Genomic DNA, 103,725 nt, shown 5'->3' with positions numbered 1-103,725 from the left:
ATATTTTTTTAAGTTAATTAATTATGATTCGGGACACGTTTTTGTTATTATTATATATATTTGTCTCGCTCGAATTGTTATTTGAATATTATATTAAATATGAATAAAGTTTCTGAGAAATACTTCCAGACTAGTATTTTATTTATAATATACAGCTAAGTATCTTTTGTAATGTTAATTTACAAAAGTAGCACAAAAGTAGCAAAAGAACCAGTAGTAGCTTTATTTTTAATAATTCTGTAAATTGTCGATGCAAAAGTGCTTTTAAAGTATATTTTTATTTTGAAACGAATTGTCATTGTGCTCCAATGAGGTGTGAGTAATTCGTTCCCAATGAGTTTGACTCTTGAAATAAACAGTTAATAGCACGATTCTAGATTTTTTATGGTATGTCTGGAAAACGAGCAGAAATCTCACCGAAAGGAAAGCGACTACCACCGCCCATGGACATCTGCAATATATCCAGGTGCGTTGCCTTTAAGGAATGTGTAGGCTCTTCTCTTAAAGGTTCCCAAATCGTCTCAGCTTGGAGAAACCGCTGTCAAAAGCTGATTCCACAGAGTGGTTGTACGAGGCTGAAAATGCCTAGATGCGAGTATAATATATCAACTCGTCTAACTTTTTACAAATATAAAATACTAATATTAATAATTATGTTTGTTTCTCTTCACAAAAAGAGACCCTACTTCATTAAAAAGTGATATTTATATATAACTTATGAACAACTAGCTCAGTCGATCCTAAGGATGCTCCACAACACTAACGTTTTACTATTAAAACTATTAGGTGCCACTGGTAACCATATTTAATCAAAAAATTTATAAATGCTATATGCAAACAATTAGCGAATCTTGCCATCGCGATTCAGAATTATCTACAATTTAACATAACGCCATCTAGTATTTACAAGATGAAATATGTACATTAATTACGTATACATACATCGCCCCCCAAGGGCAAAGTGCAACTTTGTCCTTTAACATAACATATATTAATAATAATATTTAATAATAAAACAAACAGAACTAATAAAAATAATAATGTTAGAATTTTAGTTCTTTGTTACAGGCAAGAAACACAACTTAGATATTGGTCTTTTTAATGTTCCATTTTTAGTTTTAAGACTAACTACTCTGACAATATTGTCTGCACCAGAATGAGTAGCTATGACTCTACCATAGAGCCAGCGACATGGAGGTAAATTATCCTCCTTTACTATAACGATGTCCCCGATATTAGTTTGAGGATTGTTATTAACAGCCCATTTATAGCGTTGTAAGAACCGATTAAAATACTCTTTTGTCCACTTTCGCCAAAAGGTGTGCAACATTATTTGAGTGTGTTGTCATCTTCCTTACTGCTTATAGATATTTCTAATCAAACTTTACACTTTTACAGTTTCTAAATTTTTTGGTTTATGATAAATAATGGGTTCACAAGAAATTAATTTCGGCCTACGAAACCATAACTCATTATTCACCAGATCAGGTGGTTTCATTCCTCGAGATGCATAATCAGCTGGATTTTCCTTCGAAGTCACATGACACCACGTCTGCGGATCTAAGCTACTTAATATTTCAGACACTCGATTCGCTACAAAAACATTCCATCTGCTTGGGTGACTATTTAGCCACGCAAGTACAATTGTGGAGTCGGTCCACGCATGAAGATTGTGTTTTTCTATTTTCATGACTCTTGCAACTTCGATTATCAACCTTGTAAGCAAAACAGCTCCACACAATTCTAAACGAGGTATTGAGACCTGCTTTACTGGTGCCACCTTTGTTTTAGCAGTAACCAAAGACGTGTTGACCTTTCCTTTAGAATCAATCACACGGACGTACACCGCTGCTGCATATGCTGTTTTGGATGCGTCGCAAAATCCGTGTAATTCAACTAGATTATCATTTGACTTTGTCCCAACCCACCTTGGTAAGCGAATATTACCTAATACAATCTGTTCTTCACGGTAAGTTAACCATTCTTGTAATAAATTTTCTGGAATTTCCTCATCCCAATCCAATCCTGCCAACCACAGCTTTTGTATCATTACCTTTGCTATGATAATGCTTGGCCCTACCCACCCAAGTGGATCGTAGAGTCGTGAAATATCAGATATAATTTTTCTTTTCGTTATAGGTTGCTGCAAATGAGGAAGGCTTACTGCGTAGCGGAAGGTGTCATCACTGCGGTTCCAAGTAAGTCCCAAAATTTTTGTTATTTCATTTTCTTTTATTTTTATTTCTTCCTTTATATCATTTTCCCTATTTTCCTTTTGATTCATCTCCATTACTAGGCTATCATCATTGCTATTCCACTTTTGTAATGAAAACCCTGCTTTTCCCAATAGTTCGTTCATTTCCACAAATACTTGTTTACCTTCTTCGCAGGTTTGAACTCCCGTCATAAGATCATCTACATAAAAATCGTTGAACACTCTTTCGACTGCCAACGGATAATCAGTACTATGATCATGAGCAACTTTTTGAAGAGCCTTTACTGCTAGATATAGAGCAGAAGATGTGCCAAAAGTAACTCGAGTATGCCTATAATATTTTATAGGCTCGTTTTTATTATTTCTCCACAGTATTCTCTGACAATCTGCATCTTGCCTTTCCACTTTAACTTGCCGATACATCTTTACGATGTCAGCTGACATACAAATTGGTGAACACCTCCACTGCATGATTATATGCCGCAATTCTGGCTGCAAGGTAGGTCCAACCAACAACTGATCATTGAGTGATAGGTTGTTTTTGCCTTTGCAGGATGCATCGTAAACAATTCTGACCTTCGTAGTTTCTTTATCATTTCTGACAACGGCGTGATGTGGTAAGTATATAGCCTTAGGATTATTTATATCTTCTGGTGGTACTTCTTCCATGTGATCCAGTTTAAGATATTCACTTATTACCTCCTGATATTTTGTTTTCAGAATCGGGTCTTTGCTGACTTCTAACGATTTAAGACGTTTTTCGGCTATGTCTCTAGATCCTGTGACTTCGGGATATCCATTTTTGAAAGGAAGCCGAACTATATACCGCCCATTGGAATCTCTTTTGGTGGTTTGAGTGAAAAGTTGTTCGCAAAGCCTTTCTTCCTCTGTAAACATGCTGGATTTTTGTTTCGGAACGTCTGATTCAAGTTCCCAAAATTTCTTCAATAAATCCTCACTTTCGCAGCAATGCATTACACTTATACGAGATGAGGGCTTGATGTTGCAGCTTACAGTACCGGACAGAATCCAGCCGAGACTGGTTGCTTGTGCTATCAGCGTTCCTTCAGGATTTTTCTTCATACCTTCCTGCAGAATTACTCCATATACGTCCGCACCCAAGAGAAGATCAATATGATTTGAATTGAAGTACTCCGGATCAGCTAGCACTAAACCTTCAAGTTCCTGCCATTCTTTGGCTTCCACTCTTCTAGTTGGCAAGAGAGATGTTATATTCTTTACCACGTGTGCTTTTATTAAAATTTTAAAATCAGGTTTGTACCGAGACTTTATTTCCATGGTGACCATAGTCTTAGAGACTATTGCCTTATTTCCTCCCAGCCCTGCTATCTGACTGGTGAAAACAGTTTTCTTTAAACCCAAATATTGTACCGTAGATTCGGTTACAAATGAAGCCTGCGACCCCTGGTCTAGGAGCGCCCGAATGCTGTACTCATTACCATTCCTACATATAGCCTTGACTAAAGCCGTGGCAAGTAGCACTTGTTGTTGTTTCTTACCGGCTGCAACACAAGACATCATAAAGGATGATGGAGAGGCATTCGAAGATGAGGTTGTGGCACCTTCTGAAGAATTAACAACACACTCAGTCTTGTTTTCCTCAGATGAATTAGCATCCTTAGGATGCAATAGCGAATGATGAGTCCGCTTGCAAATACTACACCTAACAGGTGTCCGACACTCCTTGGCAGAGTGATTGCTTCCTAAACAATTGAAGCAAACATTATTGTCATAAACAAATTTACGACGAGATTCAACAGTTTCTTTATGGAACATTTTACATTTACTTAATTTATGACCTTCCGAACATAACGGACATGTTACAGAACTTGCAACATGAAGTGTTTTTACTTTACAATTATTTTGAAATTTGTTTTCTGGTTTTGAAACCGGGCCCAAAAACTCGATAGCGCGAAATCTATTTGTTAAAAAATCTTTAAATTGAGTATAGGTGGGAAGTTCGTCTGACGAAATATTCGATGATACACTAAACTCCCACTGACGTCGAGACTCTGGATCCAGTTTCAAAGTAAGGATATGAATTATTAAAACATCCCAGCTATTTACATCTATACCTAGATTTTTGAGAGTAATTAAACAATCATTAGTGGTGTTAACTAGATCTTTTAATGCATTCGCCGACTCGAATGACATATTCTTTTGGCTAAAGAGTCGTTTTAAAACGTGGTGGCAGATGTATTTTTTATTGTTATACCTTTCCTCTAGTAACTGCCAGCACCTTTCAAAATTAGACTCTTGAATTGGCATATGCCTTAAGAGTTGCTCCGCTTCACCCGCAAGATGTCCCTTCAAATAATGTAACTTTTGTACATTGTCTAAAGATACATTTTGAATTATTAAAGATTTGAAAAGATCTTTAAAAGAAGTCCATTCTGAGTAAACTCCTGAAAAGGTAGGAATATTAATTTTGGGTAATTTTACCTGAGCAGCTCTTGTGCTTACATTGTCAGATCCACTTCCACATTGTGTCATATTAAACTCTACCAACTTAGACTTTAATTCACATTTGTATTCCAAATAAATTTCCTCAGTTTCATTATATTTATCAGACGTTACATAATTTGAAGAATTTAAAATTTTAGGTTCGTAATTTCTCATTAAATCCTTATGACCACATAAGAATTCAAGCCACAATTGATCAATAGCCTCTAACCTTCCTTCTATATAAGCCTTTGTTAACCGGTCTTTAGGGCTTTTCTTAAAATTCAACCTTGATTTACACATACGCGAACATAAATCATATTGAAAGTTGATTAGAGACTCCATTTTAATAAACTAAAAATAAATTATTTCTAAGTGTTTTAGTAATAGCTCAAACTGAAATCGAACATGGATTCCCCGTAATTTAAATTTTTGTAAAATTATTCTAAGTCAAATATACAATTTTTTCTAAATTTATTAAATACTAAGAATACTAAAACTACTAAGTAAATTAATAAAATATTTTCTGAGTTTATATCTTCTTTTTTCAAATTATTATAATTTTAAATGTACTCACAGTTTCACTTTTTAAATTTACTTCACTCTATCCACAATATATTGGTGTGAATTCCAAACTTCCTGCTTCCCCTTGGAGTAGTAGGGCTCCGATGACCACCACTCACTCCCGGTAGCTCGTAGCGCGTTGACTTCACTGGGTCTCAGTAAGGTCCTGGGCAACTACGTCGATGGCTTCTTGACAGTACCGCTCCCAGGTACTCGTCAGCAGCAGCAGAGATTCAGCCGTCCCACTTGCGTTTGTAACGGCGATCCACCTTGCTCCGTATCCGAAGACTTGCACTTTCCTCCTGGTGATGTCTGATGAGACACTATCCGGCTCGAAGGACCATGAACAACTAGCTCAGTCGATCCTAAGGATGCTCCACAACACTAACGTTTTACTATTAAAACTATTAGGTGCCACTGGTAACCATATTTAATCAAAAAATTTATAAATGCTATATGCAAACAATTAGCGAATCTTGCCATCGCGATTCAGAATTATCTACAATTTAACATAACGCCATCTAGTATTTACAAGATGAAATATGTACATTAATTACGTATACAACTTATATACCTTTATATCTCGTCTAGAGAGCGCGGAGGGATGGTGTCTGAGTGAAATGTTGCCATTTTGTATAGTAATTATGCTTACATCATTATTATACGTAATGGCAACATTTTTTCAATAAACATTTATGATTCGCAAACAGAAACTATTGAGCGTTACATTTCGATATAAAAATACTACGGATACTAAAAGTACTACAGATTTGCCCTTACATACATCCTTGTTCTAAGTCATAAAAATGTAACTGATTAGTGTTTACAATCACTTTTTTTTCTGATATGCTTAACCTTAAGCGAAAAGAATGTCTATTTTTGTAGATAATTTCATGATATTAGTCTGAAGCTATATTTATCACAAAACTGTTTCGCTAAAAAAATGCAAGCCCTGTGTAGCATATTTGTAAACATACGTTTCATTATAATGGTATCCCTAATCTAACCGTCAAGTAAATTTTGCTTCTTGGGATTTTATACAAGAGTGAATGTCTATTTGAAGCAGACTATAAATACAAGTTAAATACCACCACTGAAAAGGGTAATGATAAGGACAGATAAAGGGGTGGAAGGGGTTAAAATGAAAAATCAACATATATTATTTACATTTTTATTACGAACCCAATATTAAGAGATCTGCGATAAAGAACGGCGTATAAAAAGTATAATATTTCATTTAAACAGCAAATATTTTTTCTATTTCAAAAACATTAAATATTTATATATAATGGATTCAAATATTTCCGTTTAACAATTTAAAATAGAATTTCTTCACAAAATGTAATTGCTTTGTAAAAAAAATATATAATACTTATAGGTCGTAATTTTAGACCAAACATTTAAAATTACAATATTTGCAACACTTCATCGTGTATACCGTGTGACAATAGATAAAAGTTCTATATGTCATTTGCGTCTTTAATCTAGTACGGTCAGAAAAAAAAATGTTTCAGAAGTTCTCGCGAAGATGTAATGACATAATTTTGTATTAACATTTCATTAATTAAAGCTTATAATTGTATATTTATTTTAATTGTGTGGATTCTAGTACATTTCCTCACTGCAATTTCAACTATAAGTCTACTAAATAGGAAATATTTAAGCGTTAAGACTGCGTTTTGTATTTTTGTGTGTAATAAAGCTTATTTTTATTGTAAAATATGAAATAGGGAATAATTTTTAAGTGATTTTCTTTATTTTCTTCTCAATACGAATACACTTAAGCTCGAATAAGTTTTTTTTTTTTTACTTGTAGTGTAATAAAGATTTTTCAATCTCTTAATTTTTATTAAAACCTATTAAAATATATCACATATTTTTTTTGCTGACCGTACTGACGTTTCTCTATTGCCACGCGTTGTACAGTTCCAACAGTTTTATGTCAAATGCACTAAATAAAGTCTCAAAACGAATAAATACAAAGTTTATCTATATTTCTAAACACCTACGATAATTATTTAAGGTACATTTTATTAGTTATTTAATGAATGTATGTAATCAGTGTATATTTGAGGTACGGTGGGAAAATCGCTTTATTATAATATTAAATAAAATTAGCTTTCAGCTAAGATTCGATTTATATATAATTCTTATACATCTACTTCAGGCCATTTAAAATAACAATCACATAACCACTAAAAAAAATTTACACAGTATTACAAGTATACACAGATATTTTTTCCAAAATAGTGGATATTAAATTATTATCAATGTGTCTAGGGCGAGTTTTTCTTACTTATTCGATAGCGTCGACGTTTACTGTGATCTGTATGGAATCAAAACAGCGCCACCTAGTGACAGAAATCGGCATCACAATTGCTGAGTGTTTTACTACGTGAGGACGAGGCACACCACTGGGTCAATTAGATCCTGACTCACTGAGTGAAATTTACTTTGGTTTTTCATTTGAGGACGCCCGGGCAAGGAGGGAGACCTCCAAAACCGGATAAACCAAGAGACCATGCAGGAAGACCCCACTCTCTCTATCTACTGTGCCGTTAACGAGCATCGAACATCGACTAGCATTCGAAATGTGAACTCGTGATTGGTCGGTCGATGTTTAAGTTTTACGAGTAATTTTATAAAACTCGCGCTAGACATATAGAATTTTATTAAAGCGTCGCTTATTCTAATGTTATATAATATAAGAATATAATTATCAATGATTCCGATTAAAGCAATGGTCATGGACATGGATTCTTCGACGGAAACATGTTCCGAAACTTATCGAGCGTCTCTTGATAAATAACAGTACTTGATGTTAATTCAGTGATGTTCATTCAGTATTAGGATATAAAAAATACGTAACGTCTGGTCGCTGAGACAATGCGTCGTGTCTGTCAGTACGTCACGATTATTGATACGATACAACAAACAGTTTATATAACATTGGAACGGCGAATTTGTGTTTAAAAATGTTTTTTTTTTTTAAATATAAAATATGTAGACAGACGGGGAGCCGTGATGGTAAGCGGTCACCACCGCCCATAGGCATTGGCGTCGAAATAATTTTTTATTGTTTTTCTGGGAACTAAGTTATTATGTCCCTTGAGGCTTTAGTTACATTGGCTCATCCACCCTTCAAACCAAAATACAACAATACTAAGTTATTACAATATTACTGTTTGCAAGACATATGATTAGTTGGCGGTACCTACCATACGAACAAAGCCTTACCACCAAGTGATATATATATATATATATTTTAACGATAAAATAAAAACATATGTATTGACTCAATACATACACACACACACAACACGATCTGATTTAATTTTAATTTATATGATTACGAACTAAGCATGTTTAATCTTTTTTCTTTTAGTTTAAGAATAGTTTGTTTTTTCCCCACCTGAATATATTGTGACCTAGGTCAAAGAAATATATATCTGTTGTAAATATATAAAACGCCTTAATTAGTAATTACAACTCATTGGACAAATTAATAACACTTATATTTTTATCATAAATTCTCGTCATCAAAGACCAGACAGACTTGCATTTGATCAGCGACCAGATATTAAGATATAAAAATCACTTAAACCACATTAAAAACATGCCTTTCCAATTCATCGTAACTAAAAAATATTTCCTTAAAAAGTGACTTGTGTTTTTCATACCGTTCAGAATTTCTTTATAGCAACATTAAAGCAATCATGAGAAAAATTGCCCTTTTATATATACTAGCATCCATCCGATCCGAAATTAGACAATAATAATTATTGAATATTTAAGAAAAAACATATATGAACTAGCAACATTATTTTATTACTCTTATTTAAATTTTTCATATTGGCAACACTAAATAGCTACCAAACAAAAAACAGATAACAAACTCTGTAAAACGATGTATTGGACTGTTTTGTCTTTTCTATATTATATACATTTAATATGTATATAAAATACATATATGGCACACGTATTAAATACAGCAGTATTATATAAGTACATAATGAAGCTTTATTTGATATCGTTTAGTTCACGGTTGTATTTAGCTACTTAAAATTTGGTCCTTCAATGTTCTTTACACCAAGTAATGATATTTCCCCAGGAAATCTCCCATCCACCAAGCAATCGCCTACATTATATGGTAATGTTTATTTACCAAGCATGAACAGTAATGTATATTAGATGATGTTGACTGGCCGACCAGCTACCTACGCAGGACATATAATAGTGTGCACAGGTGTTCTGTCAATTCGCACACTCTCGTGATCCGATGGGACTCCAAATTTATCGCGATCGGAAAGAGTTCAGGCAGAAAAGAAGAGGCACAGAAGTGCACACACTTCCAGACTTCGGACTGTTACTGAGAATTTTTCCACAGAAAAACCACACAAAATCTTTAGCGGCTCGACGTGATGGTTTGAACCCAGAACCCAGAAACTCGGGATCTCTGGCCTCATATCATCCCATTAGACCAACGAGGTCTACATATATACATATAGGATATAGAACTTGAATTAAAGAAACTAGCATGAACGCCGGTGAAAAGATCGTGAACTAATCTTACAGATGATTTTCAGTCCGAATCCATAGCCTAGCTCAATTAAGAAGTATAAAATAAACTTCGACCTTGAATTGACGTGACGTCATTGGTCAACATACAAAATAATTAATTTATACTATGCACAGTGGATTCGTAATGGAAACTTTGGAATTAAAATGAAAGTGTATATAAGTAGTTAAGTGTAATAATGTTGTATTATACATAAAGATATATTAACCATAAAATCTTAGTAGAGCACAATATAGCTTCGTCTTTAATCCTCATGTAAAATATAAATATTGAATAAAATGGATTTATATTATATCGAACAGTGTTGCTAGTTCACAAAAAACTTTTATGTCAAATGTAACGAAACGATCCTAATTCCTAAATTAATAGAATAATAAACATTAAACAATAAGCTATATATTGAAGCGTTAAATCCACAGAAAATCATTTACTATTTTTTTTTTATAATTAAGTTATTTAATTAAAACGAAATCTATGAAATCAGTCAAAATAATAAAAAAAAACTATTGAAATATCTGTCCCTTTTTTCCTACCTTATTTCTTTTCAAAAAGAAAGAGACAAAGGATACTATCTCACGCAAATGCATTTACTATCTTTGGTTTACAGAGATTCATCAGAGTCACTAATAAGATCTAAAACTCTATAGATATTACCAACGGTATCTCTTTTATAGTATGGGTAGGCAGAAATGCAAATGAGCTGATGGTATGTGGTCACCACCGCCCATAGACATTAGCCACAGACAATAAGAAATATTAAACGCTCCTTACATCGCCAATGCGTCAACCTTGGGAGTTCAGATTTTAAGTCCAGTGCCTGTAGTTACACTGGCTCATTCTCCTTCAAACCGCAACCTATCAATGCTAGGTACTGCTGTATCAGATGAGCTGGTAGTACCTACCTGGACGAGCTTGCACTCAGCCCCACCATCGAGCAATCAATTTGCAAAGGAAAATTTTTAACTTTAATAATAAACGTCAAAACGTAATCTACACTATATATATTTGTACGAGCTGATCTCCGAAACTACATTTCGAAGGCCTTATAACTTTGCGCTAAAATTTTTCAAAAAATTCACTAAATACGTATACTTAAAACTATGTAGTCCAAAATGAAGGTTATTTAATAAAATATAGCTTGTGTAGGACTTCTCAGAGATGACGTCACTATATCTAATATCAAAGACAATTTTTGTGCTTTTTAAATTTAACGACACATATCATCCATTTCAATAGAATGTGTGTGTATGTATTTCCTATAATACATACATGAGCGGTCGTACATTGTGGGACCCGATGTCACCTTCAAAATCGCTTCAAACTTAACATGTTAATTAGTGTCACGTCATACTACTTAGAAATAGTATTCGCGGCTGAATCTAGTAGTTACGTATAATATTTTATATATATAGAGGGGCGAGGTAGAGGAGGAGGGAGAGGTAGATGGGGATGGGGTGGTAGAGTGGGGTGGGGAGATAGAGGAGGGGGAGGCAGAGGGGGGTGGCATAGGGTAGATAGAGGGATGGGGGAGGGGAGATAGAGAGGTAGGGGGAGGTAGAGGGGGGGGGATGGTTAGACAAAGCGCACCGTTAAAGCAGCGCGAAGAATTTAATAAGTCCCTACAACCTTCAGCACTTCAAGCAATCCTTTCCTGCATTGCACACATTCTATTAATACGGTACAATAACTAACTTTAGTTAACTTTAGTCGCGGAACAAGAAGAATTTCTGACATTCAACCTTGTGACTTAGGGACAGGTGTTCAATTTCTTACCAATAAATTATCATCTATATTAAATTTATAAATGCACTTAAACCGCTGAACTGATTTAGATGAAATTTGGTATAGAGATAGATTGAGTCCCGGGGAAGGAGAGAGTGTAGCTATTTTTAAAGGTTAAAATGGCTTACAGTTGCGTGCTATAGGTAAAGTTTTCAGCTAGTACAAAAATAAAGCTAGACTGTTATATTTTGAAACATTACGATTGGTTAAGAGTACGCGAAAGAATATTCCTATAACAGACAACATCTCATGGACAGGTTGGTACGAGGTTACTTCCGTTATATATTATTGAACAAAACACAATGAAACAAGTTAAAAAATCCACAGGAACAGGAACTAAATGTTTTGTTTAAAAAATATTATATAAAAACGTACACAATAGAAAAAGATAGAGGAAGAGGTCTAAAGAGACGGAGAAGGTCGACTAGAGGTGACAGACGAAACGTCACGTTCAACGAGTGTGCGAATGCGATGGCATTACATTCGTACGCGACTGAGAGAGACGGGTGATGACGGGTGATGACGGAACGAAGTTCCTCTCATTCCGAGATCGATGTACATCTTCTTACAATTAATATTGAAAAAATTGTGCGCTAGTCAGTTACATAAAATCTAAATACAGTAAATTTAAATTGACTTAGACTAACTACATTCTAATACAATAAGTACAAATATATAAATACGTTTATTTTTGTTAATTGTAGCGTTTTTTTTTTATTGCTGGCAACATTAAAATATCTGTTCTGGTTGCTTTAACTGTTTGTTCATAAATTTACTACTTATTTATATTTATTTATTAACTAGAATAGAATGGATTGTTACAGGACCCGTTAGTTTGGCTTACGAAGACGTTTGGCCGATTTCAATTTATTTAATAGGTTATAAGTTCTGCGCCTTATTCTAACAAATTCAATGTAACTTTTTGATTAAAAAGTCAATTGCAATTAATTTAAAGCTTATCAGTATTAATATCTACGATATAACGCTATACTTATATTACAAATGGGAAAGTAACTCTGTCTGTCTGTTGCTCTTTCACGGTCGAATCACTGAAGCGAATTTGGTATGGCAAGCTTGAACTGCCAGAGCCGAGATGGCCCAGTGGTTAGAACGCGTGCATTTTAACCGATGATTGTGATTAAACCCAGACAAGCACAACTGAATTGTCATGTGCTTAATTTGTGTTTATAAATCATCTCGCGCTCGGCGGTGAAGGAAAACGTGAGGAAACCTGCATGTGTTTAATTTCAACTAAATTGCCACATGTGTATTCCACCAACCCGCATTGGAACAGCTTGGTGGAATATGCTACAAACCTTCTCCTCAAAGGGAGAGGACTTAGCCCAGCAGTGGGAAGTTTACAGGCTGTTTATGTAATCAATCTATCAATCATAATATAAGCTTGAACTCTAAGGACATAGGGTACTCTCTATGCCTTACACCTGACGACCGACCCATAAAACGAACGACGCCGCGTTTGACAACTAGTCTTATATAAATGATCAAAAGTCAACGAACTAGGCCACAGAATTGTAAAAGTACAATTGTTTTTTTTCTACAGTTGAGTACAGTGATCTTCAATTTCTAGGTAGACTGATGATCTACCAGACTTGGCAACACATCCTGGAAATTAAAGATGATTGAAATATATGAGAATTAACAAGATTAATCTGTACTAATATTATAAATGCGATAATAACTCTGTCTGTCGATCTGTCACGGTCGAACCAATGAACCGATTTTGATGAAATTTGTTATGAAGCGAGCTTGAACCCAAGGAAGGACACAGGCTACTTTTTTATGACTAAAACTTGACACAGGTGAATAGGTTTGAACCCAGACAAGCACCACTGAATTTACATGTGCTTAATTTGTGTTTATAATTGATTTCTTGCTCCGCGGTGAATATATACATCGTGAGGAATCCTGTATGTGTCTAATTTCAATAAAATTCTGCCACATATCACCACCAACCTACATGGAGCAGCGTGGTGCAATTAGCTTCAAATGTACACATGCACATGTGCCAGAAGGTCATAAAAGACGTAGGCTTTTTAATAGCCGAATAATACATGTTCTCTGTATCCTTTCATAAAATAAAAATTTGATACCAACTAAAAAAAAAAAAATAATCATTAGACTTTTGTGCGATAAATTACATATATATATAAATATATACAATATTATATATGTAATTTTAATACAATATATTAAATACTTACATTATTTTGCTAGGAGTCCTGACCTGAACAGAATACGGTCGGCTGGCGAGATCCTGGAAAAGTTTCGATATTAAATTAAACAACATTTTATTTACAAGATTACCGGAAGTGAAAGTAACTTTTTTTAAATAATAGACTCATAACTAATGTATAATAACAAATAACAATAAACAATAACATTAATTACTTTAAATAAATAAAAAATAATAACAAAAGTCAACTAAATCGACATATTTTCTATGACTCACAAACACTATGTTCGAAGTACCCAAATTTCGCGCCAAAAATTAAAACCTCTGACAAGTGGACGTGCTTTTTTTTAAAATGTATTACACTATAAGCTGTTATCATAAATAATAATTCTTATCAAGACCTTAATAGTTATTTTTGGATTGATTGAATCGTTATTGAATTATCAACTTCTTTCGGGCGGGTAAACCGCTTCGTTACGTAACGCGTTACGGCGCCAGTCTGTCCGACTTCCCTTTCTCTTTTTCTCTCCAGACATTAAATACAAAAAACAGGCCAAAAAATACAAAAGAGCCGAGAAGGCTGATTTTTTAATACGTTGTAGGGGGGACATAGAAAGACAAGAATTTGGAAGTAAGAGGTAGACAGACAGGTGAATGGATTATGCGTGTGTGTGTGTTCACGTAAATACGTGTGTAGGTAAACACGTTATGTAGTGGTGTACGCACCTGGAAAGCGTTGGTCGAGGTCGTGCAGGTCGGGCCGGTCGGGGTCGGGGGGCGGCTGCCGCACACAGTCGTCTCCCGGCAGACAGGTCTCCACCATCGCCTCCAGGCAGTTCACGAACAGCTCGCTGCTCACAGCCGTGCACTGGTTCTAGGGGGTTAGGGGGTAATTAATCAATGCTTCTATATTTAAGAAGACTTTTCTACTTAAGGAGTGAAAACATTAACATTGTGTCTTTTAGTTCAGATATCTCTGCGTTATGTTTGGGGGGAGGAGATTAATACGTTTTTTTTTTTCGAGTACATAGACGTCTGTTTATTTTCAGAGCTAAGTAATAATAATTTATCTCTATGTCAGACATGATATTCATATTTTGTTAGTACAGATACTTAAGTTACCATCTATCATAAATATATAACTGATAATTACCTAAAAACTTAAATAAGAGATCACATTAATAGTTTAAATTTAAATATCCCAAATTTTATTCTGTCCTAATCATGGTTACATCTATATAAGTGTGCCAACGCACACGGCACGATATATATCTAGATTCACAAGGTACATACCTTAGTGAAGGGACCCGCAAACCTCCAAAGGCCCCCGAAGCCGCAACTCTGCATGTAGTGCAGCTGTTGTTGACTCGCGTCCTCTGACGCTATCATATTCTGAAAGTTGCATCAAAAAAGACTTGACTCAAATAGACTCCTATACTATTTTTTTTTTATGATAACGGACGAGCCATCTGGTGGTAGGTCGTCACCACCAGCCATAGACATTTGCGCTGTAAAAACTATAAAACATTCCGTACATCGCCAAAAAGCCACAAGCACATCTGAGCTCGTCTGATGGTCTTGGGAACTGAGACGTTACTTCCCTTGTTCCTGAAGTTACACTGACTCATTCAGCTTTAAAATTGGAACAGAAGATACATATGTACTTAGTATAAGTATTGCTGCTTGATGGTACAATATCTGATTACCTGATTGATGAAAAGTTACCTGTATGATGCTCTGTACTGCGCTCAGTATGACTTGATCGTGGCAGTGCATCAGAACGTGGTTGATCTTCATGTCCAGTAGACTGTGGCTGTAGTAGCAATAAAAATATGATTGGTGGTGGTCTGGGTATTACGAAATGTGACAGATGTGTCTCTCAATGTCATCTCATCAGTTTTCCGTTTGAAATATACAAATTCTAAATTCAAATTTCTTTTTTGAAGAATTGCAGCTTGATCTAGTGGATTTTAGTCGAACAAATTTAATCACAGTTTGTAGTTTACACTGGTGGTAGGTACATAAACTTGGACTGTCTCGTTGGTCTAAGTCTAGGCATTAATATACATAATATACATAATAAAATATCTATTTAAATTAACAAATATATATAAAAAAAAACCTTTATAAATATGAAAACTATTTCTATTGAGGTCCTGTTACTATATGCTAGTCTTTTAAGAACTATTGGGTAACAATCTTAAAATATTTATATATCTAGATAGAACGTCGCACTCCAAAAGGACTAAAACAAACGAGCCAACATTATTATCTTGGTGTGTGTGAAGGCTACGATTGAAACGCAAAACCATACTGCTTTACGAGTGTGCGTGCACTTAGTGGCCAATGTTGGTTATTATTTTTTCAACTTTCACAATCTTAGATACTGTCATACTCCAAAAGGACTAAAACAAACGAGCCAACTTTATTATCTAGGTGTGCGTGACAGCTACGCTGGACACTCACCAAACGTACAAACTACTTCACTAGTGGGCGTGTACTTAGTACCAATTGTCGATAACTATTAGTTTCACGGTCTCGGCTTTGACAGTGTATCTAGACGTAAATAATCAAAACATTGTTAAGTGCTAAGCTGGCCGAGCCTGCGCTCCAACACTTCGTTAACGTGCTGGTGAGGCAGGTTAGATTAAGCAAATAATATATGTCGGCACAAATAATAAAAAGACTTTGATTTGACTTTTTTTAGAGGCAAAGTGCGTAGTTGGCCGGCAGATGGCGTGGCAGTTCGCACTAACGGAACGTGGGGGCCAGCGCAGAGTCGGAAGACACAGTTCTCGGTCGACAAGCGTTGGGTGCACTCGCATTCCTCCGACGGAACGTTTGCCTCGGTTACTTTAAGCACACAATATCTAGTTAAAGACTCGTCATTAAATTAATGTGAATATATTGTGATTACTGTGATTATTGTGCTAATTGTGAACCAAATTAAATTATAGACGATTATTGTGTTTGTGTTACTACCTACCCTCATTAGTCGATAATATTACCATGTCTGATACGAAAGACAATTACAATCGTGACGAATTTTTCGATATATATATATTTTTTTTGGATTCTGCTTTTTTGTGTCGTAATATCTTTTGTTGTACTAACAGAATTGTAATGTGTCTTTTGTAACTAACAAGTGGACTATTAATTGTCTATAAATAAACGAAATCATTATTATTATTATTATATTGTTTTTAAGCAAGAGTAATTTAATTTTAATTCTGAAGTTGCAGCACCTTCAAATAGAAAAAAAAAAGAATTTCTAAAATGTATAGTCTTAAATACTTACATGACGGGAAATACTTTCGGGAACACCACGGAACCCTCCGCCAGGTACTGGTACAGTATCCTTATTTCATCTTCATCTATACACAAGAGAATATACAAATAATATATTTGGACACATTATATATAATAAAACGAATATATACATGCACGGCCTCACTAATATACGTTGTTTAGTGGATGAATAAATTCTTATCGATTCGTCTCTTTCTGTCATTACTAATTTGATATTCGAAAGAGAAGGACGCACTGTACCAAAAAATACTTTTCTTAAATAATGAAAATCAGTAGTTAGTTTCTTATGCTCCAAACAAATCACATATAGGCTATTCTTATCGAAGTAGGAATAAAGATAAACAAACCTTAGATTTACGTATTCCATGCGTTTCGCTAATAACTCAGCTATATTGTGCACTACTAAGAGTTTATGATTAACATATCTTTATTTATAATACAACACTATTGCACTTAACTACTTATATACACTTTAATTTTACTTCCAAAATTCCGATAACAGTTTCGACGACATTCAAAACGACACGAACGAACGAATATCATAGACTAATCAAGCTCTCGACCGAATCGAATGACATCGCGTCAATTTGCCGTCAAATGTTATTTACTTGGCTTTTCTCCTCTTATGGTTGGAATATAGTATAGATATGTTTATGAGATACAATTTAATTGGAGCAGCGTGGTCAAATATGCTATGAAATATGACATTGGGACGTACTGCTCTTAGGGTTCATTCATTTATTACGTAAGACGATTTAGGGGGGGGGGGGGGGGTATTGTGAAGTGGGTCGACCATGTCCTGTTTTTTACAACGGGATGGGAAGAAGTTTCGATAGTTCTTCTTAGATAAAATTAAATAATTAAAAAAAAAAGCGAGAAACCGCGCTATTGCTGAGGTTCGCTCGGATGCGTACTTTAAGAACCTTTGAAAAAACAAATAAACACATTTCAAAAAGTTTTTACTTTAAAAAATCATCAGTAAAATAAACCAAACGTGTATTCATTGTCTCCTTTAGATTCTTACGTAATAAATATTAAACATGAGGAGGATGAGGAGGGAGGGCGTCGGCGAGTTCTTATTTTTTCTTATATTAGGGAATGGGGTCAAATGGGTCAAAAACTAGCGAATATAGTCTTATGTAATAAATGAATGATCCCTTATTAACTCTTATATCCTCTAATATCTACCAATACTAACTCCACGCTTTTTTATCATCTATATAATGTCGTGTTGAGTAATATGCTTTGTTTTTTATGTCAATAGTCTGCATTTAGCATATTAGCATTAGCAGCCTGTAAATTTTCCCACTGCTGGGCTAAAGGTCTCCTCTTCCTTTGAGGAGAAGGTTTGGCGCATATTCCACCACGCTGCTCCAATGCGGGTTGGTGGAATACGCATGTGGCAGATTACGTTGAAATTTGACACATGCAGGTTTCCTCACGATGTTATCCTTCACCGCCGAGCACGAAATGAATTATAAACACAAATTAAGAACATGAAAATTCAGTGGTGTCTGCCTGGGTTTGAACCCGAAGTCATCGATTAAGATGCACGCGTTCTAACCACTGGGCCATCTCGGCTCTAAAGCCTTCTCCTCAAAGTGTGAGGAGGCCTTTAGCCCAGCAGCGGGAAAATTTACAGGCTGCTAATGCCAATAGTCTGACACTACGAGAATATACTAAAGCTTTCTCCGAAAAGCGCTACATCTTCTGGTATAAGTTTTATGTATATTGGTTTAGTGGTTTTATAATTGGGAATTGTAAAAGCATCTCATTATACGCATAGATTTTGATTGGATGATTGGTTTACTAAACAGTCTACATACCCGTGGTATATTTAACCAGCGTGGCGAGAACCGTCAGGACGAGCGCTTGCGTCGTGAAGTCGCAGAGCACGGACGGGTCCAGGAGCGAGTTGCATTCCGGACTGCTCGTTTCTTTGTCCTGAGATGATTGCTAGTAACACAAACAAAACAGCAATAAAATCGTCAATCGTTTTGAAGTTAATCTTATATTTGTCACAGAATTTTATAAGGACACCCTGTATTTGGAAAATTACCTGCCTCGTTAGTCTAATGGGTATCTTATAAAGAAGGCCCCAGGTTAGGTCAAAAATCTTTGGTAGCAGTCTCAAGTTTGGAATTTGGTACAGTTCTAGGCCATGGTAATCGTTGCGCCGTTGATCCTGTACTAGAACTCCACCAGTGTCAAAAACCCGTCAGATTATGAATATAATCTAAATTAATCGTCACCTTCGTAGCGGGATCGTGGCAGTCGCTATCGCCAGACTTGGTGGAGGAAGGTCGCTCAGTCTCGTCCATGCTGCCGGGAGAGCCGCGACCGTCATCATCCACCGGCTAGAGAAGATTGGTAAAAATATTTAATTTTAGTTGTCGCCTGTAGTTCCTCCCGTTTTAGGGTTTAGTCGTCAGTCGTGTTCGGCATAAACAAACAAACCAAATATACCAAATTTCATCAAACAATTATATAAATATATAATGAGTTACAAGAATTGGGGATACCGGAAACTGTTTTCTTGGTCTAGTCGAGCTTATAGGCAAGGGCGATATCCGACTTTTGTAACATTGGTTGAATAACGGATTTCAGATGTCGTCCTGTCTTTGTTTAATTTTACATTGTACGATATGTGAGAAAGAGATGAAACGAATACGATATCGATATCGGTTTAACATTCACTTCATCTCTTTCTCACAGATGGGTCAATGTAAATTTAATGAAAGACAGGGCGAATATTACGTGATTTTAATGTTATCGTACTTTGAACGCTTTGACGTACCAGAACGATATTATTTTTTTGATGCTTAATAAGGGATAACCGTCACAAAAAAATGGATGACATCTGATATTCCGACGACATCCGATTTTAGATGTGTTTTAATATATCGTACTCATGTCTAGCTACTAGCTTATATGGATAAATACGTAAGCTATTTATAATGACAGAAGACATGAGTCATGTCATGTGTAGAAGACTGGAGTTTATAAATTTGCTGTTTAAACTTCTCTTAAGTAGGTTTCTCATTTGTTTAACGTAGTAACTGGAGCATTATGCTCCAGTATGGGTTAAACACATATGATACGATTTCATCCGACATAGTAATCATTCCGTCGAATATCCAATATATTTTGAATTGAACTGGCAAATTTCGGTTCTGGAAAATCCCGGATGGTTAGTGGTCACCATTGCCCATAGACATTCACACCATAACATTCCTTACATCGCCAATGAATCTTGGGATTAGGGAGTTACACTGGCTAATTAATTCTACTAACCGCAACACAACAACCCTAAGTACTGTGTGCGAGTAGATTACATATGAGTAGGTGGTGCCATGCACGAAGCCCTACCATCAAGAAATAGTATAGATGTAGATTAATTTACATGTATAAACTTAGTGCTCACGTCGAGTCCGCTGTCAATCTCCAGGTCCCTGGCGGCGTCCCCGGTGGCGCCGTGCTGCACGCTGTGAGCGCGACCTTCGCTGTCCTGCGTCGTGTTAAGGTTATTGATCATTTGAACAAAACTGTCACTGGATACGATTTTAAGTCAAAATGTCGTTACAATTTGGTTTAATATGTAAGTTTGTAAATAGCCTAACAATTGTTGTTGAAAATGATAATTTTGAAGGTCGGACCAATACCTCCATACCATACCAATAATATATTCCCCCAAAGGTATAAATAATATACCCTAAAAAGTACAATCGAGAAGGAAATACCATTAGCTGATAAATATCGTCTCAAGATTAAGCAAGAATTCATATATTATTAAATCTTCTAGTAGTTAATCTATTATGGGTATATTTTATTATTAATTATTAAATTATTAACGAACTTCGATACCGTGTCACTGATTACCTTAAAATTTGACACATGTATTTCTTTATAAAAGATTATTAGATAACGCTGCGAATTAATAACTTCGACCCAAATAAAAAGTGCTAATACCCAAACGTACGACTTGCCGGTAATGGTTAAGTCACAGATCAATCATCAGCGAAGCTATTAGTAAGGCACCTCAAAAAGCCTCTAAAGAATCTTTTTTTGGGTGAGATCGTCAGACCATTTCTTGCACCTAGGCACTTGTTGTGCTTAAGACGAGGCTGAATTCGACACCGTTCAACCGATCACCATGACCGTTTCGAAAAGAAAACCAAATCGTTGACGAAATTTTGACTTAAACTGTGAGATATTTAAACGTGGATCCAAAATATGTACACTTAGTATTATTTACAGTGCTAAGAACGGGGTGACTTGGAATTGTTTTTAGCGTGGTGGTTTAAGCTCGGGATTTTCTTTACACAAGATTAAATGGATTAAGAAAGTGCTCATTAATAATAGTCCACTTTAAGTTTTACTGACTTTCAGACAGGATATTGTATAAATTTCAAGTGACATAACTTTGTAACTTTGAAAAGAGTAACTACTTAGTTTCTTGACGGTTCTTCTCGATAGAATCTACATTTCGAACCGGTGGTAGATTTACGTTTAGTAAATTTCTGTAAAAGCCTACTGGAATAAAGTATATTTTGATTTAGATTTTAACAAAATATACTTATGTCAATAACACTAAGCATTGAGACGAAACTTTAACTGTTCAAGACTCCTCAATTCAATATAATAATTCTGGTTCCACGCTTTGTAAATAAAACTATAATATTCGCTAGGGGGGTAAATATTGATAGGGTTATTTAAAACTATGGATTCTCTTGTCAGATATAAGCGAAATTCGTTAAAAGGAGCGAATGTCTTGTACTACAATTTTGTAATCAAAACAGCACCAACGTTATTTATGAAGTACACGAATGAAAGTAAAATTAAAACGCATCGAATATCGCTACAAATAACGACAACGATTATCGCTTATATCTTCTGATATGTTATTAGACTTCGTGTATATGACGACGCTGCAGACCGAGCCAATAAAAGATTGAATTATTCCGACGACATTTTTTTCTGTCTACAGTACCGTGTCATACAAGTCTTGCGGTGTCGGTATGTTGCCTGATCGTTATGTTATCGTATTTTTTACAATTTTTCGTTTAGCGCAAATGTGACTGCGGCGTTATATACACGAAACTGTTGTGAGGACACTAGGTTTGACGTTTGGCAAGGGACATAGCTTGCTTAGTAAAATTATTATTAATAATATGATTATCATTATATTAATCCTAAATAATAACGAAAATTATCAATTAAATTTAATTCTATGATTTAATTTTTAATCTGCGTTTAGATATCACGTATAAGTCTATGGTAAATATTTTAAAAACCATTTGAATTGACTCACGCATTTTTAAAAATCACTACAATGAAAAGATTACATTATAAAATTAGTTTTATATTTTCAATATACAGGATGTTTTTAAATACAACTGTCAGTTACCCTAAATACAGATACTATAAAATGTTGAATTAACATACACGCTATTTATAACGACCAAGATATACATTTATGACTGAAAACATTTGATATCGTATACTTTTCGGTCAATTATTTTTATATTTACATATAATAATCGGTATATTGGTAACGTTACCCTCGGTGGTCCAATTGTGTCTTTCGAAGTGGGAACGGAAAACGAGCGTTGAGTTTTAAAACGCATCCTAGCTGACGCCTACGTATAAAGCGATGCAAAGCGAAAACAAGCATGCAGGCGTTATGGAGAAATAACGATAACGAAATATTCGTTATTAAATATGTCATTTGTAACATTTCAAATAACGTTATGAAAATAACGTATTCGTAACGTTATTACGTGTCAAGGTATATGCGTTGTGTATTAGTGAGAGATACAAACATACGAACGCAACGACACAATCCATACAAGTTGCATGAAACGTGATAGAATGATTAGTTTCTGTACTGGAAATAGAAGATATATTTAGTTATACAATGACTTTTGGAAGACTTTATCAGTTTTTAGACTTGAGCAGTTCCTAAGTTGGTAGTGTTGGCTCACATAACCTAAGCATTACCACATTTAACCCAGATTCGCCACCCTTGGCGACATGTGGAGAAATGTGGAGTGCTTGGCACCAATTTACCAGCTGAATTTCAGATCAATTTAATAAAAAAGCCCTTAAATGTTTCATATCTGGGATGAGACCCTTCAATGCAATTAAACGAAATGTCCCAATAAGGTATATTTATTTTAATTTATATTTATTATATTATATATTAACACGACCTATTTAAGACACACTTTACAGGTAAATAACATTAAGTATTGCCATATAAAATTACTTCTACGCCTCTCTCATAAGTTTGATTAAATAGCTTTGATTCATCCTATAATATATTTAGTTAAGTTTTTTACAAATATAACGTTTAATTTTTACGTCGTTAATTTTATAAAATACATCAAAGTATCTAGAAAATACGATCGATATTTTTGAATAATACTGCTTTTTTGTAAAAAATATTGAGAATCTTCCAGAAACCATTCATATAGGAACTAAAGACATACAAGTAAGATACAATGTTAATTCTAGACGAACCGACGTACAACCAAATACAATTAAACACGCTCTTCATTTAAATTTGATATAAACTATACAGATATTCTGTAAGAACAAATTCGAAACTCACTACACGATAGTGAAATATCCGAAGGTGATATGCGAGATCGAATATTATAAAAAGTTTCACAAAGGAAATAGAAAATGTTTTAAACGCCTATGAGGTTGAGACTACTAATCATTAGGGAGTTCATTTGTCAGTCTGCCTACCAATATTTCATTAAAGAATCAAACGCGATTCACACGATACTGTTCAAAATCAAATGGTAAAAAAAAACAGTTTTGTTCTTCATAAAATAATGATGATATACATATTTTTTTTTTAATAATTTGGCTGTACGCAGGCGCGATACAAGATGATAAAGATTTAATTAATGAATTACTCGAATGACAAAATCAATCACGGACAATATTTTAAACCAACTCGTACAATATGTCAACAAACTTCAATGAATACATTAAATTTTAATGTTAATCTATCCGTTGATTCACGATTATGTATTCTTTTGCTGTCTTTACTTTTGGTCTTTCACGCACACATGGTGCATGGAGGGAGGGGGAGTTTGGGGGGGTTAGGGGGCTTTCTCAACGTCACGGCGCTTAATCGATTTAGAGTTCACGATTATGTATTCTTTTGCTGTCTTTACTTTTTGTTTTCACACGCACACATGGTGTATGGAGAGGGGGGGGGTGTCTCAACGTCACGGCGCTTAGTCGATTTAGAGTTCACGATTATGTATTTATTTTGCTGTCTTTACTCTGGGTCTTCACACGCACACATGGTGCATTGAGGGGGGGAGGATCTCAACGTCGCGGTGCTTAATCGATTTAGAGTAACGAGGAGCCCAGAGCGCCACTTAGTGCTGCTAATACTATTTTTTAATACAGCGTGCACCCATGCGTGTTTTATCTGACGCCCTTTCTTGTAAATGTATGGTCTGATATAATTTATCGTGGAGCGGCGTGCCTTCGAGTATGAATAGATACATAGGAAGTATTGTAGGTATTGTACCACCATATTCAACTAATCTCAGTGTGTACAAAATTGTAATCAATAATTTTTAACGTAATTGTCATTGAATGTTATCATGTACCGTTGACATCAAAATGAAAAAAAAAATGTTTAAGCAATCTGTTTAAAAATTGTACGATTTAGTTTGAAAAATATTACCCAAGCTATAATTACTGTATATACGTATATATATCGCCAATTAAATAGCTTCTCTCGATATATAATTCCAAACTAAACATCAATATCAATTTAAATATATGTGTCGAATTATACCTGATGCGCTATATTCAGTAAGTGCGGGCTGTGACCGCCGCTGCTCGACGGTTGGGGAGTCGGAGATTTCCCTGAAAAAAAAAATTGTAAATATCACTAGGAATTTGACTGGTTTTTAAAATCCATTTTATATTATTTAGTAGAGGTCAAGGAACTCAGTAAAAGTTGTGTTTTTTAATTCTAGTACATATTTGCTGAAAAATATCAAATTAAAAATTCCATATTTAAATAGCGCGCGAAAACGCTACTTTGACAATATGGCGATGTAATTGGGTCGGTGACGTCACTTTCCTGTATTGTAATCTGTGGCACATATAATCAACATATAGTAGGCAAACGAGGATAACAAGCAAGTGACGTCATCATAAACCTGACCAATCAGGAGCGTTTTGTGTCACGTGACAAACGTTTAAAAAAATGCATTTTTATTTATGGATTTTTAAATAAATTAATTATTATTTTCAACGTTCGTTAATAAATAACCATTTTAAAACTAATAATATATACTGATTACAATAACTGACACTTTATTTTTCGCATTGTCAAATAGCCTATTGCCATTTCATTGGTTAGGGTTAATATGCTGCTTCAATACTATTTGTATCCGATACGTGCAGGCTACCTAACGGTTTCTTTCACGGCTAATCAATAAATAAGTAGAAATAATTAACAGTCTGTCCAATCCAGAATCTAAAGAAGACAAATAACACCCATTCAAGAACTCGACTATCTGTTTGGAATCTACAACTTTGCAAACAGACATTTATATTGTTTATGAAAACCATATATCGATAAAAAACTACGAATTAATCCTCGAACAACAAATTGTGAAGGTATGGACAACATATCTGTGGAAATCGAAATTTAAGATATATTTTCTTATATATAGTGGAAATCACGTGTCACATGTCAGTCAATTAGTTTCATACAAGTTTAGTTTCTGTAATAATTTGAAAACAGCTTATTCCAATCGAAAAGTGATAAACGAAACTTAGAATTAAATATTTTATTTTATTTTGGAATCAAGAAAAAAATGTTTTAACCATAAAGCCAACCAATACATAAAGTTATATGTCATGGACCTTACCCCCGTGTATAGAAGATGTAGTCTGATCCAGTACGTCCCAGGACTTCTGTCTTCGGCCGTGACACGACGAATGCGAAGACTGAGGCTGGATGAGCATTGAAGACTGAAAATAATTTTATAAGAATAGATTATATAGATCTCTACTAGGTGTGCTCGCGACTTCGGGCGCGTTCTTTGAATTTAATTTATTTGGGTATTGTAGCGTGATTTTGTTTTTATTCTATATATAATTCTAAAATAAGAGTAGCTTAAGTTACTCCTTAATACATCCGCTATCTGCCAGTGAAAGTCTCGTCGAAATCGGTTCCAGAGATTAGCCGGAACAAACAGACAGACACACAAAAATTGTAAAAAAAAATGTTATTTTGATATATGTACCGTGCATACATACGCATAATATGCATTCAGTAAAAATGGGTTATTTTAATATTACGAACAGACACTCCAATTTTATTATATGCGTATACATATATATAGATATATAGATCTATAAGCATAGATATATTTAAATATGTTAATAAAACATTGATCGAGGCCAAGGACAGAGAGCGGGTCCAGCACTGGACTGTGATTGGCTGAATAATGATAATGATGACAGAATACGATAGAATACTTACACGACTAGTACAACAATGCAGGGTACTCGTACCTGATGGTGTTCAACTGCGGGACAGTAGTGGTCGCAGTTGTCCGGCAACCACTTCGGCAAGGAGTGTTTGACGTGGCAACGCGATCTGACCTCCTCGCTGACGCAAACCAGCGCTGTAACAGACGATTATTAAGGCGCGATGCTGCGGGGAGTAGCGTAGAGTAGGGGGGGCCGGTACCCGTGAGGTAGGCGACGGTGCGCGTGGTGAGCTGGAACTTGTCGCGGGCGGGCCGCGCGGCCAGCGCCAGCAGCGCGCTGAGCACGCGGCACGCGCGGGACACGGTGCCGCCCGCCGGGTGCCGGAAGCCCTTGATGAGGTGCCCCACCAGCGCGAAGTGGAAGTTGGACCGGAAGCTGCACACGGTGTCGATAGCGTCATTATTCAATTACTTTTACAGATAATAGAAGAGCCGATCCTGCAGGCGGTCAGTCTCCGTATTAAAAGCGACAGTCATGGGAATTGGTCGAAATAAACTTACCTCAGTCCGACGGCGTGGTCGAGAGGCTTGAAGTGCCATTCGAGAGGCTCCCGTGTTTCCATCAACACATGTTCCAGTGTCTGTTGAACAAATTATATATACGATTATATATGACGATATGATGAACAAATTTCTGAAACGCGAAGGATAGGTTCCATCAACTCAACAGATATTGTACCGTCAGCAATACTTAGTATTGTTGTGACCCGGTTTGAAGGGTGAGTAAGCCAGTGTAACTACAGGCACAAGGGATATAACATCTGAGCTCCCATGATTGATGGCGCACTGGTGATGTAAGGAATGGTTAGAATTTCTTACAGTGCCAATTTTCATGGGTAATGGTGGCCACTTGGCATCAGGTGGCTCACCGTTCCCCTATCTTAATCATAAAAAAGAGACTAGAATGATTTTCTAAATGGTTTGATTCAATGTTGATTTTATTAAATAATATTTTAAATGGAAACAAAAGTAATTTTGCAACTGCTGTTTTAATTAAATCAAAATGTGATGTCACACCAGATATTTATCTGTGGATTGGATTGTGACCATCTGTGGGAAGGTATGAAAAAAAACACAAATCGACGTGTGACGTCATTAATGTCATTCATTCATTCAGTCACCTTACAGGAGTAATGATGATGATTCAAACACATAAACCAGCATATCGGAGTAGACATCAACCTAATTCGAGCCCGTCTATTGGACAAAAAATATTTACGTACCTTATTATCGAATGCTCCCTGAGAATCCAATGTGTGTAAATTTTGTTCCATCAGAGCGAGACCGGCCGCGTAAAGAGTCGGATCGTCCAACTGTAGGACGGACAGCGCGACCCAGAATAACGCCTTGTGGATCGGTGATTCCTGATGGACAAAAATTATTATGATTACTTTATAGTAGAGCCAAGATTTCTCAGAGGCTGGATCGTGAATCATTGCGTAAGATTACGGATTCAAGCTTAACTTGCTTGGATTGGATGATATTGTGACACCCAACATTGGTAGAATAAGCTCCATGCTTGCCTTCAAACTCTCCTAGCTTTCTTTAGCCCAGCATTGGAAAGTTTACTGGCTGTTACCTATGTATTAAGTACTAGTTGTCAACTGCGGCTTCACTCGGGTTGGTCCTTCGGGTGTTAAACACGAAAAGTTTCTTGGAGTTCAAGCTTGCTTTATACTAAATTTGTGTTAGGAGTGTTAGGTGTGGCGACGACAATAGCCCAAGGTGTCAGGATCGATCCTGCGACTTTTTACATCGCTAGGCGGCCCGTAAACCATTGCGCTACAGACGCTTAAATTCCATTGTAAATAAATACTCCTCTCAGTATCTATGAGCCAGTTGACCACTCACCAGCACGACCTTGGTAGTTCTACGTTCTACTTTTATAAGCACCACGACACACTTTTGTGTCTAAAATATTAAGTGTATATCAATTTTTTCCATTTCACTAGTAAAATAATCCCTATATAGCTTACTGGGTGTAACAGCGGCTGCAGTCTCGTCAAACACATGATGATGGCTTCCAGCAGCGCTAGATCGTTGAAAGATTCCAACGCCTTCACGAGTATGCGCAGGAGTTGCTTCATGTCGTCATCTGTTACATTTTTACCTGAAATATCAGATAGTATCAGTTCTGGATTAAAGCCTCCTGTCAATTTGAGGAGAAGACCTGGTACTAATTCCAACGCGATGCTCCAATGGACACATGTGGCAGGATATCATTGAAATTAGATACATACAGGGTTTCGTCGCCGTCTAGTAGAAGGTGAATATTAAAGACAAATGAAGCACATCGAAAATCATAGGTGCGACTGGGGTTGAAACCGCGATCACTGTTTAAGATGCACGCGTTCTAACCACTGGCCCATATCAGCATTTAAACACATTTTATCACTTATCATTGATTCTAATTGCGTATATGCCGATTCATCTTATTTTTACTTGATAGGTTGATTAAGACCACGGGATATTAGATCATGAGTCCCAAGGTAGGTGACGCTTTGATGGTGTAAAAGATAGTTAACAGTTCTGACTATACCAATGTCTATGGGCGGTGGTGGTGGTACTTACACACTACTGTCAACCCAATAGCCAACTTGACTGCATTATTAAAAAATCATCAGTACCTTAATATTTGTTTATGTTTATTATTATTAGAATTTGTTAAACACTACAAAAGTCTTAAATAATTAATAAATCAATAGATTTTGGATCGATATTTTAAAAGATTAATTTCTAAGAGTCTCTTACTGATGCATCCGAACACGATCAGCGCACGCGGCTGCAGCGCGGGGTTGAAGCAAAACGCGAAACTCTTTACTAAAGATGTCCTGTGAACAAAAATGTTAATTAATATCCTTGTTATTTAATTGTTACAAGCATTTCTAAAGAGTATTTGTTTCAGATAAAAAATACGTGGTCATCACGGGACGCCCGTGAATCGATGTCCATTGATATGATGTCGATAGGCGGACGAGCTACTGGGCCACCTGATGGTAAGTGGTCACCACTGCCCATAGACAATGGCGTTGTAAGAAATATTAACCATTCCTTACATCACCAATGCGCCACCAACCTTGGGAACTAAGATGTTACGTCCCTTGTGCCTGTACTTACACTGGCTCACTCACCCTTCAAACCGGAACATAAACAATAAAATAAATAAGAACATAGTATCATTAATAAAATATTTTTAATTTTCTTTATAGTAATAATAATATATGGCAACGAAGTAAACGTGCCGCGCTCACACAAGGACGAAGAGAACGGCGGTGTGGTAATGACGTCATAAGTTACGTCAAAAACGTCGTCACGGCAACGTAGTAACGTCACGGCTAACGAGTCAGGCATACCCATTAGGCGCGTCAATATGTTTAATAGGTATTTCGCGTCAAAAAGAAACGAGTTCAAAATCAAATACTATATCAAATAGCATACTGTTTACAATGTTTTATTTTTTAATTTAAATCCTAAAGTAGTTTAAGAGATTTCTCACCATGTGTTCAACCAATCACAGTTGGGTATATCCTTCATGCACGTCTCCATGATCTCGAGAAGCGCGTCCGCGATGATCTCCAATGATTGGAGCGGAAGACGTTCGCGGTCAGACTGCGAGCCCCCCGGCTGGGCTCCTGTGAGTGCCCCCACTAGACCCCCTGATGCTGAAGGCGCTCCACAACTCAATTCTGAGCACGTATACGAATGTTCTGAGTACCTGAGTAAGTATAACATATCGTCATCAATAACAGTTTATTTATGCCACTTACCATACACAAAAAACGATACGTTTTACTTACGGATGGTAGAATTGAGGCGTAATTCACAGCTGACACGTGTTATTTACGCATCAGAAGATAGTAGGAGAACAAAACGACAAGACCATTTTACTACCGTTAGCAAAACAAATAGTTTTTTGTTATAAATTAACTGGGCTTAAATGATTTACTACAAATTATCCTACTAAATAATAATTTATGTTCTTTTATATGTTTATTCTTTTATGTAGAACCTTTTTCTGCTCATAAAAAACTGGGGCTAGTTAGTATAAAATAAAAGCTAGTAGCAACAAAGTATATAATATATCCGTCACAAGCACACGAGGTGTTTTTGCTCCTTGTCAGCCGTCGCTGTTTACACAAGAGCAGCACTTTATGGGAGCATGACGTCACAAGTGTGCGTTATACCGTTTGTTGTCACGTCATCAAAAATAGTTTATAGATATTAGTAAATTGTTCACCAATCTCCTGTGTGCCTGTTGTATGGACTCCTGAATGCAGTCACAGCGGCCGATTTGACTTTAGATATACCGAACATCTGGTAGAATTTCGGTAAAGCGAACTCGTCCAGCGATAGCATCAGGACTCGCTGAGATTCCTCTGTAAAATAAGATTTCTTTTACGATCATTTGGGAGAGTTCGATGACCTTGAGATCTGTTTTACGGCCAAAGCTCCAAGTTTAGCTTTTGTCTTTATAGCGGAACGCGTAAGGCGGCACCGACCCGAGAAGCTGGGCGAGTTGCAGGTGCAGAGCGAGTGTATGATGTTGATGACGAGCCCGTGCGTGGCGGCGCGCATGGACACCGTGCCCGAGCACACCAGGAACGTCACCGTGTGGAACAGGTACGGCAGGTGCCGCGCCACGTCCAGGCAGTTGTTGAACGACAGCATCAGCTGCGGACGGCCGACGGAGTACACTTTATTTACGTTGTGTTATTTTTAAGTAGTTTACGGTACATAGTGAACATTTTTCTTTATTTGGTAGCTATCGACGAGCTTCAATACTATCGATAAAAAACAATGTAAACAATAGTAAAAGGTTTTTAATAATTTCGACCACTGATAAACTATTTTAACTTAATCGAAATATTTCCATTGTAATTTAGAGATAGGGCTTTGTGAAAGCCCATCTGGGTAGGTACCACCCACTCATCATATATTCTAGTAACATCTTATTTCCCAAAGTTGAAGGCGTGTTGACCTATTCAACATATAGGCCGGGTAGCAATACTTACTATTAATCCGTTTTGATTTTAAGGATGAATGAGCAGGTATAAGGCACAAGGGAGATAACATCTTAGTCCCCAAACTTAATAGCGTATTGGTATGATAAATGATTAATATTGCCAGATGAGATGGCCCAGTGATTAGAACGCGTACATCTTAACCGATGGTGTCGGGTTCAAACAATGGCAAGCACCACTGAATTTTCATGTGCTTAATTTGAGTTTATAATTCATCTCGTGCTCGGCGCTGAAGGAAAACATCGTGAGGATATCTGCATGTGTCTAATTTCAACGAAATTCTGCCACACGTGAATTCCACCAATCCGCATTGAAGCAGCGTGGTGGAATATGCTCCAAACCTTCTCCTCAAAGGGAGAGGAGGCAACGCAGTGAAAACCATCAGGTGGCCCATTTGCCAGTCAGACTAACTATATGATATAAAAATTTGAAACAGGTCTACGATTGTATATAAAGGAAGCTTACCAAGTATCTAGCAAGGATGGCGATATCATCCCACATCATGTGCTGTTCCAACATCGCCGTCGGCGAGTGGCAAGTTTTATCGACCACCTATTCAAAAAAAAAATATTGAAATTTTGACATTTACAAAATGGATCCTTGGTGATTGCGTCGTAAATTCAAAAATATTAACAACAAATTTTAGTGCGATATACAAAACCATTCTCACTTATATGGTGTACAGATGTAGTGTATAATCCTTTCCTATCGGCAAAACTCGGAACAACGATAACACCCGAATGGTGCCGATGTGTCTATGAATTACTGTATTATTAAATTACGTGAAGGTATCAAATAAATCGCATACTTTATTTATCAATGTCAAATGTCAAAGTGCCCGTTTGACGTATATTACAATGAGATGTTAAAACCACCACGATTCTATCATATAAAGAATTCGTTAGGTAAACAAAAATATAACTAGTTACCGAGGACGTTTTATTTCAATAAAACGCACTGATAAAAACCAAATTCCGGTTGAGATGATCTAATGATTCTATAAGGATTGGAACCCCAAAAGTCTAACTATAAGTCAAAACTACAGTAGGATTTTGCAGATCTTTTTATAACAATAAATTTTTGTAATTAATTAAAAATACTATGACATAACAAAAAAGACACCTCAACATAAAACAAAACATACCAGCAGAGAAATTAATATAAATAAATATGATTTGTTAATGTGGATAGAATAAAATCAATGTTCATTATTTACAAAAATGACAGACAAGAGAGAAATGTAAAAAGTATATCAAAATATAGGTGGCCTGCATTAGTACACGAGTCCATGAAGTTTATCACAAAATCTAACATAAATATCAACAAAATATTTCTGTGGTATTAACTACTCTATATAGATACTTCCTCTTGCAATGCGACCATTCCCTACGTTGTCTCGATGGGTACTGAGTGCGAGTGAAGTAGTAAGACAAAAACGAACATTTCCGAGAAAATACGAAAGGAAAGGATTATTCACTACATCTATACTGAGTTCGATGTCACTGTTTAAGGGACGAAAATAACAAAATTTTAAGAAAATAAAGAAAAAGAATTAAATAAAAAATTATAAGAAAAAAAAAACATAACTCACAGTGGCTGCGGTCACAGGACCGAGAATATTGTTAGGTAGTTTGGACAGAGCCTGCAGGATGATAGGTGTTCGTACATGTCATGTCCCCGAGACAGTCAACTTATAATCCGCGCGCGATCAGATTGGGATGCGACCTTATGGAGCTGAGACACGTCCGCCCGCCGACGTTAACGTTGGTAAAGAGTATTATAATTATTTGACGACCTCCGTGGTCGAGTAGTGTGTACACCGGTTTTCATGGGTTTCATAGATCCCGGTCGATTCCCGGCCGAGTCGATGTAGAAAAAGTTCATCAGTTTTTTATGTTGTCTTGGGTCTGGGTGTTTGTGGTACCGTCGTTACTTCTGATTTTCCATAACACAAGTGCTTTAGCTACTTACATTGGGATCAGAGTAATGTATGTGATGTTGTCCAATATTTATTTATTTATTATTTAAGAAATTACATTAATAATGAGTGGGATTAAGGTACAACTTTTAAATTAATTCACGTAAAATAAGTTCGGTAGTTAAACAAACATACATACAAACGCGTATAGACATACATAGACGTAATCCGCTAAAACCATAATCCCCCACATTTGCCTTTGACAGATTCAGATATTTTTTGTTCAAAATTTCTTTGCTGACGCTCCTTTGCTCGAGAACTGTCATCTTCAATGTACTTTGATAAAGTTCCATCCCATTCTGATAGCGCGCGAATTGTAATTGTCAATGTTTATGTAATTGATGATTCAAATTCTTTTATTCAATAAAGAAAGTATAGGCATAGCTGTTTTGAAAGTCTCGAACAATGGTTTTTTTTTATGATATAGGGGCAAACGAGCAGGAGGCTCACCTGATGGAAAGTGATTACCACCGCCCATGGACATCTGTAACACCAGGGGGGTTACAGGTGCGTTGCCGGCCTTTAAGAAATAAGTACGCTCTTTTCTTGAAGGTTCCCAGGTCGTATCGGTTCGGAAAAACCGCCGGCGAAAGCTGGTTCCACAGAGTGGTTGTGCGAGGCAGAAAATGCCTTAAAAATCGCGCTGTTGTGGATTTATGGACATCTAAGTGGTGTTGGTGAAATTTAGAATTTTGTCGAGATGTCCGAAGGTGAAATTCAGCTGCCGGGATTAATCCAAACAATTCCTCGGAACACTCCCCGTGGAAAATACGGTAGAAGATGCAGAGTGATCCAACATCTCTACGCAAAGCCAAAGGATCGAGCAGATGGATCGATCGATCGATATCACGTCAAATCCATGTCAAAAATTCTTATATATTATATACTTTTTGTTTTTGAATAATTTCGGTATTTTTGTATAAACGCTTTTTTTACAACAAAACTTGCAATTTAGCCGATATACATTTTAATTGACTACACGACGTAAACTGTCACTATTTACCAAAATGAGAGTCAATCACATAAATATTAACAATTACAAATTTACCGTCTCGGGGATATCGCGTGTTTAATTCCCTTATTTAAAAAAAAAAAAACAAAAGAAAACAGTTATATTAAAAATTCCTACGTAAATATAATCGCCAAAAAAACCAAAAAATCAAATAATTAACTTAAAACAGTCATATAAAAAGTAAAATCATTGTAAAGATAAAAAAAAAGAGTAAGTTCCATTTTTAAATAAAATAGTAACTCACCCGACACATCCTGCCGATAACTTTCTTGGAGACGAGCTGAACGTTCGCAGAGGCCAAGGCCACTGCCGTATCCGCCATTATCTCGACCATTGGGGATCCGAGGCCTTGGAACACACGTTTTTACTTTTATTTTATGAACAAGACAAACGATACAATCGAGTATGAACTCGAAAACAGAAGACACTCATCAGTGGTAGGGCTTTGTGCAAGACCACCTGCAAGCCCATTGCAAATTCCAATTGAGAGGTGGCGGCAAGCCCCTCTCCTCCCGTCTCAAGCATCACCGGGACTAGGGTGGTTCTCTGTACCCAGATAAACCTAATCGTCCAGGCATCACGGTCGCATTCGAAAGCGATCCCTGACAATTCCGAAAAGATGGAGTACCGCTGATTGTTTCTGAGTATTCCAGCATTCGAAGCTAGTGACTTAAACACCCAAAAATCTGGGGAACTATGCTTTACACAATTTGACTCAGCCTCATCGCACTCACCAGAGTTAACGCTTCGTTGTATGAAGCTGTCCAGCACCATATCAATCAGCTCGGGCACCTGGCCGATGGAGCCCCAGATCTTCGCCTGTACCGAGGGGTACATTTCTGTCTCCTCGATGGTCAGTGTGATCAATTTTTCTAATATCTGTCCAACTTGCTTCTGACGACGGGACTCATCGGACGGCTTGCAAAATCTAAAAAAACGAGAGAGCCTTACAGTCGTCGTATCACGTGTGGCATACGTCATCCCGCCTCGGTAATAAGCTAAATTATCATTCTATTATATTGGAAAATGGATTGGTATTTGACGGCTAATTCTAGCACCACACGCTCATTGGTCAAAAGAAATGGCGCACGACCCAAAAGCTTCCTGTTACATACTTCCGTCCCATCCGTCACGAAATCACACACACATTGCAGGAAACCGAGATGGAAGATGTCACAAATCAAAAATAATTATTTATTGAACTTGTTGTGATAATTGGGATGAAATATAAAATAATATCTTATTTTCCTTTTCAATATATTCTCACTAAACTTTAATACACTTTCAGAAACAGAATATCGCTGAGAGTGATTTATATATCCACTCACCTCACCAAATTCGCCAACCACGGCGTCATATACTCTAAGCACAAGTGTTTCAGCTCAATGGTAGATCCTCGGAAACCCTGGAAAAATATATTGAGGTAAAAAAAATTGTGCTCAACATCCGTATTATTTAAGTTATATATTAGTTTACTTCAAAGACCCAATTTTTTTTTTAGTTGCTTCGATAAGTGCACTGTAGGTAAAGGACCTCGTGCAGACGTGTGGGCACAAACACAAGTCTAGTCTTATAATCCGGCACGACTGTAGATACTGAAGCACAGTGCTGCCAACCTTACGTGAGCACCCGAGTACGGAATTTAATATCTGCCAGACTTCCAGCTGACACTGAAAACTTTCAACTGGCCTGATTTAGTGATTCTAACCAGAACAGAACCACAAGCTTCAGCTCTAAAAGCTATCCGCTAAACCAAAGAGGCAATTAATAGAGATAGCACATATACTTCCATGATGCTTACCTGTATACATTCCTCCAGGAATTCGAGGGTCAAGTGCGGTTCGTTATGAGCGAGTTTTTCGCTCACTGACTTTATGAAGATTGTGTTATTTGAAGGAATGCAGAGTCCTGTTGAAATAATAATAAAAATAATATCAATTATACATTCTATATACCGTAGGTAATGCAAGCTCGTCTGAGGTTTCACACGTGTTCCAGTTCCGGGACATAACCCCTAAATTCCTGATGATTTTTGGTGCATGGACGATATAAAGGATGAGTAATTATTATTTACCGAGTCAGTCTTGCTGTCTTTATGGGTAGACTTGCAACTGAAGGATGTCTAAGATCGCGAGCTCACCCGAGGTCTCCAGCAGCTGCCCCTCGATCTTGAGGTGGAAGGTGGCGGTGAGCGCGCACAGCTGGTTGTAGGCGGCCGTCCGCAGCGTGGGGTCGCTGGAGCCCAGGTTCAGCAGCGCCATGTTCAGCAGCGTGCCCGGGACGTCCTTGGGACGGATCTTCTGGTGCACCGTCACCGAGTCCTGCCACATACAGACGTAACTAGTCATTTACTATCTTTTATTTTATGTATCACTTACATAGTATACGGGAAAATTTTAATCAATTTTAAGGAACCTATTATAATCTGTCCGATCTGAACAGTAAAACGTCTACTCAAAAATATATTTTATTTCTGTTATTCGCAATAAATTTAAGATTTTCTGTGTTTGATACGATTTGCTAACAGCTCTGCCATATTATACACTAGACAGTTCTCGATGAATATATATTTCTTTATAATACAACACTATTTAACTTAACTATTTGTAATCCACTTTAATGTTACTTCCAAACTTCGAAATTTAAGACATTTTAAATTAGGAATGCCATAAACTATTCAAAATCTCGACCAATGACAGCGCTTCAATTCAATGACAAAGTTCTTTATTGGTCAATATTCGTCTTGTGATTGGATTAGACTACAGAAAATACTACTTGACAATTATAAAACCCTCACAGGCTGACTGAGCTCCCATCGGTTCCGGATGTGTATGATGGACTGCACGATGTTGTCACAGTCGTTGTGGATGAAGCTGAGAGGAGTCGACTCGTTGATGATGGACAGCGAGAACTGGTTGTCGTCGACCAGACACACCTGTAAGAATGATGTATCATATAGTCTAGTTTCTAACGATGCATTAACAGCCTGTAAATTTGCCCACTGCTGGGCAAAAGGCCTCATCTCCCTTTGAGGAGAAGGTTTGGAGCATATTCCACCACGCTGCTCCAATGCGGGTTGGCGGAATACACATGTGGCAGAATTTCGTTGAAATTAGACACATGCAGGTTTCCTCACGATGTTTTCCTTCACCGCCGAGCACGAGATGAATTATAAACACAAATTAAGCACATGAAAATTCAGTGGTGCCGGCCTGGGTTTGAACCCGAATGCAAACATGTCTAGGACCAAAATGCAGGTGAAACGTGCGGAATAATAAAGTGAGGCATCAAAAGCGAATACAAATAGTTATTTAGAATGGAAATACTCACCTCGTCAATCTCTGAAGCGTAGTAAACATCGTTCAGGAGAACTGGCAAACCCAATACTTTTGTCTTCTCCACTGATGTTATTTGAAGAGCCGTTGGTCCCACCTAATGAATTTTATTTTTGTAATTAACCAATCAATCAAAATATACTTTATTAGTATGCTATGTGTCACAAAAACTAGTCAGTTAATTAATTAGATATTTAGTCACTATTTTACTAATTTTCTTTATATCTTTTGGTAGTTTTAGTCGCTGTTAGTAAGACCCTTTCATATGAGAAGGTATTCTCCAAATAATTCAACCTTTTCACGTTCTGGCGATACATATTATTATTTTGAGACTTTAAGTGTTTTATACACATCAATATAAGAAAAAATACTTGAGACATTGGACACCCGGTTGATACATAGTTTGGCTGTATATAATGTATTAAATGACAGAGACAATAAAATAAATCAACATCAAATAAAGTTCGAGAATGATTATATGGATTGTTATTAGTGAGAGCGAGAGAGAGAGAGAGAGAGAGAAAGAGAAGGAACGTTCGCCTGGAGGAGCATAACGCTTGCGTGATGACTTCTGCCAGTTCACTCTACTGTAAGCCGCGTAGAAATACTTCGTTCCAATAAACATTTTTTGTCAATAGTTCTCATGAACATACCTTTATGGCAACCTTGGTGTCTTTGTGCGACAATTTCAAGGCATTATTGAACACTTTTAGATCCTCCTCCAAGGCCAAGGTCGCTCCTGGGAGCTTCTGTTGTTCCGGATCAACGAAATCGCTGAGACGACTATGGTTGTCTATGAATATGAGTTTTCTATTGCCCTGAAAGGAAAATAATTATTTAATTACAAATTGTTACCATGTATAGTTTTGCTAGATGGTCGGGACTTACCCTGAGCGGTGCGAGGATGGACTCGTGGAACTTGGTGTACTCTCGCACCCAGCTGTTGCAGTTGTAGATGTAGCACGCGTGCGCACTGGAGTACGCCACCTCGGGCAGCACGCTGAACCACTTCTGCAGGAAGTCCGTCCTGTACACGGGAATGGACATTACTTCAAGATCGGTTGAATTTTCACAATATTGTTTTCCACTAGCGACCAAAAGATAATTGACTAACACATACTAAGCACATGTATCGACCTATTCTAACCTCAAAGTCAAGACTTTGTTAGTCTTCTATTTTTTTTCTTCTAATATTCTTTAACATTTATCACCTCCCCCCCCCCCCCTTTCGAACTACATACACAATAATCTACCAACAATCATGAGTCAAACGTGACCTACAGGACCTAAATGCTTAACAATATACAAACTCACCGGAACCTGTTATCAGAGTTCGTGTGTGTGAAGTCGACGATCAACTCGAACGGTTGCTGGCAGAAGGGCTTCAGAGTTATTATCACGTGGTATATAAGCAAGTCCGCATTTATCTCACCAATTCTGTAAAAATGGTTATTTTTTTACTACAATTATATACATCTTTTTTTTTATATAAAATAGGTAGGCGAACTGACAAATAGGCCACCTGGTGGTAAGTGGTCACCATTGCCCATAGACGTTAGAACCGTCTGGAATTTAAACCATTCCTCAATGGGTCACCAGAATTGGGAACTAAGTTATTTCCCTTGTGTATATAGTTACACTGGCTAACCCATATTTCAAACCGAAATCCAAGAATACAAAGTATTACCGCTTGCTATTAGAATATATGATTACAATTCCTTATTCGTACAAAGTTTATTATATGAACTCTATTAAGGTGGCATCTTCTTAAAATTAAAAGATGTAAAAGAGCTCTTACTTGTATCTTCTAGATATGAAATAGAAAACCGGGTTCCCAATCTTGCTGGTGCCGGCCTGGTAGAAGATATTTAAGCTCTTGATGCTTTTATATTCTTCTTTTTGGTGCATGTTATGCTTGACTATGAACTCCTCGAAGTTAGTTGAGGACATGTCAATGGAAGACCATCGGGCATACGACGAGAACAGGAGACTTGACGTGCTGCGAATAATATGATTATTGGAAAGTGTTCCTGACAAATGGTCAACCTAAATTGTCACCATCATCTACAGACATAGGTACTGTAAGAAATATTAACAATCAACCTTTGGAACTAAGATTACATTGGCTCACCCATTAAACCAGAACACACCAGCAATAAGTATTTATTTTTGGACGTAATACATTTGATCTCTGATTAGTGCCTACCTCGACGAGCTTCCACAAACCCGAGTAAACCTATTTCCTGTTTCATTGTTTAGTCGAGTTGTTTACATTACATTAGCAGCCTGTAAATTTCCCACTGCTGGGCTAAAGGCCTCTTCTCCTTTTGAGGAGAAGGTTTGGAGCATATTGCACCACGCTGCTCCAATGCGGGTTGGTGAAATATACATGTGGCAGATTACGTTGAAATTAGACACATGCAGGTTTCCTCACGATGTTGTCCTTCACCGCCGAGCACGAGAAGCATTATAAACACAAATTAAGCACATGAAATTTCAGTGGTGCCTACCTGGGTTTGAACCCGAAATCATCGATTAAGATGCACGCGTTCTAACCACTGTATGTATCTATATGTACTATCTGTACGTATCTACGATTAACTTACGATTCTACAGGCTTATGTTCAGGTGGTCCCAGATAGGCAAGTAGTGTGGCCATCTGAAAAAGAAATAAACATTTCGAAGATTTCATCTGAGAACTGGAGAAAGTTCAAAATACTGATGGACAGTTCAAGCTATTACTTTTACGTGATGCAGGCTTACCAATGAAGATTGCACGTATGCGTTATATTATCACAGTTATAAGTCAGTCAGGAGTCCTTAAAAATGACGGAAGTCACCTAAGCAGCAGTCAGAACTGCTATTATAGAAGATTACATAATTAAATCCTCTTTTTATCACATTACTCGTCCTCAAAGTTTACCTTGTCGAAGGGTCGCCTGCCGACAGCCTTGTGGTCTCTGCTGCAGGACAGGTAGTCCCCGATCTTCTCCTGATGGTTCCACAGCAGACGATGCAGCGCCACCACGTTAGCGTCGCTGATGAAGGACAGGTTGTGCGAAGTTTGGTCCACAGTCTCGCAGTCCGATGCTATTTCTATGAAGAACCTTAAAAAAAAATGTTTTTTTTTTTTTACCTGTCCTATGTGGACGGGGTAAGTGGAAACCACTGTCCATATCCCGTGTGCCTGTAGTTACACTGGCTCACTAACCCTTCAATCAGAAATAAATTCTAAGTTGGTTAGGTGATAGAATATCTGATGAGTGGGTGGTATTTACCCAGACGAGCTTATAACAGCCCTACCATCAAGTAAAGTATTAAAATATATTGAAGTTACGTTCCGCATGAATCTGTCTGAAACGGCAAGAAACTCGCATAGTTGCTCTTTTCAAATAAACAGATCTACTGATGCTGTTATTCACAATTTTATAATTTCATTTTTAGCTTTATTTAACATTTTTTTCTATCGTTTTAGAGTTTTTTTTTCAATTTCAATTTTCTTACTTGCGTCCAGCTTCGAAATGTTCTCTCAAGAAGTCGTTAAAGGGCAACATATGCTGCTCCTTGGAGAACTCCACGTGGTTCGCGATGTTCTGCAGTATCTTCGACATGAGCATGAGTCCTCTTTTGATGTGTGGTGGAATGGGTCGGTTCACTATTCCCATCTCCTGCGGGGACACTGGGGAGGCAACGACTTTTTCAAATACCTTTGGTTATTTTTTATATAAAATAGGTAGTCAAACCAGCAAATGAGCTACTAGATGGTAAATGGTACCACCATCCATAGAATTGTAAGGACATGGTCAACGCACAGCTGACCTTGGGAACTTAGATATTATATCCCTTATGCCTACAGTTATACTGGTCTATACACCATTTAATAATACCATAAGCCCTACAATCAAGTTGCTCATACACAGTACAGTCAACATGACCACCGGTAACACTAAAAGTATTATATTAAACTTACCTATCGCCGGGTTTATGTACCGTAGGAATAAAACGGTACCAACTGCGCCCACACTTGTCTGCGGGAACTGGACGAACCTCTTGCTGAGGACCTAGAAATATATAGTTAATAAACACTAAAGATCCTTCCCCAAGTATCGTAAAAAAATTGACAAATTCTCTTCGTCTCCGACAAAATATCTACTATACCAAGTTTCACGAACGCGTAACAGCATAAACTGCTTGTATATTTTTAGTATAAAGACACGCACGCAACGGTGTAGCTAACATATGGCAAGGCGGATCGGTGCATCAGTTTAAGGGGTTATAGTGCTTTAATGACACCTCACCAGAATGCGAGTATTTTGTGATTTTATCACAAAAAATAACTCTTTATTTTCAATTATAATATTACTGTTTTATTATCATTTGAAGTTATAACTAATATGTTTTTGATTAAGGATAACCTAAAGTAGCGGCTGAGTATATTTTGACGTCAGATAACCGCACCGCACCAGGCTATACACTGGCGAAACCCATACCCATACACCATGTGGGAAAACGCGTAAGGGGCTTTCCCGGGATAAAAGATAGAAGCCACTCATACCTGGTACAAGCAATGGCACATACTCCGAAGCTGCGAAGGGAATTTATCAGCGGAACTGATGATCCTTTCGAACACCTCGCGCGTCAGGTCTCGGAGGTTGTTCCTGTTGATTTCTATGTCGTGAGTTGGGTCCAGCCTGCAATAGGTTAATCGAAATATTCTTTATTCTAGAAGAATCATAAAGGCACTTTTGAATCGTCATGTTAGAGTTGAATTAAAACTAAAGTTACTACCGGTCCGGAAAGTAGATTCTACCGAGAAGAACCGGCAAGAAACTCGGTATTTACTCATTTAAATAACATAGTACGTCAGTAAAGTACAAATATTTTTATATATATCATGGCTAGAAAGTAATAGGCTTTATTTAGTAATGTTGTTTGTTAATAATAACAGTGATATCTTATCGTAGAATGGAAATGAGTGTTTAATGCATATATCATGATGGATATCATCAAACAGGTCACATTTATGCCATTGGAATGGGCTATATGGAGCCATCACCCTGCATTAAGGTTGTAGATAGAAAGTAGCAGGTTTTTTTTTTTAAATTATTTGTAATAAGTACGCGAACTGACGAATGGGTTACTTGGTAGCAAGTGATCAACACTGCCCTTCGACTTTGACAGTGTAAAAAAATATTAACCATCCCTGATGTCATTAATATACCATTGTTGTTTGGTGTAGACTAAATGATAGGTACCTTCCTAGGTTACCTGAGCCGAGTTGGCCCAGTGGTTAGAACGCGTACATCTTAACCGATGATTTCGGGTTCAAACACAGGCAAGCGCCACTGAATTTCAAGTGCTTAATTTGTGTCTATAATTCATCTCGTGCTAATTTCAACGAAATTCTGCCACATATGTATTCCACCAACTTGCATTGGAGCAGCGTGGTGGAATATGCTCCAAATATTCTCCTCAAAGGGAGAGGAAGCCTTAGCCCAGCAGTGGGAAATTTACAGGCTGCTAATGTAAACCTTCCTAGGTGGACTAGCACAAAGCTCTACAACCATCAATACATAACAATCTTTATATTTATTACGATTTACGATGTCTATACGGCTAAGTGAAAATTAATATCCAACTAAATCGTCGACAATGAATCAAAAGAAAAAACACAAAATACTTTTCTCTATCTTTTATCGCTAATATTAACTTACCTGGCTGGATCGACTTCGAAGCTCAAACTAGCGTTGCAATCCGCCTGGTCGAGCAGGGCCGTTATCAGCGGCTCGAGCAAGTTCTGGAGGTACCCGTAACCGTATATCTTGAAACAGAAAGCCATAATCTTGCTGCCCAGCGAGTTCCCTCTGAATAGAGTTTGCATGCAGTCTGAGACCTGAAAATTTATTATTTTCGATAATTTTTTGTTTTAAGTTTATCATTTTAAATTACCACGGGGGGTAATAATTTAATAATATTGGCGTCAACCAGCGTACACGGTACATCAATACACCATCTTGATGATGAAATACGACGAAAATTAGATCCTAAGGCGGTTTATATGGGAACGCATTACAAGATTTTATGGCCGAAGGTGACTTTTCTATAAAGAAGTTAGGCGGACGGGAAAATGGGCCACTTTATGGTAAGTGGTAAATGGCCACCAACCTGCACCAGCACCACCACCAAAATATCTACGAGCGCCTCCCATAGCGCAGGTAACTCACCGCGCAGACCTCGACCTCCCGGTAGAAGATGTTCCAGAGCAGCGGCGCCAGCAGGTGCTTGGCGTCGAACAGCGACACCAGCACGCGCGCCAGCTCGTCCATCTGCGCCGAGCCCACCACGCTCGCCAGCGCCATCGCGATCGGCAGCTCGCCCTGCGGATACGCCACGTTGTTCTTCGGACATTTCGTGTTAAATATTTCTAATTATGGGTTTTTTTAAAATATGTGTTTATTAATTTAAAAAAACTTAGTTTCCTTCTAATTAGTCATCAGAAACTTAGAGCTTGTCTTCATTTGGACCAGATCATTCATGAGCCGAGATAAGCCAGCGTTCAGGGATGATATTAGCTCCAATCCTTCTCCTCAAAGGGAGAGAACTAATTTTGGATACACATGTTACAGAATTTCATTGAAATTAGTCACATGAAGTTTTCCTTGCGATGTTCTCCTTCACCGCCGAGCACGAGATGAATTATACACAAAAATTAAGCACATGAAAATTCACGGGAGGGCCTAAGTCCACCATTGGGACATTTTCAGCCTGTTACATTAAGTTCCTTGGAATTGCCCCCTCCCCCACCTTATCCGATATCATGGTGACGAGCTGCACGAGCTGCTCGAAGCGGTCCGCCAGCACGGTCTCCGCGAGCGTGTCGAACTCCGTGCCCTGCTGCAGGATCTTCGTCAGAACCTCCATGAAGGCAGCTCGCGTTTGCAGATCGCGATGGTAGCCCAAATCTAATTATGATGTTCAACTTGAATTATTAGAACGTCTATCAACGAATCACATGTCCCCTTGGGTTACTTGGAAGGGAAATTGTTAGTATTATTTTAATTTAGTTAAAACACTGAATCACTGTATCATATGATATCGTTAAAGCGCTATCACTGGCCTCGATGTTTCTCTTTATCTTTAAACTATAAAATCTTAACATGACTTGCTGTTCATCCCTTTATTTGTTACTAGTTTTCACCAGCAGCTTCATCGACGTATTGGGAGGCAGGATTTAGGTATTAAAAAGTTAAAGGATTATATTTAACGTAGACTATCGTCGCGGACTCTAGAGGAGGCCTTCACCTTCGAGATGAGAGGTTCCTTTTAATTATACATATATGATTAAAAATTTAATTTTTGAAGAATAATAAGAATATACTTAAGAATATTTTGTTTTCATTGTAAATTTGTATAATTAAGCAAGAAGCATAAGGGTTTTTAGTTATTATTATTATTAATATCGTCGCGGAATGTAGATTCTACCGAGAAGAACCAGCAAGATACCAAAGACCGAATTTCATCAAATTCGGTTCAGGGGTTTGAAGATTAAGAGACAGAGAGAGTTACTTTCTCATTTATAATAATAGTATACTAGTGGCAGTGACGATATCTGTGGACTATACTAGATCTTCCCTAGTGTTGGGTCGTCAACTTGTCTTCCCTATTAAAACTTACCAATACTATGCATAAGACCCGAGTCGATATTCGCAGATAGTAAGTTTGACATCGCCTGGATGGTTGCGTTCCTCAAGGTCTCCAGCCGTCCCGGACCCTCCGTCAGCTCGACCTCATTGCAATCGTTCAGTAAGTTCATGAAGAGGGTGAAATACCTGAAATTATATATTTTTGTCTGCAACTAAACTCAAAAGCCATATATATGTACCATAGAGAATATTATTGAAAAGTAATAACGCAAGATCATTTACGGGAAGCGATTTAAAATATCTCACTTTAAGAACAGCTGACTCTTAGCCTCCATAAGGTCTCCACGGTCGGACTCCTCGGGCTGCAGCGGCAGACCCTTGAGCAGCGCCGCCACGGCCTCCATGCAGGCCTGATCCAGCTCCCTGGATATATAATACCTGATCACACTATTGGGGTAGACTTCTAAAGCGCTGGTGGTGTACTGCCTTAAGATCCAATAATTGAAAAAATTAAAATAATAATCTTTTGTGAATCAATGTAAACGTCATTTTAACCCCCTCCGCCAATTCCAAATATTATGTGAAACAGAAGTTTTCTTATTTATAACATTTCATTACTACCTGGTAATGGAGGAAGCGTCTGCCCTCAGGGGCGGAGCGATTTGATGAGACGTCCCGAGAACCCAGTCCGTCACGTACTCGACCATTTTGTTGCGGAACTTCATCTCCTGGTTAAACGATTGACGATTCAATTAATAACAGTCGTAGATAACCTACATTAACATCAGCAAGTAATGCAATGACGCACTTTGTAACCTACTACAAGGCATTTTGTAAACATTCAACGCATCAAAGTATATATCAGCAAATTCTGTAATGACAAACTACTATAAATATACAACGCTTCGAAATAAAGATAGCAATAGCAAACAATAAATCAATCAATCCATTATTCGCGCATCAAACTAGTCTTGTCTTGTCTTGCCTTGTCTTTGTGTGCTAAAGGATATTACAACACTAATGACTTTTTAGTTGACTGAACACCTTGGGAATGAAATGATCGCCCCCAGGCTGTTTCAAATAACTAAAATATAATTATTTTTGTACATGCAAAATGGAAAAAAAAATATCCCGCTGAGTTCCTTTCGCCGGTTCATCTCAGGTCCGAGGTGTTAAATTCCGAACCGTTGGTAGATTTTTGACTATCAATAAGCAAGTGTAAACACTTCTATATTGAATAAAGATTTTTGACTTTGTCACCACACAGTTATCTTTAAGGGTTACTGGTGACACGGGGGTACAGTCACAGCTCAAAACATCCATTCCTCATATTCGGCAACAGCTACGCTTAGTATCCTTGGGTTCCTCTTTGAAGAGTAAATGTCTTATGTGTTACCAACACTCAAGGTTGGTAAAGAGTTGACGAAGTGGGTAATAGATAATATTTTTAAGTGTCAGTTGATGGTAGCGACCACTTACCATCAGTCCATTTGTCAGTCTACCTTATTATATTTCAATCACAAAAGGACAAAAGCCAAATAAGCAACATTTGACATAAAATTGAGGCGATATCATTGACGAAGCTGTTTTAAGAACTTTTTAAAGTATTAGTCAAAATCAAAATATACTTTATTCGAGTAGGCTTTTACAAGCACTTTTGAATCGTCATTTAACAAACTATTTAAAGTAAAGCTACCACCGGTTCGGAATGTCAATTATACCGAGAGGAACCGGCAAGAAACTCAGTAGTTACTCTTTTTCAACATCTAAAAATAGAGTCATGTTAGTTAAATACAATTATATATGTACGTTATGTCTCCTGCCTAGAAGTCAACAATCATTAACTCCACGCTTTTTTATCATCTATATAATCTTGTATGGAGTCATATGTGTATCTTTACCAATGTATTTTTTACAAATTATGTAAATGTAAAGTGGATATTTAAGTGCAATGGTGTTGTATTATAAATAAAGATATATTAATCAAGAACAGTTCGTAGAGCAAAATGAAGCAGAGCTGAAAAAAGTCCAACCGTACCTGTCTGAAAGCTAAGTCATCTCTCCGCCTCATCATAGCGTCGACAACTTGACAGAGTTTCGTCTTGATATGTACAGACAGCACCGTCATGTCTAGGTGCCGGACGTATCTACAAAACGATGTTTTTATTATTATAAATAAGATATAAATACATAATAGAAAGAGCAATAAGTTATCATAAGATTAGTGTAACTACAGCGACCATTTTCACATAAAGTGGAGATGTGAGCGGCACCGGTTCCAAGTGAACTGGAATACCCACTAAAAAACCAGCGGAACCCACTCCGTCTTTTCGGGAGGCATCAAGGTATCGCTACCGCGCCGCCCCGACGGTTGGAATTCTGTGCGGACCGCCATTCCTAGAGGAGTTCTTTTGTACAGTAAACTCTCTAGTTCCGGTCACGCTTACGGTGGTGGGAGTATGAACGCATAGTGCCAAAATAAAACTCAAATTCCTTTATTCAATAATTCAATTCATAGAAGAATTACACTTACTTATTGACAGTCAAAATATGAAACACTACCACCGGTTCGGAAAGAAAATACCCTGACCTGAGAAGATACCTCGAGAGAGACTCAGCGGGTCTTTTTTTTGTCAATTTTATTATTTACACAACTGTATATGCGTAGAAATAGCATCAACTACAATCTTGGTTTTTGTCCTTATGATTTAGTTAGTTAGTAATATTACAAGAATTTGCAATTAATAGTTCAGTCTTGAGGAAGATTATGGGCTAATGAAGATCACGATGATGCCATGCCAAGTATATTATAAATGTATTTACCTAACGATGGCCAGCATCAGTCCTTCGATGGACGTCGTGCTGAGATGTTCGCAGGGCTGGTCGCTTTTCTTATTATCCAATATACTCTTCATTATAAATATAGTATGTTCAACGAATTGCGTATTTATATCTGTCAGCATAACCTACAAACGTAATGAAACGTATTAAGTATTAACGAAGTTCTGTCTTAAATTAAAATTTGTCGTTGGACAGCGAGTTTGAAGTAATTTTCGGCCGCGACCTCACTTGCGTTTTAAGGGTTCGTTATTATGCATACAATATCTTTATAAATTTTAGCCATGTGTTATTCTGACGTATAAGCTATATTATCGTAAAGTTTCATCAAAATCCATTCAGTAGCTTTTGCGTGAAAGAGTAACAAATATCCACACATACAAACTGTCGCCTTTACGATATTAGTAAACATTAATAAACAGGATGGAATAAATTAAACAAAGTTTGAGGATAATTAAATGACAAGAAATACGATTGATAATAAAAATTCCATGTGAATTAAAACAATAACAAACACAAAATTACACAATTTGTATGTGACTGTCGTAGATTTACGCCCCCCCCCCCGCAACTTACTCTAAGTTGCAGGGGGGCGGGTAACTCTTTGTCTATACGTGACAATGTCTGGCAGTTCACTCTACTGTAAGCCCCGCAAAGTAACTTCGTTCCAATACGTGTATCTTTTATTTGACGACTGTGTACTGTCGTGAATGACGCTTGTCTTTATCACTATTTCATAAAGTAGGTAGGCGGACGAGCAAATGGGCCACCTGATGGTAAGTGATCACCACTGACCATAGACAATGGCGCTGTCAGAAATATTAACCATTTCTTACATCGTCAATGCGCCACTAACCTTAGGAACTAAGATGTTATGTCGCTTGTGCCTGTAGTTACACTGGCTCACTCACCCTTCCAACCAGAACACAACAATACTGCGTACTGATGTTTGGCGATTGAACAAAAAAAAATAATTGTTATGTCCCTTGTGTGTGTTACGTTCAACGCCTAGCTGTACATATGACGGGAGACCATCTATTAAGCTGTACCAACTGAGATTGGGAATGAGACCTGGGTGGTCTTCCATTTACTCTTAAAATGGCTGAAGAATTTCTTTATGGCATTAATTGTACGCACCTGTTGTTGCTGATCAAAGAACTTGTCGACGATTGCTTTAATTTGATCGAATAGTATCGGGTACAGCGCTGGAGACATTTCATTGCCGACCAATTCCTTGACGTGACTCTGTATTTGAGCACCGAAGCGTTCGTTACTGCAGAGCAATAATCTTAATAGCTGACCGATGAATCTATAAAAAAATACACATTAAGAAAACAAAATAATATTATTAGGAATAATATACGACTAACACCCCTCACCGTAAGGAGGTTCTCCTACCATCAACTACCACCCCGCATTGTAAGTAGGATCTGCTACCATCAACTACCAGCCCTCGTTATAAGGAGGATCTCCTACCATCAACTATCACCCCTCATTGTAAGGAGGATCTCCTACCATCAACTACCAGCCCTCGTTATAAGGAGGATCTCCTACCATCAACTATCACCCCTCATTGTAAGGAGGATCTCCTACCATCAACTACCAGCCCTCGTAGTAAGGAGGTTCTCCTACCATCAACTACCACCCCGCATCGTAAGTAGGATCTGCTACCATCAACTACCAGCCCTCGTTATAAGGAGGATCTCCTACCATCAACTATCACCCCTCATTGTAAGGAGGATCTCCTACCACCAACTACCAGTCCTTGTCGTAAGGAGGTTCTCCTACCATCAACTACCAGCCCTCGTTATAAGGAGGATCTCCTACCATCAACTACCACCCCTCATTGTAAGGAGGACCTCCTATCATCAACTAACACACCTCATTATAAAGAGGATCGCCTACCAGCAAGTACCAAACCTGGTTGAGGAGCTAGTATCATCGACTCCCACACAAAACAAGGAATTCCGACTAGAACTTTCGTTCGTACTCAGTGTTGACTATAGAAGTACACAGTAGTTGAATTTAATGAGTTCATGTTTAATGTCAATAATTTACTTCTGATTAAATTAGTGGTAAATAGAGGGATCCTATGTTTAAATTTGTTTTTTTTTTTTTTAATAAACATCCAATTCGTTGCTAAAAATACATTAATGGTCTCAAACTTACTGAGTTACAGGGCAGTATTGGACTTCTTGGGATGTGTTCGCCAACACATTATACTTTCTTGTATCTGAAACGAAAATTTGACTCATAAACTTGGATTCTACGTTCATTTCGAGTCCACCAATCGCGTTAGGCTGTGATTTGAGCAATACTTATAGATTACTTTGACCTTGAATTGGCGCGATTTCATTGGTCGAAATATTGTATAATCTATTACATAATGGATTTGCTTTAAATATACAAATAGTGTCTAAAATATTTACTTTAATTTATGATAGTTTTATATTCATAAAATTGTCTAGATTGAATTACTAGTCTTTTAAATGGCGCTGACGTATTGTACAAATCAATTACATAGTAATATAATTTCATGTCAATAAAGTGGGTGTTCATGAGCATAACATAACATAACATAAGCAGCCCGTAAATGTCCCACTGCTGGGATAAAGGCCTCCTCTCCCTTTGAGGAGAAGGTTTGGAGCATATTCCACCACGCTGCTCCAATGCGGGTTGGCGGAATACACATGTGGCTGAATTTCGTTGAAATTAGACACATGCAGGTTTCCTCACGATGTTTTCCTTCACCGCCGAGCACGAGATGAATTATAAACACAAATTAAGCACATGAAATTTCAGTGGTGCCTGCCTGGGTTTGAACCCGAAATCATCGGTTAAGATGCACGCGTTCTAACCACTGGGCCATCTCGGCTCATGAGCATGGTGCAAGTTTAATCAATGCAGTGAGTAGTTTGATCAATACTAATGCTATTGGAACTTTTGCAGTAAAATTGAGGATATAAAAAGAAAAAATTGTGTTGTATTAGAAACAAATTAAATACTGTTTGTAGTGTACAATATAACTCGTAATGAATATATACTACGCTATAACTATAAGGTTGGTTTAACTTTACGCCTTCCTGTATTAGAAAAAGGTTTATATGTACATTATTTGCTAAAATCATTGATTTTGTAAGAGAATAATGACTGCGAATCTTCTTTGCTAACGTTCTTTCGAAAAACAATTCTCGAGGAACTGTGTTTTTCAATTTACTTCGTGAGTGTTCCTTTCTTTAGCTCGAGGATTATTATACATAAGACTAATAATAATTATAACACAATAAAGCGTTAGAGAATTAAATAAACTCACCGTGGGTATGTAATTGAGACCACACGGGGGCAGGCTTCCGCTGAAGACAAACACCACCGAGAGCGCACAGGAATGAGGTGATGTTGGCCCATTCCTGGATTTGCATCTAAATAGTAAAACGAGGTTTTATTTTTTCATTCGAACTTGCCATCTCCTCTTCTCCACTGACCTCCATCCGACAAGTGTGTGTACGACAATTAGGAAGAGGGCGGGAGACGCACCTCGCAGTCGTGGTCGGCGCTGTGCGGCGCCACGCGGCGCTTGGCGGCGGCGCGGTGCGGCGGCTCGGGCGGCTCGTCGGCCGACACGCCCTTCGGGTACTTCTGCAGCAGCTTGCACACCGAGTCCCTGCCCACGTGTCACTGCGTTAGTTAATGCCCCCTGCCCCCTGCTCGACCCACACACGACCGATATAGACGCATACACATAGTGCATAATATATCTGAGCGATTAGCATATGCGTAGAATAAGTAAATCAAATGTTTAATTAACATAACCTGTTTCCCATAATGATCAGGAACAAAAAAAAATAATTACGATAGTTTTGCCAACGGTACTCACAGTTGACATACAAGCCTCAATTACGAAAAGTCTCATCTTAACACTTTAATGAACATAAAACTAATTTTTGATGATGACTTTGTCTTTGACTTTGACTTTGAATGAACATAAAACTAATTTTATCATCACACATCATTGAGGGGAACCGGTGTAATGTTTAATTTAAAGTTTTGGCTCATAATTCGATATAACGGCAGGAGTTTAGGCAGAACCAACAGCTTTATGTGCTATACGAAGCATGGAAGTGTCAACATTGTCAATATATCAGCCGTGCAGAGTTTCAAGCCCGGGATTTCAAGATCTGCAGCCTTACAAACTAGCCCGTAAACCAAAGAGACAGTAAGAAACCGTGTACTCACCAACATCTGAAGGTCTCCTCCCAGACAGGCTGCACGCCGTTCACACAATGTTCTATCTTCCTCAGTAATGCCATTATACGTTTTTGAAGAGCTGCTGAACCTTAATTAATGTTACATTAGTACTTCATACAGAACATTCCAGAATTAACTGTAAACTCTGTCCTACAACCGAGACTTGTAATAACAAATAAATAATAACACAACAATACTTACTATGAATATTTTTGTAAAAACATCCCCGGGCCATATCCTGACTAGCTGCTTGTAAAATGTTTTAATATTTTTTTTTATTTATGACGCTGACCGTACCTAATGACATTCTACGTTTCGATATATAAGCAACGCCCAACAATTATTTAAAATTATTATATTTAAACGATCAAGAATCAAAATATATCAACTTTTTGATGTTGTTTTGGGCGTGATCGAACTCAGTAAGGCACAGAGGGGAGGGAGCGCTCACCCGTGGTGAGCACGGTGGAGGTGTGCGCGATCTCCTGGAACACGGCGTAGTTGGGCAGCAGCGTGTGCGCCGACACGTCGTCGGAGCCGCAGCGCGTGTCGGCCTCCTGGCACAGCAGCGCGAAGCACGACATGGCCACCAGCACCGCCTCCGTGTCGATGGACCACAGGCACATGAAGAACACCACCTGCGCCGAGCGGGGCCGAATCAATGTCTCATCCGATAGACAAGTTTTCTTCACTTATTAAAGCACGTCGAAGCTGAATAGAGCTTATAAAGATTTGAAATCATCTACATTCCGTCTACGTCCGTTATGCATTCTTTGAAATTCGAGGTGACTTTTAATTTAAGAGTCGACATGATCCAGAGGTTTGAACGCTTAATCGATAATTGCAGGTTCAGACTCAGGCAAGCACTACTGAATTTTCATGTGCTAATTTGAGTTTATAATACATCTCGTGCTGTGAAACCTGCATGTGTTTAATTTCAATGAAATTTTGATACATGTTAAGCCACCGACCTGCACTGGAGCAACATAGTTAAATAAGCTCTAAAACCGTCTCCTCAAAGGGCGAGGAGGCCTTAGGCCAGCAGTGGGAAAATTACAGGCTATTTTACTTTTTAATTTGTCGGATTTTCATCTCATCTTATTATGAGAGCGCCATCTAGTTTAAAATTACTAAAATTTGTATAAAATATACTTCAGTATCTGTTGAACACATCCCCTTACCAATATCAATACTAATATATTCCGACTTACCTCCAGCTTGATATGCGCTTGCTTGCATATCGGTATCTGCGAGCCGACGTTGGCGTACTCCTTGTGCTTGGCGAGGAACTCGTTCCTGCAGGTCAGCACGTCGCGCAGCCAGCGCAGCACCTCGCGGTAGTTGCCGATCTGTCGCTGGATCAGCTTCTGGCTTATGTTGTACAGAACTTGCGAGCTGGAGTGGAGACATTACATTGGTTTAGTAGACCCAGTAGAGGACCGGATACGTTCCAATTTTGGGCAAAGGACTTATTTTTTTTTATAAGATTTAGAGATCATGCTAAATTGGATATTAATCTAGCAAAATTTTATTCGAACCTTCGTTACGACAATTTCTTTAATCGATAATGATTATTTAAATTTTATTTCGTGTTAACAGTTCATGATAGTTTTCCTAAAAACCCGGCGAATATTCGATAAACTTATTCAGGTGGTATACATTATTTATTTCAGTTCAAACGACGTGCAAACGATTCTTGGTCAAGACACTAAAATAAAAAAATAAAAATCTAATTACACTTTATTCAAGTAGGCTTTTATAATCACTTTTAAACGTAGAAGTTAAAATGTTATGTCACTTGTGCCTGTAGATACACTGGCTCACTCCACAATCCAAGATGCTATTGCTGCTGCTGGTGTATCGTCTTTTTAATTATTTATTATAGAAATACTAGGTATCCTTACCTGATATCCCAGAACGTGTTGAGCGGCGCTTCAGGGTTCCACATGTGCACCCTGTCCGGTCTGTGCAGAGCGAGCAGCGCGTCCATCGCCTCCTGCGATATCTCCCCCATCCCGGTGTGATGTACAAGGGATACGAGACCGTTGATCAGCTCCGTGGTAGACGATTGGATCTCTACCCCAGTACGACCGGGATTCTATAGGAATTAATGTGCTATGTGAAAGTGATGTACTTTAATGGAGAGTACAGCATATCATATAAATAAATAAATAAATATAAATATTGGAAAACATCACATACAATACTCTGATCCCAATGTAAGTAGCTAAAGCACTCGTGTTATGGGAAATCAGAAGTAACGACGGTACCACAAACACCCAGACCCAAGACAACATAGAAAACTAATGATCTTTTTCTACATCGACTCGGCCGGGAATCGAACCCGGGGATCGGAGTGGCGTACCCATAAAAACCGGTGTACACACTACTCGACTACGGAGGTCGTCAAAGGTGTATGTCGTTATTAATATTAGATTATTTAATTATTGAACTGTCAGTACTGATATTATTATTTCATTGTCATCTAACAAATAATCGAATACCATAAACGTTGAAACTAAGGCTGTATTGAAAGCTGAGCATTTAAAAAATGGACGATGAGACTTATTATTATCATTTGAAAGATCCCACATACACGTATAATTCAATATTCAAATACCAAGCTGTGCTCCTGTTGAACCTAATCGCACACAACTGTATACAGTTCGAACTCCTCTTATACAGGGTGTTGTGTTTTGAAATTCATCATAAATAACATTATCGATTAACTTACACTCAACATGAGCATGGGATCAGCATGTATAAGTTTCACGAGCAGCAGGAGAAGGTTCCTGTACGCTGGCATTTCCTCTGACTTATTGAATTTCGACTGGACTTCTTTCGACTTCAGTGATAGGGATATCATCCGTAGTGGCGTGTGGACTATATAACCCTGGAAATAGAAAACAAAACTTTTATTGTAAGTTAAATGATTGTGGTGAGTTTTTTTTTTCTTATGATATCGGTAGGCGGACGAGCAAATAGGTCACCTAATGGTAAGTGGTCACTACCGCCCATAGACAATGGCGCTGTAACAAATATTAACCATTCCTTGCATCACCAGTGCGCCACCAACCTTGGGAAATAAGATGTTATGTCCCTTGTACCTGCAGTTACACTGGCTCACTCACCCTTCAAACCGGAACACAATAATACTAAGTACTGCTGTTTGGCGGTAGAATATCTGATTAGTGGGTGTTACCTACCCAGACCGGTTTGCACAAAGCCCTAAAGAAAGGGTGTGTGAGACCATATTAAAAAATTTATCTTTTTGAAGGTTAAGCAGTTTACCTCATACGTACAAAAAAAACAGTATTCTACCGTCAAACAATAATACAAAATATTGCTACTATCCGGTTTGTAGGGTAAGTGAGCCAGTGTAACAACAGGCCCAAGAGATATCACATTTTAGTATCCGAGTTTGAGGACGCATTAACTACGTAAGAAATTAATATTTCATACAGCGGCAATGTCCATGGACGGTGGTGATTTACCATCAGGTGGCCCATTAGCCTTTCCTTTTACATCATAAAAGATAACATCTATTATTTTGACTTATCTTATCTCAATATACAGTATAAGTTAAAATCAATTGGAATAAATTCGTCTTCGAGAATTGGAATTCTCCTCAAAGGAAGTCTAGAAGTCGGACATTTACAGTCTCTTCCTTTTCTTTTCTTATGTATTTATAAATACCTGCGTAGCTTTGTTCAGTGTATCTGTAAACATTGCTCTCAGTTCTGCAGCTCTCGGGTAGAGCAGCTCTATTTGCGGCCACCACGGCAGTCGGGGTTGTTTTATTATTCTGAAAAGATCATAAAAAAAAAAAACCAATCTTTTACATCTGTTATTCCAAATTATGTCTTTACCCCATTTGCGGTTTGGAGTAATAATGCAAAAAAACACTATTACACAGTTGAAAAAGAGTAACTGTAGAGTTTATTGCCGGTTATTCTCGTTAATCTACATTCCGAACCGGTGGTAGATTCACTAAATATAGTTTGTGAAATGACGATTCAAAAGTTCTTGTAAAAGCCTAATTGAAACCGACTCCTCGACTGTATTTTAGATGACATTTAATGTGTGCACGTTGAGTTTTTTTTAAGGTTTAATGTATAAATAATTCTAGTCGGAAGATAACGTAGATACTAAAAAAAGCAGGCAAGAAATAGTAGAAGCAGTAGAACCAACCTGAGCAGCGAGTCGACGATGACGTAGTGGTAGGAGATGTGCGTGGTGAGGTTGAGGCACACCTTGAGCGTGTCGTTGGAGTGCGGCATGATGCGGAACAGCGACACGAAGCAGTCCGTCAGCAGGTCCAGCTCCGAGTAGCCGGGGCACGGCGCGCCGCGCGCGTACGGCTTGTTGGGGTTGAACAGCAGCGACTGCGCACGCGCACGCCGCACGCACATATAGTCTCATTAGCAATTAACATCACGGGTACCTAATGAACTACCGCCATTTCTACTACGCCTTACCTTGAGATCATTTATGACCGATTTCACGAGCACGAAGGTAACGTTGCCGGAGTCAGCGATGTTCAGATAAGTCGAGGCCTTACAGAGTTTAACGCACGTCACTATCGCTGCCTCAGTCATCTGCTTCGAATTGTTTTGAGGGCCTGAATGTTAGCATACATTAGACGTCCCCGTTACAAATTCAAAACGTGCAACGTGCGAGTTATCAATGTATATGTCTCTCTCTTTCTCGCCCAAACGCAAACATACTTCTCTAATTAAAGTTTTAATTATTATTAAATCAAGTAATTAGTACAAGAAATGTTAGGACTATTTGAAATAAAATTAAATGAATTGCAAACAAATACAAAACAATTGATATTTTTTATTTAAAATATCCTCTCGCTGGGTGCCTTTACTTTTGTAAGCATTTACAGCTTATTAAAAATAAACGAATAGACTTTCGGTATGTTTTTTATCGCTGATCCATCATTCTTGTATTACTAAGGTCGTTGAGGCCATCACTTCTGGTAACCACTAATGCCAAGAATATGATTGGGACCTAAAACTCTTACACAAGAGACTATACACCACATACAACCTATTTAGCGCGTAGTCTCTTGCGAGCCGAGTTATATTCAGATATTAAAAAGATATATTGATAATAATATATATGTAAAAAAAATGATTATGTCTATTCTAAAGTCTAGAAAATTTATAGTTTTGAATAAACTTACTCAGTCCACGCTTAACGGTATCTATGAAGTGCTTCTTCTTCGTGTGTCGCGGACTGCACGGCGCGCCGCTGTCAGCGTTCACTATTTCTTCCAGAACTTTCTAAAAATATTTAAAAATAATAATAAGGGCGTGAAACACTAAAATCTCCCCTACAGTATTGTAGTCTCTATAACTACAACAGCCGAAGAAGTTTTCAAGGTCACCTTAAGCAAGCATACATATATAACTATTACTACGATATTATATTGCGCGTGTGTGTGTAAACACAGACCACTACTACTCTCGCTCTCTACTTAACACTTAAGTAATAATAATAAAGTGTATTTAAAAAAAAAAAACAAATGGTAAACATGCTTTTATTTCATTTCTCTCTTACGGCAAAATTCCGTCCAAAACAATCGGCTGTGTGGAATTGCTTTAAAATTTTACAAGATTTGTCCCTAATACACCAAAAAATAATTATTGAAAAATCAACCTTATTGCCATACTTACAGGATTCAAAACCAGTAACATAATCTGCAGCGGCCACATCGCCACTCTCGACTTCTTGTTGTCTGAGAAGCTGTCTTGTAAAATGTCGAAAAGTGTGTCGCAACATTTGCTTAATTCATCGTTAGGCCGACATTGTACTTCTGCGAATTCCTGTAACATACAATAAGATATATGTCGCAGGCGTAGCTTAAGTAGCCATTCAGATAATAGCCTAGCCTTTTAACTAACTGAATGACATTCAGACCCTACTAAACATGAACTGTTAAGTTAAATTAATAACATATTATTTATTATTATTTAATTTTAATTTTCTGGAGTCATTTAATAGGAGGATAGTTGAATGTCACTCAGGCCGCTGGTTGAAGGGTGCTGTATAGTGAAATGGCTATTAATTAAAAGGCTATTATTTAAACACGATGGATGCGACATAAATACGATAAATCTGTCTTAAGAAAAAGGTCGTAACGACTTGTTATTTTTTTAAATATCTATTAAATGTTATGTTATGTTAACAAAATAATAACCTGAGGGTAAGTGTCCATCCAATTCCAGACAGCTTTCTCCAGCGACACAACGAGTACTATATGCGCTGATTTTCTTAACAATTTAAACTTTTGAATGGATTCTGAAATAAAATTGTACATATGTAATATATATAATACTAGTTAGCCGCGTCTGAAACGCTTTTAGGAGATCGGTTGCCAGGTGTTAGACATAAAAGGCCTTATGTCCTTCCTTGAAGTTCAATCTTGCATTATAAATAATTACGTCTAATTCTATTCTTTAGTTTGGACAAAGAGCAACATACAGACAGTCAGAGTTAAGTTCATTGTAATAATATAAGTATGGATGTACTTTTCTGACAATCGAGAAATGTGCCAATGTTTTGTCATTTTTTTTTATAATTTAAGGCGGAGGGGGAACGATTTCCACCTTATGGTAAGTGGTCACAACCGCCCGTAGACATTGCGTAAACTGCGTTACCAGCCTTAGAAACTAAGATGTTATGTCTGTTATTCAAACCGAAACAAATAAGTACTGTTTGGTGACAATATATTTGATGTTACCTACCCGCCAAGTAGAAATTTGAGCATAAATTTGACAACTCACCTGTCAAAAGCCGTATAAGCCTTAGTATGTCAACATTGACATGTTGTATCAACTCTATATCAGTATAATCGGGGTTTTCTTCTGAGCTAGATGCTAGTTCCTAAAAAAAAAAGAAAAAAAGCTAAAATCTTTTACACAAGTTACGTTTCAGCATAAAATCAAAATATATTTTATTCAAGTAGGCTCATAAAAGCACTTTTAAATCGACATGTTGCAGTTTTGAATGAAATGTAAAGCTACCATCGTTTCGGTGGTAGATATGTCAATAAAATACAACTAAAATTATACATATCCTGCCTAGAAGTAAAAAAAAATTATCAATTTTTTTTTATGCTATAGACGTACCAAAACATTTTTATCGCGACAGTACCATGTCACAAAGACATTTTATATCATTATGTAATACGTACGGTCAACAAAAAAAAACCAAAAACCCTTTAAATCTTGACGTTACTATAGGATATAACATTACTGCACAACACGGTTCAACTAGTTCTATGAAAAATAATAATACGAACCTGTAATCGTGCGCTTATCCTATTAAAAACTGCGTTGAAAAAATTGAGACTAAGGGCGAAGAGTACTTTACTCGCTAATTGTCTCAGAAGCGTGTTATTGACATTGCTCTCATTTCGAAGATCTGGAAAGAATGTTAAAGTAATCAAAGACGATCACAATGTTATATAGAAGATGAGGTGCTCAGGTGCTCAGTGTGTACACAGACGTGAGCACTCTATGGATTGATGGCAATCTTTCCCAGCCAGAGAGAGTTCATGCGCAGGGCCATCGGAACGTAGTTCTTCATGATAACGCCTCATTAAGTATTAAGGGAGTATTAATATTGTCAACTTTCCACTTCAGTCTGCTATCGATATTTTAGTGACAGATAACTCCAGTAACTTTCGTATTGTCCTATCCCAGAGTTCGAAGGTCGGGACTAGATCGATGAGACAGGCAAGTGGGAAGAGGTCACCACGTATCTCTCGATACACCAGGAACAAGAGTCCATTAATTAATACACCAGGTTTTAAGGTCATAATTTTCGTTTAAGATTAACATAGCCTATCCAATCGTGGGCATTGTACAATATTGGTCATATTTCTGAATGTAACTTACCAATAAACTGGCAAACTTCTCTTAGTAATATCTTAACATTCATCGCTTCTTCGTACTTAGCGGTGTCCTTGGGCTGAGAGCTGAGGCATATTTCCAGCGTATCTAAAACTATTACTAAACTATCGTGGTAACCCTTCTCGAGTTCAGTTTGAGGCCGATTGACGCACGTGGTGATCGTTGGCTGGTACTGAAAAATACGAAGATCGAATAGTTTTTTTTTCTGTGATATAGATGCTAATTCAGGCACGATTTTATGTGAATCATAAACGTAACAACTGTACCCAAAGTTAAAGTTAGTATAAACTTTAATTTTGTTTACAACAAAATTAAAGTTTATACACAATATTTAAAGTCCATATTCGCATAACAAATAATACAGAAGTTTGCCATCGTATGCCACCGCGTTTCTTTCGGAAATTTCTTAGTGTGCGCGTTCCATACGAATATCTGAGTGAAATTTGGTTTCTAAAAAATCCTAATCCTAAACTTGCATACAATTCCTCATCTAAAGCTTTATCCTCTCGGGTCAGTGGTTAAGCCATGACAGCGTAACAGCAGATAAATAGAATTACTTTCGCATATGATAGTGGTACATAAGACTCTCTCTTTAAGACCAATTACTACGAAAGTATGGCAAGTAAACAAGTAGTTTTTTCATAGCAATAGTTATACTTATATAATTTATTTGAGGGGGTTTCGCAAAAGAATATATCACCCATCGTGGGTGCTCTCAGCCAATTACTTAGTTTTATATAGATCGCGTAACTAGATCTAGTTTTAATAAGAAAAAGCTCTAATTTATACAAAGCTTACGTCTAGGCCACGACAATTGACAGCGAAGACCTGCTCATTTAGGGACTATCTAGTATTTGTATATACATGTGTTGTTTTGTACCAGACAGGTTTAGTTAACTAACGCGATGAGCGTTAGTTAACTAAACCTGTCTACTATCTGTCTAAACAATCTATCCAAAATTTTTAATATCTTTGTTAGTACTATAATAATTTCAAATTAAATGGCTAGCCGTGAAAATTAATGTCATCTCGCGTTGAATTTCATTTTGATTCTAAGTCTATTCCACGATGAAAGCTCCCAAAGAAAATTGTCCTTATGCGCTCATTGAGTAATACGCGTGACGTTAATGGGCCAAATCATTTCTTAGGATTGTCTTACGAGAGTTCGACTCGTAGAACATACTATACGGTCTCCGAGATAAGTTACAAGGGGAATATTTATTAAATTTTACTTTAGATACTATTATCTAGTATACGAAAAAGTCGAATATTTTTTCATTAAAATAAAATCCTGTAAATGTTCCACTGTTGGACTAACACCTCCATTGAAGGTAACTAGACCACGATGCTCAGATGCGGATTGGCTCCAACAAATGTAGGTGTCCTCCGATGTTTACCTGCAGCGCCGAGCTCGAAATGAATTATAAATACAATCTAAGGACATGAAAATTCAACGATGTTCTAACAACTGATCCATCTCGGCGCGTTATCAAGGAAAATTTGTCTTGAAATGTTTTTTGAAATTCCCATTCTTCATTAAATAATTCTTCATCATGACATTATCGAATTAATTTAATGTGTAGATTAAAGATATCCTTGGTAGAGATCGTGAATAAATAAGGTATGATATATATTACGCATTATTGAAAATGGCGTTTTGTATTGTGAGAGTGACGTTTCTTTTTGTATTTATTGATTCTCTGTAATTATAAATACTCTTAATGACTAACAATTTTGATAATTCATCTTTACCGGACTTCCAAACAATTTAAACCTCTCAATCAAATATATGAAAACATAATAAGTCCTCGATTAAATACACAATATGATAAATTGTTGTTTAATAGATTGGGCCCTTCATAAGCGACACCGGCCGGCCGATCCGTAAAGCCGATTTTTTCAGTATATTTGGACCAAACTATACAATTAAATGTATTTTTCGTTTGACATAAAAAAGGCACGCGCCGGTGAGGTCCTCCAGTGTGCGGCTGCACTCCATAGCAGCCAGTTGTATGCCTATACAGTCACGACACAATCAATACAATAAACGCCCACGCGCTAGAGTAGACGGCTCCGCAGCATATCGACTTCAATACCATTTAAACGATCTTATATACAATATGCCAGTTTCACGTACTTTTTTTGTTTCGTTTATTTTGGGCGATGGCCGATGGCCGTGGTCGGTGTTCGTACAACATCAGCTATATTGTAATGTTCTAACTAAGACGGTACATTTTTGGTCCTTCGAGCCGGATACGAACCAGCTATATGGATTGGTATATATACACAGAGGCAGAACGAGATCTATGTATATGGATGAAGTATAACCATTTATACTCATCAGGTAGAGAACGGAGAGATAGAAACGGCGAGGGTATACCGTTCAAAATATATATTAATAAGACACCCTATTGCGAATGGCTATCTTACTTATTGTCGTTTAATTATAATAAATAAAAAACCAAAAGACTTGTTATTATTATTATTTTATATATAAATGCACACACACATAGACATGCACTTTTGGATTATCAAAGTCTATTTTTTATTTATAATTAATATTGGTAGGCAAGAAATCTGATGGTAGTTCGTCACCCTAGACCATGGACTTTGCCACTAAGAAATACCCTGATTAATTAATTAGCTTGGAAAACAACAATACTAAGTAATGCTAAGTAATGTAAAGTAAGAGTCGAGATGGCCCAGTGGTTAGAACGCGTGCATCTTAACCGATGATTTCGGGTTCAAACCCAGGCAGGCACCACTGAAATTTCATGTACTTAATTTGTGTTTATAATTCATCTCGTGCTCGGCGGTGAAGGAAAACATCGTGAGGAAACCTGCATGTGTCTAATTTCAACGAAATTCTGCCACATGTGTATTCCGCCAACCCGCATTGGAGCAGCGTGGTGGAATATGCTCCAAACCTTCTCCTCAAAGTAGAGGAGGCCTTTATCCCAGCAGTGGGACATTTACGAGCTGCTAATGCTAAGTAATGCTGTATGGCTTTAGAGTTTTTGATGAGTGTTCCAACCCAAACAGGCTTGCACAAAGCCTTACCACAAAGTAAAATTTACTTAAAGTTTGGCTTGTTTAGTCTTTATTCACCAGAACATACCATTAAGAAATATTATTCAAATTAAGTAGTGCTGTGAAGTATTTATTACAACACAAAATTAATGGGTGGTAAATTATTATCCTAGTTCATCTTCAATCTACGAAAGGAAATTTACTCGATGGAGATTCCATTCATTTTTATAATATAATAAAATTTCTTATTTTATAAGTCTACAATTTTGTGTTATTTTTGTCATAAATATTTGATTCACGCTGTCAATCAAGTAAAAAAATTATACAACATTATAACTGTAGATACTAGAAGTAAGCCGTAAAGCTTTCTTTATACCAAATTTTAACAAATTAGGTTTAGTTTATTATTAATTGTTAAGGTGGTTGTGTAGTATTGGTATTATTTACTAGTAATGCTCCACCAACCCTGGGAACTAGGATTTTATGTCCCATGTGCTTGTAGTTACATCGGCTCATTCACCCTTCAAGGCAGACCACATGAATACTGAGTACTGCTGTTTAGCGGTACAGTATATGATGAGCAGTTGGTACCTACCTTAAAGCCACCCACCACAAAGCCCTACCACCAAGAAATTACTAGCATAAATTACATACTATCTCATAATTAACCTGTAGGACTGAATTCATTCCAATTCATACGTATTAAACACCCTCTCCATTTAAACATACATACATGAGCCGTCAGTCTATTAATGGTACACAGGTGTACGAACATAATTTTTAACTTAAGATTTAAGTTTATTTAGTTTCCACTTATAGAGAAAACACTTTAGACACTTCATAGTTTAAAAGGTTTCCTGTTATAGATTCACTAACGTAACTGACAGCTAGGTAGGTAGGTAACTTCATGTATAATGAATTGATATTTAATAAATAAAACTTATAACAAATATAATCCATTTGTATTGTTTGTTAGTTTTAAAAATATATTTTTATAAAGTTTGTTTATACTTGTAGCAAATGCTGTTTACATTGTATTACTTCAACAGGAAAGTGTCAAGGTGTTTTTTTTTAATGGCTTAGGTGGCCTGGCAAATCTACCTGATAATAAGTGGTCAAAACTGGACATAGACTTTGGTGCTGGAAGAAATATTACCGTATTACCGTACCATCAATGTGCCACCCAGTATAATATAACTAAGTGTAACATAAGTACATATAATATATAATTTGATTAATACATACCAGTTCATTGACTCTCTGCAATATTTTTGTTAAGCCAGCGATCACCAGAGAGAAACGATGCCGGCTTATCTGAACTAAACATGCTTTGCACTGTTCTTCGTTTATACGAGAATGGAGGTTCTGAGCTCCAGTTTTGTACGGTAGCTGCAATTTTGTTTATCTTATTAATACAATTAAAAAAAATAAGGTTTTCTTTTATATAAATTGATACTGCCTGTTTGTTTTTTATATTATTTGCGAACTTTATTTTACAAGAGTAGTACTATTTTACATAGTAACTGTTTTGATAAATTGATGAATATTATTTGAACATAAAAGCAATATTTTAAAACATTGATAATTAGTTCTAAGAATTTCGGTAATGTTCAGAAATTTTGCGTAGGCGTAGAAGGATTGTATATAAATTAACGAAATTAATATTATAAAAGCAAATATACATTTAAAATATTTTCGTAGTGCAGATCAATATAATACGCCAAAAAATATTAGTAAAATTAAATTTGTAACGAAAATTGGGTGGGTCAAGATAAATAAATAAAAAAATGTAATATTTTAGTAGTTACTTGTTCTTCGAATCGCGCAATGAGCGAGTTAGCCCATTCTCCAGGTTTCTGCGTGCCCATTTTGTAAGTATTTAACGTATTTTCAATGTAAATAATTAATAAACAAGTATTTTGTGCGATCCATTTTTTGCTTCGATCGATCAATAAAAGTTAGGTGTGACCATACTCCAGTTCTAAGAATATCGTGTTTCCGTGGAGATCTTTTCGTCAATTGATCATTGATATTTGATGCAACAAAAAACTCCATCAAAATTTTCAATTGATATTCGTTTTTAAAATATGCTAATGATTCGTTGAACGTTAATTATAAAAAGTAAATAATAATAAATTTTCTTTTAGACTTCTACTTAGATTTAGAATATTTATTTTTTATTATAGTCGTTATAATCTTTGATTATAAATATAACTACTAAAAAAAATATAAGCTAGCATATTTTGTTGACTAATAGAAGCAACTTCATATAAATCCACGGGATTTAAATAATAATTAACTTATGCTCAAGTGTCATTTTCTGTATCAGGGTTCTCAGTTTTCCAATTTGTAATAAATTATCCTTTTTTTTTTTAAGAACAACACTGACTTCGCTGTCATGTGCCATTAAAATTTAGTCAATTTGATGTGAGCATGACAAATGACAATTGAATATTTGACAATTTGTTTTGTGATTTTCGTTAAGTGTCGCCGAATTATTTAAACAAATTAATAAATCATTCAATTGTGTTAATATCAACTCTAGAATAAATTTACCAATTCCTTCCTAATCCAATATGATGGTAAGCTGTGAAAAATGTTTTATATTTTATTTTTATTTATACCGGGGGGCGTATCCTACTAGAATCTAATAACATTCCTGTTCCATAAATCTTTCAGTGAGATTTTTTTTGAATAACACATTGTGAACAGCAACGTCGCTTATAATAATATATTTAATGGCAAAAGAACTTAATATTGGGGATAGAAATTGTGACGTGGAATTTTTGTTTTGTCCTAACGCGAAAGTTACCGCTATCAGTTATTAACTCAAGGTGATACACGATTATTAGGCGGCTCGTATTAGTCATGAAAATGTATATTTAAACAACAACTAAAATTTTATAGGTACTAAATATGAAATATAAAAAAAAAATACAAAACTTTTTGAATTAATAATTGTAACTCAATAGAATGTGTTAATTAAGAAGTAACAGTACATTTAATCAAACATACAAACACAATATGATATTTGTATTAATGAATAATGAATTTAAATCTTAATGTATCAAATCAGAAATAACTGTTAAGTAGTTGAGTTCAGTGATTTTGTGTCAGCAGCCTATTCTAATTGTATATTATTTGTAAAACCTTAATGTTTGACAATGTAATATCTATATAAACTGCCCCAGATTATAAAACAGGTATTAATCAGGCATAAAATAGGCATTTAGAGTGTGTAAAACAATACAGTTCAGCAAGAAAAAAGAAACCAGCACTCAAGGGTCAAGCACCACTGAATTTCCATGTGCTTAATTTTCGTTTTTAATACTATAGTGCTCGGCGGTGAAGGAAAACATTGTGAGGAAACCTGCATGTGTCTTTCAACAAAATGCTGCCACATGTGTATTCCACCAACTTGCCTTGGAGAAGCGTGGTGGAATATGCTCCAAACCTTCTCCAAGGGAGAGGCTTTGGCCCAGCAGTGGGAAATTTACAGGCTGTTAATGTAAAAGAAAAGGGAATAAGAAATCAAAAGCGTAAATTCTTTCACAGTGATAATACTGTAATATCAAATTCTGTCATATTGTAACAGTAGTGTATGCAATAATTATCAATTTAAGTTAATAATTCATTATTATAGTAACAGCCCCTTTAGACTAGTGTGTTAATTGTATACACATAATCTAAAGTTATACTTTTAAATAAGATTTAAGGGTTTTTCTGTCATTTTAAAAAAACTGTCTATTCAATAGAGTTGGTGTATTTGTATCACTGATGGGCTAAGCTCTCCTGTCTCTCTACTCCCAATCTGGTTTTTGGATACACAAGAGGCTGAATTCCATTGACATTAGACACATGCCATCATTATGCACATCACACTTGCCTCACAAAAAACACTTGCACTTTGTAATAATTATTAAGTTCAGTTATCCTTTTTGGTTTTTATGATTTTACTTTATTTTCTTTGTTTTTTTTTTTTTTTAATATTAATTAAAAGTTTGTTTATTCTTTGGTTGCTTATATAACACAACATGTTATGGAAGAGTGGGTCCCTCTTACACGAGTATGAATCATGCTCCCTAGAGAGACCCAACCTTAAATATGCTATGTAAACTGTGGTAACGAATAAATAAATAAAAAAAAAAAAAACATGCAGGTTTCCTTAATATGTTTTCTTTCACCGTTGGGCACAAGATGAATTATGAATACAATAAAGCACATGCAAATTCAGTGTTGCGTGCCGGGTTTGATCACAATACTCAATTAAGATGGACGCTTTGTAACCACTGATGCACCACAGCTCATTTGATAAGTGAACATTTCATTTATTTTATTATGTTTTGTTTCTAGGACTGTGTAGAAGAAAGCAACCACGATCCTCTGTCAGTGCCTGCTGTGTCGACGCCCTCAAGCGGTGACATCAAACCAGAGAAGAAGAAACCGAATGAGAATGTCTCATTAGCTGATAATAGTTTACTGGTTAGTATGACAAACTTTTAACTTCCATACTTTGGGCTGTTACTTTCAATTTTTCGATAGAAAGTCACAATAACTTTTATTCGTCCCGACCCAGAACCTCGAGATCTTGGCCATCGTGGCCTTCTATCAAGTTATTAGACCAGCGAGGATTCATATACGTATACGTCTTGGTGCAACATAGTGGAAATATACATATATTTATAATAGGAAACAAAGTTTTGCCGCGTCTGTACGTTGACTCAAAAATTACCAATCGGATTTCTATACGGCTTACACTAATGGATGGAGTGATTCATGAAAGGTTTTAGGTGTATGATTCATGAAGGTTTTGTGTTGATTGGCTTCAATATGACGATGATTGATGTTGTCGGAAACAATATGCCGTCCAATTGATATGTATACTACTAGCTGTTGCCCGGGGAGTTGCTCGCTTGGAAATTGAATATATTTAATTTTTATTAATTTAAAACCTCTTTGTGGTACATCACATTGATGTGTATTTTAACTTAGGGTATAATATTCAGAAACGCTTAAATATGTATCTACTTTCATGTTTCTAACTTAAGAAATGACGGTCATCCATACAAACTTTTAACCCCTATTTCACACCCTTAGGGGTGAATTTCGAAAATTCTTTCGTTAGTGGGTGTATTCAAAAAAACGATCCTACTTACTAAATTTTATGGCCCTAAATTCAATAGTTTACACTCGTCGATGATGAATCATTCAGTCAGGACATGTTATTTTATAAGTATGAATAGATAGATAGATACCCACCCAGGTAACCCACCGCGGTTATACTACAAAATGTTTTTTATATACAACATTCACGGTTTTTTGTCATTAGACAATACAAAATATAAATCCCTGCATTTTAAAATCTGTATTATCTTCAAAAATATTTATTTAAATTGCATGCTGTTAAAGGCCATATTGATCTATAATAAATGCTCAATCGATTTAACCCTAAATCGGGCAGAACGAAAAATCAGTTTTTCATGGCGTGTTGAATATATTCTTGCGTCATGTTGGATATCAGTTTATATAAAATCATATATAAATTATCGAAACTGAAAATAATGTAATGTATTTAAGATTATTTTTGTGTAAAAAATACAACCTAAAATGTTACCATTCCAAAAATATTTGGTAATTTAGCTAGCTTGGGTGGGTGGGAAAATAGTTCCCTGTGCCCGATTAACGGTTAGGTACTTAATTGGATAAGGATCAATACTGTATTTTTCAAACCGCTATAATAAGCCATTATTTCTGGTATAAAGTAAAAGATAAAAAATGGTTACTGTGGGTTATTCCTAATAGATAGAAATATACCATTAAGTACTTTTTTGTAGTACCTTTTAATGTGAACAATACTCTAGTACATTATTTTGATCTATCTCGTACGGTTAAGCCAGCGTTTGCAATGTAAGCACAAAAAAAAAGTATTTATTATGACATTACATTAGAAACCTCTATAATTGTCAGTTATTCTCTACTATATTAAGCATGTATTATACATATAAACCTTTCTCTTGAATCACTATATCTATTATAAAAACCTTATCAAAATCCGTTGCGTAGTTTTAAAGATCTAATCATACACAGGGACAGACAGACAGCGGGAAGCGACTTTGTTTTATACTATGTAGTGAAGATATATAAAATACTATTTACAAGAGATTAGGTTTTCCCTTAAAATATCGTTTGATAGTACAGCAATATATTTGTGTTTTCTCCAGGTTGACATTTCCGACGCTCTGAGCGAAAAGGAAAAGGTCAAGTTCACGGTTCACACGAAGACGACGCTGCCAGAGTTCCAGAAGGCGGAGTTCTTCGTTGTGAGACAGCACGAGGAGTTTGTCTGGCTCCACGATAGATACGAAGAGAATGAGGAGTATGCTGGTTATATTGTAAGTTATATTTATCAGCTGTTTTTACCCACCCAGTTTTTATCCAATGTGCTTGGTGGTAGGGCTTCGTGTAAGCCTCTCTGGGTAGCCCTAATACCCCAAGGAGTACGAGCACAAAGTCCTACCATCCAGTTTTTAAGACATTATTATTTATTTGATTGAACACTCTCTGATGTTAACAACAGATACCGCCGGCGCCGCCGAGACCAGATTTCGACGCGTCTCGTGAAAAGTTACAGCGTCTCGGTGAGGGCGAGGGTGCTCTGACCCGTGAGGAGTTCCTCAAGATGAAGGAGGAGCTTGAGGAGTGAGTGAAACGAATTAATAATCATGTCTCCTTTCAATATTGTGTAAAATTGTCGTGAGGATCGAAAAAACGTACTGCGACTATTCCAAATCAAAGGCAAAACATTCTTCATTAATGTAGGCTCATATAAGCATGTTTGAATCGTCATGTTACACTGCTGAATTAAATTGTAAAGCTACCACCAGTTCGGAAAGTAGAATCTACCGAATAGAACCGGCTAGGAATGCATTAGTTACAGTTACTATTTTCCACCAATTTAATTCCAGAGCTAATGTGTTTATAATAATAATTATATTGAGACAAAAAAAATGACTTTTTTTTATAGGATAGTATTCATTCCGACACTCGAATTGCTTATCGACAATTCCATTAGTGCAACGTTTTTTTTGTAACGCGGATAAAACCGCAAAGTAATATGATGCGTTAATGTATTTGTCCAGGGAGTATCTCGCGACGTTCAAGAAGACGGTGGCGATGCACGAAGTGTTCCTGCAGCGTTTAGCGGCTCACCCTGTGTTCAGGAGTGACGCACACTTGAGGGTTTTCCTCGAGTACGAGCAGGACCTGTGCGCGAAACCGCGAGGGAAAATGGACCTTATCGGTGGCCTCGTGAGTTCATTATTGCTTAACATATTAACTGTCATAAAACAACAGTATGTAAGTGTCTCACTGCTGAGCTGAAGCCTCTCCTCCCTTTGAGAAGGTTTGGGGGCTTATTCCAACACATGTTGGTGGATACAGATGTGTCAGAATTTCATTTAAATTAGACTCATGCAGGTTTCCTCGTAATTTGCCTTAACCGCCAAGTTTGAGATGAATTTTAAACTCAAGTTACGCAATAGCGCATCAATAGCGCCTAACGATGTAAAATGTCGCAGGATCGATTCTGACCCTTGGGCTATCGTCGTCCCCACTCCTGACACAAGTGATAAGCTTAAAGGGAGGGGTAAATAGTAATATTAGTAATTCCTTAATTAATTTGGGCCATTGTTAACATTCTTTAATCAAAAAAAAAAAAACATGAAAGTTTTGTGTTTGCCCGGGTTTGTATCTCAGCTTTATATTACAAATATAAAACTTACTATACTTTATTCAAGTGGGCCTATGAATATGATTTTAAAAGAAATTTTGTTAGATGTTAAGTTACCACCGGTTCGGAACCGGTAAGAAACTCATTAGTGTTACTCATTAATAAAATTTCAAATACAACGCTTTGTCGATCGGTACAATAAATATACTGCATGAAAGTCAATTAGTAATATTTTCACGCCCTTTTAAAACTCGATGACCCTGTCAAGGTCATTAGGGGCGACAGCGCTCATAACACTAAATAAAACCCATGTAGCACCAGACACGTGATTAAAGTTAAACTGCTTTAATATATTGCACTCTTTCTCTCTCCCTCAACGCCATATCTTCTCTCTCGTGTGACGTGACGTGCCTTTAAGTTTTAATTCTCAATTCTTATCCACTTACTATCGAAATGTCGCAATTCATCACCAGGTGCGGTCGATGACGACGACGACGGATGAGATTTATCTCGGTGCGACGGTCAGGGACGTGAACGACTTCTTCGAGCAGGAAACGGCGTTCCTGCAGGAATACTACTCGCACTTGAAGGAGGCCGTCGCTAAAGTCGACAGGATGACCTCCAAACATAAGGGTGAGCTTAAAGTAACAACAACATTGTATAGAGACGAGAATTAAAAGTAAACTTTATACTTGGTAGGGGTCTTTGCAAGCCCGTCTGGGTAGGTTTTATCAAGCCATTTTCGCGCACAACACACTAGCCAAATTCGCCATTGACGGACACGTCAAGGAGGACATCATCACCACCCATTCATCATATATTCAAACCCCAAGCAGTAATAATTTGTATTGTTGTGTTCCAGTTTAAAGGTTAAGTGAGCCAGTGTAACTACAGGCACAAGGGACATAAGGTCGGTAGCGCATTGGTTATAGAAATGGCTATATTTCTTAAGATGCCAATTTCTATGGGGTTTGGCAACCAAGTTTTCAACTACGCAAATTTAATACATCCTTCAAATTATGTATCATAGATTAGTTTCCGCCCGCGGCTGCGTCGCGTTTAAAGGGGAGAGGGTTCGTTTTTTGTGCCTCTGACAATTTGTATGCGAAATTTCATAGTTGAGTTGTTCAGACGTAAAAGCGTAACAAACGAACTCACTTGCTCATTTATTATATTAGGATAAAAGTATTGTATTGTGTTATAAACCTTATGATAGAGGTTTTTGAAGTGATAACTTCTTATGGGAGGGTAAACCGCTTCGTTACGTAACGCGTTACGGCGCCAGTCTGTCTGGCTTCCCTTTGTTTGACGCAGACGACAGCGACAGGCAGGCAATAATGATACTAATAATGTACAGTCAGAGTAAGAAAACCTTCGTCAGTTTTCAAATTAATTCCTTTATCAAGTCGTAAACTCTTAGTACATTTTGAAACTAAAGCTTTAAACAGAAACCTGCACATAAAATTAAACTAACATAGTATGATAACTAGGTTCAAAATAGTGTACATTGCGACGCAATATGTCATACTCAATCGGTAAAGCAGATTATCGCTCACACTGAGAACACGAAAATAGACCTTAAGGTGACGAACCTTTTCTTACCCCGACTGTACATATTCAAGAATTGTAACTAAGAATAATGTTTAATCACTAAAACAATTGTATTAATAAAACCTTTCCTTACATTATCATATTGATATACATAAGTTTAAGTAATAACCAAAGCTTTTCTCAAGTTAAAAAATTTCAATATTAAATAGTTCAACTTGGATTAGTTTGAGTTATCACTTCTGTCCGGCGTCCCGAGAAGCAATAGAGATAATATTTATTGATAGAAAAAGTTAAAAATCTATATGCCGATGTTGACAATTGTCATAATGATGTTTCAGACGTAGCGGACGCTCACATCAAGCTGTCATCCTGCATAACTCAATTGGCGACGAGGGAGCAGCCCTCCACGGAGAGATTCCTCACGCGAGCGGCCGAGACTTTTGACAAGTGCAGGGTATGTACGTGGTGTCCTGTTGAGTTGGACTGTTGATAGGGTCACCTGGTGCTCTACGTGGAACTTATTACAGCCACTGGGTCAAGGAGTGACCCTATACTCTTAGGCAAAGATTATACATGCGATTTGTTGAATAGAAAATGTTCGGGTAATGAATGAAACTCCTCGGACGTATGTGGAATGGCTACAAGAAAAGTCACGAAAAACTCATTTTCACTTCCGTTATATTATTGTACACGACCTCTGCGAACCGAAAAATCAAATCGGAATATACTTCATTCATGTAAGCTCTTGCAAGGATTAAGAATGGTCATCTTTCATGAATAAACTATGTTATTCCTACCACCGGTTCAGAAAGTAGATTCTACCGAGAAGAATCGGCAAGAAACACCGTAGTTACTCTTTTCCGACGGTCAGTTACATAGATTATTACAATAAGTAATTCTATTATTACTAGTCTACGCCATTTTTTCATCTACATAATCCGTTAACTTAACTACTTATATAATCTTCAATGGATAAGTAGAGGTGGTTGAGATAGAGATTTTCGGTTTTCAGAAAATCGAGGGTCGAATGGCTTCGGACCAGGACCTGAAGCTGGCGGACACGCTGCGCTACTACATGCGGGACGCGCACGCCGCCAAGGCCGTGCTCGTGCGCCGCCTGCGGTGAGGCCCGAGTTTCGCCTTACGGGCAGAACTTACTTACTTTTAGTTAACTCTTTACTCAAATTAAAAACGTTGTCAATTACGGACAAGTCAGTTTATACTATGTCCTGGTTTTGTTAGTTCTGCCTGGGTAGGTATCCAACGATCATCAGATATTCTAATACCGAGCGGCATTACTCGGTATCGGTGAGTTTGGAATGGTTGGACGGTTTAATCAGTGAGCCGGTGTAACTACAGACACAAGGGACGTGATAACTTGGCTTCCAAGGTTAGTGGCGATGTAAATGATACTTAATGTTTCTTACAGCGCCGAGGTCTATTGGCGATAGAGACCACCTACCATCAGGTGGTCAATTGTCCCATCCGCTTACAACACAATAAAAATAAAAAAATCAAAATCTTATTGTCATCTCTATATTATTGTACTAGCTGTACCTGCCGCTTTTCCTGCACGTAATTTATAAAACACAAACTTCCAAAACCCGTTTTACCCACTTAGGGGTGGGTTTCGTAAAATCCGTTCTTAGCGGATGTCTACACCCTATAAGGAACCTATATATATATATAATGACATAAGCCTTATTTATTAATAAATTTATAACATAATATTTTCTTTTAGATGTCTAGCCGCCTATGAAGCAGCAAATAGGAATCTAGAAAGAGCAAGAGCCAAGAACAAAGACGTGCACGCCGTGAGTACAAAGCACAGATAAAAAATAACTTCACACCTCCCCCGTACACATAAATACACAATACATTACAATAATATTTCTGCACGATCACAAGCGTAGAATACCTTTTATTTAACACAGGGATCGGGATGCACAGATGTGCTATGACCTCATTTGATATTAATGTCTCAGTGGTGACATTTAGCTTATAAAAAAATATTAAAAGAAATATTTTTATTCTGTTGACCGTTGAGGTGTTGGTTAGTCTGCAACCAAACTGGGTGTATAACTAGTCTTGAAACTGAACCAACTTGTAAATTAAATTAATCAAATTCCTTTATTCAATATAGAAGCATTACACTTACTTATTGATGGTCAAATTAAACGTTACCACCGGTTCGAAAAGAAACTTCCTTTGAGAAGAACTGGCGAAAGAAACACAGCTTATTATATTAAAATATAACAGAAAAATAACCAGGAGGCGATCGTTTCACTACCAAGGCGTCCCATCAGCCATGAACTTTAGCACACAAAAGTTCCTTTAAATTATTTTAAAATTGGCAACAGAGGCATTTTAACGCTTCCCGGGATCCTGTTGTAAGACCATATATATTGTTCCATAAAATAATAACTGACTCAAAATTTAAACTCCGTAGTACAAGAGTTAGTGATTCTAACACTACTTGCTAGATACGACCGAAACTAACCAAGATTGTAATAAAAAAAATACATGTTAGATTTGAAAAAAATAATGTACACTGTTCGAAAAACAGGAAAATTAACATGTATATTTCGTTCAGAAACTTTGTACACCGATGGTATTATATGACGTCAATTATTTTACCGTTTGACCATATATATGTTACCGTAGTTTATAGGTGACTAGTTGACAACCGCGGCGGCAGTAGCATACGTCCTTCCTTGGAGTTCCAGCTTGATTCATACTAAACTTTATCAAATTCGATTCAGTTCGGCCGTGAAAGAGCAACAGACGGACTGACTTTCGCATTTATAATATTAGTATAGATCTAGAAATATTGTGAGCGGAGCATTCAATAAATAGTTTAAAATAAAATGCATACAATTTTAATATTAATTGTTTAGGTAAGTTAACTTAACTAAACAATTATTTACTTGGTGGTAGGGCTGTGTGCAAGCATGTCTGGGTAGGGAACATCCACTCATCAAATATTCTACCAGCAAATAACAGTACTGTGTTCCGCTTAGAAGGGTGAGTGAGCCAGTGTAATCACAGGCACAGGGGACATAACATCTTAGTTCCCAAAGTTGGTGGTGCATAGGTGATGTAAGAAATGATTAATATTTCTAACATCGCCTTTGTCTATGGGCATTGGTGAATACTTACCATCACGTGGCTCATATGCTCGTCGGCCTACGAAGGCAAAAAAAAGTGTTTATAATTTAACTAAAATTGGTGCGTTGTAATAAAAAATATTCGTCGTTTTTTCGACTGTATCCATTCTTTCTAGGCAAATAAACTAACGGTCCTTACAATTACACGGTGACGTCACTCCTGTGTAGGTATGACGTATGTCGGGTTTCGCTGGTAAAAATATATAATTGTAATTCGAAAACGATTCAATTAATTAATATCACATTCTTGTCCCACGCACACACAGCCGATGGAGGTCCAGGAGGTAACGCACGCTTTTAAACATCCGCATGAGGCTTATATATGTAACTACGTTACTGTTAGTGCGAAAAGGTCGTATGTAACAATTGTTTCAATTTCAAAATTGTACAAGGTCGTAAGTCACTGAATATGTGTTGTGATTCATGATTCTATTGATTTATAAGGTATGTTATTTCGTGGTTACCATGGAAACGACAAATTATTAATCTATAAAGTCAATATAGCTATATTAACTATACTATATAGCTTACAACACGAACCAGAACCCCCCCACTCCACAAATAAATAAGGTACTATGCTTAGTACAATTGTAAATTTATACATACGTCCTTTTGCAATAACAGTGACGTTTTTCTTTGTTTTTCATCACAACCACTTTAAGTCTTGCTATAATTTTTAACCTCGTACGTGTGAAAGAGATGGCTATATTTTATCATGTCATATTAGTGTAGAATGTATAACTGTACCGGTATTAATGTGTTTTCGTTCTATGGATTGACCGTTAAAGCGTCAAGAGCGCAATGGTTTTAAAGTCGCAGGTTCGATCCTGATGTCTTGTGCCATTGGTGTCCCCCCTCCGAGCACATGTTTGGTTGGCCCATGGCTCAATTGGAGCGGTAAATAGGAGTATTAAAAAAACAATATAAATTGTTTTGTCAACTGTCTCGTTGGTGTTTTTGCTAACTGTACCAGTATACTGAGTTTTTGGGGTCAAATTTTAAAGCGGGTTGATAAAATGTTAAAGGGATGGTAAACCTGGAGCTTTTTACTCGGTGGTAGGGTATTTGTGCAAGCCAGGCTGGCATGTACGACAATATTCTACAGCCAATCAGCAGTATTGTTGTACATTAAGGGTGAGCGAGTCATGTCATGAGTCATGTAACTACAGGCACAATGGACATAACATCTTAGTTGCCAAGGTCGGTGGCGCATTGGCGATGTAAGGTATCTTTAATGTTTCTCACAGCGCCAATGTCCACGGGCTCATGCCTAGGAAAACACGTAAAGCCAGTAACCGTGCGCTAGTCACGTGGGCCTGTCACTCGAGCACAGTCGTATATATCTCGCGAACACGTAACGGTGGCGCGTGGGTCGGGGCGAGCACGTGGGACGCGGGGGTGCGCGGGCTCGCCGCGACCCGGGGCGAGTGGCGAGGGCTAACGCGGCGCGCGCGCAGGCGGAGCAGGCGCAGTCGGACGCGTGCGCGCGCTTCGAGCAGCTGTCGGCGCGCGCGCGCGAGGAGCTGCTCGACTTCCGCGTGCGCCGCGTCGCCGCTTTCCGCAAGAGGTGCGATCTTAGACGAGGGCTTGTTTTTTTTGTTATATCCTCTGTTTACACTTTTATAATTGACTTTTTAGATTATTCTATTCTATGTATTGTAAACAGCCCGTACGTGTTCCCTGTTGGGCAAATTCCTCCTGTTCTCTCGAAGATTTTGGAGTTTTATACCGTGGTGTTTCGATACGCATCGGTGGCGGAATTTGATCCGACATGCAGGTTTCCTAGCGACGTTCGCTCGACTTACGTCTGAATAATCAAATTAAGCACTTGTGAGTCTCGAGCCCATGTTGCAGCAATTGATGGAATAAGCTCTTAACTGTCTCATCAACGGGAGAGGAGAGTTTTGTCGACTGAAATTAGGAGGCTGTTACTTATCTTATCCTTTTCAAACCGCATCTTAATACAACGAAATAATAATCGACGTTAACTCCACAGTTTGATAGATTTGGCGGAACTCGAGATCAAACACGCGCGCGCGCAGCAGGAGCTGTTCAGGAAATCTTTGCAGGTGTTAAGGGAGTGTCAGTAACGTGTTGACAGACGACGTGCTCGATGAAATTATTTTGTTTATCTATTCGATTTATTGATATAATCTTATTTAGTTTAAGTAAAATATGGAGTAGGCTCTTGGGAGTGACTTGATATTATTGAATTCAAAATGTAATATATTCAATTGGGCTCATAAAATCACTTTTGAATCGTTATTGTTTGTGTTGAATTAAATGTAAAGTAGATTCTGCCGAGAAGAATCTCAGTAGTTACTCATTTCCAACATTCCAATTACAGATTATATCCTGCTTGGAAACTAAGTCCACGTTTTTTATCATTAACATAATCTTGTATTGGGTAATATGTCTTATTTATCAATGTTTTTGTGAAATGAGACCAAGTAATAATAACTTCGTTTGTCGGATGTCGAGTATCTATATTTCCAAAGAGAAGTTCGGCAACGGTACTCTATCACCAATCCGTTTCCGAGAGCCTACTCAGATTGTTAGGTTCATCATATTATCCAAATGCCTTTTAATGTGAAAATGTCATCAAATCGAATAATAAAACGGCATACGATATTGTGTGTTGATTATTGTATAAGCACTCGATATCTCGACTGTGTTTTAGTACAATATGATATTCGTACTGTATACTGTGGTGTAAAATAAGTGATTATCTCTCATTAGAGGAGTTTTTTGCAGTTATTCGGCAAAAATATTGTAGAAAATCAACGTCAAGGTCATTATTGAAATTGTCAGAAAATGTTCAAAATATACTTTATTCAAGTAGGCAATTACAGAACTGTTAAAGGTAAAGCTATCACCGGCATGGAACTCATTTGTAACTCTTTTGCAAGTCGGTTAATGAGGTTTTATCAACGACTCACGTAAATAGTGACAGTGGTCAGTCGTATCGTCATCACAATTAGTTTACTTTTGAAAGCGAATAAAAAAGTTTAAAGTTGTTATCACTGCGTATTGTATCGTATTTGATGTCATTATCACGTTACAAAGAAGAAATTTATAAAGTTACATTTGTAAGATATGTTTGAAGAAGAATTAGTTTTTATTTTTAGAAATTCTAAGTATTTTTTCCTATGTTTAATGCCAGTGAATGGCATCAGAAAAGTGCCGCTTTGGCAAATTCCAATTGTGTATTTTAAACGTATGTACTGATTAGTATGTAATGTATTTGAAATTGTTTTATGTATTTTTTATGGTTTAATATAGAAATCTTTATTCATTATATTCGTACTCTTGACATTATTGAAACAGTTATTCCAACAATGTCGGTTACGAGCTGCCCGTCTCGAATTCATATAACGATACGCCTCCCATTTCCCCTCTATGTTCCCTAAACCCCTTCTCAGAGTATGCTCGCTTTATCAAAATAAACCTATGCTATGTGACAAACGATTTTATGATATACAGGATGAATCGTAATACCACGATGACGTATGTGCTCGTGATTGGTCGAAACTGATTTGATTATGGGTGTTACGTCACGACCCCTAACCGGGAATTTATTTGGAGGCAGTATCATTGAATTTTGTTTATTATTTTTTTAGATAGTTCAAAATCGTTGTGGATTAGGTGAATGGGCCACTTTTTGGTAAATGATTACCAACGCCCATAGACATTGGCGCCGTAAGAAATTTTAACCATTTTTTACATCCCCAATGCGCCACCAACATTAGGAGCCAAGTAGTTATGTCATCTGTAAAGAGTCTTAAATAAAGTTTTCAAGTAATTCGATTTGACAAAACATAATGTTTCATATCCTGTGGCGCAAACGCTTCTAAAAACTTAGAAAAATATATGTGTATAAAGATTTGTATAATTAAAACAATTAAGAATCAATTTTAGTATAAATTCAAGTGTTTTATTTTTAAATTCAATTAAATTATTTAATTCACTTGATTGTAATTTTTGGAATTGAAAGTTTGATTGATTATTATATTTGACGTGAAAAAGTTAATAAAAAAATTAATCAATTTTAAATTAATTAAATTTAAAAACTGTATAGATGTATTATTAATACAGACCGTCATTTTGTTCCATCGGCGTCACGATAGGGTACTAGATGAAATGGCATAAGTTGAAATTTGTTGATTTTTGGATATGCTCGCTTTCATATATAATACTTAAACGAAATTTCCAGCGATATTGAAGATTTATTTTAAACATATAGGACGTACAGACACGCTTGTAAAACAGTTTAACTGTAGTATAATTAACATGAGTTATACGTGTAGTCTATGTGAGGCTCAAGTTATTTGTTTAGTTTTTGTCTGTACTTCATCACGTGGTTAACATAGGAAATGTGAGGTAACCGGTATGTGTCGGATATTCTTTCGTATATTCAAAGAATTGCAGCAGTGTTGTCTGAAATGGTATACTCGATAGATGAGGAGACAACCTTACATAAAACATAAAGGTCAATGACCTGAATAAAATCCAGTCCTATCTATAGAATGGGGAAAATCGGCTTGGAGATTTTTTATATTTTATGAGTTGTGACATTTTGTTTTATACCCTATCATGGCGTCAATACCATAACGTCTATTTTTTAATATAGACTTGAACGGCCTTGCTTATAAACACTGTACGGTTATTATTTTTCTGTTTTCTGTCTCGTTCTTTCATCACTGAATTGTCATTGGAAAAAAGAAGACAGCATTGTTTATTTAGTCACGTCCTAAGCAGTGTTTGTATGTAAAGCCGATAGTTTTTAAGATATTTATGGCGAAATGTATATTATTACCCAACTGCGTATTGAACGGGTAAGTCTATAAGATGTTTAAAGTAACTGTTATAATCACTTGTTTTGGCTCTGCAGGAGGATGACGAACGTTATGATGGTTTTGTAAATGATAAATATATGTATTAAAGAATTTTTATTATTTTGAATGTTTTTTTGATGTTTGAAGACGAAAGTCTTCAACCAATGCGTCTTACCTGCCATGACATGCGGTGCCGAAACGTGGACACTGACTGCGGGACTAGTCCACAAATTCAAAGTCGCTCAGCGTGCTATGGAGCGAGCTATGCTCGGAGTATCTTTGAAGGATAAGATCAGAAATGAGATTATCCGGAAAAGAACCGAAGTCACCGACATAGCTTGCAAAATTAGCAGGCTGAAGTGGCAGTGGGCTGGTCACGTATGTCGTAGGACCGATGGCCGTTGGAGCAGACGAGTCCTAGAGTGGAGACCGCGAATCGGCAAACGCAGCGTAGGGCGCCCTCCAGCCAGGTGGACCGATGACCTCATGAAGGTGGCGGGGACCGACGGGATGCGGAAGGTGGAGGACCGGGAGCTTTGGCGCACCTTGGGAGAGGCCTATGTGCAGCAGTGGACAACGATTGGCTTTTGATTTGATTGATTTGATTTGATTTTTTTTTTTCTAATTCCAGCTCTGATGGATATCCTTAGTGTAACTCTTTATTCAATAGGTAGCTGTCTCGAGATCGCACGAATAAAATAAGGGTTTACATAAAACCTTTATATTTGAGGTTTGTTTGTGTTTTAAATTCAACCTCACATGGAATACTGCTGTCACCACTGATGGTCAGCAGATATGGATCAATCAATCAAAATATACTTTATTCAAGTAGGCTTTTACAAGCACTTTTGAATCGTCATTTAGAAAACTATTTAAAGTAAAGCTACCACCGGTTCGGAATGTAAATTCTACCGAGAAGAACCGGCAAGAAGCTCAGTAGTTACTCTTTTTCAACATCTAAAAATACAGTCATGTTAGTTAAATACAATTATATGTGTATGTTATGCCTCCTGCCTGGAAGTCAACAAGCATTAACTCCACGCTTTGGAGCTAACCGTATTCAACGTAGAACGGCTCGAATCATCGAAGATAAAGCCCCTTCCTACCTGCTTGATCGTTAGGTTTTGCATCTCTTCTACTGCATTTTTGGCGGGGAATGGACTTGGGAACCTTCAAGAAAAGAGCCTAAACATTTTTTAAAGACCGGCAAAGCACCTGCAAGCTCTCCGGCGTTACGTAGGTATGTCAATGGGCAGTGGTAATCACTTTCTATCAGATTAGAAACCAGCTTGCTTGCTAACCTAACCTAAACCATAAAAAAAGGACATAAAAGAAAGAAAAATCGAAACGCCGCTGGTCCCAATCATGTATTAATTATCTTTAAGCGTTTTTTTATGTTAAGTGATCATCACCGCCCATAGACAATAGTGCTGTAAGAAACACCTTCAAACCGAAAGACGACAATACTGGGTACTCCTGTTTGGCGGTAGAATATCTGATGAGTGGGTGGTACCTACCAAGATGGGCTGGCATAAAGCCAAGTAAGTTAATATTATTATGACAACTGGCAAAGCAATGCTATTCTGTAATTATACAATAAATATCTCACTCTTGAAATGTTGTCAACCGACTTATGGTGATATGCCATTTTGATACGTGTACTCTATAATTGCTAAAGTCGGTATTGCATATTCTGACATTTCGGTCTCATGTTAGTGCAGTGAGTTTCGAGTTTTTTCTTACAGAATACACCTTCTAAGTCTGTGATTCTAAGAACGTTTTCACTTTATCCGATCCGATGTCGGTATCGGACAACGATAGCTGACAGCCGATAGCCAACAACGTGTGCTATTTTCGTATATTTCTGTTAAAATCGTTCCAATTCGGCCATTTCCTCCATAACTTCGTGCGGGCAGGTCATCATAGTACACTATATAAAAAACTTTATTTACTTTGTCTATTATATTTGAGGCGCAAAAAAAAACAAGAGACAATTTTAATGCACGTATAGCACACTTACAAACAATATCGTCCGACGGCTCACGGGAATCCAATGGTGCCGCCAACAGACTGACATCGGATCGGACAATATTAAAGACAGATACCTACATATTTCATACATATTAAGTCCTCCGATATTGGATCGGATAATGTGAAAACGCTCTAAGCATAGAGGGAGTAGGGACTCCAGCGTTTTTTTTATTGTCAAAGAGAATGACTGTCAAAAATGTAGGTAAATCTTCTAGGTCACAGATAATAAAATAATTCCATAGACAATTGGTGTAACTAATTGGTCATATAACAAATCATGAACGCTTCAAAGAGGACGCGTTGTCATGGAAACCAATTTCACAACAAATAGGCCTTCAAAACAAGCTTACCTTTTAACACTTTACTCAAATATTAATAAAAATATTTCAAACAAAGATATTGATAAGAAATGATCAAAAATCGGTAAGTAATATACGTACCTATTTATAAAATTTAGTTTTAATTATATAATATATTATCGGAGCTATCTCAATATATTTTACTCAAGTAGATTCTTATAAACACTTTTAAATCATCATTTAATTCGTGTTTTAAAGTTACCATTTCGGAATGTATATTTTACCAAGAATAACCGACAAGAAACTCTGTAATTAATGTTATCCAATTATTAAAATAGACAAGTATATTAAAGTCATTCCAAATGCAATTTCATCACTTTAAGTAATTTCACAAGAATATATTCAATATAGAATCGAAAACTATTTATTTGGCTGAATTTTATTAATCTTTGTCATCCTAGTGCTGACACAATATTTAAATTATAGTTTCACTTATAGTGCAACTAATTTTGATACTTGATACGAACCCCATACTACTTTTTTACTTTCGTAATGGCGCCATATATTTATAATAAATAAAAATGAACGTTTGTTTCTTTTCCTAAGCTATTCATTTGATTATGATGAAACTTTGATAAATTGTTCTGTGTAAGTCAACGAAGGTCTAAAAGCTTTTCTTTGTATCGTATTTGCCCTTCATTATTATTTAAGTTACTTGGTAGTAGGGCTTTGTGCAACCCCGTCTGGGTAGGTACCACCCACTCACCAGATATTCTACCGCCCAACAATAGTACTCAGTATTGTTGTGTTCCGGTTTGAAGGGTGAGTGAGCCAGTGTAACTACAGGCGCAAGGGATATAACATCTTAGTTCCCAAGGTTGGTGGTGCATAGGTGATGTAAGGTATGGTTAATATTTCTTACAGCGCCATTGTCTATGGGTGGTGTGGCCAATTACCATCAGGTGGCCCATTTGCTCGTCCGCCTACAGATATCATAAAAAAAAAATTAGGCTTCTAAAAAATATTATATTCACGATTTTTTTCAACAGAATCGAGACTCAAGACTCCTTAACAACAAATTGTTAAATCAATATGGTCCCGACAACGTTAGGGTTTCTGTTTATATCGGGCATGGCGCTCGGAGTTCACGGAAAGTGGGTGGAGGGGAGGGTGAACACTAAAGAGGTTTGTACTATCCGACTTGACAGTTGACACAGATATAAATAATCCTGTGTTTGTGTGTGTAAAACTGTAAATAAAAGAAAGAGCGCAAAAGGTCGCATATCACGTTTTCTGCCAGTTCTACTGTAAGCCGCGTAAAAGAACTTCGTTCCAAAAAAAGATGAAAATCTACTAACAAATCGTAACTTTGTCGCAATCGAAACGAAACGTAACAGTTTTCTTAGATTATAATATATAAGATAGATTATATCTCACGAGATTGTGAACCGTCAAAAGATACCGAAACCGTAACATACTTACAAGCTTATAATTTAACGCATTACTTTTCGGTAGATTATAATGTATCGAAGCTAATTAAATTATAAAAACTCTAATCTAATCTAACCCAAAATATCATAAATTATCGAAATTTTTTGACGTTTTATTTTGAGTCAAATCACCGTTCACAATAATTCGGCAGTTTACAATCTCGCGAGATAGATTACAATCTAACGATATTTACAATTCTTCAAGAAAACACAACTGGTTCAAACAACGATCTAGTTGTGTTCGGTTAGATCGTAATACAAATAGAAGTTTTATTACCCGTCATAAATAAGTAGAATTTGCACCCAATTACAATTTAACCGAAGATAATTTTCTTATAATGGTAAAGATTAGTTCCTATCTTTACCATTATAAGTAGAATGGGCTCGCTGATGATAAATTATTGATATAACTTGTGGAGGATTTTTTATAGTAATTAAATTTTTATATTATTCTAGAACTGGGCGTTTCTGGCGCGTTTTTGTTTCCTGTCTCTAGACGGACAGTTCGAATACTTGATAGAATTCGAACGCGACATTGGAACGTTGAACTTGTTGCTGTACTACGACGATGACAGCCAGTGGCCGTCTGTGTATCACAGTAGCAAGGTGAGTGGATTGATCATTTCCTTGTAGTAGTTCATTTGATAGACGTCGTTCGAATAGACGACGCAACATTGTATGTTTGAGAAAAATTGATGTACATTTGTGAGTATGTGGCGATGCGATTATCATTTTGTTATGATATAAATGGGGGATTTCACCTGATGGTAAGTGGTCAAATCATCACCATCCATAGACATTGGCGCTGGTGCACTTAACCTTACTAAATGTGCCACAGAGTAATCTTCTAAATGTCCATAGACAAGTCTAAAGACTTCTCTATTAAAATATAACTCACAATAAAAGTATCGGCTTTATGAATGATAACGTTTCTGTCGTTATTGAATGGGATGGCAACGACTGACACCACCGAAAAGATTGCACCCAATGGCCAATGGCTTTATATGAGTTCCAAATGAGAGTGTAAACTTCCAACTGCGAGTTTATGAGCTTTGTAAGATTTACTAATTCATATTTTTAGACATGCAAGGAACGTGAGGCTGTACTAAACAAAGGCGGACAAAATCAAATAATAAAACTATCGCACTGGTACCCAGACACAGAGTACTCGGGCTGTATACTTACTCAAGCGAATAGGGAGGTACCCCCCGGCAAAAGGTTTGTATATGTAATATTAATTTGCGATAATAACCTTAGCCGAGATGGCCCAGTGGCTAGAACGCGAACAAGCCCAGGCAGGCACCACTGTCATTTCATGTGCTTAATTTGTGTTTATAATTCATCTCGTTCTCGGCGGTGAAGGAAAACATCGTGAGGAAACCTGCATGTGTCTAATTTCAACGAAATTCTGCCACATGTGTATTCCGCCAACCCGCATTGGAGCAGCGTGGTGGAATATGCTCCAAACCTTCTCCTCAAAGGGAGAGGAGGCCTTTATCCCAGCAGTGGGACATTTACGAGCTGCTAATGCTAAAAAAAAAATGACCTTAGTCATTAAAAATTAAATCAAATTGAAAAGTAATTAAAAAAATGAAATGGTAATACTGAAAAATGGCTGTCAATAAAAAAAAATATCTATGTTTAACACCAATAATATTGAGTTGCGACTATCTTGGAGGTATTCTGCTCCCAACGCAAATAAAAAATAAATAGATCGGTTCATAAGATTAATAACAAATATGTATATTTAAAAGATATATATATATTGACAGTTGTCAATGCATACCAGAAATTTGTGTCTGGCAACCCTGTGTTACAAATCGACTTTTATATTTATAATAATAAAACATCTTTTTGCAGTTCAACGGCAGCTCCAATAACAACGACGACAAAATCAAAGGATAAGAACTCAACTAAAAACGATTTACCGGCCGATCCTTCGTATTACGACAAATTTTTAAAAACGACTACCGCAAAACCTAAGTCTACCATAGTCGATACAAATTTCACAACATGGTACGAACTGTTGCCAACCGATGAATTTAATTCTACCACAACTGGGTTGCCCCCCGACGATGAATTGTGGGAGAATATAGGGCCTGAGAATAATATGAGCCGATTGGAAAATTTGAAGGACGTCGAAATTATGTTTGAGCATACTAGCAACACCGGAGTAAGTATACATAGATACATAGATCAATAGATATCCTTTGATATAATAAAATAATTTCATAATTAACAAAATTAACACATTACATTACATTAACAGCCTGTAAATATCCCACCGCTGGACTAAGGCCTCCTCTCCCTTTGAGGAGAAGGTCTTGGAGCATGTTCCACCACGCTGATCCAATGTTGGTAGAACACACATGTGGCAGAATTTCGTTCCGCCGAGCACGAGATGAATTATAAACACAAATTAATTCAGAATGAAAATTCAGTCGAGCTTGCACGCGTTCTAACCACTGGGCCATCTCGGCTCATAAATAAACACAAGTATTCTAAAATATTTTAAACTTGGTCAGCCCCACGAAGGTGCGCAAGGGTCAGATCTACCACCAAGTTTGGGCTTGTCAGACCAATGCTTTGAGCAGGCCCATCTAGGTAGGCATCTCCCACTCATCAGATATTCTTCCACCAAACAGCAATAGTTGGTATGGTTGTGTTTAGGCACAAGGGACATAACATCTTAGTTCCCAAAACTGATTGCGTGTTGTTGATGGAAGGATTAGTTCATATTTCTTACAATGCCGATGTCTATGGGCGATGGTGAACACTTACCACCAGGCTTTCCATTTCGACGTCCGACGGTCGACCGATATCATAATATATTATATATTGGGTTCTTTTGGATATGTTGCATATTCAAACTCAGGAAACCTGTGTATTTCCATGTGCCCAATTTGTGCACATATTTCATCTCATGCTCGGTGCTGAAGGAAAACATAAATCTGCCACATCTTTATTCACCAACCCGTAATGTAGCAGCGTGGTGGAATAATCTCCAAATCTCAAAAGTACTGGAGGCATTAGACCAGCAGTGGGACATTAATAGGACGTTAATTTTTAATTATTTTTCAGCAAAAAATCAAACGTTCAACGTTTGAATTATACGAACGATATCGTCGGCGTAGATTGTATTCGGAGTCCAATCAAAACGAGCTCAGCAGCTCGAACGGGAAGACGGTAAAGTTTATCGTTAGCTGCCATAATTCTAGAAGGTTCCGCTCGGCGAGGGAACGGTGGTGGTTCATCGGTATCAGCAACTGTGACAATCCAAAGGTAGCGTTGATTTTTGTTCTAAAATGTGGACACAGTAGCCGTAGGTTATTTGGTAGATAATCTTTTGTATTATAATCATTTTTTTAATTGTGAACTGTAATCGGACTTGCACATTGGTTACTTGTTGATAAGCGGTTTCCGTCACTCATAAATATTGGGACTGTAAGAAATATTAACCATTTTTGACATGCCTAATTCGTCATCAATCTCGGAATAGGAGTTATGTAATACTTCTCTCTCTCTTCGTATTGTGTATTTTGGAAATCAGTTTAAAGTCCTTTTTGAACTGAAATGTGTGTAAATAACACATAGGTCACATGAGTAAGTGTTTTGTTCTCGTACCCTTATAACGTTTAAGAAAAATTTCATGATGTTCAGTTGGGTAGTTATGTGAAAGCGTAACAAACAAACGAACTGTCGCATTTTTAATATTTGTTAGAATGAATGAATGCATCGTTTATTTTATGTTTTAGGGATTGGATGTGCGTTACAAATTTTTGATGACGAATGGACCTAGCGGGGATTTTTGGCATGAACATTTTTCGGCGGATGAATTTTGTAAGCATTTACTAATAAAGAGCTTTTCTTTTTCATTTAGAAGTATCTTATAGCACTTATTATTTGTGTAATTAAAAGTTACCATCGGTTCGGAAAAGAAAATACCCAGGTCTGCGAAGGACTGGCCAAAAAAAAAAGTAGATGCCTTAGGGATTTTCTGTGACTTATCCAAAGCCTTTGATTGTGTTAAAAGTGATACCGTGGTCAGATTTTTTTTTCGTTATGGTTTTAGAGAATGTGCGCTATAGATTTAAGAGAGCTGACGCTAAAGGAAAAAGGTCTCCTGGGATCTCAGTTGGTATGGGGGATGCCTCAAGGACCAATTCAAGGACCTTTTCTATTCCACATATACATAAATAACTTTCCCTTTCTTTTCAAGAAAAATAATACATAGTATCGTTTGCTCAGGTCAGGGAATTTTCTTTTCTCAACCGGTTGTGTTTAATTTGACAATCAATCAGTAAAAGTAATGCATCTTTATTAAATAAAGGAATTGTATTTGGTTTATCTGAAAATTCCTAGTTTTTAATTTCCTGTAATGAAGCAAACGTTATAAAGAGTTTATATAAAGATTAATATATAAAATATTTACTACGAAGTCCTTGAACTGTACGTGTGTGTATGTTTTTCAGATGTGCTCCCCATCCTGTTATCTTATACATTCGCGTACGTGATAGTCATGGTGGCCGTGGTGATGTGCAGCGTGGAACTCAAGTGCCGTCACTTGCTGCACACCACCTATAAGCTGTTCCTGGTGTCCCTCGTCGCCCAGCACTGTGGAATCGCTCTGCAGACCCTGGCGAATATCCGATACGCCTACAATGGAATTGGCAGTGCTAGTGCTAAAATTACAGGTAAAAAACTTTTATTATCTTATTGTATATATATGTACGTATAATAATTTTTCTTCTACTCTATCTGGTCAAGAGTGAGGGAATAGAGGGTGCGTTTGTGTTTTCGTACGTGTGCACTATAATGTCTCCTGCGCAGTTGACTGTGGCGAGTCCGTTCAATTGTTTTTAAAATTCGTTTCATAATTTACACAAACTTCCCAACAAATGCACATCCAGTTAAATACAACCTTTACTATAAAAGTGTAGCGTGTTAACATATTATATTAACGTGGATCGTCATCACTTGTCAATCACAATACACTGTAAGCCTCTCCAGAGTGCGCCAACACTCACAGCTCCGCGTCCCATCACGTCCCGCCACTTTCATGTTTCATCGTTTTTTCTCAATTCAAATGAATTGTACTCAAATGAGTAACGTATGATTTTTTAATGTTTTCACAAATGATCCAGTTCAAATCGACGTGGGAATTTTTTTTTTTTTCGAAATTTGTGTCTTTTTTAATTCTGCAACTTTTGAGAACGGATCCAAAATGTATTTTATTTGGAGAATGGAATTTTTAAACAAAATAGGGTATGCAAACTTCTTTATCATCCGTATTTTGTTGGAGAACTAATATATCAGAAAATCATTGAAAAAATTGATAAGGTCTGATAGATGATAGTCCTTAAAGTCGGTTAAATCTTGACCAGTTTGCACACTGCACCATCCAATTCAAACAATATTGTTATTCACCTTTTGTGTTCAATCAATCCTGTGATGGGACCCGAGCCTAAATCCAGGCTTTTTTTTCTAAAAAATATTATTTTAATGAATAATAAGACTTATTAAATAGTTTATTCTTAATAAACTTTTTAAATTTGATTGAAGATGATTGTTAAATTGACATTTTGATTTTAAATTGTAGGTCAATTTCTGGGTGGAGTATCGGAGACGATGTTTCTACTGCTCCTGATATTGATGGCGAAAGGATATACCATTACGCGTGGTAGACTCAAGGTTGCTTTCACAATAAAACTGACGATCTTCATGTGCTGCTATATACTGACATATGTGGTGCTGTTTATTTATCAAGCAAAGGTGAGTATTTATGCCATGAAATGAACGATCTTCTGTTCGTAAGTTAACCTAATCAGCGTATGCAATACAGTGAAATCAATATAAATTATTATATACATTAATAATTTTCTGAATCGCGCTATAGTTTTGTTCGTCGCAATATGTATATGAGTAGTAAATTTTTTAAGTTGCATTTTTGACTTATTTTGAGAAAAGGTAAAAAAAACGTGATAACTCAAAAATGGTTCACTTTTGCGTCATGCATATGGGGTTAAAATTATTGCAAATAGTCACCCCTATTACCTCCTAACCGGAATACGTCGGATTACCAATAACCCTGTATATGTCTCAAGATATTAATCTCGTTTAAATATTGCTAAGATAAGAAATAATTAAATGCATTTTACAATTTTAGGCCTTCGATCCAGGAGAAGTTCTCTATTTATACGAAAGTCCAGCAGGCTATGGGCTGATTGTCCTCCGCGTGGCCGCTTGGTGCGCTTTCGCCTATGCTACGTTTTTTACAGTCAAAAAGTGCCCTGAAAAGGTATGTTTTTTTATGATATCGGTAAGCAGACGAGCAAATGGGCCACCTGATGGTAAGTGGTCACCACCGCCCATAGACATCACCAATGCGTCACCTACCTCGGGAACTAAGATGTTAAGGCCCTTGTGCCTGTAGTTACACTGGCTCGCTCACCCTTCAAACCGGAACACAACAATACTGAGTAGTGCTGTTTGGCGGTAGAATATCTGATGAGTGGGTGGTACCTATCCTGGCTTGCACAAAGTACTTCCACCAAGTAAAGTGTAAAGTATTAGGAATGCCATATGAAGGTAATTACTTATCAATGATTATTTATCGATAACTGATCCACTGGATCGGTTAGTTCAAATGATTCTTGATCGAAGTGTGCGGTGTTGAGCCGGACAAGAAGCATTTTCATGTGTTTTTTTTGTGTTAATAATTCGGGACGGCGGTGAATAAAAACATCGTGAAGAAACTATAAAGTAGGAGGAATAAAGCAAAATAAGCAACTTTGATATTGAACTGACGCAATATCATTGGATCGAATCTTGAATAATTAATGGATTGAGAGTAAAATTAAAGTGGATATAAGTAGAGAATGGAACATTGTTTAAATATATATAATTAATATCTTGATATTTGATTGGATATTATCTGATGACAATGGTCACGTAAATTAAGTTAATTGTAGCAAATTTTGGAAACTTTTTTTTTCTTTTCTTTCAGAATATGTTCTATTGTCCGTTTTTCATCTGTGGCACTCTATGGTTCTTCGCTGGACCGCTTTTTATATTAACGGCGAATTCTTATATTGGTAAGTGTATAATGTATAGGTGTTTATACACTAAACAGTTTTAATATTAAACAAAATTTAAGATGACCTGTATGGTACGTATCGCCCCGCTGTAAGCGGCGTTGGAGGTAGGGGGCTCTTGTAATCCGGAACTCCTCTTGCTTGTTGATCCGCAAAGTTCGTCCCGTCGGGCCATCACGGTTGCATGCGCAAGCGATGAATGAAGAGGTCGGATTGTTTTTTTAGTGGGTATTCCGGTAAGCTGGGGCGCACCAGGCGTTCTTAGCACCGGCGAGATACACATACTTCCCATATCACGTGGGAATGCCAAAACTAATTCAAGTAAAAGGAGGCGTAAAGACGAATAAACAACTTTGGCATTGAGTTGACGTGATGTCATTGATGGTCGAGATTTTGAAAAATCTATGGAATTGTTTTATAAAATATAAAAATTGCTTCTACTTGAATAATGTATATTTTAATTTTGTTTTTAGATAAATGGGTACGCGAAAGCGTCGTCACGGCCGTCCTTCTGTTCATCACGTTCAGTGGTCACGTCATGTTCTTGGTCAGTCAGCAAAATTAAATCACTTCTAATTTTAAATAATATTTAGCTAAAGTTATGTAAAAGATATATAGTAATATATACTCTGATTACTTATTTACTACTTACTTATTTATATAAAGGCACATTATTGTTTAAAAATTATATTTTTCAGGAAATAATAATATGATGTTAGATATATTTATTCGAACGTTATGTTTAATTAACATCAAATATTTTTTCAGCTGTTAACACTGCCTGTGTTCGCGAACAAAAATTTCCCGTATCACGTTCGAACAACACAAATTGGAGTTATGGAGGTAAAATCATTAGAATTGAAATGATTAATATGTTCTTTACAATACCAACCACATGATTACTTAAAATTAAAACTACAATTTTTATTAAGATATGTTTTCCTTTGCAGTATCATTATTTATACGTCATATTTATCAACCGCACTCTTAATAGTAAACAAATAATAACATTAAATAGTTACTTGATATATGAATTATCTTTCAGGTTACCCACAGCTCCAATTTAGACAGGTTTGGGCCGACGGCTTACCATCCCAGCGATGGCCCAGCCCGGACTGTTATCATACCGCTAACGAGGTAAGACAATTTGACGTTTTAACAAATTCTTAAAAGGTCTCTTTGATTTATATGTTTTTAAAAATTGGTAGGGCTTTGTATAACCGGACCGAAATGGTCCACCCACTCATTATATATTCTAGTAGCCTACAGCAGTTGCTAGTTATTTTGTGTTCCGATTTGAAGGCTAAACCAGTTTAAATACAAGCACAAGAGACGTAACATCTCTGTTCCCAAGGTTAGTGTCGTATTGGCGATGTAAGGGATGATCAATGATTCTTACAATGTATGTGGTGACTATTTACTATCAGGTCGGTATAAAAAAACACATAATACAATATTTTTCCAGGCGAACAGAAGAATTAATAGACAATATGTACAGTCAATATATGGCGACGGCGCCGCCATTATCATTGGAAAATGGAACGCCAAAAGTTAACGGAGTAAAGAAAATTGAAAAGAATACGTCTAAAAACGGTCTCACGCCTCTTGCAAGCACGGAGACAAACTCTTCAGACGACATAAATCCTTCTATAAATGATAATGAGGTTTTCACCGTTGACAGTCAGATGTCAAAAATAGAGCAAAATGCGCGGGAAAACGAAATGTCAAATCAGTCAGTGTTGCCAAATAATGAGAATTCGACAAGCTTAGGGAACGGAGAGAACGATAAGGTAGATTTACCGTTGATTTTAAGGTCTAAAAGAAATATTTTGGCGCCCATACAGAGAGATGTTCCCATTTGGTCGTTGGCCAAAGGCCCTTGTGTTGTCGCCATGCAGTTGAAAACATCGACAAGCTTAACCGAAGAAGGTAATACTTTTTTATTATTGGCAACTTTTAACTGTGGTTTTGTTTTTCGTGATATTACGTGCAATGTCCACTGCTTGGAATGCTTGTTAAATTTTAGGAATATAAGACTCATTAAATATCCTACCGCCAAACAGCAGTACTCAGTATTGTTGTGTCTCGGTTTGAAGGGTGAGTGAGCCAGTGTATATACAGGCACAAAGGGCATAGCGAGGATATTCTGGCAGAACCGAATAGGTGCAAATTGGCGATTTTTTATCTGACAAAACAATAAATCTAACTGTCAAAGCTTTTTTTCATCTGGGTAAAGACAATAGCATTTAATTGCAATAATATTAAAAGCAAAAAATAATATGGACTCTTAAAAAAAATACAGTGATAACGGAATAAAACAATTTACTTTCTTTACCAAAAAAAAAACACTTAAACAAAATTGTATTTTAAATAAACAGGTAAAACAAAATGTCATAACATCAACTTAATACATTGTACAGCGTCAGTGGCAATGGGCGGTGGTGACCACTTACCATGCGGTTGCTTATTTGCTTGATCATCCACTTATATTATAAAATATTAATAATAATATTGTTTACAGATAATCAGCAAAATACATCAAACGGTAAGAGACCTTCGATTCGTAGCACACAATCAAATTCTGGCGATATGAGCACAATACACGAAGGTCGAGAGAAAAATTATGTTAGGACGCCGACAGATATTTTCACTGTACCCACTAGAGGATAGTATTAAGTAAATTTAGTTTTTAAGCATGGCAACATTAACAGTTTATTTATATTATTTACATTAATATGTAATTTTTAGTGTCTTTTATTTTATTTTTTAAATTAGTTTATGTGATTGTCTATTTAAATTTGAAATAATAGTTTTAACTTTATTGAATGAATTTAGATTTTGTTATATATATATATATATATTTTAAACCATTAATTAGATAATTGAAACCAGTCTAATTTTGGTGGTAAATGACTTGGTGGTAAGGCTTTGTGCAAGCCGGTTTGGGTAGGTACAACCCACTCATCAGATATTCTGCCGCCAAGAAGCAATACTCAATAGTGTTGTGTTCCGGTTTGAAGGGTGAGTGAGCCAGTGTAACTACATACACAAGGAATATAATATCTTAGTTCCCATAAACAATGTAAACAAAAGTTAACGAGTACTCTATTTGTTGCCAGTTTTAATATTCACTTACATTTTTTTAAATTCATTTCATCTTATAAGTTTTTTTTTAATTTATCATATCTAAAATACCTTATTTTAGATATGATAAAAATAGTTTGAAATATTGTTAGAATAATTTTTAAAGATTTTGCAATCCTTAGCAATAATAGTATTGAGTGATATTTTCTAGTCTAATAAATGAATTTTCGGTAAATGTTTTGTTTTATTTTTGTAAACGAACCGAACTAATCCCAAGCCACGAACAAACTCCTCTCGAAAAGGGCTACTAGGAAGCAGGGCAGTATTTGAAGAATGTGTGGATGCGAGTTTTTGATGGCATTGTGTTTTCATACGATGGCCGAGTCAATCTATTTTATTTAAACCATAACAAGTGGTCACTATAAGATTTAATTAGATTAGACAGCATGATAACGTAAGACAGAAGATACCTTAAGTAGGGCCTGAATAAATCCACCGACTCGGTATTACATGGATCTCACAAACTTTTACGTTAGAAGAACTGAGTTACGACCAGTGGCGTAGCTATCGTAGGGCCAGGTGGTGCAGTGCACCAGGGCCCCTGAGCTCTGGGGGCCCTCAAACCTAAGCTATGAAAAGAGCTTTGAATAGAGATGAAGTATAAGTTTAACTTAGTAATGATATGTTCAACTCACTGTATCTTGTATCCCATTCTTATTACTATCTATAATTTTGAATGCCTATATACGTTAAAGAGGGGGTGAGGGCCCGATTCTTTTTCTATGCACCGGGGCCCTTACCCAACTAGCTACGCCACTGGTTACGACACTTGATTTTTTTTGTTTTTTTATTTGGTTCCTCAACAATGTGTACAGTGATTATAATAATATGATATAACGAAGTAAAATTATATTCTAAGTGTCACAATTACTTTAAGAAGAACACAACATGCACAAAAAGAAAACAATCAACATCTTAACCTAATTTGAAAACTATTTAAATAAATGTTAATTAAAAGGAAATAAAAGTAAAAAAAAAACAAAAAAACTATGTAATAAAAATATAAGGATGTATCAACTTAGACATAATTTTTGCTGCCCAGTACGATGGCATATTTTCGTAGATAGATCTATTTTTTTCCTTTCCAGTAACCTCTACTTCTTAAACACCAACAACGAATTTTGTCAAAGCTCGCTCTGTCTAATGAGTTTTTCTTATTTGTGTTGGTAGTCTTTCTCCATGCCAGCTACGTATGTAATCTACATATATTTATGTTTATATATATATAACGGCGAGCCGGTAATATTGTTTGGTTCGGGGTTACCATCTTCGTCATACATGTTTACAAATAATACAACAAATCGATAGCTGGACTATCGTATATTGATTTTTACAATATTTCATTGGCCGCGACCACATCTGTCTTATCCCTCTTGACAACTGACATTTTATGTTTTTCTAACATGACAAAGAGTGATTGACTTCACTGGCCATCCAGAAACAAATCTCAAAACTATGAGATTACAATCAAAGTATTTAATTATCTGTCGCTGCGACATATATATATCTCCCAACGTCATACGTCAAGCTGTCAGGTGGCTATTAAATGCATTCACTTTTTGGCGGGAAGTAGCGCGATAAACGGTCAGGCGTATCATTGTTAAACTGTTTTTGTAATAATATTAGCAAACCAGAAATTGATTAAAGTATTTTGTTATTCATTAATTATTATTTTATATAGAAATTTATAAAAAGTAAATTTATTTTATTAATACTATAATATTTTTTAGGCACTACAGATTCAAAGCTCAAGTGAAACTCCCATTCGTCATCCCTTGCAGCTAGACTCAGATCCGCAGCATACGAGACTAAGTTAGACAAGCTAACTGATAAAGCTCGATTAGTATACTTTGTACCTATTCATAGTACACCTATGATATAATAATTTGCATTAATCACAATCACAAAAATGAGCAGTTATTTACTATATATACAATAGCTGCAGACTCCCTCCGGGATGTTTTTAACAAATTTAATATACTTAACCATAGCACACAAAATTACCCCCAATTTTACCACCTTAAGGGATGAATTAAAAAGTATTAGGTAGCCTACGTCCTTCTACGGGACTCAAAATATCTTCATAGCAAATTCAATCTAAATCAGTTGATCGGTTCAAGCGCGAAGAGGTAATAGACGGACAGTCACATTTATAATATAAGTATAAATATACATACATAATAAAATCAATTATTTAGATACAGGGACAGCATCATTAGATACAGGGACAGCATTGTACTTATTTGAGAAGAAAAGAAAAATTTTTAACGCCTGGTTTCCGTCTGCGTGAAGTTGTCATCATCCTTTCGGCGTCTATAATAAAATACCATCTCTTATGTATAAATTTAAAGTACTCGTTAAGAAAACTTTGATCAATAAGGCTTATTACACGATCAAGGATTATATCAATGATAAAAACGTATTTGTTTATTCCTACGCATCAATTTATTTAATAATCTGTGGCTGATTGTCGGACAAGTTACTATTGAGTTTCTGGCCGGTCGTTCTCAGTAGAATCTACATAGTACATACCGAACTCGATTTCTTACACTACATACACTGAAAGTAATAGTGTGATTTTAAAAAAGTAAATATTATTTTAGTTTTACTACGATGTAATATTTTATCACGGTTTTGTCACATCGTAGATATTGTTGAATGCGAAACTTTGTATCCTTTGCACAAATCAGCATTGTTTGCACCATTTTTCAATTTCGAAACGATTTCCGCCTTTTCTTTAACAATGCACGTGCATCTAGGAGCCATACTTATTCAAAAGTTTATTATACACAGTTGCTACTCTGAATATCAAATTGTAACTGAACTATTTTAACTCGGAAACATACACGCTTACCTACCTAATTACCTATCTAATATCTATAAACAAGTAAAGGTTGCTGACCATCTGTAAACAAAAGATAAGAAAGCTCTTTTGTGTCTTTGGCGGCCGACTCCGGTCGCAACATCTGATTTTATTACAAACTATTCTATAAAAAGTCGCTACGTCCGAACTCGACGTTACATCCAAAGTCGCTGTAGCCACATGTTTGTACATACTATAGTATGCTTTAATTCAAGGGACTTAGATTTAACGTCACTATAGACGAATGGTCGCTACAACCAAGGTCGTAGTAAATGAAATCCACTGAATATATATAAATAAAACCAAAAACAATTCATTACAAGCAATTTATTTATGTCTTAATATGTAACAACAAATAGACCCATTCTTAAAATACTTAGAAATTACTATAAAAACATTTACCAATATTATGGAAGGATGTTCGTCAATATTTAATCTATTATTGACATACATAATTTCTATACAAAATACTCGCAATTAACAAAAATATAATTAAAATAAAAGTCAAAACTTACAAAATAAATCTCACGTAAAAATCACATATTTTAGACAAAATCTTCTTTGAAAATGATAATATTTTTTTTTTATTAAATTGGTATATATATTACTTTCAAATCAAATCGAATCTAATCGTTGCCATAACTAAGAATTCAGAAAATATATCTAAATAATTCTGTACGAAACAACATAAAAAAAAAACATTATCATTTTCAAAATTAAAATAGCAAAGCAATTAAAACATACGTAATAGAATTACTACTTAATTTTAATAAAGACTGCTTATAATTTTATGTTTAAAAAAAAACCATTATCACAATATAATTATTATAAAAAAAAAAATATCCGTCAAATCTTTGATAGCAACCATTTAAAAAAAAAACATACATTTCCTAATTTTTATAACAAATTATTGCTATAATTCCATTATATACAAAATAAAACCATATACATACGTTGTAACATGTATTATACAATATATAATACTCTATTATTATGCAATGTATAAAAAAGGGGAAGTAACTCGGTGTAGAAAAGGTGTCCCTCAAAATGTATAAAATTTAAATGGCGCTGCTCGAGCTAGGGAAACCCAAGACTGAACTTAAACGGAATCAAAAAGGGAACTGCCTTCAAGAGGTATTATCCCCTATAGTCCGGTTAATCTAGGATTATATAGATGTCACGGTAGGATGCGAAAGTGATCACGTGGCGTCCGCCAAAGAGACGGAAAGGGTTTTTTAGTGGGTATTCCAATGTACGAGACGACATACGAAACGGGTTATACGATTTGAAGTCTAAATTCGTAAAGTAACTGATTGTCGTAAAAGAATTACTGATCTTCTTGCCAGTTCTTCACGGTTGAATCTACATTCCGAACCGGTGGTAGTTTTAAATTTAATTTTATCATGTAAAATCACCATTCAAATTTATCGTAAGTTTTGATTAGAACCATTCGTGTAGAATATAGATCCCAAATAATGCGTTCCTGTGCGTTCTTATATATTATTCCTCTAGCTGAAGTAACGCCATTTTAGCAATTGAATATGAATATTGGACAACATCACATACATTTGCAATTAATTTAATACATTTTTCACACATTTTGTTTAACACTTTTTCGGGTACTTGAAAACTCTACACTTCACACATATCAAGTGTGCCTTCAAACACTTGACATTAAGTGATAACATCTGTTTGACATTGACATTGACGCTTCTGTCATTCGTATTTGACAGTAAGTCGGATACAAAAAAAAAACGAAGACTTAAACCAATTAGAAAAAATAAATTGAAATAGTATTAAAAACAAAAAACCGATAGAGCAGTACTTCGTTGTCAGTTGTTCAATAATTAGTTAAATAACCTGTTCTAGAACGTTTGTGGACAAAATTTAAGCTAAGAGATATTGTCAAAACATTTGCCAGTCTTCTCTTTTAGAGAGAAGGAAATAAAAGCGATTCTGGCTTACATAATTAGCTTTAAATAGTTTTATTCTTTCGGTAAGACTTTATGCAAGCCCGCCTGGACAGGAACTCATCATATATTCTAACGCCAAGCAGCAATTCTTCATTGTTGTCTTTTAGTTTGAATGATAAGAAGTGAGTCAGTGTAAGCGTTCCTAACCAGCTCGCGAGGCTGCCCCACCAGGCCACGCATAATCCCGGTGTGGACCGTCGTGCCGGTTGGTGACCGGACGGTGGGGTCCCGGCGGCCACTACCGGGAGGGTTCGGGGGCCCTTCCGCCCGGCGGGTCAGTTTATTTTCTCTTCTGGCAACTTATTGGGGAAACACAGCTCCACACTTTGACCGTCCTTATCGTGGCAACGCATCGCTCGCTTCACGTCTCTTCCTCTTTTTTCCCCCTATCCATGACAGTGCATAAAAGAAATGACGGTCGTACAGCGGTGCACACCCCCACCATTCCCACGCTGTTTGAGGTTGAGTTCGTTAACATCCGTGGACTCCACGCTAACCTCAATGCTGTCCACCACCATCTCGAGACAGCACGGCCAGCAATGTTGTTTCTGACGGAGACTCAAATACTCCGTCCTGTCGATACCAGCTACCTTAATTATCCCGGCTACATGCTTGAAGAATCCTTCAAAGCGAAAGCCGGAGTATGCTTGTTCGTCAGGACGGATGTTTGCTGTCACCGTCTGCGCTGCTTGGAGGACCCTTCCTTCTCCCTGTTGGTGGTACGTGTGGACTTGGTTCGTCAGAGTCGGGTCTACGTGTGCCTCTACAGATCCCACAATGGTGACTTGGAGACAAGCCGACTATTTGACCATCTTAGTCGGGTGGCAGATGCTGCGCAAGAGCAGTTTCCTAACGCGGAACTGGTGTTTTTGGGGGACTTTAACGCTCACCATGAATCATGGTTGAAGTCCTCCAAAACTGACCATGCGGGAAGGACTGCCCATGCTTTCGCTCTCACGCATGACTTGACCCAGTTGGTTGATCAGCCCACCAGGATCCCAGACATTGACGGGCAAGCGCCTTCCCTACTGGACCTTCTGCTGACTAGCCACCCGGTGGAATATCAGGTTGAGGTTCGGGCTCCACTTGGTTCTTCGGATCACTGCCTGATATCTACCAAAGTGCCACAGGCCAAGCTGCCGCCACCAACGGTAAGCAAACGTCGCATTTGGCACTATAAGTCGGCAGATTGGGACGGTTTGCGCGATTACTATGCGTCAGTCCCTTGGAAGGAGCGTTGCTTCAGTGAGAATGACCCGACAGCTAGCGCCGCTGCTATTGCTGGTGAGATCCTGATGGGGATGGAATACTACATTCCTAACTCAGACCTCGCCAGTAAGGGTACGCGTAACCGTTGGTTCACTCGCGAATGTGCCGATGCTGTGTCTTCTAAGCAGGCGGCATATCGCGCGTGGATCAATGGCTGCGTTAGTGGGGCATCTAACATCGACTCACTGAAAGCAACCTACAATAAAACTTCCAAGTCTTGTAGGAAGGCATACACAAGAGCGGATGCACAGCGCATTGCGCGGTTTGGCCATGACCTTATTTCACATCCTAGAGGCTCCCGTAGCTTCTGGCGTCTGACCAAATCTGTGCAAAGCAATTTCTGTCAACCTTCGCTGCCACCGCTCAGGTATCCGGACGGATCGCTAGCTCACAGTCCGCAGGAGAAAGCTGATCTTCTGGCAAAACTCTTTGCGGATAATTCCGTAATCAATGATTGTAGTGCGCTGCCACCAACAATTCCTTCATGTGGCTACACGATGCCTGACATCAAAATCAGGCAACGCGATGTACGTGCAGAGCTACAATCACTTGATGTGCGGAAAGCTAGCGGTCCCGATGGAATACCAGCCATAGTGCTGATGAAGTGTGCAGCGGAGCTGTCTCCTGTGTTAACGCGCCTGTTCCAGCTGTCTCTTTCTACAGGATGTGTGCCGGATTCTTGGAGGGAAGCTAATGTGCAAGCGGTTCCCAAAAAAGGGGATCGATCTGACCCGGCAAATTATCGGCCAATAGCTATCACCTCAGTTCTTTGTAAGGTGATGGAACGGATCTTAAACAACCAACTGATCCATTACCTAGAAGATCACTGTCTAATTAATGATCGTCAGTACGGGTTTCGACCAAAACGGTCCACAGGTGATCTTCTAGCGTACGTAACACACCTCTGGGGTGAAGCTATCGATAAGCGTGGAGAGTCGTTGGCCGTCAGCCTCGATATCTCCAAGGCTTTCGACAGAGTCTGGCACAGAAGTCTTCTCTCCAAGCTGCCGGCATACGGTCTGCCGGTTCAGCTCTGCACCTGGATTGCTAGCTTCCTACACAAGCGCAGCCTTCGCGTTCTAGTTGATGGTTGCGCTTCAAAATCCCATGTAGTGAATGCTGGAGTCCCCCAGGGGTCTGTGATATCCCCCACGCTCTTTCTTCTGCATATCAATGATATGCTCTCTCTCGGGAACATACATTGCTATGCAGATGACAGTACAGTGCACGGGGGATACCACGGACGCGCAGCGGCTGGACGGGCGGAAACTGAGGAGAGACGGAGGGATCTTGTTGTTGAGCTCGATAGGACGTTAGGACTCATCGCCAAATGGGGCTCTGACAATCTTGTTGAGTTTAACGCCAAGAAAACACAGGTGTGCGCTCTCACAGCGAAAAAGTCACCATTTTCCCCTCCTCCTTCCCTCTGTGGCACCACGCTGGAGATACATAGCAAAGTCGCCATACTGGGAATCGACGTTCGGTGCGACCTCAATCCAAAGGATCACATCGAGGCTGTTATAAAAACAGCCTCACGTAAACTCGGAGTCCTGAACAAGGTGCGGCGTTTTTTCACGCCTGCTCAACTGCTCCTGCTGTATAAAACACAGGTACGGTCCTGCGTTGAATATTGCTCGCACCTCTGGGATGGCTCCGCTAAGTACCTACTGGAGGCCTTGGATCGGTTGCAGCGACGTGCGGTTCGCATTATTGGCGATGTAAAGGTCACCAACACCCTCGAGCCTTTACAATTGCGTCGAGAGATAGCGGCACTCAGCGCTTTCTATCGAATGTGTCACGGCGAGTGCTCAGAGGAACTATTCTCCCTTATTCCTGCTTCCCCTTTCCTTCACAAGTCCACGCGTGCTGGTTCTCGATGTCACCGCCTAACTGTGACATCAATTCCATCGCGTACAAAGAAATTTGGCAACTCTTTTCTTTGTCGCACTTCCAAAACATGGAATTCTTTACCAGCGCACGTATTCCCCTCCTCTTATGACCTGGGTTCCTTCAAGCGAGGCGTGAAGAGGCATCTTGCGGGCCGGCAAGGCGGGGGCGGCTAGAGCAGATCACCTTTCCCAACTGCACTAGCCGTCGTCGCGTTTGGACTCTACTACCACTTACCATCAGGTGGAGCAGAGTCATTTGCCCTCCCGGGCAATAAAAAAAAAAAAAAAAAAATATTTTTTTCATAAAAAAATCACCCCGAGTATCTAATTTGGAACTAATATATCGATATCTAAAAATATATCACCATACATGGAACATTGGCAACATTATTTATTATCTATAGCGTATTCCAACTCAAGGAAAAATACAGATAAATAAAAAACTTAAACATGGAATCGATGCAATGTCATTGGTCGAAATTTTAAATAATATAATCTATGATATTCACTATGGATTTGCGAAAATATTGCCGTTTTGATTATCAGCGCAGTTGTTTTAGAAACTTTTGTAATGTATACTTTAGCAGAGGTTAGTAGCCCATGGATTCGTAGAATGGAATAGGCCATATGTACGTTGCTAATAAAACCAGACTATTAACCATGAACAAAAAATGATGGAAGCATTTTGTTGCTGTTGGTGACTTTTCCAACAA

At 37.2% G+C, this 103,725-nt stretch overlaps 4 protein-coding genes across 9 annotated transcripts; 2 read left to right on the top strand and 2 right to left on the bottom strand.

The window, feature by feature from the left end:
• Positions 1-1,384: 1,384 nt before the first annotated feature.
• Positions 1,385-4,012, bottom strand: LOC125074959. Its single transcript, XM_047686444.1, has one exon. The coding sequence runs from the start codon at positions 4,010-4,012 to the stop codon at positions 1,385-1,387; it is 2,628 nt and encodes an 875-aa protein (XP_047542400.1).
• Positions 4,013-12,956: 8,944 nt separating this feature from the next.
• LOC125075077 (neurofibromin) lies at positions 12,957-65,609 on the bottom strand. 5 transcript variants are annotated; one of them, XM_047686666.1, is made up of 66 exons: positions 65,487-65,609; positions 64,924-65,067; positions 60,634-60,820; positions 60,036-60,157; positions 59,518-59,617; positions 58,932-59,032; positions 58,408-58,557; positions 57,915-58,014; positions 57,199-57,341; positions 56,912-57,105; positions 56,417-56,525; positions 55,455-55,613; positions 54,625-54,818; positions 53,932-54,115; positions 53,172-53,358; positions 52,709-52,808; positions 52,010-52,136; positions 51,789-51,894; positions 50,645-50,708; positions 49,613-49,784; positions 48,461-48,603; positions 47,676-47,784; positions 46,259-46,365; positions 45,944-46,075; positions 45,669-45,823; positions 44,799-44,956; positions 44,219-44,371; positions 43,709-43,887; positions 42,550-42,685; positions 41,965-42,055; positions 41,499-41,673; positions 40,918-41,101; positions 40,601-40,653; positions 39,793-39,993; positions 39,309-39,431; positions 38,883-39,021; positions 38,648-38,812; positions 37,990-38,091; positions 37,457-37,594; positions 36,800-36,980; positions 36,461-36,567; positions 35,988-36,064; positions 35,394-35,587; positions 34,904-35,007; positions 33,261-33,311; positions 32,135-32,221; positions 31,148-31,319; positions 30,886-31,024; positions 30,145-30,363; positions 29,400-29,479; positions 28,625-28,758; positions 27,872-28,012; positions 27,150-27,229; positions 26,849-27,024; positions 26,671-26,783; positions 26,022-26,124; positions 24,935-25,005; positions 20,531-20,614; positions 19,359-19,463; positions 18,933-19,062; positions 17,096-17,171; positions 15,523-15,610; positions 15,091-15,189; positions 14,524-14,671; positions 13,826-13,878; positions 12,957-13,226 (listed from the first exon to the last, which is right to left on the bottom strand). In XM_047686666.1, exons 1-65 carry the CDS (start codon positions 65,544-65,546, stop codon positions 13,835-13,837), a joined length of 8,349 nt encoding a protein of 2,782 aa, XP_047542622.1. In that variant the 5' UTR covers positions 65,547-65,609; the 3' UTR covers positions 12,957-13,226; positions 13,826-13,834. The 5 variants fall into 5 exon arrangements, with proteins under 5 accessions (XP_047542622.1, XP_047542624.1, XP_047542623.1 ...); XM_047686668.1 differs by having other exon boundaries at positions 45,944-46,060; XM_047686667.1 differs by having other exon boundaries at positions 52,709-52,802.
• A 509-nt stretch (positions 65,610-66,118) lies between these two features.
• LOC125075103 (sorting nexin-32) lies at positions 66,119-81,087 on the top strand. 2 transcript variants are annotated; one of them, XM_047686717.1, is made up of 12 exons: positions 66,119-66,260; positions 68,032-68,160; positions 69,900-70,070; positions 70,256-70,377; positions 70,818-70,986; positions 71,881-72,040; positions 73,297-73,412; positions 73,971-74,080; positions 74,700-74,772; positions 76,392-76,409; positions 77,583-77,692; positions 78,122-81,087. In XM_047686717.1, the coding sequence occupies exons 1-12, from the start codon at positions 66,255-66,257 to the stop codon at positions 78,213-78,215; spliced, it is 1,278 nt and encodes a 425-aa protein (XP_047542673.1). In that variant the 5' UTR covers positions 66,119-66,254; the 3' UTR covers positions 78,216-81,087. The 2 variants fall into 2 exon arrangements, with proteins under 2 accessions (XP_047542673.1, XP_047542674.1); XM_047686718.1 differs by lacking the exon at positions 76,392-76,409.
• Positions 81,088-84,382: 3,295 nt separating this feature from the next.
• Positions 84,383-94,544, top strand: LOC125075039 (transmembrane protein 145-like). The gene is made up of 15 exons (XM_047686593.1): positions 84,383-84,475; positions 85,237-85,386; positions 85,862-85,998; positions 86,641-86,953; positions 87,862-88,062; positions 88,536-88,620; positions 89,253-89,474; positions 90,380-90,552; positions 90,947-91,078; positions 91,787-91,874; positions 92,348-92,421; positions 92,643-92,717; positions 92,920-93,011; positions 93,340-93,803; positions 94,396-94,544. The coding sequence occupies exons 1-15, from the start codon at positions 84,383-84,385 to the stop codon at positions 94,542-94,544; spliced, it is 2,448 nt and encodes an 815-aa protein (XP_047542549.1).
• Positions 94,545-103,725: the final 9,181 nt, after the last annotated feature.

The sequence above is a fragment of the Vanessa atalanta genome, chromosome 29 (assembly GCF_905147765.1).
Source record: "Vanessa atalanta chromosome 29, ilVanAtal1.2, whole genome shotgun sequence".
Lineage (NCBI taxonomy): Eukaryota > Metazoa > Arthropoda > Insecta > Lepidoptera > Nymphalidae > Vanessa > Vanessa atalanta.
Note: the sequence above shows the minus strand (reverse complement) of the source record. Positions and strands in the feature narration are given on the sequence as shown.

Excerpts from the sequence above, each read along its gene's own strand:
- LOC125075077 (XM_047686666.1), bottom strand. The coding sequence starts at position 65,546 with ATGGGCACGCAGAAACCTGGAGAATGGGCTAACTCGCTCATTGCGCGA. Across the intron at positions 52,809-53,171 it reads CTCCACCGTGCTCACCACGG|GTTCAGCAGCTCTTCAAAAA; the intron begins GTGAGCGCTCCC and ends ACATTAATTAAG. Across the intron at positions 36,981-37,456 it reads GATGGGAGCTCAGTCAGCCT|GACTCGGTGACGGTGCACCA; the intron begins GTGAGGGTTTTA and ends TGTATGTGGCAG.
- LOC125074959 (XM_047686444.1), bottom strand. The coding sequence starts at position 4,012 with ATGTTCCATAAAGAAACTGTTGAATCTCGTCGTAAATTTGTTTATGAC.
- LOC125075103 (XM_047686717.1), top strand. Across the intron at positions 68,161-69,899 it reads TAGCTGATAATAGTTTACTG|GTTGACATTTCCGACGCTCT; the intron begins GTTAGTATGACA and ends TGTTTTCTCCAG. Across the intron at positions 73,413-73,970 it reads AGACTTTTGACAAGTGCAGG|AAAATCGAGGGTCGAATGGC; the intron begins GTATGTACGTGG and ends TTCGGTTTTCAG.
- LOC125075039 (XM_047686593.1), top strand. The coding sequence starts at position 84,383 with ATGGTCCCGACAACGTTAGGGTTTCTGTTTATATCGGGCATGGCGCTC. Across the intron at positions 91,875-92,347 it reads AACGGCGAATTCTTATATTG|ATAAATGGGTACGCGAAAGC; the intron begins GTAAGTGTATAA and ends TTTTGTTTTTAG. Across the intron at positions 92,718-92,919 it reads CACAAATTGGAGTTATGGAG|GTTACCCACAGCTCCAATTT; the intron begins GTAAAATCATTA and ends ATTATCTTTCAG.